A 142,177-nucleotide genomic window follows, 5' to 3' on the forward strand; every position below is an offset into this window, starting at 1 on the left:
ACGACTGGATATGCAGTTAGTGCATATCACAGTGAAAAGGCTTGAAGCTGTTTTAGAACATGAACACAATTGTGAGATCAGATATGGCCTTGTGGCAAGAACCAGACCGAAGGAACAGTGAGCACTCACTCCTAATATAGGTTCTTTCCCTTTTTAAAAAAGTGTAATTGAAGGCTGTTTAATGCTCTTCTGTGCTATCACTGCGTAGTCTTATGGACAATATCTGTATTGAAAAATTGATTTATGGATTTTTACTTCCTTACCCTTTTGATGAACCCCTGAATATATGTATATTTTTGCATGGGCATAAATCCCTGCGTGCACTGCTCTAACAAAACTACAAGCCCCCCAAGTTCCTTAGGGAAATTCGTAACATTTAGGTTGGTATAGTACATGAAGTTTATATCACACACCTCAGTGAAGGGAGTGGCAGCTGCAGCCAGAGGATGTTTGTTTTACATTGGGTCCATACCTACTCTTGGTTCAATTAAGCAGTGGATTCTAGATGGAACATTCCCTCCCTACCCTCCCACACATATTTATTTTCTTTAGCTTTTGAATTTAGCAATCAAATGTTTAGGAAACCTTTAGTTACCCCCACTTCAAACAATATTTAACGTGAACTTGCATCGCATTCAACGAATTTTACATTTCGTATCATTGTAGCGGACTTCTACAATGGGCTTAGATTGCCTAGAGGGGACTCAAAAAACCCTCCTGAATTCTAACAAAGGCAAGACTCCCACTTCTTTTACCCTAGCTACGTCAAGACAAAGCAGCACTCAAAGTCAGTCCCCAAGTGCCTGGGAAGGGACCAAGACATTGAATGGTTAACAGAGCAATGTTAACTCATCATGTCAAGCAGGTCAGATATGCGGGCAGCCACCTGGAAAAAAACTCAGGAAGGCAGGGAAGGCCAAGCTAGTCTCAAGATGATATAGCAGAAGGAATATCTTCCTTTGCTTGCTCAAGGAAATGGCAAATGGGGACCTCTCCATAACCAGCAAGATTCACTGCCTTTCTAGGATCACAGTAGGATATTCAAGAGAGATACTCCCTGCAGCCCCTTTGTGGCAAGCTTTCCCTTACTAATCCGGCATTAGCACAACTTTAGAGCAATGGTGTAATCCCAGCCGCACTGCACTGGCTCACACCAGGAGCCGCTGTCATTAGGCGGATAAGGAGCTGTGGTGCGAATATTGCTGCTTAACAGGATTAAGGCAAAGAAAATGAGACCAAACCTCAGGGGTGGGGTAGCAGCTGCCATTGCAGCACATCCACACCACAGAGCCAGCCACTGCTTAGAAGACTGTGCTGCACAAATGGGTTCAGGTTCCGTCTAGGAGGTGGATTCATGAGAGGTGCTTGATCCTTATTCTCTAAGTATCCTGGCATCCTCAAAAGGCTACTTTTAGGAACAAGAAAAGGAGGGAAGAAGTCCAGAAGGAGCAAACATTTCCTGCCTGAATCCCACCTGGTTATCCTGAGCTGCACTACTGGTCCTTGCATTCTTCTCTCATCCCCCACTCCCTGCAAGAGCCCCAACAGCTGATTATTGGCAGGCCAGAGGGGGAGCTGCACTTCTGAAGTGTGATGCAGCTCTTGGTGGAGCCCAGTGTAAAGAAATCCTCACCCACCCCTGGAAAGGACAAGGGCAAACACACACAGCAAGTTTGGCATGAAAGGTTTATTGAAACAGATTACGCTTGGATGTTGCTCTTGGCACTGAAAGCCATGTAATACACAAGGAGACCAATGAATGCTGCCAGCACCTCAGTGGAGACCCACGGTCCGCTCCAGGCACCCTTATTGATTGGGGCAAGGGAAAGGAGGAGAAAAGAGAACAGAAAACATGTTAGTCACAGAGCTAGGCATACAGAGGGGCATCAGGAATGTTGTAGCTGAATCTTTTTGGTATCCCTGCTTTCAGCCTGCTGTGCACTTCCAGGGAAGATCACAGAACAGCAGCGCCAAGGATAAGGAGCCTTGAGAGACTTAAAAGATTATTGGCCATGAAGGCAGATGGCTTCTACAGAGGGCAGGGATTTGCATTCAAGGTTTAACCCTGGCTCAGGTGTAGAAATAATCTCAACAGTCAAGCAACAAATTGGGGATCAGGCCTCAAACTGAGGAGGCATTTTCAGCCAGTGCCCTAAGTGCAAACCACAGCCACCTCAACCAAATTGAAAGGGACATAAAAAGCTTCATTCTGGACCATCCCTTTATGCCCAATATCTTGTTGCGGTTTTCCTCCACCAGCACTTGCTGACCTCTCCATCCAACCCAAAAATCAAAGTACAGAGAATACCCTCTGCCTTGTGGGCAGATGACCCATGCTCAACAGTCCCGTTTTGGTGGGGCCAAGGTATCTGCCTTGTGGCAAGGGGCCCAAATTTGGACTCTCGGGAAATGTTCCATGGTGCCCATCACAGAATAGACCCACAAACTACCAGTCCTCATTACAGCACTGAAAGATCTAGCATGGCTGTAAAAGATGTTCCACCTTGTCTTGGGCACTGGCCACCCTTGGAAGCAACCCCTTTCCCCAGAGAGGAGCAGGCTGCCAAACTCCTCCTCCTTTACTCACTCGATGATCCACATTGACCGAAAAGAGGGGTTTGATCTCAGAGACATCCTCGTTGTTGCGCTGAGCCTGGGGGGTGGGGTGGGGAGAGATAGAATTGGGATATCTGAGTTTACATACAGTTAAACAGGGCTCCTTGTGGGATAAATGTTCTCTCCACAGATCTGGTATCACTGCCACTCTCCTAGAAGGAGTAGCTCTACAGGGAAATGTCCAGTGGAGACCATAAAGAGGAGCAACCAGGATGACGAATATGTTAAGATTTGAAATACTTTCTTTTCTTTTTTAAGTACTGGGGCACAGGTTGCCATGGGATCCTTGCCATCCACCATTAAAGGAAGGCTCACTCTTTCGAGTTCCAAGTGTGCGCAGACAGGCTTCAGTTGCTCAGTGGTAAGTGAGACACTGTGTACTTCTCAAAATGGGTATAAATGGGAGGTAGAGTGAGGACAACAAATGTTAGAAGACATGGAGTAAGAGCTGTGAGACTAAGGCCAAGAATACCTGCAAGAGCTTTCTTTCCTTATGCTACTAGCGAGGTCATGTCACCTACAGCCCATGTAATTAGCTAAGCCATCCCCTTCCCCCATCAGGGGGCAACCTCACCTTGCGCAAGATGCTATAGGACTCCTCATCAAAGAACTTCACCTCGTAGGTGCCAGAGCGAGCCAGCTTATGCTCCATGCTCCAAGAGACCTGCCAAAGAAAGGGATGGGCAATCAGTGCTGAGCGAGGATGGACTCCCCCCCCCCGATCAGAGGGGAACATAGATGGGCATGCACACAAAAGATGCTTGCGCACATGTGCCACCCGCTTCAGTAGCCAGGGCTACTACAAGCCAGACTGGCCAATGGTTCGGAGTAGCAGCTTGCTTTAGCATGGAGTACACTATGGAGGGATCTATGGAACCAGACCCGCCATAAATCCAGAGCCATGCATTTGTGCAGGAGGACTGCAATTTCCTAACTTGAATTTATACAGTATAAAGACTGCCAACTTGTTCAGCAATGCCAACGTCAAACATGAAGCCCAAAAACCATAAGGCAGTTATAGCCTACTTTCTTTAGTTGTTGGCAAACTGCACAACTTTCCCATCACCATCACGGACAAACTATATTGAGTAGAAAAGGGTGTATTCTACAATATTCTTGCTCTGGTTACCATTATTCTCATGTGTCGAACATGCCCTGAATGTTATACAAGTCTGATGAATCTGGTTTATTTTTACTTGATTCACTGTTTTTGTCTACGTTTTCAAGTAACGAAAATGAACATTAAAAAGTGCTTAAACAAGCTGGGAGAAAAATCCAGGATTCTGGATTTTAACAAAGCATCACACGTTGCAGAGAAGCCTGAAGGGAGCACATTCTCTACACGCGATGTATTAAAAATGCCCATTCTCAAAATATTCCCAGGAGTTAATGTCAATTAAGCTGGCCCCACCCAGAAGATATGTGACTGAGCTAGAATTTAAACTCAAATCTGACACTGTTGTGCCCAGAGTGTTACTAGCATTTTGCTGTCTCTACCAGAAATCACTGCTTGTTCTTACCTGATAGCGGCCAACATCCTGACCCCGAGTAACAGGAAACTGCTTGCCATTGACATCTGCATAGAGAGCAACATTCTACAGAAAGAGAGTAGGATGAATATCAAATCAAAGGGAATCACAGCACGCCCTATTGAAAGCTCAGGGACAATGGGAAAGGCAAATCTTTCTAGGTCAAATGCCAACATCCCCTCCAAGTTATAGGGGTTGTAGAGTCTTTGGTGAAGAAAACAGAGAGCCCCTGGATGCACCCTTTTTGTCCCTTTCCCAAAATGTACATGTGCCACCCACATCAGTGGCTGGCACTACAGCAAGCCAGGCCAGCCAATGGTTCGGGGAGGCAAGTTAATGTAGCATGGGGTACACTATGGAAAGCCAATGGATTGGGGCCCACCATAAATCCAAATCCATGCACATACTTGGATGCAACTGTTGCAAAACAGGAAACCCTAGCCCCTAGATTTAAGGCCCATTATCAAATCTACAAGGTGGCACTTTATTTTTAGAAATGAAATAAGCCACGTATTCCAGCACTCACTTGTGCTCCATTCTTACAGGTGAGGGAGATCTCAACAACAAAGACAGTCTCTGAAGAGATTACAGCATCTGAGGTAGTGTAGTAGGATGGAGAGATGACTGGGTCTGTACAGGTTTCAGCTGATAGGAAAGAGAAAATGGCTTATGAATCAACACATTATGAACCTGAAAAGGGATAAGCAAGCATCTGAGACCATTCATAGAGGATGGTCTACTTGCAATGTTCCTACGGAGCTCAACATGTCAGAATGCACCTTAAGGAATTGCTGAAACCACTTACTGCTACCAACTGATTAATGAAAGGATAAGGATCCTGTTGAGAGAACTGGATTTAAGGCTCAAGTAGTAAAGAAAACACACATCCTACTAGTTAAAAAAACAACAACATCCAGAAGTTAGTAATAATCACAAGCTACTCACATTTGTGACAAGATAGGCACGTGTGTGCATGCACATACACATAAATCTATTAAATATTTATAAAACTGTGCCCTTTGTGAATTGCTACATCTCAATGTGGTGGCACCCCAACTGTGGAACTCCCATCTTAGGGAGACTCAACTTATCAGCTTCCTCAGAATTGCTAGACAGCTGGTCTTTTCAGAGGGTGTTTGTAATGTTGGCTCACAATCTGAGCTAGATTTAACTACAGAACATTGATCTTATTATGCATTGGTTGATTATGATTCATATTTTTGTTTTATCATTTTCTACAAATTGCATTGCCAACTGCTTCAACAGCATTGGCTAGAAATTGGTCAAAACATTAAGAAAGGTCAGATAAAATAAAGTTTCTAGATGTGTCAAATATTAATCCAAACCCCATCAATAAAAGCTAGTAAGTTTTAACTTGGCTGTTACCAGTTTATGTACAGTTTATATACTTGGCCTTTACCAGTTCATGTACTGCCTCATTATACACATGCACAATGGTAAAATTGCACATTATAAAGGTACAAGTAGGAGCTGCAATGAAGTGAAGTGTTCAAGATGCATACATTATGTTCCCCTGAAGCACCATTTTAAGAAAGTCATTAAGTATCCCTATATATTTTCTCTTCTCCTTTATGTTCTGTGCAAGATCTAGCCCCAAGAAAGAGCTCTGTGAAAACACAAATGGTTGCTTGCTGCTTTCTAACTTGACATTAAGCTCCTGCTGTTGTTTGGATGAACTGCTCCAGGAATACTTCATTAACATCTTCCAGGATGACGGAAAAATCCAAAGTTAACACAATATATTTTACTGAAACAAATGGGGAAGGCTGTAAAGAAGTGAGCAAGCTTTAGTGTTTGTCAACACTTTTCATCAGGCTAGAGCTTAAGAAGTTAGAACAAAGGAGTGGAGCGGATGGGAAATGTCGCTGGGCATATGGTAAAAAAGCCACTATGAAACAGAGGCACTACAGGCAGAGTTAGGCCCAATTGAATACTTCCAAAGACCCACTGAATTAGACTTAACTTCCAAATAAGACCAATAACGAGTCAACTACACTTGTGACTGTGAGGCGTTTCTAGTCATAGAATCCTAGAAATGTAGAGTTGGAAGGGGGACCTGAGGGTCATCTAGTCCAACCCTCTGCAATGCAGCAATCTCCTCTAAATGACCATCCAACCTCTGCTTAACAACTTCCAAGGAAGGAGAGTCCACCACCTTCAGACCCTTCTCTGCCCGAGACCCTGGTGTGCAGCTGCCAGTCAAAGTCTGTCCAGGGCGGCCATGCCTGGCGCGCAGGTGGTGCCACGTGGGGAGCCTTGCGAGACCGAGGGGGAAGCGGGGAGTTTACGCCAGGCTTCCTCACCATCGGCCCGCCAGATGTTTCTGGCCTACAACTCCCATGATCCCTACCTAGCAGGACCAGTGGTCAGGGATGATGGGAATTGTAGTCTCAAAAAACATCCGGAGGCCCGAGGTTGCGGAAGCCTGGTTTACACACGGTGCGCTAGACGAGTCAAACCGAGCTGTAAGGAAAGGCTCGGCCCCCCGCCTTTTGGGCCCACACAGCAACCCCGCGAGGTGGGCGAGCTTCCAGGGGCCAAGACACGTGTCCCCAACCTTTCGCACACGCGTTTCTTCCCCCTACCCGACGACGCCCACAGAACCCGAGAACTGCGGAGCTGGAAGGGTCCCCGGGGTCATCTAGCCCACCCCCGCGAGGCGGGAGTCTACCAGCCGAGCCATCCCAGGCCCCGGGAAGCCGGAGGAAGGGCCGGCCCGCCCTCGCAGCCGCGGGAGGTGACCGTACCTCGCGCCCCGCTCAGCACTAGCAGCGCCGCCGCCGCCAGGCGAAGCAGCCTCAACCCGGCGCCCGCCATCGCCGACCAGCGAGACGCGACGAGAAAAGGAGCGGCCCGCCTCCCGCGCGGGGGATGCTGGGGCCGAGGGCCCCCCACAGCCAATCCGCTGCTCCGTCGCCGAGTGACGCGAGGCGGCCGAAAGGAAAGAGACGTGGCCTTTCCTTGGAAAGTTCCTTAAAATGGCCGCCCGCGACTTTTGTCGCGCCGGAAACCGAGAGGCGGCCTCCAACTGCGCATGCGTGGGTGAGAACACATCTCTCCTACAGCCGCTCTTGTCCAGGCTATTCCCTCCTTCGCGCCGAACTTCCTTCGGCCAATAACTCAGGCGGAAGCATCTGATTGGACGTCGCTTCTGCGGTCAGACGTTTTCTGTCATTGGTCATCCTTGGCTGCCTGGCCCTGCCCATTGGACAAAGGAGACGAATGGGCGGGATGTATATGTATGAGGGCAAGCCAATGAGATCCACTTTATGATAAGCAGTGGGATGAAAGTTGTGTAACTGTGCCTAATTGGTCAAGGAGAGCTGCAGCCTCTCTCTGTCTCTCTCTCTCATTGGTGCAGCACAGGGGGGCGGATTTGGCCCTGTGGTTCCCAGTTGCTGATCCCAAGGTTCTTGGGTTCAGACTTCCATCGGCCCCAACAGTTTGGCCCGTAGTCAGGAACAATGGGTGTTCTATTTATTCCAAGAGCATCTGTGCCCAAGGCCTGGTTCTCACTGGAGTGGCAAACCTGTGCCGGAGCTGAAATGCTCTCCTCGTTCCTGGCCATTGCCCGTTCTTGTCGGGGCTGATGGGAGTTGGAGTTGTTTTCTGCAAAGAGATGCACTCCTAAGTTAAAAGTGTGTGTTTCTACAGGAATATTTGCACTTCCTATACACAGTTTCTCATGCAGGAAGTGTGTGGTCTATATGAAGTAAAAGATGGAGCCTAATCGTAACAGTAAAGCGCCTAAAAGAGACACATTGAAACTGCAGACGGGGTTTTGATTGAGTCAGTGACCACAAATCACATGTGGAAATCAGGAGGCACATACATATTATGCCTGGTGGAGAGAAATAATTTGTAACCAGCTTAAGGAAGGTAAGTCTGAAACAAAAACCATATTTTCTCCATCTCCCCAATTTGATGAGAGGCCTCCAGCAATTTGAGAAGCATAAGTGCCACAGGAGTTTAAATTTCCATTCTCCCAGGAGCAAAGACAGTAGCAGGGAAGATACAGCAGGGCACTGAACTAAATGCTAATTAGCATACCCTCCAACATTTATCCGATGAAAATAGGGACATCTCACTCCGTAATGATAATTTCACTATTTATACCCCACACATCTGATTGGGTTGCCCCAGCACTCTTGGGCAGCTTCCAACATATATAAAAACATAATAAAACATTAAACATTTAAAGCACTTCCTTATACAGGATTGCCTTCAGACGGCTCGGGGATAACTCCATACTCTCCAATGAAAATAGGGACATCCTAAGCAAAAGTGGGACATTCTGGGATCAAATCATAAGCCAGGTGCGGCTTCTCTAAATCATGGACATCCCTGGAGAATAGGGACACTTGGAGGGTCTGAATTAGTGAATGCTATCATAGAAACATCATCCAGTTATTTGGGAGTGAACTTATATAGACAAACCTCATTAATGCTGAGGTACATACCAACCAACAATCCATTTCTGGCTTTACTTTACGAAGCCATCTAATTTTACCCACAAGGAGTGTTGCAGGGCAGGTGCCATTAATGGGAGCCCTGACATCTTTTTTTCTGGTGGAGTTTCTCTCTCTCAACAGCTGCCAGAAAAACAGAAGTTCCACAGGTGGAGCTTTCAGCAGCATTGAGAGGCAATGAGGAGAAAATATTGTGGTGCGACCACAAGCGCCCCAAGTCTCCCAACTTCTTGTTTCGTGTTAAGAAGGAACCTGGATATGCACCTACTTGCATTGGAGAGAATTGGGCTATCATCCCCGCCCCACCTGTTCTGCCTTTATTCCTGAAATAAGAATATTGAGGGGTCCCTTCAAAGGGTTCAGTTTCTGAAGGAAGACTGGACCTTTGGAGAGAGCATACCTCTTAAGGCTCAAACCGGTCAGGAAGTGAACAGCGATCAGACCAGGATATTGCTGTAATCTGATCCACGCCATCTCCTGCCCTACGGAGGGTTATGGAGTAAATTGCCTTTCTACCCCACTTCAGAATGGGATCTGACCCCAAGGGTTCAAACCAGGGTGTCTGGTGCTCTACCATCACCAATGCCTAAGGATAAAGTTCCTTCAGCCCTCCAACCCAATGTTCTGTGCACACCTACATGCCAGACTTTGTGCAGCTGATACTTTCCTGATCATTGTTTCTTCTCATAATCACAATCCAAAGATCCCCCAATCAGGGATAGCCAATGTGGTGCTCTCCAAGTGTTGCTTCCACCATCCTTAGACAGCATGGCTTGTGGTCAGGGATGATGGGAGTTGTAGTCCTGCAACATCCAGTGGGGATCACGTTGGCTACTCCTGATACAGATGCAAACATTTGCTTCAACTTGAAGAAAGTGATATATGCAGTTCCTTGCTATTGCCACCAGGTGTCTCTCAGAAACTGAATAAAGTGGATAGGATGGGTCTGGAAATGGGCTGGTCCAGATGTATTGGGACCCAAGATAAAACATCCACTACAATGAAGGAGCAGGCATTGTTCTTGCACAACTCCTGTTCATCTCTGTGGGGATTCAGCTATGGATTTGTGCTCCATAGGTCAGATGGGTCTGTCCATCGTGTTAGTGGCACCCAAACTCTAATGCCTGAGGCCCCAGCTGCACCCCTTAGTCCGGCTGCTAAAATAGTGAGGAACTGGGCTGCTAGTTAGAACTGAGGACCTGCTATGGCTGACTGCTGTCCATTGGGACTGGTAGGGTGGGAGGCAGGGAGCCCAACAGTAGGTGGTGCCAGAGAACCCACAACTAGCAGAGACAACTCCTTCTAGTCCCCCCCCCCCCATCCTTCATCCTGCGGAGTGCAAGGAGCAATGCTGGGACTAAGGAGGGGAAACCTGGCAGGCAGTGCCACCCCCTGGAGAGGCTGGGAGTGGGAAGGGAGGGCAGGTGGGGGTTGATTGAGGTTGTTGGGGCAGTGCCTCATTCCCCTAACAGATCAGCCTCTGCTAGGGCCTGTGTTTACAGAATTACTGGGAGTGGGAAATAATGGTGGGGGTAGGGCATTAACGCAGGTGGCGCTGTGGGTTAAACCACAGAGCCTAGGACTTGCCGATCAGAAGGTTGGCAGTTCAAATCCCCGCAATGGGGTGAGCTCCCGTTGCTCGGTCCCTGCTCCTGCCAACCTAGCAGTTTGAAAGCACGTCAAAGTGCAAGTAGATAAATAGGTACCGCACCGGTGGGAAGGTAAACGGCGTTTCCATGCGCTGCTCTGGTTTGCCAGAAGCGGCTTAGTCCTGCTGACCATATGACCCGGAAGCTGTACGCCGGCTCCCTCGGCCAATAAAGTGAGATGAGTGCCGCAACCCCAGAGTTGGCCACGACTGGACCTAATGGTCAGGGGTCCCTTTACCTTTAGCTAGGGTAGGCAAGCCAATTGCTGGGTCTCATGCTGCATAACCACCAAACATTTAAAGCACATCTCCCCACTAAAAAGAATCCCAGGACTCGGTCCAGGACTCTGTGAAGGATGCATAATGGTGGCATGGCAGCTAGTAAAAGTGCTGTTATTGTCACCAGAGCCACGGAGGGGCTAACCAAGTTAGTTGCTCCGGGTGAAGCCCCCAGAGGTTGCCACTGAGGCTCTCAGCTTACGTGTGAACGCAAATGCACATGGGAGGGTGCCAAACTGGGTCGTTGACCCGGGTGGAATGAAGCCTTGTTTTGCCCCAGACTGTCACAACAACAACACCACCCCTTAAGAAAAAAAGAGAAAGGAACTGTGTGCAAAAAGTAAAGGAGCACCACCACGGCCACTGCTAATGACAAGGCCTACACGCCTGAGAAAATGTGGAAGGATTTCTCTGTCTCCTGGAGAATTAAGTGAAATCTACCCCACCCCACCCCCAAAAAAGTTCTCTGCCCACAACTGGGATTGAGAAATTTGAGAGACCCTTGGCCACAGCTCCATTTAGAAGTATTCCTGTTAACGGAAAAATCCGAGGGCTCCCTTGGACAAAAACAAAGACACCAACCAGGATAACCTGGAGCAAAACAGCAGCCTGTAGGCTTGGTCTTTATTGATCTGTTGCAACAGGGTGCTCCCCTCACTTGCAGGAGAGAGGAAGGACCCAGAAACATGGTGTGCAAGGTCTTATAAAGACTTTTGAAATTGCCACCCTGTAGATCAAGCCCACCCCCAGAAACATCATACATACATCACAGAAAGGAGGGGTTGAGGGAGGGGTTGTGGTGGTAACCTGAGTGTCCCTGTCACCTGGCTGGTTCCCCCTTTTCCTCTCCCCATGAGTACTTTCCAGGTGATAGAGGGGAGTTTGCAGTTTCCTGCCCCCAGAGGGAAGAGCTGATTATTGTCCTTTGTTCCAGTCTGTGCTGAATCCACTCCCATATGCAAGTTCTTTGTGACCTTGATGGTCTTCTGTCTAGGACCATCAGGGTTGGCATAGCAACTGGGCAGGGCTCCTGTGTATGTACTGGTATGTTCAAGGATTATGGCTGCCCTGTATCAAACCTTCCCCATTTTGTAGTCCTTCCTTCATGGAGTAAAATAAAAGTGGAACAGTGCAAATCCGATGTATGGTTGATTTTCTATGAATTTATAACAGAAGTGCAGCGTATGTAGTGTGTAAGTGTGAGTGTGTGTGAAGTTTGTACAAACTGAATGATTGGGGGGGGGGTGTTTCCTGCTACATTCCCAACCATACAATCAAAAACCAGAAGATGCAAGGAAAAGTACCCTTTTATTACTTAAAAAGAAAAAACCCCATACAGCAGACTGGCACAGGACATGTTGTTAGGTGCCAACTAATCTCTGTGTTAATTATTCTTGACTAGGCGTCCTGAATCCTGTTTTGGCGCCCAGTTCTTTGTTCAGAGTCCCATCTTCCCAGAATAGGTCTCCTTTTCCTTAATCCTTTAATTCAACACTGTTATTTATGAGAAGGGGAATAAATCACAGCCTTCTTTTCGCTCCTGAAAATGGACTTTTATGGCTTTTGACGGGGTTGGGTTTCTGCTGCCCTTAGATGGCGAGGAGCGATTGCCATTAACCCTTGCCTTGCAGGGGTGAGAGAGGTTGTGGCGGGTGGGGAGGGTCCTTTGTGACTGGGCGGAAACTCCCCAAAGCCCAGCAGCTCAGGCTAAGGGCATCTGAAGGAATGTGGCTTCTCAGGGTTTCTCAGGAGGAGACTGAAGGATGTTTTCTTTTCTGCACATTTCGAAGCACAAACTGGTTGTGGTTTGCTTTGGTTTCTATATATATATTTAAATTCTTTTAGAACCCCATCTGCATTTCTGTTTTATCTTAAAAGTCTTCTGGTGTGGTGGAGGAGAATGGATACTACGAGTCAGGGTTTTAGGAATTTTTGAAAACCGAGAGCTTTGTAACTTGCATGCAAGTTTTGCCTTTCCTTGTTCAGATCCTTTTTAAGAAAAAATATTTTGTAGGCTTTTGAAGCTTAGACACCAGAGTTTTGGTTTTAGGAATTAAACAACAATAACTACATAACTTTCATGCAGTTTTGTCTTTCCTTCCTCAGATTCTTTAAGAAAAATGCTCTTTAGCCTATAATGGTTTAGAGCCCACTGATAATGTCTTGCAGCACAAACCCACCTGTGTCTACTGAGAAGTAAGTCCTATTGAATTCAGTGGGCTTACTCCCAGGCAAGTAGGGTTATGATTGCCGTTGTCCCATGGCTCCTTGTAACTTGTGGTACAACAGTCTACATGTCTGTCAGTCTGGAGAAGGAAGAATGTGGCTCTGACCTGCTTTCCAAGGAATTGGCTTCTTTAAATAGAGCATTGTTCTTCTGCAGGGACATTGCCTCTTTTGCTGGGAATGAACTGCAACCATTTCATCATGACATCACAGGGGAAGAGGAGCAGAGTGTTGCTTGATCCAGAGCCAGGAGATCATGCTTTTGACTCAGATCTCTCAGGTCCGAGCTCAGCTTCTAGTTCAGCCATGGACTCACTGGGTGTGCTCAAGTATTTAAGTCTCTGTTATCCATCTGTAAAATGGGCATTGCCTGCAGATGTTGGGCACAATGAGATCACCTACATAAATGTGCTCGCTCCTCTATCAGCATGTGCAGACTAACCTTTAACCTTTTGCTCTCCGCTAAACCTGGAGAGCTTATATACCAACACTGAACGCTGAACCAACCCTGAATTTGCTAACTGTGGATCCTAACGTAACCAGAACAGCACCCTTTGCACAGAGAGAGGTGTCAGTGGGTTTGGGGGAACCCCAAAGGTTTGTGGAAGTGCAAACAATTATTTTGTTAGAAATCTCTAAGGGGTGGTGAAGCCAATCCAGCGCTCGTGCTACGGCACTCTTCCTGCGCTGCCCTCCCTGCTGCCTTACCCTTCTCCCTCCAGTAGCTCAGGGAGGTGGCTGATGAGAGACCAGGGGCCACTGTACCCCTTTCTGCCAGCCACCCTTGCCCCCAAACAGCCCAAGCTCCACTGAGCATGCTCAGTGAGCATAGAATGCCAGCAGACTGCTGGCAAAAATGGAAAGCTCAGGAGGGGAGAAACTCTGAACAACAGTATTCCATGCTGCAAAACTTTGTTGCAGGTTCCACTTTTTTAAAACTAATGTTGGCCCACCATTTTGGCATGGACGCCACAGAGAAGGTCTGAAGTGGGGGCAGGGCTATGGCTCAGAGACCGAGAACATGTGTTGCATGCGGAAGGCTCTAGATGCAGACAACCAAGTAGCTGGTGGTAGAGGATCAGGCCCCTCGCTGCCAAAGTACTGGATAGCTGCTGGTGCCAGTCAGAGCAGGTAATGCTGGGCTCAATGGACTATGGTTGCTTCTACACTGTACCTTTAGAGCACACTATTTCCCTCAAAGAATATTGGGTGCTGTAGTTTGTTAAGGGTTTCTTGGAATTGTAACTCTGACGGATAAACCACAGTGGCCAAATCCCTTCTGGGGAACAGAGTGGGTTTTAAAGGTCAGTGTGCGCACAGCCAAATAGTCTGGCCTGGTATCTAAGGAGGGTATAAAGCACAAACCAAGTCCTGTGAGGGACCTGGCCCCTGTTCCTTGGGGTGCTTTGCCTCTCTAGTCACGGCCGGCCCACCCATGAGGTCGACTGCAGAGGTTGCCTCGAGAGGCAGAATCCCAGTGGGGTGGGGCCCCACTGGAGAAGCGGGGAGAAATGGCTGCAGCATTGGCTTCTGGTGAGATTTGGGCAGAACCCGCAAGCTGCCATCACACCACCTCAGTAAGCGAGGCTTTGGCGGTGGAGGCCGGCCCCTTCTGCTTCGCCTCAGGCAGCGAAATGGGACGGGTCAGTCTGGCCTCCCGTGCACTGAGCCGAGTCAAGAGGGCCAGGCCAGAGTGCAAGCCTGGCCTCATGCTGGGACCAGGCCTACACCTCCACCGTCTCCCATGTGGGCACAGCGCATGTCCTGGGGTGCCACATTGCATATAAAATGGCACCCTCAACTGTCCCCTTGGAGGAAGAACTTCAGCAGTTGCCACTTGTCCTCCAGTGCGGAGAACCAGGTGGCCATGCATGCTGCTCTTAAAGGCCAAAGCGAAAGCCCATCTGGGATCTCTGGGGCAGCAGTGGCAAGAAATTGGTTTGTGAAGGGGGTGTGGGTGCTGCGGTTTGCTTACAGCTGTCCAGAGGAAGTATCTTGTTCCTCCATTTCCACAAGACTGGCTGAAATTGTCCAGCTGTTTGAAAAAATCTAGGCAGCAGGTCCGGGGAAGGCCAGGGGTTGTGGTTGTGTGTCTGCATATATGTGAGAGAGAACAAGGACACTAACGAGAGAAATCCTGCCCAGCTGGTGGCATCAGGGTCCAAGAACAAGAGCTTAATGCAGTGGAACGCCCCTCCTTCTGGCGTGAACTGCAGGCGGAAAGGCAGGCGAGAGGTGCTGCCTTCCGAGCCAAGCGCTCCGCTTGCCAGAGGGAGCGATGCCCAAAGAAGGGAATATCTGAGCTGTGGAGCATCGCTCTCCAGGACGCTCCTGAGCCGCTGCCCTGGGTGCCAGCATCGCTTCTGTGCCAAGCCAGCCAAGACGTCCCAGGAGAGCTAAACCCTAAGCTCACCTTGGCCTCTCTTAAGCTCTGACAGCCATCATCAGCAGGCTCCACAAATCCATGACGCGAGAGGCCTGGGACTGGCGACATCAGAACTCGAGTCAGGCCTGCTGCGAAAGCAAGCAAGGGGGCACCCAAGGAGAGGGTCCGTCTGCAGGAGGCATCAGCGGGGCAGAGACGAGGGCTGTGCACATTTAAAGCACATGCCTTTCCCTCCAAAGAATTCTGGGAACTGTAGTGTACTCTTCACGGAGCTACGATTCCCAGCAACCCTGAACAAACTGTCTCTCGGGATGCTTTTGGGGTCATGTTTTTTAAAGTTGCTTTAAATGCAGGATGTACGCAGCCTAGCATTCCGATGAACAAACAATACCTCTAAATTAAGGTTACCAGATTTTTTTCAAAGAATCCAGGGACACTTTTTTTTTAAAAAAAGAAAAAAATTATTTAAAAAATATTTTTTAAAAAAGAGAAGTAGTATCTTCTCTTCTGTGGTCTCCTCTGTCGCGCAGCCTTCCTCCGGGCCTTGGCCTGCTGTCTTGGAGTGCTAGCCGCCATGGAGAAGGCTCGGGTCAGGCCTGGGCTCGGCCATGTGCCCTTGCCCTCCCGGTGCTCTCCTGCCTCTCCTCCTCATGGCAGCGGCACGACAAGGTCTGGGCTCTCCTCCATTTTCTCCTTCCTCTTTCTCTCTCTTCCTTCTCCTTCTCCCTGCATTTTTTACTGGCCCCGGAGCGTCGCTGGGCAGTCAGCTGGTTGGCCGGGCGCTCTGGCTCTCGGCTTGATTTGGGTCGCGGGGTGTGTGTGTCAGCAGTTCCCTCAGTTGACGCCCTGGGTGTCCCCAGTTCCCCCTCGGTGGTGGCAGTGGCAGCGGCAGTCTCAGCAGCCTGGAGCCAGCCTGGTAGCGCAGTTGGCTCTGGCTGGCTTCAGGAGCTGTTTGCTGCCTTAGTGCCCGCCATTTTGCCTCACTGGAAATCCCCATATGATGTGCCTTATGCCATTGAACCAATCATGCAACATTCATTGCCTACTAATAAATCTACAACACTTAAAATATAAATCCGGGAACATTAAATGAAATCCGGGGACATTCTGGGAACGGATTTTGTCCGGGGACAGATTTGTAAATCCGGGGACTGTCCCTGGGAAAACGGGGACGTCTGGTAACCATACTCTAAATTAACCTCCAGTACAGCTTGTAAACAAAGTGTCAAAGTATAATTAACACAGGATTTCTTTTTAGTGCTCAAATATCTTCATGGGTAGTATTTCGGTCATTCGTAGCACAGCCCTGTGAGGCTGGTCAGTTTTATCATTCCCCTTTGGGCAGATGAAGGAGTGAGAAATCAGGTTAGGAGCTGGGGATACTTGCACTATATAGCAGGGCGTTTGTAAGCAGCTGTTGGAAAGTCTGCCCTGGAAGGCACAGAAAGTTGTTGGAGTGGTGTGAGAGAGGAGGACATAAAAGAGAGCTTACACTGGCTCCTTCAGCCTTGGCGTGAACCTGGTTTTGCAACTGAAGTGACAAATGTGCATCTCGGAGCATTGAACGCTGACTCGCCCATCAGTCATGCTCCCTTTGTCAATCCTTCAAGCAGATTGCCCCTTCTATTTTATTTCAACATCAAAAGCAACAAGAGGAGGAATGTAGCAACAACAAAAGCCAAAAGCAATTCTTCTGGGAATTGGGGGCTTGAGGGTGGGAGAGGGGTTTTGTGATGATTGGTATTAGCCAATTGGGAGCCTGCCTAGCTGGCTTTTGCTGTAATAATGTTGTTCAGAGCTCAACCTCCGGGAAGGGAATTACACTTGGACCGAACAAAATCCAGGAGCTTCTAAGTTTGCTCTTGCAAAAATGTCATGTCTGCCTTTGATCTTCTTTCCTGACTCCTTTCCAGAACACGTTTTGACAAGGCCAAGAATTGGAATCCAAACTTTTTTCCTTATGTTTATATATCTCTCTCTTTCCCCACAGAGACTTCTTGTTGCCTTGCTGCCTCCCTGGTAGCTTACTCACATTGCAGACCCCAATACAGGACCAGCCCAGCTCCAACTCCCATCAGCCCCAACCAGAACGGGCAATGGCCAGGGACGAGGAGAGCTGCACACATCACCTGGAAAGCGCCAGGCTGGCTCAGGCTGATCTAAATGAAGGGGGCACCACTGTTCCAGAGATCACAATGCAGGCCCAGGCAACCTTTGGCTCCCCAGACCAGACTAAACTACAATTCCCATCATTCCTGGCCATTGGCTATGCTTGCTGCAGCCGATAGGAATTGTAGTTCCGCAACATCTGGAGGGCCACAGCTTCCCCACACCTGGCATAAAGGATGGATGCTCTTTTTGTCAGATGCAGCCCTGGTCTTCCTGGATCTGGGTGTGGGAAGTGGACCTCTCATTACAGGCTGTTTTAACACACGGCTGTGTTCTTGGAATACGGTGGAGTCTGTGTTTAATTTTTTAGGTGCCTAGACAAAGGACTGCATGTCACCCCTGCCATTCCCACCCCCTGCCCAGCCCCCGTTCCTCCTAAGTGAGTCAGGCCAATTTTAATTTGCTTACTAGGTTTATTTCATAACATTAATCCACGTTGCCTTTTAAAACAAAAAGAAGGCAGTAGTCAACTACCAGGGGAAATTCATGCTAAGTATATCTGGTTAAACGAAGAGGAATGCTGCCACACAGCCAAGCTGGAGCAGGACCTTCTTATTTCTGCCACGACAAATGTCCCTGGTGTTTTGATCTGCCTGCCCAAGGAACCAGGACTCCTGGGCTCCCCCCCCCCGCCCCCGTGATTATGCATTGAGCAGGTGGGGCAGGCAGCTGCGGTTTGGGAAATGTTGCCTCTGACCAATTTCTTCCCTCCCTCTCTGTACTGTCAGAGACCCCTCCCAGCATCTGCCCTGCTGTGGCTTTTTTGACTTCCTCTGTGCCAGAGAGCTGAGGAAGCTTTGCTGCTTGTTGTCTGCCAGCTAGGTGGAACCAGCTTGCAGCAAATTGAATGCGGCAGGAGGTTTTTTTGGAGGGGGCGGTGGAAGCTGCTTGCTTGCTCAGTCCATGAGCAGCAGCTCTGCCCCCAATGCTCGCAGTTGCTAATAATATTCACACGTGAGAGGGGTTTACATCTCGCTAAAAGCCACTCTGCAACCTGCAAACTGTTTCTGTACATTCCCACAGTTCACAAAAGGATGTGGAATCTACACCTTCCAGATGCTGAGTCAAATCCTCATCAGAACCAGCCATCATGGCTGATGGTCATGGATGATAGGAAGTGTAGTCCAACAACCTGCAGCCTTTCTCAACCTGTGGGTCCCTAGATGATGTTGAACTACAACTCCCATGATCCCAACCTCACAGGACCAGTGGTCAGGGGTGATGGGAACTGTAGGCCAAAAACATCTGGGGACCCAAGGTTGAGAAAGGCTGGGAGGATCACAACCTCCTCATCTCTTTATTTGGTAGGAGGATAATTAATTTTTCTGAGTGTAGCAGCACCTGATCATTTTCTCCATGCAATAAAAAATACTTCTCCTGCTGACTGACTTCTGTTAAGGACACGGGAGCATGCCAGACTGATATCTTTAAAAAAGAAAATTTATGGTCAGTTGACAATCCTACTCAGTGGTAGAAAATGCACCTTGTAGGCGCTTGCTTCTTTCAAGGGAGCCTTGGCGTTTCATGAGCAAAGGCCTGCTGGAGGGGAGAACCTTCCTCACTCTCCTGCAAGGCGCTGCCTCACTTTGCATTGTAGGCAGAGGAAGGTTCTTCCCCCCCCCCTTGCCTTAGGCTAAGGGTTTTCCAGGAAGGGTGTGAGCTTACAGCAGCCATGCAGATTGCTCAACGGGTTATTGTGGCAGCTCTGCAGTGATTCAGACGCCTATCTTGCAGAGTTCAGCAACAGCTGCCAAAGTTGTCGTTCAAGTCAGCCCAAGCCCCGCTGGCGCCTGCAGATTGCGAGTGTGTTTAAGGCAAACAGTGTTTCAGCCCTGGACACCAACAGGGACACCAGGGATTTCTCCTGTGCAAGCCAGTTAATTGACCATACATTGAGTGTGCACAGGAGAATTTCCAAGGGGTTGTCTCCCAAACTAGGTGTCCTAAATCAGCGGTGGCCCTCCAAATGCTGCTGGACTCCCAACTCCCATCATCCCTGCCCATTGGGCCAGGCTGGCTGGGGCTGGTAGGAGTTGTAGTCCAACAACATGCAGAGGGCCAGAGATTCCTTACCACTGCCAATCCAGGGTTAGTGTAATCTATATGCTGACTCTAAGAGACCTAAGGCAGCTTCACAGTATTTTACAAGCTTCCATAAGATACACATTCAGGACCCACAAGGAATTCCTCTCTCCCACCCACTTCAGTCCCATTCTAATTCAAAATGTATGAAAATATGAAACTCCCACAACCCTGACTTTCTGTCCAGTATGTGTTGCTTTGCAAATTCTGTGATGGACAAAGGACCTTCGTTGGGAAGGAAACAGCATTTTCCACTTTAAAAAAAAATGTTTCCGTATGAAGATGTCCTCCTTTTAGGATTGTGTGTGTTGTATTTGGTAACTCGGGTGTCCTGGACAAGATGGGCATGGGACATTTCAGGCTTCTAGATGGGGAAGCACTTGAACAGGATTTTGGTAGACCCTGTGCATGTTCCAGTTCCAGACAATTTTTCTGCATGATAATAGAGAAAGCATTGATTGAAAATTCTATAAAATCAAAGAGACAGAGCGCCTCATCTTCCATCAAGTGTGCTGTAACAAGCCGTTCTAGAACAGTGTTTGAAGTTGTGGATCATCATCATCTGACTTAAAACAGGGGGGAAAGTAATTTCTATACCTTAAAAAAGAATGTGCTGTAACAATGGGTAGATTTAGCAAGAAGCTCAGAAACAGAGCCACAAACCATAAACTCCACTGCAGAATGCTTGGTTGTTTTATCAGAGTATCTGAGGTCAAGATGAATGGGCTCTGCTCTGCTCCCTGGCAAAAAATATTCCACAACCCTTTTATTAAAAGCATATTTGAGATGAAAGTTCAGGTGCCAATTTAGCCTGGTTTAGTGGTGCCAGGACTTACTTTGATTTGGACACCACTTTGCCATTGTGGGGACCATTTACTAAAGATCAGAAATATGTTGAACAAGCAGTAAAGTGGATTTGTTGGTGTTTTCTCTTTCCCAAGCTTCCCAAAAATAGCAGTAAAGCATAATACACTGAAAAGCAGGTCACAGAGCAGGAGCCAAAGCCAATGCCCATTCGGTACCAGCCTGAGCATACTTCCAGACAACTTGTTCACTGAGCATTCACCCCGATTTGTTTGCAGGGAAGTTAAAGGGTCAAAGCAAGTGTTTTCCCACACTCTCCAGCACTTTCCTTATCATGAAAAGTGAAGTCTTTGGGGGAAGCAGGTTTGTTGCACAAGACCTTGAAAACAACTTTAATTGTGCAGCCTGAAATTTGCCAGGATGCAGAAGCACCCCAGGACTCTTACCAGAAAAGAAACCTTGGGGCCTTAGGAACCTGGGAAGCTGCCTTGTACTGAGTCAGATCACTAGGTCCATCTAGCTGACACTGAATCAGCCATCTAGCATGAGTTCCCGGTGCCCGGGTGCACGCACTGGAGGGGTATGCATGTGCCAGGGGGCGGGGCGCAGAGGGTGAAGGATCCCACTGTGGCACACCAGCCGACACTGCCAGAGCGGTCCTGCCCTGCCTCAGAGTTCAGCAGGGCCGCACTGCACTACATGCATGCAAGGGGGTGTCAGCCAACTCGGCACTTGGTGGGGGCAAAGTAAGTGCCCCCATGCTGGCACCCCCAGCGCGGCCCGGCCTGCTGCTCCTCTCTGCATGTGTTGCTAGGGTTGCCATACGTCCAGAATTTCCCAGACATACCCGAAATACTGCGGTTGGAAGCAGTGTCCAGGCAGAAATAATCAAAATGGGAAAATCCAGATGTATGGCAATCCATGTCAGCCGTGTCATTTTTGCCAGCTTTCCTTTAAAACAGCTCCACAACTAAGAAAGCTCAACAACTTTGGCCCCAAAGGGCAGGGGGAGCTCAACAACTTTTATGGCCACCCTAAGCGTTGCTTCCTCTGATGCCGGGAGGGGAGCACCGGAGGCACCTGTTTCACACCAGGTCAAAAATCCGTGCTCTGGGCCACTGCCCTGCTGGCACACACACACCCTGCTCCGCCCCTGCACTGACTGGTAGCAGCTTGGCAGGGTCCACTCCCTGTCCTACCTGGAGGTGCCACTGGGGATTGAACCTGGGACCTTCTGCATGCAAGGCAGACGCTCTACCCCTGAGCTGTGGCCCTTCCCCTGGAATTTGCTGCTGAGCTCTTTGCTGCATGCTTGGTGGCAAGCCAGGAAACAGCAGGGTGCAAAGATGTGAAACCTGCCAGCTCATAGCTAGGCACACTGAAGTTTCCCCTGCACAGTAGAGGCCTCCGTGCTGTGCACAGGTAGAGCCGCTGGCCATAATGAACCACAGGCAGCTGCAGCCTCAGCACCTCCACCACCAGCCTGCTTATTAAACTGTCAGCTACTGAGTTCCCACAGTGGTGTGAGCTCAGATCACAGCCATACTGTGCCTCTTTCCGCTGTAGCAGAATGAGATTGTTTAAAAATAGGTTTAGTGAGTACATCAAACCATATATTCGCACATGAAACCAGAATAGACAGAGCTTAACTCCCAGGGCTTTGGCGAAGTGCTTGAGATTGGCTAACTTGCAAATGAGTGGCCTTAGCATTCATGTTCTGGGTAGCTGGGCAATCCTCTGCAGCCACCAGTGTTTTGAGAAGGTGAAGCCACGTGGAAGGAGACAGTTTGCTCTGGAGGGAGCACATGCAAGGCGAGGATGAACTAAGTGCTACATCCCAAGGGGTAGAAAACTGGGAGCAGAGTTTGAGGGATTGGACATCTTCTGCAGAAGCATCTCCTGCTTATGTCCTTGCATGTATATGTAAAAAGAAAGCAAATACTGCAAATCCATTCCAGCAGTTCACTAAGTCCTGCACTGTTGGGTGGGGTGGGGGGTTTACTTCTCATCATATAGGGGTTGCCTCCCAGATGTTAGGACTCCCAATTGTCTCTGACTACTGGTTCTACTGTCAAGGGCTGATGGGACTCCAACAACATCTGGAGGGGGCCCCTGACTTGGAGGGAATGTAATTGGGGTTGCAAGCAAGCAGCGCTGAACTCTGTGCCAAGATAATCAAGTTATAGACCCCCTCCCCATCTAAATTATACAAATATGCAAGTTTTCTTACCTTGCATAATTTTCATTTTGCAACTCGGGGGAAAGTAATGACATAATAAGCAGTGAAGCCCCCACCCACTCATTCAGCTATGCGAAGGCTTCTGAGGTTTCAGCAACCTTTGCCCACATATTATTAAGCGTTATCTTTGCAATCAAAGAAGACAGAAAGTTGCTTCCCCTCTCCTCAAAATGGAAAACCACCAAACTCTCTGCCAAACGCTACATTCTACATTATTTCGCCCACTTCCACAGAATTGCAGCATATACACAACCCTACTATTAGGGGGCCGCATATATGGTGAATGAGCACCGCTCCACCCTAGAGAGCCTGCATGGAATGTTGGTTGGTTGTAGGCTTCGCTTACAATTACAGCTGAGCAAGGGCGCTTCTGGACTGAATCCCACCCAAAAATAGAGACAACCACACACCAGTAAATTCTTATTGGGCAATCACAGTGGACTGGGAAGTTTTGCACAACAACCCCACTTCCTCAAACGACTGGCCTTTTTGCATTGAGGGAGGTAATGGGAAAGTGCACTGGAAAGTGTGGGGCAGCACTTGCTTTCATAGAATCATAGAATCATAGAGTTGGAAGAGACCACAAGGGCCATCGAGTCCAACCCCCTGCCAAGCAGGAAACACCATCAGAGCACTCCTGACATATGGTTGTCAAGCCTCTGCTTAAAGACCTCCAAAGAAGGAGACTCCACCACACTCCTTGGCAGCAAATTCCACTGTTGAACAGCTCTTACTGTCAGGAAGTTCTTCCTAATGTTTAGGTGGAATCCTTTTTCTTGTAGTTTGGATCCATTGCTCCGTGTCCGCTTCTCTGGAGCAGCAGAAAACAACCTTTCTCCCTCCTCTATGTGACATCCTTTTATATATTTGAACATGGCTATCATATCACCCCTTGATATACCCTAACCCTAACCCTAACCCTTTGATGCAACAGCATTTAACTTCCCCAGAAACCAATTAGGACAAATGCTTAAAAATAAAAAATCAGGCCACCTGGAAGCACCCTAAGAGTAGAGAAACAAGCTTATTGTCAGGAAGACAAAACGCACTGGCTTTTAAACAAAAATGACCAATTGTTATTTTTCCCCCCTGTAGTCCTTTTCACTAGCAGGCACAGGTTTCTCTGTACCAAATATGACTCTTCTCCCTCCCCCCCAAAAAATTCCACACTCATTTCCATTCTACTTCATACCCTCAGCCTCCCTGAGTGTTTCTGCCAAGCTGGCCTGCATCCTTGAACTCTGCCTCTTGGATGCCCAGATGAAGAAGAGTGTTGGTAGAAAGCAGCCTCCCATACAAAGGTTAAAAATGTGTTTATTTCTCCACCCACCTTTGCCTGTTGTCCCACCCACCACTTACAGGTAGCCCCTGGATAGTTGCACAGCTGGGATTGTGGCCCTCAGTCAATTATAATTCCCCCTCCCACCTGCCATGCAAGCTCAGTTAAGCAGAAACAACACTGCTGAACCCTGTCCTTTAAGTGTCCTGTCCTCGCATCAAGGGAACAGCCCTACAGGCTGCCCATATCTGTCAACTTTCAGATTTGAAAATAAGGGATCAGCAGCCTCACCTGTCTCGGGGACAGTCTATGGGATATCTAACAATCTGGGATAGCAGTGGGAAGCAGCGGGGAACGGTGCTGGAATAAGGGAATTTCCCGCAAAAAAAAAAAAAAAAGGGAAGGTTGACAGCTCTGAGGCTGCCATAATGCTCAAACTAAACATGGGAGCCCATTCATGGATCACTGCCTTGCCGTGGCGAAGGGGCTTGAAGAACTCAGAGAAGCTATGAACTATGCCGAGCAGGGCACCCAAGATGAACAGGTCATAGTGGAGAGTTTTGACCAAACGTGATCCACCTGGAGGAGGAACTGGCAAGCCACTCCAGTATCCCTGCCAAGAAAACTCCATGGACAAAGACAACAGGCATATAAAAGTTATGACGCTGGAAGATGAGCCCCTCAGGTCGGAAGGCGTCCAACATGCTACTGGGGAAAAGCAGAGGACAAGTACAAGTAGATCCAGAGCTAATGAAGCGGCTGGGCCAAAGCCGAAAGGACGCTCAGTTGCGGATATGCCTGGAAGCGAAAGGAAAGTCCAATGCTGTAAAGAAAAATATTGCATAGGAACCTGGAATGTAAGAACCATGAACCTGGGTAAGTTGGATGTGGTCAAAAATGAGATGGCAAGAATAAATATTGACATCCTGGGCATCAGTGAACTAAAATGGACGGGAATGGGCGAATTCAGTTCAGATGACCATCATATCTACTACTGTGGGCAAGAAACCCGCAAAAGAAATGGAGTGGCCCTCATAGTCAACAAAAGAGTGGCAAAAGCTGTACTGGGATGCAATCTCAAAAATGACAGAATGATCTCGATACGAATCCAAGGCAGACCTTTTAACATAACAGTAATCCAAGTTTATGCACCAACTACTGGTGCTGAAGAAACTGAAATTGACCAATTCTATGAAGACTTACAACACCTTATTGAAGTGACACCAAAGAAGGATGTTCTTCTCATTATAGGGGATTGGAATGCTAAAGTAGGGAATCAAGAGATAAAAGGAACAACTGGCAAGTTTGGCCCTGGAGAGCAAAACGAAGCAGGGCAAAGGCTAATAGAGTTCTGTCAAGAGAACAAGCTGGTCATCACAAACACGCTTTTCCAACAACACAAGAGACGACTCTACACGTGGACATCACCAGATGGGCAGCATCGAAATCAGATTGATTATATTCTCTGCAGCCAAAGATGGAGAAGCTCTATACAGTCAGCAAAAACAAGACCTGGAGCTGACTGTGGCTCAGATCATCAGCTTCTTATAGCAAAATTCAAGCTTAAACTGAAGAAAGTAGGAAAAACCACTGGGCCAGTAAGATACAATCTAAACCAAATCCCTTATGAATACACAGTGGAAGTGAGGAACAGCTTTAAGGATTTAGATTTGCTGGACAGAGTGCCTGAAGAACTATGGATGGAGGCTTGTAACATTATACAAGAGGCAGCAACTAAAACCATCCCAATGAAAAGGAAATGCAAGAAAGCAAAGTGGCTGTCCAATGAGGCCTTACAAATAGCGGGGGAAAGAAGGCAAGCAAAATGCGAGGGAGATAGAGAAAGATACAGGAAATTGAATGCAGATTACCAAAAAATAGCAAGGAGAGACAAGAAGGCCTTCTTAAACGAGCAATGCAAAGAAATAGAGGAAAACAACAGAATGGGAAGAACCAGAGATCTGTTCAATAAAATCAGAGATATGAAAGGAACATTTCATTCAAAGATTACCATAATAAAGGACAAAAGTGGTAAGGACCTAACAGAAGCAGAAGACATCAAGAAGAGGTGGCAAGAATACACAGAGGAATTATACCAGAAAGATATGGATGTCTCGTACACCCCAGGTAGTGTGGTTGCTGACCTTGAGCCAGACATCCTGGAGAGTGAAGTCAAATGGGCCTTAGAAAGCACTGCAAATAACAAGGCCAGTGGAAGTGATGGTATTCCAGCTGAACTATTTAAAATTTTAAAAGATGATGCTGTTAAGGTGCTACACTCAATATGCCAGCAAGTTTGGAAAACTCAGCAGTGGCCAGAGGATTGGAGAAGATCAGTCTACATCCCAATCCCAAAGAAGGGCAGTGCAAAAGAATGCTCCAACTACCGCACAATTACACTCATTTCACACGCTAGCAAGGTTATGCTTAAAATTCTACAAGGAAGGCTCAAGCAGTATGTGGACCGAGAACTCCCAGAAGTGCAAGCTGGATTTAGAAGAGGCAGAGGAACCAGAGACCAAATTGCAAACATGCGCTGGATTATGGAGAAAGCTAGAGAGTTCCAGAAATACATCTACTTCTGCTTCATTGACTATGCAAAAGCCTTTGACTGTGTCGACCACAGCAAACTATGGCAAGTTCTTAAAGAAATGGGAGTGCCTGATCACCTCATCTGTCTCCTGAGAAATCTCTATGTGGGACAAGAAGCTACAGTTAGAACTGGATATGGAACAACTGATTGGTTCAAAATTGGGAAAGGAGTACGACAAGGCTGTATTTTGTCTCCCTGTTTATTTAACTTATATGCAGAATTCATCATGCGAAAGGCTGGGCTGGAAGAATCCCTAGCCGGAATTAAGATTGCTGGAAGAAATATCAACAATTTCAGATATGCAGATGACACAACCTTGATGGCAGAAAGTGAGGAGGAATTAAATAACCTTTTATTGAGGGTGAAAGAGGAGAGCGCAAAATATGGTCTGAAGCTCAACATCAAAAAAACGAAGATCATGGCCACTGGTCCCATCACCTCCTGGCAAATAGAAGGGGAAGAAATGGAGGCAGTGAGAGATTTTACTTTCTTGGGCTCCATGATCACTGCAGATGGTGACAGCAGCCACGAAATTAAGAGACGCCTAATTCTTGGGAGAAAAGCAATGACAAAACTAGACAGCATCTTAAAAAGCAGAGACATCACATTGCCAACAAAGGTCCGTATAGTAAAAGCTATGGTTTTCTCAGTAGTGATGTATGGAAGTGAGAGCTGGACCATAAAGAAGGCTGATCGCCGAAGAATTGATGCTTTTGAATTATGGTGCTGGAGGAGACTCTTGAGAGTCCCATGGACTGCAAGAAGATCAAACCTATCCATTCTTAAGGAAATCAGCCTTGAGTGCTCACTGGAAGGACAGATCGTGAAGCTGAGGCTCCAATACTTTGGCCACCTCATGAGAAGAGAAGACTCCCTGGAAAAGACCCTGATGTTGGGAAAGATGGAGGGCACAAGGAGAAGGGGACGACAGAGGACGAGATGGTTGGATAGTGTCTTCGAAGCTACAAACATGAGTCTGACCCAACTGCGGGAGGCAGTGGAAGACAGAAGTGCCTGGCGTGCTCTGGTCCATGGGGTCACGAAGAGTCGGACACGACTAAACGACTAAACAACAACAACAACAAAAACATGGGAGACCCATGCTTCTCTCTTTGATGCTTAAATGTGTTTCAATGCTATTCCATTTGCCTCCATGGAGCTCGAGGAGCAGCATACATTATTATTTCTTGTACCCTCTTCAGTTTCTGCCTAGCTGTTTATTTTGCTCAATAAGTACTGAATTTTGATCAGTTGGCCTGGAGAAGCAGGGTGGGGAACAAAAAGCAAGAATGAAAAGGGCAAAAAGGACGTTTACTGAAGAAATAGTGGAGTAGAAGGTGCACTAAGGCCCATTTTGATTGTGGCAAATACCGATCACAATCTGAAAATGTTAACCAAGCTAAACTTTGAACACAAAACTTTAGCTGAGCGCTATTGCTCAGTTCTGGAGAAATGCAAGGCAGATTTTGAACCACAACTACCTTCTGGTCTAGGTGGGATAGCTTTGAGAAATACTTGCTGCACTCTAAGCTAATGATTTTCAAAGTGTTCCTAGTAACCCAGGAGTTTCATCCTAAGAGTAGCAAGGGACTCTCCTAGGGGGAGGTGGCCCACCAGAGCTCTGGGGCTGTGCAGCCATTAAGCACCTTAGAGCAGCCTTGCTGCCTCCGCTCCAAGGCCCATCTAGTCTAGCATCTTGTTTGCACAGCAGCTAAGCAGATGCCCAAAAGAAGCCTGTGAACAGGACCTGAGCCCAAGAGCACCCTCCCCCTCCAGAGTTTCTAGCAACCAGTGTGCAAAAGCATCTTGCCTCCAACCGTTGAGCCGCTGTGGCCAGCAGCCATTGATAGGATTCCACAAATTCATGGGCGAGAAGGTTCCATAGTTTAACTATGTGCTGTGAGAAGGACTTCAGCTTCACTGGATGCCCAGGAGTCCTGGTGTTATGAGGGGGTGGGGGTGGGGGCAACCCTTGTGCACCAAGTTCAGAATCCTTTGCTAGATAAAGCCATGGGCAGCTATTAGGGAGAGAGATACAGATGTTTCCCCTGAATTAACCATTAATTCAGATTCCCAGCTTTAGGTTTAGAAAAGTTTCCAGCCTTTGTAGAACTGTACAAATGAGGTCTCGCTTGTTCTGTGAGAAACTAGTCAGGGACCACTGCCTTTCTGTTATGTATGTTTGTTTGACCAGAGGACAGAGGCCCAGGTGTGCAGGAGTCCATTATCAGGACAGCATGGAAAGGATCTCCACGTGTCTTCTACTTCCGAACACACTGGCTCCAAGTGGAAATCGACAAAGCCCAACAAACGAACAGCTGAGTCCGCCTTTGCAAAGGGACCAAGTTAACAGAATTGACCAGGACAACCAAAAGCCATTTGAAGCAGAATTTTTATTCCCTTCCCTCCTCAAAAGAAAGGAGACCGGCAGTTGTGCACAACAATAACAACAACAAACGACGACTTAAGACTTGGAAGGATTAAAACAAGATTTTTGGTTATAAACTGGCAAAGCAAGGAGAGGCACAACAGCAGCTCCCGCCACCTATCTGTGTATCAATGGAGCTTCCGTCTCAAGCCGAAGAAGGGAAAGTGAAAATCTAGAGAGAAAAGGGACAGGCCGCCTGCAGTTCCATCGGGTGCAGTGGTTTTTGCTTTGTTTCGTTCTCTCAAGCAGTGGATGGCACCGATACAGGTATGTGGTACCAGGTGCCTGTTTTTGAGGCAGGAGGGACGCCTTCCTGGCAAACTCAGGGAGGGAGGCACAAAATTCAGTCCATGGGCACGAAGCCAGTGCTTTGGCAAGAAAAGCAAAATCAATCCTGCCCCTCAACACTCCTCCCCTCCAAAAAAGGGTGGGGAAGGGGGGAAATCACTGACAAAACTGGTTGAAAAGAGCTGGTGCTGCATGTAAACAGATCCACAGGAATCCGCCCCCCCCCCCATCCCAAGGGCGACTTGCTCCCTTTCCCCACCCACACCGGCACAAAGCCTGCCAAGGGAGTTTAAGAGGCAGCGTCTCAGGTGGGCGAGTCGGGGTAGTGGCATTATAAAGAGGGCTCAAGAGGGGCAGTGTTATAATCGGGGGTGGGTGGGGGGAGGATTAAGGCACGGAGACATGGAAGGGGCTGCCGGGGATGTGCTCCTCTCCCCACTTCACCACCAGCACATAATCCCCTCTGTCCTTGAGCAGGTAGGTGACGTTGTAGAGCCGGTTGCCCAGGTGCTTCACCACAATCTCCTCGCAGGGGGTCTTGGGGCCATGCACCCCGACCAGCAGCATGTTGTTCCCTGCGGAAAGAGCAAGGGGCGGGAGTGGGGGTCCAGTCAAAAGTGATGCATGCTGTAATATTTAGGTCGGGAAGAGCTAATCCTGTTGAAAGACCTAATATTTAAGTATACAAGAGAGGCAAAAAGGTGTTTCGCTCCAAATGTCTCACTAACTCAATTATCCCTCCCCACTCTTCTCTCCTTCCATTTCTAGACCAGCCTTCCCCAATCCTGAGCCCTGCAGGTGATTTACTGCTGACTGGGGCTGATGAGATTGTTGTCAAAAGCAGCTGGAGGGCACCAGTATTGGGGGAAACTGGTCCAAACATGCAAGTAAGCAAACTTACTTTTTTTTGTTCCTTTGTTCTCCTTCAGACCCTCTTATAAACTCTCCAGTCCCCATCCTTCCCCCCACCCCCTGCACAGGTTGCCAATTAATGCCCTCACTAGAGTTGCCAACTTTGGGCCTCAAGTTCTGGCACCTCAGGGCTTTGCCTCTGAGCACCCTGGTGTGTCTCTCGGAGGCCATCCTTGAAGAAGATCCTGAATCCCAATCTCTTTTAGGAGCTACTGTGCAACCTTATTTGGTCTAGGGCTAGGTAGCTTGAATTATCCTGACTATTTGTGGTGGTGTTTTGTTTTAAAATACACTTCCAAGTTATATGACTTGTCTATCCATCATTTCCCACATCAAGCTTCTCAGCTAGGATGGGGCCAACCATACATTAATTTGAAACACTCATCTGACCCCATAAGCAAACCCACCCAGACCATCACCTGCTCAGTGCCCAAATTAGCTTTCCAAAGCTTCTAACCGCAGTGACCAAAACCTTGCAGTTGTGTGCCTTTCTTCCTGTCCCCACCTGCCAACAAATCTACACTCACCTGCTTTGCTGCAATCAACAGTGAAAGAGTTCTTCTGCCCCACAAAGCCCTTGTTGAGGCCCAGGCCCTTGGCAACCACCTTGCTGGCATCAGAGGCAAACTTGGGGGCTGCTCCATCATGTTTGGCCACTCCATCCATGAAGACCGAGGAAGTCTCGTGGAGGCTGTGGCTGGGGACGAGACGGGCCCCTGCCAAGGAAAAGGAAGGACGATTACACAGGTGCGAGGAGCATAAGGCTGTATCTGGGCAACACCTTCTTTGCCTCCTCTTCCCCAAATTACCATCAAAATTGGCCTTCATCATCCTGGTGCCCTCCAGATGCCGTTGCACTCCAACTCCCATCAGCCTCTGCCAACATGGCCAGTTGGCAGGGTTGATGGGAGTTGTCACCCAGCTTCCGGAGGGCAATTGGGGTAGGCCAATCTATGTTAAGGTTGCCGTCTCTGCTACAACATGGTTACAATGCTACTCGTGTGTCCTCAGATATGGTACATAGTCTGGAGTGACGGCAAAACCCTTAAAAAGTGGGACACCTTCTTGCCTAAGCCAAGTTTCTCTCTGCCCCCCAGCCCAGGCTCTTACCTGTGATTTTGGCCTTGAAGGGGCTGCCAGCAATGTGGTATGGGCCACCATATTTAATGGAGATGAGGTAGCTGCCAGGTGCCATGGGTGTGTAGATGACCTTGTAGCCCTCTGGGCACTCTTGGCAGTCCATCTTCACCTTAGAGGGACCATCAATGGTGACGGCCAGTGCCCCAGGCCCAGCATTTGTGGTGTTGACTATGAACTCAGCAGGGCTTCCTGCAGGGGAGAAGAGCAAGAGGCGGCAGCTTCTCTTCAAGGCTCTGGACAGCCTCTCATCCCTCCACCCCTCCCTTCCTCTAGGCTCTCTTGTTACCTGTCATGCCACCTTCTAAGCCAGGGCCGTAGGCAGACACCATCCCTGGGTCCCCAGCTTGGCCCAGCTCCCCAACACGGATCTTGAAGGGACTGCCGGGAATGTGGCTTCCGTTGAACTTGACGTCAACAGAATAGATGCCATTCTCACGGGGGATGAAACGCACAGCGTATTTGTCTGTGGGAAAGGTGAGAGGAGAAAAAACAGGCAGGTGTAAGAGGCCTGCCAGCAGTTGTCATTGGCTCCGTGAGAAATTGTGTGTGTGTGTGTGTGTGTGTGTGTGTGTGTGTGCGCGTGCGTGCGTGCGTGCATGTACCACAGAACAGATCCCAGAAGGGAAGCCCAAGGAAGTGGACATTTAGTTACATGGACCTTTACCCAAAGATCTTGGAGATGACCCATATATAGTAAAATATATCCAGCAAATTCAGCCAGCATGAATGACACAGGCTAATTGTAGCTCAGTAAACCTGGGGCCCTCCAGATGTTGTTGGACTACCTCTCCCATCATCCCTCATCATCGGCCTGCTAGCTGGGGCTGACTTAACTGCTTAAGATCAAGAGCTAAAAGCCAGACAGAGACCTGTTGGGGTAAGCTCTGGTTTTAAAAAAGCACACTTGAAGTGGAACTTGGTTTAGAGCAAAAGGCACTTGCCAGTGGGCAAAACTGAAATGAGCTTGGCTGGGAGAAGCAAAGGGGAAGTGGCTCTGGGGAGCATTTCCACTCGGCCTCACCTGCCCTTTTCTCTAGAAAAGAATATTCCCAAGGCCAAGCTCCTCACATGTAGCCTGTAGTTCTGTGTCTGGTTCCTTCTCTAGTAAAAATAAGCACATGGGTCCTGATCCAGATAGGGGTACGATACACACGAGTGTGACGGTTACTAATAGTTTTTAAAGCTCCCAAAGGTATCCTGTTTCTTACTCTAAACACACATCTGCAGCTACAGGTTACATAGGTAAAGGGACCCCTGACCATTAGGTCCAGTCATGACCGACTCTGGGGTTGCGGCGCTCATCTCACTTTATTGGCCAAGGGAGCCGGCGTACAGCTTCCGGGTCATGTGGCCAGCATAACAAACCCGATTCTGGTGAACCAGAACAGCACACGGAAATGCCGTTTACCTTCCCGCTGGTGCAGTACCTATTTATCTACTTGCGCTTTGACGTGCTTTCGAACTGCTAGGTTGGCAGGAGCAGGGACTGAGCAATGGGAGCTCACCCCATTGCGGGGATTCGAACCGCCGACCTTCTGATCGGCAAGTCCTAGGCTCTGTGGTTTAACCCACAGCGCCACCCGTGTCCCTACAGGTTACATAACAAAACGCAATTTTGCAGTTTATACTGCCTTGCTTTTATTTGCAAATGAAACACCTTGGATATTTCAGCCCTTGCCAGTCTTACTTTGTATGCTGTTACAGCAGAACTTTCCAAACATTTCATGTTGGTACACACTTTTTAGACATGCATCATTTCACGACACAGGAATTCAGTTTTACTAGCAAACCAGAGATTAAACTAACCCCTTTCCACCCTGGAAGGAGTGCAGGGAGAGTTCATGCAACACACAGCTTGGAAAGCTCTGCTCTACAGAAACAGCCCTGATCTGCCCCTGAATCTTACCGAGCACCCTAAATAGGTGCAGATTTGGGGAACTGAATATTATGGATCCCCCTTCACAATTTCATAGATGAGCTGCACATCTATCTATCTTGAACCACAATAGAGCTTGGCCTAATTTTTGCAACTTACTCAAAAGTCTGCAGCCTTGCCTCAAAGTGTGGAGTCACACCAGGCAGGAGATTGTGGGCTGGCATGATGGCTCACAAGGCAGGTGGCAGGAAGCTGCCCATGGGGACTCACATGCCATCATTGCCACCACCAACACAGCAGATGCCACTACAGGAAACCAGCTGTGCAGACTCAGCAGCGTTTTGACACAGCAGCCTGCACAAGCTCTGGCCTTTGCAGCAACAGGGCTGTGACCTCCTAAGTAAAGTAACTTGGCAAAATGGGCACTCTAGGCGGGTGGCTCGTGAGCAGCAATTGCTAACCCTACAGCTTGAGTCAAGACAGCGGCAGGAGAGAAGGGGGTCTTGCTTTTTTCTGTCCTGCACAGCATAAGACACACCCTGCCCACTTCCACTCACAATTCCATGAAGAGAACTGTGCTGGGAGAGTCCTCAAGCCAGCAGGAAGCGACTGGGCGCTTAAAATTTGTCTTTTTGTTGGCCTTGGGCATGTTTCTGCCCCTCCCATTTCCTCTTCTGCATTACCAACTGAATCAGCAACTGGGAACTGGGATCAACCCCCACCTCCAGACAGCCTTTTTTTTGTTACCACACCTATTCTTAGCTGTACGGCGTAGTAGTCAAGTAAGTTGTACTCAGAGTATGCCTACTGAAATCAAGGAGCCTAATGGAGTGATAAGTCACTTTGAATCACCAATTATTAGTTCCTGTTTTTACAAAAGCAACTCAAAGTGGCTTATCACATCAATCAAATAACATTCACACAAAAATCAGCATAAAACAAAACAGAAAAATCTAAAACACATCCATGTTTTTAAAAGGCAGGGTCAAACAATTTCAGTGGGTCTACTCTGAGAAAAATTTGGCTGAGAACCTGAGAAAAGCAGTTTGAAGTTAGGAGGGGGCAGAGTAAGGAGGATGCCAGCATCTCCCAGCTCAACATCACTCAGTCCAGAAACAACCGCTGAGATTTTTACGCAATGCATGGGTTGCTGTTACAGAATGGAAGCTGAATACTTGGGGGTGTGGGTGTGGGTGGGTGTCCTGGATTCAGTTTGCATTGTTGATTACTGCCACTCCCAACTTTGAGGAGAAGAATTTACTAGTTCTGGACAGAGCCAGGCTCCTTGTAAGTCTATGTTTGCAGTTTGGCTGGCCTTCTTGCTCTTTGATGTAGACAGAGGCTGGACCCTGCAGTGCCTTTCCTTAGGGAACGCAGCCATCGTATAAGACTCCTGGCCACCATCATCATGCACAGGCTTGGCAACCTGACTTCTTACAGTAATGCCCTTATGGTGGGAGCCTGTGGGCCTCCACCCGCAACAGCCCTAGCCAGCCCGGCCAATGCTCACGGATGATGGGAGTTGTAGTCCAACATCTGGGGGGCACAGGTTCCACATCTTTATATGGACCTGACAAATGCTACCTGGGAACTCCAGCTACAGCAGAACTCCATTGCCCATGCCTTGACAGAACTGCAGAATATGCTAAAGGGATGGGTCATTCTGCTACAAACTACTTGGAGGTTTGCTCAATCTTGCTCAAGGTGCTGACTTATAAAGTCTTGTTTGGTTTTAGACCAGCATCTATCTCTGGGAGCATCTTCCATCAGAGGGAAAACAAGATCTGCCGGGGGCTCTTGTGGAGTTCAACCTTTGCCATGGAAAAGGCTTTTATTTTTATATTTTTTAAAAAAGCTAAACAAAGATCCTGAGTGTTCTTTCAGGCCATGACCCAAGCCACCACTGCCGTTTCCCTTTCACCTTGAGTTTTTGTAGCAGTTGCTTTTAAAACTGGATGTGAATGACCATCTTCCAACACAATTAAATAATGACTCTGCCTCTGACTGCAAAGCATTTATTTTATTTATGTATTAGACTTACATACCACCCCCCTTTAACAAAAGATCTCAGGGAGGTTCACAAGGTCTAAGCAGATCATTCTTTAACAAACCCATTGGATCTGCTTGGACCTTATGTGGGAAAGAGGCCAACCACACACAGAAAAATCTCAAGCCCAAGGAGCCTGTTTTGGGCCTCAATTATTTTGGAATTACAATCCAAACTTGCTGGAGCTGATGGGAAATGGCGTTCCAACACCACTTGGAGGGGCCACAAGTTTCCCACACCTGCTCTACACCATCAGATGCCTGCCCTCCCCCATTACAGTTGCTAGGAGTTCATTTTAGAAAGGAATCATAGAGCTGTAGATTTGGAAGGGATCCCAAGAGTGATCTAGTCTCGTCCAACCCCCTGCAATGCAGGAATCTCAACCAAAGCATCCCTGGCAGGCGGCTACCCAACCTCTGCTTAAAAATCTCCAAGGAAGGAGAATCCACCACTTCCCGAGGGAGTCCATTCCACTGTCAGAAGAGAAACAGACCCAACAGCTCTACCTTTGGGAGGGAAGGGGGTGGGTCATCCACTGTACAGCAAGCCTGACCCTGCTCTGCCAGGCCCTCCTTACCTTCGTCAATTTCTGTGACATGGCACTCTTCTAGGGCCCCCGAGGGGCTGTGCACCTTGGCATCAATCACACCTTTGGCCCCGTTCAAGCTGACGGCAAACGAGGCTGGCTGGTTCACCTTTAACCCTGACTCCTGGAAGCACACAGCACGTTAGGCAGCAGAAAGGACAGAGCGGGCAATGGCATCAAGCTTTGGCTACCACAAACCCCACCCCTCCCCTCGCTCTCCCCACCCCCTTGAGGACAAGGCAGAAGGTCACTTACCTGAGAGCCAGGTGGCTTAGAGAGGGAGAGCTGCCCCAGGAAACTGGGCCGCAGTGCAAGAGGCAGGCAGGCAAGCAGCAACAGGGGAGGATTTGTTAGGCTAGTACCCTGAAAGAGGGAGGCTGGCAGTTTTCAAAAGGATGGCAGCAAGATTGGCAGAGGCATGGGCCAGGGAAGCTCTCCATCTTTAAGCCCCAGCAGCCAAAAGGAGCAGGGGACTGTTAGCAGCCTTTAAACGAGACACGAGAAAAACCCCAGAGCAGATCCCTGGATGGCCAGCAGGGCTGACACAGTGGCTGTCCCAAGGCTGGCACAAGGCACCCACGGAATCATAAAACTGTGGGGTTGGAAGGGACCACAAGGGTCCAACCCCTGCACCCGTCTTGTCCTAAGTTGTTTAATCGCCTTATCTTGGCAAATAAATACCCTCAGCCATACCACCACCCCCAGATCAGTACATATTGGGAGCACACCTTTGCCCCAATCTGCATCTCCTCCCGCCCCACTTTCAGGATCCAAGTCTCTTGGATCAAGGAACAGCCAGCCCAGGAGAGCAACAGTGCCAACTCAATCCAGCCAGCAGGGGGAGCAAATGGGCGGTTTCTCCCAGTGCCTCACCTGAAGACTAGAAACAGTGAGTCGACGGGCATCATCTGAGGTGGAGGTGGCAGGTACCACAAAGGGGCTGTCTGGGATGTGCTCATCATTGAACTTCACAGAAACCTCGTAGTCTCCTGCAAGCAAAGAGGGAGGAAGAGGAATTAAAGATGCTTATCCAAAAGGCTCAGTCAATGGATGACTAACCGGAATCCAGGCATGGGGAGTTTTTTCTTGTTTGATTTTAACCTGCCTGAGCATGAGATCAGCACCTGAAGCCTTGCTCTGCATCAGGCTGGCAGGTATTTGGGGCTTTTCAGCAGCGGCCATGCACATCTTTGCATGATTTTTAAGGAAACACTCTGAAGATTTCTTTATTATTATTCAGTCTGCATTTGATTAATAGAATGTGTAAAAAAGAAATATTAGATGTTGCCACTGCCAATTTTAATTGAATGACTTTTTAATTTAATGATGTTTGTAATCATTGTATTTTCTCTTTTATCAAATTATCAGTTTGACGTGCAGATGGGTCCCCATATGGAACAATTACCACATATTTACTATTTGGGTAATATCAGAATCACAGCATGAAGTTGTATTTCATATTTAGCAGTTTGCTTGAAATTACATATTTCAACAACTGAACTGCCAAAAATGGGAGTGAGAGATGCTCCAAAAACATTTTGAGTGCTGATTTCTGTATCTTAAAAGTTTTCAGTAGACTTCAAAATTCACACCTCTAGCATGTAGAAGTTCTTCTAAAACACCATACTACCTCAAGCCTCAATCCTTAATTAACACATTGTGTTTGATAAGGATGGAGGTTATAATAATGCATCTCCCAAACACAATCTTCTGTTGAAAGCAGCCCTCCCCTCCCCGCCTTCAATAAAAAAGCATTTGAGATCTAGCTGAGATTCCCTCTCCTACTTGTAAACTGTGGGGCAGCCAATTACCCAGCTTGTGTTCCAGATGGCCGCTTCCAAAGATCTGCCAGCCTCATTAGCAAACAGAAAGCTCTTTAGAGCACTGGATCCATTCCAGGTAGTTGGCAACACGATGCCTGTTGGATTCCAGAAGTTGGCTGCCTGCAGATTCCCTGAGTGGCTTATGGGAGCCGTTCCCAAGAGAAGGAGCTAGAACAAGCTCTGGAGAGAGAGAGGCCTGCCTCTGGAGCTTCTCCAGCCGCCACCCGTTGGAACAGACCTCGGTTTCCGAGTTGCAACATACAACTTCCATCTGCCTTGTGCTCAACATATGATTCTTTGAATCGGATGTTGGAACACGATCCTTACTTTATTATTGCTTAAGGCAGATATACAACCTGTGGAGCAAAGAGCAGCAGGGATCTCCCCGCACTGAGCCTTACACCAGCCATATCCTCTTTCTCTCTAATACCTGTGTCTTCTGGCTCCTAACCCTCTGCCTAGAATTAGCCTGAAGCCTTGCAATCTCCAGGCCTTTGACCTGGCCATTGAAAACCTAGATGGATTGTTTTTACATCACCTCTCCACAGTGATGTGTAAGGCTGCCCTTGCATTCTCTACTACCTTGACAGGGCTACCTTCACCCCACCCCCCTCAGATTCAGTTAAATTGGGAGCTATCTACATCCATTTAACACCACATTTGTATACCACCTTTCGGCTGAAACAAGGGCCATACCACAAGCTTGGTTTACAAGGGAAAAAAGTATGAAAGCCAGTGCAAACGCCAAGAGTGAGAATAGCCATGATGGAGGTGGCGGCGGGGGTTCTCCAGAAGCTGCCGGACTACAACTCCCATCAGCCCTAGGGAGCATAGCCAATGGTCAGGGATGATGGAAGCTGTGGTCCAGCAACATCTGGAGAGCACCATGTTGGCTACCCCACTCAGTAATAGAATTGGAACACAATATTGAAAACCAAGAAGAAAAGAGTTAAACCCTTCAACATCGAATTAAATGTCAGATGTAATAAAAACGGTGGCCACTTCCCCCTGGAAACCATCAAGGACTGGGCCAGTCTAGCCTCCCTGGGGAGGGATTCCAGAACCAGGGACCTGCCCCAGAAAACGCCGTTTTGCCCTGACACCAAACATCCCCTCTTATGGTGGAGAGGGCCTAGTCTTTCACCCTGTAGTGATGATAAAGCCTGTTTTCAGTCCACATACCCCTCATCTTGGTGGCCTCTTCTCCTAAGGCTGAAGGCCAACATTGAAAGCTGGAGATGGCAGAGCCCAACATTTTGATCTCTCACTAAGTATTCCCTAATCCTCATGCATCTGCTGCAGCTGGCAAAATTGCCCCACCTCACCCTCTCAGGCACACAGAACACCCCCCTTCCCCTCTGCATCCATGCCCTCCCTTCTTTAAATCTCCTGTTAAAAACCCTCAGCCCATGCAGCCATCTTCTCCATGCAGCACCCATGACCACTTACCAGGTTCTTGCACAATGTAGGAAACACCACATGAACCATCTTTCCGGTCTTCAAAAGCAATCTCTGCCTTACTGGGGCCCTCCACAGCAATGGAGAGGCCACCAGCCCCAGCCTCCCGCGTCCAGATGCTAAACTCAGCTGGGGAAGAAGGCAAACAAGTCTTATTAGGAATAACTGGCACTCCATCGTCCTCTTTTGCTAATGCAAGTTCCACCTTAGCACTAAGCTTGGGACAAAAAGCCTTTCTCTTACTAATATCCAAAACATCCTTTGCAGAGTTTGTTCCAGTAACTACTGCATAGCCTTCCCCAACCCGGTGTCCTCCAGAGATTTCAGATCCATCAACCCCAACCATTGGCCAAACTGGCAGGGAGTTTTAGTCCAAAATGTCTGGAGGGCATCCAGATGGTGAAGGGTGCTCTAGTGGGACACCTTCGCAGGTGGTGTGGATCCTGACCCTTGTGTTTGGGGATGCTTCTTCTGATAAAACACTTAAACCAAAAAACAGCCAACATGGTGTTCTGCAGGTGTTGCTGGACTACATCTCCCATCAGCCCTAGACAGCATAGCCTTGTCAATGGTGATGGGACCTGTAGTCCAACAGCATCTTTGAGGGCATCATGTTGGCTACTCCCAACTTAGGGCAGAACTGCACCATACATCTAAAGCACCTTCCCAAAGAAGCCTGGGAACCACAGTTTCCCACTCACAGGACTACAAGTCACAGTACCCATAACAAATGACAGGGCCCAAGATTCTTTGGGGAAGTGATGTGCTTTAAGTGTATGCTGTGGATTTGCCCTTAGCCACAAGGCCCAGGGGGATTCTGATAGCAAGACTGGTGGTGCTATATAATCATCATCCAAGTACACTTGAGTTTTACAGAACATGCCCAGGGGACAGGCCCCTCTTCTCGGGATATGGGAGCTGAAAACTGAAGGGAGATGGAAGGACAATGTGGCCTGGTGGGCGGAAGATGACATTGGGCACATTTCCCCATCATTTCCTTATCATTAAACGGTGCCTAACCTATGGTTCTATGGACTACAGCTCCGATCATCCCTGATTACCATTTTTTGCTGTCTCGGGCTGATGAGAGTGGTGGGTCCCAACAACTTCTGAAAGATGATCAAGGGTCTGGAAACTAGGACTTATGAGCAACAGTTGAGGGAATTGGGTATGTTTAGCCTGGATAAGAGGAGAGATAGGAAAGCCCTCTACCAGTATCTAGAGGGCTGTTACATGGAAGAGGGAGCAAACTTGTAGGAGATTCCAACTAAACATTAAGAAGAAGCTTCTGACAGAGCCATTGGACAGTTGAGTGGGCTCCCTTGGGAGGTGGTGGACTCTCCTTCACTGGAAGTGTTTAAGCAGAGGTTGGATGACCATCTGCCATGGATGCTTTAGCTGAGATTCCTGCATTGCAGGGGGATGGACTAAATGACCCTTCCAGCTCTACAGTTCTGAGATTCCAGGGTTCCAAGGCACCCCTGCAGTCATGTCTGACAATAGAGGCTGACCTGCCTCAGTCCCCATCACTGCATCAAAAGACTTTTTCAGGCCCAAGTTGTACCAGCTTAAGTGCTAGCATCTCACACCCCTCCCTCCCACAACTCCCAAGTTACACCCTTTTGTCTATCCTGTCCCCTCCCCACCCCAGTCCCAGGCCACAGTCCTACCTGGCACGCCAGCTTCAGCTCTCTCCAGTCCAGGGCCACCTGCCCGGACCTTGTGTGCGCCACCCTCGCCAAGAGGGCCCACGGTGAACTGGAAGGGGCTTCCGGGCACATGCTGCCCTTTGTACTTGACACTGACTGAGTGGATGCCCGTCTCAGTGGGCACAAAGCGGATGCAGTAAGTATTGTTTTCTGCCTCCAAGATCTCTGCATCATGGGACTTGCCTGAAGGGCTGGTGACCTGAGCCGTCATGTCTCTGATGTTGATTTCTGTGGGAGAAGGGGCAGCGAATAAAACAGCTGTAGAAACATGGGACCGCAGCTTCGCTCCTTCCCTACCATCAGCCAACACCACTGTGCTAAGACCATCAAGACCCACATGCATTCTATGGCGGGGGGGCCCACGGGGCATTCAGAGCAGCTGGATCTTAGTCCAGTTCACCACTTAATCCCTTGTCTCCCTACCCCATTCTCAAGGTAACTTAATGCTGCTCCTTGTCTGAATAGTCAGATCTTAATAATTTTCTCCAGACCCAATATTTCTTCTAAAAACAAAACAAAACAACCCTTGTAAATACAAGGCAAGTGATACTGCACCCCTACTGTTCTAGTCACCCCCAACCTTTGGCCCTCCAGATGTTTTGGACTACAATTCCCATCATCCCTGACCACTGGTCCTGTTAGGTAGGGATCATGGGAGTTGTAGGCCAAAACATCTGGAGGGCCGCAGGTTGGGGATGCCTATGCTAGATGAAGGCCAGGACAGGATCCCGTCCACAATAGCCTTGGCAGGAGCAGAGACCACTGGCAAGCAGAGGTATTTCACTGTACAAATGTCAGACTTCTTCCACAGGCAATCTGAATTCTAACACAGTGCAAGGCCTGTACCGGTAGCCAGCACCAGTTACAGAACATGCACATGGTGGTGGTGCATTGAGGAATGCAGCCTTCCCAAAGAGATCCCCCCTCAAGGAGGTAGATTTGCCGTGGTCCTTTCCCCCTTTTCAAAACATGCATGAAATTACCCTCATTGTTTCCGAGTAGTTCTGCTGACATTAGGGGTTTGGACACAATGCCCTAAACTGCTGATTTATATTCAAATAGAAGCAGTGTTCACTCCACTTGCAAACACAACAGTCTAGCCACAGTTTTACTTCTGAGCCTTACAACCAGGAAAAAAGCAAGCACATATACACGAAAAAACTCGAATAAAATTCTGAAACTCTACATATTAAAGGGAAAGCAACAACAGGAGAAATGAAAAGAAAGTTATTGTGCTGGGATGAGAGAACGGGAAAACTTTAGGAGGCATTGAGGGCTACATAACATGAGGTCAAGGGCTGTATGTGGCTCCCAGTTACCAACCTGTGTCTTAAACCAAAGTGTTCCACCAACTTGGCTATGGTTTGGAAGGACTCCCAGATGGCCATGCCTGTCCTACACTTCAGCACTTTCCCCATTCTAACAGCCTCTGTGCCAACTGGGGGAACTACAAGTCAACTGGGCTGAATGCGCTTTGGTTTTGCACTGTATCATTCTGAGCTGGAAAACAAGGCTTATGGAGATTTGAACACATACTCTGGGTTCCAAAATTTCGCTGGGCACTGTCCATGGGCCTTCCAAACTTCTCTGTGCCAAGTTCAAGGGTGGGATTGGAATAATCCTGACCTTTAACCATGTGGGAGGGGTACTTAATAGCTCGGTTTGGGCAATAGCTCTCCACTGCTGGGCTTGCTTTAGGCAGCACCCTAAACTACAAAGCCTATCCTTAAGCCACTCACCTGGGATTTTCAAACTGAGGTCGCACTGGCTGCCAATGTTGGCAACTGAGGGGGCTTTGCGGCGGCGTGTGATCATCTGCTTCATTCGTCCTTCTCCTGTCACCTTCACAGAAAATGGACTCCCTGCGCCAGAGAGATGGAGGGGGAGAGAAAGTAAGCCAGAGGGAGAGGGACTTGCTGGCTCAGCCACATGATCCAATTGGCCCTTTCAGGGAGAGGAGATCATGGATTTGGGTGGGGGTAGGTTTCGGGGCAGGAGCCCAAGAAAGCATCAACTTCCCTGTGTAAGCTTTTGAATGTCACCACACACACAAACACACACACACACACCCGCCCTCAACATCCTCCAGTGTAGCCATTGCCTCTCATCTGGCATTAAATCTCATTAAGAAAACTATGCAATCACTTTGTCACACGTTTTAGACTTATCACTAACTGGAAAGCTAAGGACTGGATGTTCTCCATACAAGGTCTACATAAAAAATAAAAAAGCCACACCAAGTCAGGAAGTAAGCTAGGCCTCTTTGCCTTGGTCTGCTGCTGGGGAGGATGCAGAGGAGCACTGGACTACCCTTTATCTGCAACCCTGAACAGCAAAAAGCTGCACCAAGCAATGCTGCTGATCATGCAGTATGTAGGCTGCATATACTGTATTTTTCGCTCTATAAGACACACCTTTTCCCTCCTAAAAAGTAAGGGGAAATATGTGTGCGTCTTATGGAGCAAATGCAGGCTGTGCAGCTATCGCTGAAGCCAGAACAGCAAAAGGAAGAGCTGTGCAGCAATCCCTCTTGCTGTTCTGGCTTCAGCGATAGCTCCGCAAAGCCTCTTCAGCGAAGTTCCTCCTATTTGGCTGAAGAGGCTTTGCATTGCTTTCGCTGAAGCCAGAACAGCAAAAGGGAGAGCTGCGCAGCGCCTTAGCCTGATCCTCCCTCCTCCTTCCTCTTCAACAACATTTGATTCAGAATATTTTTTTCCTTGTTTTCCTCCTCTAAAAACTAGGTGCGTCTTATGGTCAGGTGCATCTTATAGAGCGAAAAATACGGTACGTTGGAGCAGATATTTGTTTTACAAGTGATGAACCCCCTGCTTTCAACTCCTGCAATGCTTTGTATCCATAGTTCAACCAGAAGCAAGCACTGGAAGGTAACTTGCAATCTGTTCCAGCAACCCAAGTATTACGGACACCTTTGTCCCATCTTCAATTGGAGACATGTTCTAGGGTCCCACCAGCACTTCCTGAACGCGCCTTTGCTCCCCTCACCCCATGCAACAACCCACCAAAGAGGAGACTACCCGCACCTGGAACATGCTGGTCTGCAAACTTGATGTTGATGATGTAGTTGCCAGGCTCTGTTGGACAATACGTGACTTTGCAAGTACCATCCTCTAGGTCCTCAGTATTGATGTCGACCTTACTGGGGCCTTCAATGGACAAGCTCAGCCCACCATAACCTGAGAGAGAGGCAGTTTGTAGTAACAGGGCTTTGTTATATGTTTGGACATCACCACCATGAGCTAAAGGGGACACGGGTGGCGCTGTGGGTTAAACCACAGAGCCTAGGACTTGCCAATCAGAAGGTCGGCAGTTCGAATCCCCATGATGGGGTGAGCTCCCGTTGCTCGGTCCCTGCTCTGCCAAACCTAGCAGTTCGAAAGCACGTCAAAGTGCAAGTAGATAAATAGGTACCACTCTGGCGGGAAGGTGAACGGCGTTTCCGTGTGCTGCTCTGGTTCGCCAGAAGTGGCTTAGTCATGCTGGCCACGTGACCCGGAAGCTGCACGCCAGCTCCCTCAGCCAATAAAGTGAGATGAGCACGGCAACCCAGAGTCGGCCACAACTGGACCTAATGGTCAGGGATCCCTTTACCTTTACCATGAGCTATACATGTGCATACAGGCACGTACATATGAACACACACTGTGCTTTGGAAACAGTTGCAAGAGTGAAAAGCATATGCAATTTGGTCTGCTTTTACTGCTTGTGTTACTCCACTGCAGTTACCCATGAGGAGATGGCAAAGTATTAAAAGTCCAGATGGGGGGCCTTGATGACCTCCAGACACTGTTAACTACAACATCGATCAGTTCTCCTCTCCACCCCACGGCCAAGGAGGGTAGGAGCTGGTCCAGCAAGAACATCTGGGGGACCACAGGTTCCTACCACTGTTTTAGATACTTTGAGGACCTTCCCCCTCAGTTTCTAGTTTGCAGTCATGGGAGTCTTTCCCTGATCTTTCTGACAGCTACTAGACACAGAATACTGGAATATATGGTCTGATCCAAAAGGGTCATAGAGCTTTCTGTCTAAGCCAGCTTCTCAAAACGCAGACTTTTGCACATCCTTGTTTCTTTCAAATCCTGAACGGCAGATGATCGTACAATGTTTGGAGAAACAAAGGAATTGACTTATCACTTCAAGCACTTGAGAGCTCCGCCACTGAGATGCACTTCAGGGATCCCACTTCCTCCAGGGATTCCGAATTCTTTTTGCAATCTCCTCTTTTTGCACCCTCCTTCTTACTCTTTAGTCTACCTTGCTCACATAACAGTACATCCTGCAAAAGGCACATGGTCCACTTTTCAAGAAGGGCTTCTCTAAACACCTATGCACATAGGGTTGTAACTAGTATGCATGGAGCAGTAGAACACCAGTATGCTACCTTTACTATGTCTATTCCTGAACATCAGGCTAGCCAAAGATGGGGCTTGTCAGCTGGAGGACAAATAGCCAGCGTCATCATGGTGAAACAGATTGGATCAGTGGGGTGGAAGAGATGAAAACAAACCAAGGATCTTATTGACTTAGTGGTTTGTGTTTCTGGTGTACTGCTCCCCAAGAGCAATAAGAACTAAAGAGCCTTGATGGACCAGGCCAGAGGGCCCACCTTAGCCCAACAGTGGTCAACCAGATGCCCAAAGGGAGCTTGCCAGCACTCGCCCCATCTGCCACTCCCAGCAACTGGTCCTCATTTGAGGCAAACTCCCTCCAACAGCCCAGCCACCATGGCGAGTAGCCCTTGTCTTTGAACCAAAGGATTATAAACCTGCATACCAGCATCTCTTGTGTCAATAATGAACTCTGAAGGTTCAAATGTCCGTCCCTCACTGAGCCCTGGGCCAGAGACCCTGACGCGGCTGGCATCGCCAATTTCAGACTGGCTGATCATCACTGTGATGGGGCTGTTGGGGATGTGCAGCCCATTCTTCTTGATGTTCACAATGTGCTCTCCAATCTCTTTGGGGACAAAAGAAATTCCTACAGAGAGATGGGGTGGAAAGGAAGAAGCAAAAGAGAATCGTTATACCTATATAAACTTTTCTTCTACCCATGAGCTCTGCCAATCGGCTTGAGACATAAGCAGAAAAGCGGAGGTCTTCTTGGTCACTCACCAACATGCCCATTGCGTAGGTGTTTGAGCAGACAAGGCTCCTCGCGACCAGAAGGTGGGATCACGGTGGCCGTCAGCTGGCTCAGGTCCGTCTCGGTGATGTTCAAGGGGATGTCGGCAGAGGAGCCCACTTTGAGATGGGACATGCGCATCGTGTCATCACCTGCAGAAGCAGAGAAAGGCAGGCATTGTGCCGTCAAGGTGGGCCTGCAGCCTACCTTCTCCTTCCCCTTCAGTGTGAGCTTACCACCCGCTCCCTTCTTTCCTTAATTAGCCCAGGTGGGCTGGCTCCAGATCTCACCAGTAATCTTGGCAGTGAAGGGACTTCCTGGGATGTGTTTGTCATTGTATTTCACCAATATGTTGTAGTCGCCAGGCAGAACGGGAAGATACGACACTGTGCAAGTGCCATCCTGGTTATCAGTGCAGCCAATCTCAGCCTTGGAGGGGCCTTCGATGGCCAGAGAGAGGCCGCCTGGAAACAAGCAGAACATCAGACGTCAAGCACGGGAAGATCCATTAGCCCTAGTGCCCCAGTAACTGAGCCAGCCCCAAAATAGGGCAGTGTGCTCCTGTGCTGAAAATCAAGGCAGACCCCCCCCCAAGAAAGTAAGTGTGTGTGTGTGTGTGTGTGTGTGTGTGTGAGAGAGAGAGAGAGAGAGAGAGAGAGACTACACAAGTTTGCATATTTGGTTTTGCTAGGCATCTCAATAACAGATTTGTTAAGAGCACACAATCCTAAACCTATTTTCGCTGCTGCTTCCCTGCAACAAGGAATGGAGGGATCAGGCAGCTACTGTGTGCATTTACACAGAGCAGAAGCATCAACAGCCTTGCCCAAATGGCCAGAAAACCAGAGGGCAGGAGCAGTTCCAAGCACCAAGTGGGCCTTGCGGACTCACCTTCTCCTGCATCTTTTGTGTTGACGGTGAAGACTGCTGGCTTGTTGACTACCCCATGGATGAGTCCCGGTCCATAAGCAGTCACGTGGCCACTGTTGACGTAGTCCACATAGAACTGCAGTGGGCTACCTATGGAGGTAGGAGGAGGGTATGGCGTCAACATCTTTTAGATACCTACTAGCACACATTTAGTTGCTCCGACCAACGTGAGCTTGGTAATTTCAGAGCCAAACACCTTTTTGTGTGTGTTACCTGGGATGTGCATGTTGTCGTAACGGATGTCCATCTCATGCAAGCCAGCCTCTGTGGGGGCGTAGCGCACTGTCACTGTGCCATCCTTGTTGTCTGTGATGTCTGGCTTTGCCACCTTGCCAGAGGGCATGCGCACCTCACCTGTGGGGAGGGAGGAAACCACAGAAAGCACTTTTAAGCTGGTGGGTTCTGTTCACCAGTGTAGGAATGCAAGGACCCAGGAACCTGTTTTTTGCAAGGACCCCAGAGAGGACATTTTAAGGGGACCGGGATTAAAATCACTGGTCCACAATTCACTGGGCTAAGCTAGGCCACTGGATTCATGTAAAGCTGTAATTCCATCTACCTTTCATAGAGCTGTTGAAAGGAGAGACATTTAATATGCTGCAATCCTAGGAGTTTGAAAAATTGAACTGGTTTGGCAAAGCTCTATTTGCTACGCCATCAACAGATTAATTTGAGGTGAGGAAGTAGATAAGCTTTCTAGATGGTTAGACCTGCATAGGTTGGACTAAGAGGTTAGACTTTGGGTCCCTTCCAGCTCCATGACTCTTAGAGATAAAAATATGCTACCAAGGATGGAGACATGATTAAGATCTATATCCAAATCCTTATATACAATAGGCCAGGGCATGTAACAGTGAGTGCTACAGCTATATTTTCAGACTGTCCTGAAGCAAACTAGGAAAGTTTGGTGTTCTGCATCAAATGTTCTGCACCCAGGTAACCCATATCCTTTATCAAGAGAACCAGAATCTGCATAAAACCTTCTAGAGCTTATTCTACTTATGCTAGTTATGGAGAGGGCAAAACGAAAAACAAACAGAAAGGGCACTGAAGCCCCCACCCCAGCCACTACAAACCGTTATTCAGGCAGCCCTCTGATCTTGCCAGACACTGTCATATGCCTCACAATCTACCTTAAGAGCCACAAGGACTAGGAACTTAACAGAGATCAGGAAGCTGAGTTTTGCCTCCATTTACATTCTGTGCTCCAAGAATACTGCTCAAAACACAGCCTGGCTATAAATTAATGCCCTGACCTCTGTAAAAGGCAGAGTCCTAAACCACTTTGATCACATCCCCCTCCCATCCCATTACCTGTGATCTCCCCTTTCTTGATGGTAAAAGGAATGACCAAGTCGAAAGGCCGCAGTCCGGCATCCAGTCCATTGACAGGACGGTCTGTTGCCTGGAAAAGACAGAGGCACCCCCCAACCCAGCACAGCAGTGAGAATCGTTTTTGCTTTTTCGAGAGCCAGACAAGACAAGGAGGGATGGGAAGAAATGGCAGGAGTTCATAAACAGCGATGGAACATGGAGCAGACAAAGACAGACCTTGAAAAGCCACCAGGTACCAGACAGTCGGGGGAGAGAAAGAGTGTCTAGACAGGCAAGCTGGCCAGGAAGCCACCTGAGCTGTTGCATAAAAATGGATTTGGTGGACCTTCTTCCCTTTAAATGCTTTTAAATTTCAGGTTTGCTTCGGTAAGTTTGTATTGCAAACATCGGCTTGGGAGAGTTTTGGAGTCAGATTCTTGAACTAAGCACAATGCTGGGTTCTGAAGTGGAGCTCAGCAGTCATTTTACATGCCGAGAGAGCCATTCCAACAGCTGCTCAGCACAGAAAGAGGTCCTGGGACTCAACACACTCAAGCTGGCAAGAACCAGAACTCAATTTTGGTTTTGTTCCTAGTTCAAGAACACATTTCTGGAGAGATGACACTTATTCCCCCTGCCCCCTTTCTATTTCATGGTGGGTTTAAACAGAAGCTGAGGGAGTTTGGTTTGGTTTTAGAGCTGTTTCAGGAAGCATTCCCAATGGGGTGGCGTTCGCTGTAGCATCTGGGAGTTGCGCAACAAGTGGAAAGTAGGGCAGTTGCTTCTGTGCAGCTCATTCTGTCCCCACTCCCATGGCCCTGTCATTTGGTAGCTGAATATTTCATCCACAGGAGAGAAAGTGAATGCCAGTTTTATGATCATCAGCTGAAAAGGACAGCACTGCAAGGCACTAATGCAGAAAGGAGTTACTACTCTATAACACACACCCCCATGCTGCACTGCCCCCATTTATTTGACAGTGATTGCCCCAAATGTGGCTGTGTTTCACTGGAGTGGAATCCCACTGATGTGCAGCGAGCTGTTGCAGCACAGTTGGGGAACCTGTGTGACCCTCCAGATATTGCTGGACTACAACTCCCATCACCCCCAAGTACTGACTGTTCCAGCTGGTGCTGATGGGAGTTGGGAGGACAACAACAAAATATGGAAGCATCCTTCTTTGCATCCTGGAAAGGTGAACATCACACAACCTGCCTGAGATATGACTTGGCAGACCCCCCCCCCCAAAAAAAGAATGGAGGTATCGACAAGGACGACATACAAAGCACAGATGGCCCCCCTCCCCGGCATCAAGAGAGAAAGGGATGTGACCTCAAAGACAAAGACACCCTGGGAAAAGCCCCAATCCGGTCACATTCTGGGGGGTCTCTTCCCCCCTTGGAATTCAGGTGTGGGAGAGGCCAAGCAAGGGTGGGGGAGAAGAGGTGCCCATAAAGTTGCTTCTGAAAGCAGCCCACCTGCGTTAGCATCAAAGCAAAGTTGGGGGCAAGAGAGAGAAGTGATGAAGAGTCTGCACAGGGCATCAGGCAGACCACCCAAAAGAGCCACAAAGCCCACTGCTTGGGTTCTTGTGGGGCACTTGCAGGAGCAGAGCCACTGCCCCACCCCACAAAAGCTTTCTGCAGAAGCAAAGGAAGCAGAGTTTCAAACTGCGTTGATTCTGCTCTGATTCTCTTCCTAGTTGACACGACTTCTAGCGTTGGACACCGTGTGTGTGTGTGTGAGTGAGTGAGTGTGAGTGACTCACAGCTGCTCAATAAAAGGCAGCTATTTCCAAGGATTGTAAGCCCAAGATCACAAAGTTTGTGGAAATGGTGAATTGTCTCCTGGCTCAGTTCTTTTTTTTTTTTTTTAAGTTGCTGCCTCAGAAGAGGTGGTCTTGAAACTTAGTGACTTTCCCATTCAGTGAAGGAATGTCCTGTAGGCCATCTCCTCCTGATGAGGCTTCCTCCAGATTCTAGACCCAGGGGACGTGGGACAATTAGCCCTTTGCCCCCACCGTAGTTTTGGTGGCCCCCCTTGCTTACTCTTCACTTTGGAAACAAACAGCTGCGAGTTTTGTGAATGGCACTGTGTCTAGTTCGGCTGCAAGCGCAAACAGATTCACAGCTTGCCTGTAATGCCAAGGAGAGAGACCTGTAGCTCAGAGACAGGCAACCTGCTTTGTGTGCAGAAGGCCTCAGAAATTCCAGAGAAAAGGAGAAGGTCGCTGCTGCTGCTGCTGCTCCTGGGAAGGAAGCCCAACTAGCAGATGCTCCTCAGGAGCTCTGGCAGAAGAGATCATTGGGGTTAGATCTGGGTTTCCCAAACTTGGGTCTCCAGCTGTTGTTGGACTACAACTTCCATCACCCTTAGCTTGCAGGACCAGTGCTCAGGGATCATGGGAATTGTAATCCAAAAACAGCTGGAGATCCAAGTTTGGGAAACCCTGGGTTAGATTATTCTGTTTCCACCAAGAATCACCAAAAATGAAAAAAAAACAACAACCAATAATTTGAACATCAGTTTCAGCAACTCTCAGGGCAAAGGCAAGTGCTGGAGCCTTTCCTGGGAGTGGGTTTCCATTTCTTGGCGCACGTTCTAACCCATCTGCAGTTTCCAGATGTGGGTTCATAATCTAACCCTACCACCAGATGTTTTTGTTTAAAGGAGCAGGGAACCTTTGATCTTGCGACCTCAAGCAGAAAACCAGCGCCCCCCTCCCAAGCAGTGGCAAACAGCGCAAAGCAGAGGCGGCTGAATTCCATGGGGTGCTCCCCCCACCCAGAATGCCCTGGGCTAGCTTTTCCTCCAAGAAACTGAACTGTTACTGCCGGTCCCCAGGGCTGCTGTGCACCAGGTGGATATGCGTAGGGTGGGGCCCGCATCGGCTGGGCCATCTGCTGGGGGGTCGTGCGCTCGCCATCCAGGGCCTGTGGCGGGAATGGGGCAAGAGTGTTAGAACGGACCAGTGGAGAGGCCGGCTCAGGGCCAGGACAACCCTGCCGTGCTTCCATTTCAGAACTTAAAACCACAGGAACAGGGGAAACAGTCCAGTGGCCCTTTCTGGCAAGCATGCTGCCATCATGTCATCCCATAACCATCATCTCCCTGGGACAAGCCCAGCCCCTTTGCAAAAACAGTAAAAGAAAATTTAAAAGAAAAAACCTTCTGTGCTCGGTCATTATTGCACAAAACAATCCTTCTCTCAGATACTAGCTCTTTGCCAGAGGATAGTATCCTACACGTATCTCCCACAGCAATATGGCAACATAGGGCACCTATGATTGTTTTGAGAATTATTTGCTTCAGAAAGGGCTTGAATCTGGCATACACACACCCCTCACCCAAAGTAGTAAACAATCAATGGAGCTAGGAACTTGTTTTTCAAAGGAAACCTAAGCTTAGACATTCAGAAAGTCTAACTGTGCTATAACCCAGGAACACCAGGAAAAAGGTGATGGGGAGTGACAGCGCCCCTGTGAGCCACCACCCAAAAATAATGTCCACAATCATAGAAGCCACACACTCTGGTGCAAAGTATTTCAAGTTTGCATGTAGCTGAAGTATTGTATGACCAGGCCTGCACAAGGAAACCAATTCTGTTTGCCAACGCAAAATAATGATCTCATTGCCTGAAACGCACATGTTGCAACGTGGTGCCAATTTATGTCTAGAGCAGAGAGACAACCCAAAAATGTGGCCTGTGGGCTGAGAATGGGGTTTCTCCTTTTGCACAGGAAACTGCAATGCTAAAAAGTCTTCTGGCTATTTTATGGGATGGTCACACATACCTTATAACTCTCAGGGATAGAGCTGGAGGTGTGTGTGGGGGGGGGGGGGAGAACACCCTGCTGAATGAATTATGATCTGGATTTTCTATCATAGCCATTCTATTCCCTAGGGAGGGATTGTGCCATTTTAAGAAGCCTGCATGAAGTGGATGCAAATAAATGACAAGAAGAGTTAAGATAGACAGACTTATTTTATTCTGCAGACACTTTGTAGGGGGCGGGGCGGGGCGGGGCAGGAGAACTCCAGAAATATCCGGATAATAAGGTAGGTGCTAGCATATTTGCAAAGCTAAGCAGGGTCCGGCATGGTTTCCAATTGGATGGGGAACCTTGATCCTGCATTGCAGGGGGTTGGACTAGATAACCCTTGGGGTCCCTTCCAACTCTGCAATTCTATGATTCATGGGTATAAGCTACTACTGTGATGTAGTACTGAATTAACAGCAGAACTAGGGGAAAAGAACACACACAACGCACACTCAGAGCCTCAGGGAGAAAAATGTCCTGGGCCAGTCCTGGTTGCGATCCTAGGCAATTTTTTCTGGGACTCAGCTAGGTCTATTGAACTCAGTAAATTTCCAAGATGCCCAGCGCTGACTGCAAGTGCTATAAAAATGTTAAGGATGAAATGGAGGTGGGGAAGAAAAATATTAGCGGGTTTTTGTTGCTGGTGATGCTTTTAACAGAGTTAAAGCAGAAGTTCAGTTGTGCAAGAAATCTGTGCTCAAGTGGAGAGACTCCAGTTTCTTGGCTATGAGGTGGGGTAAGAGAGGAAGAGGAAGGAATCAGGTTCAAAAATGCTTTCCACTGAGTCAAAACTTCCCTGGCGGAGGGACATTCGCTTGCTTGTTTCTAACACACACAAGACAATGCCCATAAAGAAAAAAGGGACACTGTCCCTTCCCAACCGCTTCCTCCGCTTTCTGTGACTGAGCCAGAGGGTTCCTTTTGCATTGGAACCTGGAAAGAGTGAGTAATGCATTAAACAGGAAGGCTGGGTCTACAAAAGCCAACCAATGAGTCACATGTTACAGCAGGACAAGTTTTGTGTGTGTGCGTGCATGTAACATTTGTGTGCAAGTTCCTAGCTCACATTTTTAAAAAAAACACAAAACACATTTTTTGGATCTTTCACATCGATGCAATTTGATGCTGGGCTCCAGATAAACACATTGTGCAGAATAAGGGTTTATCCACACTTACTTTCCCTCCACTTTTGCTCACGACTTTTCCCCACGGAAACCCACTCTTTAAACAGAGGCAGGTTTAGGGGAGCGCGGCTGATTTGGCTGCCCTGGGTGTGGAGCCTTGGGAGCACAACTATTACACAGAATGAAAGAGGCAAGAGGTGGGGAGTGTGCCAAATTTTGGTGTTGCACAGGGTGACGCTGAAATTGGGGGCCCCAAGGTCTGCCACTGCTTTAAAGCTCAATTGGAGCAAACGGCAATCCGCAGGAAACCCAAATCGACCTTTGCTCCGATTGAGCACGAAAGAGCGGGTTTTTGTGGAGAAAGCTCCAGGGCAAGGTGAGAGAAAAGCACTCTGACATACGAGTTTTTAAGTACGCTTACGCCTGGAGGAAAAAGTAAGTGTGGATAAGCCCTCAGTCAGTAGAATTTGCACCATTTCAAGGAACCCTATTTTTTTCAAAAGTAGCACAGAAAAAGATCATTAGACGGAGGGGTACACTAAAATCACATGCTGCTGTACACTTACACAAGGTTCCACCCCACATTGTGGGTGCCCAGCGCATTACACGCATGTCATCACACGGCCTGAGGGGGCTGATGGGGCCCAACGGGCCCTCCTGTGGCTGCAACGAGCCCCATTGTGCCTCAGCGCACCATGAAATGTCATGTGTGTGCTGCGTTGGGGTGCCCTCCAGGCACCCAGTGAAAATTTTGTGGGTGCCTCGGCACCCAGGTCCCCCCAGAAATGGTCCCTATGCTGCAGTACTACACCACAGGCAGGGAGTGTACATGGAGAAGCCTTCAAAAATGCAATTTCCCACCTGCAGATGAGAATTCTGCTACTTCTGAGTAATGATCCCTTTTACTTGATCTCCTCACCACACAAATAAGAGCAGAGGGAGCAAATATAGATTGTTTTTACCATCAAGGGGTGTATAAATTTTATGAAATAACAAGATAAACAAACAATCTATACATCAGAGCAACACAGCTTTTTCTGCCACCCAATGCACATGTATCCTCCATAGGAGTGAGCAGGAGGCTGCCCACTTGATTATTCCGAAGCAAACTGAGGCGTCTGCTGCTGCAAAGAGTGCCTAAAGGCAACCCCCACCCCTCAAAAAGCAGCAGGTTATAAAACTGGACATACCTATGATCTGTTTAAAATACTATGTGTCTAGCCCCCAAGACTGCAATGTGGCAAAATCTGAGGTTGAGATGGAGTTTTCAGCAGCTTTTGTATAAGGCAGCTGGGAGCATTCTGTATGCTGTGCTGCACTGCACAGAACTTCTCCCTCTGCCTGGGCTCTTATGACACCCTCTATTTGGGGGGCACAGGGGGAACAGCCACTATATTTCTAATCTGATCATGGATGCAATTTCTTCTAAAAAAACCCAACAACCCCAATTAGTCTGAACAGAGCCTCCTTTCTGCAGGATTTTTGATTTTTGCCATTGAGAACATGCAACCCTAGAGCAAACAAGCAGAGCCCAGAACGTACAATTCTCAGATCTAGAATGCACATGAGCTTTTTTTTGAGAAGGGGACTCACCTCCCACTTCCTATGTATGTATGTATGTATGTATGTATGTATACGAACGTTCATGTTAACCAGCTCAGATGTAGCCCAGGGCTTAGATCTGAACTCGGTGCCAGGAGGACTGTTCCATCAAACATGTCACAAGTTTTGGGACAGACACACAAGAAGTATCCAAAACAAAGACCGAGCTCCTTTGCTAATACGGCCCCCGCTCTTTCAGGTAAAATCATCTCACCACCACAGTTCTGGGCTTCTAAGTCAATATGGCAGGAAGTTCCATTATCACTCATTTAAAGGAGGCAGAACTACCGCAGGACAAGACTTGACCTTGCACACATTTATGAGCCTTCCAACATCAGCACCGTGCTAGCCACAATCGCATTAGGCATTAAGCCCTTTCCTGAACCAGACACCTCTGGCCACATACTGCTCCCTGGTCACCCCAAGACTCACCGTAACCTGGAAAGGACTGTTGGGAATGTGCTCTCCTCCGAAGCGCACACAGATGACATATTTGCCTGGCTGGGGCGCCGTGTAGAAGATGTCAAAGGTGCCGTCCTCATTTTCCACCACATCCACGTCCACCTCTGTGCCATCAGGAGTGCATACTGTGCAAGTCACCTTGCCCTTCCCGGCAGCCTTGGCATCCACCGTGATCACAGTCTCCTCACCAATTTGGATGGTGGGCCCAATGCCGGCTCCTGGCAGAAGGGAAAGCCAATGAGGAATGGAGAACTTGAGTCCAGTTCCCAACTCCTTCCCATCATGCACCACAGGTCTCCCTAAGCTCCCAGCCTCTTATACCAGCTGACATGGCCTCATAGGGACTTTGAGACAGAGGGCAGGTTGACCAAATTGTGGGGGGACCAATATTGCACAGATGAATTAAGCCACTGTAGGTCAAAACAGAGCACCTTACCAATGGACTATAGTCACCCATTCAGTTGCAGGTACAAGTGGTCAATTTTATTGTATAAAGCCAAAGGCCTTTACAATGGACGACAGAATAAAAGGAAACTTTCCAAGTAAGAAAACACAGGCTGGAACACTAGGGCCAGTTCACACTTGCTGGTGGACCCCACGCAAGCTCTTTCCAGGAATACCTGCATTCACATGAGAGGCCTGCATTTGCAGACACCACAATTGGCTCAAAATGATGGCTGTTCCAGCCAATACCAAAGCCTGGTTAGCAGTTAAGTTTTCGGCAGGACAATGTTTAGAACTCAGTCAAGATATGTTACTCACCCACCCACCACTATCTACCAGACACTCTTCTCCAATGCACCTCAGTGGCTCACTCCCATTTTCACATGTGCTCATGCGAGGGAGAGGTGGTTGAGGTGCAGAGGAGAGGCTGTCAGAGCCCCCCATGCCAATTGTGTTGAGGTGGGGGTTAAAAACCCCTTCCAGCTTGCACAGGAGGCTGGGAGCTGGATCAGACCCAACTCTTGCCATCTGACACCAAGCCCCCAAGGAAACAGTCAGATAACATCACATTTTTAAAAAAGGACTAAAGCAAGATGGAGTTAAGGCAACTAAAGCCATGATTGGACCCCAGCAGCAGCATTGGTTGTTCATAAAGCAAGGGATGTTACAGCTTTGGGTGACTAGGGGTTGGCCAATGCCAAGGAAGTGCTTGTTCTCACTGAAGAACGAACTCTATGCAATCAAAGCACAAGAGGAGATTTTGAGCCACAGACTTTCAAACTAGCTTAAAGGATTAACCTGAGGCAGCCAGCATGGTGTCCTTGAGCTCCCTTCCTACCTGACCAATGGCCACAGAAACTGGAGCCAATGGGGGTTTGCCCAACAAGATCTGGAAGGCACCACAGTGGGTTAATCCTTCTTACAGAGAGGGCTCTGGCTTAAAGAGATTTCCAAAAGCAACAACACTGTTAACAAACAGAGAAGCTGCTGTAAATATCATGTTTGGGTTCTCTCCCCCCCCCCCCGCCCCATCACATCAACATCAAGTTCAAGCTGAATCAAGATTTCTATTGTTGGCTTAGGTTCCTATTGTAAAATGGCAAATCATGATCAGAGCTACACACACAGCAATAAAAACTGGGCCCCTGGTGCTGGCTATGAGAGTGTGTTTTTGGGAATGAGTGCTGGGAAGGGGAAATGTTTAGATTTATGTCCAGGCAAATTTGACTCCTAAGCCCTCTGGATAGCAAAGACAAGCAGTGGACTACCAGTTTGCCTGTCAAGCTGCACAGAGGGTGCAAGTGGGGGGGAGAGAGATGAAATAGTGCATGTTTAGGCACCAGGCAAAAACATTCCTCTTTACCCAGGCCTATGGCTATGGCCCACAGCCTGGAAAAATGCGGGGGGGGGGGACGGACTGTTTTTATGATGACTATTTTATTATTAGGCTGTCTGCCAGTATGCTTTTTATTATGTTTTTATCACTGATGTTCTGTAATGTGTCATTAATAAAGGACAGTATATAAATTGAATAAATAATGATGTTTCTTCACTGTGGTCTCGGGCTCTATCTGCAGCTTATGACTCCTCTAATCTACTTAGGAAGACCATGAGGTGTTATTTCCCCCTTACACTTGGGGTGGGGAACCTAGCTTCCCTGAAGATGGCAACCACTTCTCAGTTTCCCTGGTCTGAAGCTGCTGCCAGGAATTCACCCCGATGGCCTTTCCAGTGGGGGCACCTAGGCTGCGGAATGCCCTCTCCAAAAAGACTCGCCTGGCACCTGCACTGATCTTTTGGATGATAGGAAAAGACATTTCAATGCTCCCAGGGCCTTTGCATTTAAAGTAAGTGTTGCTGCTCTGTTGCTTTTGCTTTGGTTTGATAACATTTTCATCCCCAAAAAAGTTTTTGATTTGAGTTTCTACTGAAATGAGGCTGCATTTTAATGTTGTATTTTAAACGTGTTTCAAGTTGTATTTTAATCAATTGTTTTATACTTGGTATTAGCCTCCCTGAGCCCGGTCTTGGCTGAGGAGAGCAGGGTAATAAATAATAATAATAATAATAATAATAATAATACTTTATTCTGTAGTTGTTTTAGATTTTTATGTGTTACAGTTTTAGCCTCTTATTCTTGTGAACTGCTCAGAGTTTTCAAGCCATTTGACAGTATAGAAATGTGGCAAACAAAATCCATTCATGTGCCTGATACAGACCCCTGAAGCACACTTCTTGTGGAAAGCCAAGACAACGTCAACAAGGGCTCCCACAAACCTAGGTGGTCACCTGAGCCACCACAATGCTTGCAACATGCCTGCCTGTAGACAGAAGCCTTCCCCAGAGTTAAGAAACATGCATGTACCTGATCCATTTCCTGATTCACAAGCTCACGCCCCTCATTAGGCAAGCACAGCAGGAGATGGAAGATGGAGAGGGAGGCAAAGGGTAGGAGAGGACTATTTGGGGAGGCAGGGAGGGTGGAGAGAAGGGGGTGGAAGGGGGAAATGTACCATGACAGCCATAATCCAACCCACCACTAACATTCAGATCCACCTCCTTGCTTCATATCAATGGCTAGGGTTGGAGAAAATGCAAGGCTTCCAGGTCTCCCTCCCCCTCCCCTAAAGTTGCCTCTTTTCTGCCTCTGAAGCAGAGGCTTAGTTCACAGAAATCCTATCCTGCTGAAAGAAGCAAAAAATGAATATGTTCCAGCAGGGGCAAACTAGTGGCTCATCTCTGCAAGTAAAAAACTGAAAAATGAAAAAGAAAGGAAGGTCCCTGTTTTGACCCCTAGCATCTTTGCTTCAAGGAACGGCTTTTCTTGCAGGTCTGCAAAACGCCTCTGCCTGGGACCCTGAAGAGCCACTACTGATTTCAATAGTCCATAATGGGTTAAGACAAAGTACGGGCCCCAACTGCCTTCATGTGCGCTACTTGTAAAGCTGGCATTCCCTTATGCTGGCACAAGTCCTATCATTCAAACTCATCACATGTTTGCTGAAAGTGGAACAGGTCTCAAAGGGAGCTACTGAAAACAGTTCTTGTTTAGCAGCAAGCGCAGGGGAGATAATTTTTAAAAAAGCCCAAAACAAACAACAACTAAAGCAGGGCTGTGTCCCTTCAGATATAGGGACTACAGTTCTCATCATCCCTGACCACTGGGCCATGCTGGCTATGTCTGGGAGGAGGTGCACCACTGCAAGTGCCACAGCCTGCCCCACCCCCCCCAATCCCTGAACTAGAAGCTTTAACTGACTAATCAGTGGCACTGCACTTTAAGCGCCCACCTGATCATTTTGGTCCTGGCAAGGTTTTAACAGACCAAGGAATACATATGCTTCTTTTATAGCCTAACCAGGGAAATGGCAGCTTTTATCCAGGTTCTGTGAAGTTCTATATTAGCAACTGACCCAATTTTCAGCAGACACCTGCTTTGAGAACAAGAGGTCCCTTCCAGATGGAATATTCCAACCAGCCCTTTGGGCAGGGAAGCCTGACTGCCCTCCCCTCTCTGACCTGGGGCAGAGGTGGAGCCCAATGCCAGTGTGAGACCATGCAGCGGAAAAGGAAGCAGCGAGAGCAGGCAGGCAGGCAGGCATACTTGGGGTGGGGGAAGGAAGCCATTAGCAAGCTGCTTACCTAGCCCATGACCTCCAATCGACACTGAGGTGAAAGGGCAAAGAGCAAGGGTAATCAGAGTGAGACAAGAATCACACGGAACAGTGCACAATTAAAATAAAACACAGGAGAACGTAGGCAATGTGGCATTTCCCTCCCCACAGTGGGTGAGCGGTGTGGCCGGATGTGCCCGGCAAAAAGCAGTCGATGTGGTGGTGGGAGGGCGTGGCATTATTTTAGCGTGGCTCGCCCCACCCTCCAGCAGCCCTCACCCCCACAAGACCCTCACCTGGGAGGAGCGCTCACCTGTGACAGTGCACTTGCTGGCGTCACCAGTGGGCAGGGCCCGGATGCGGTACGGTGAGTAGGGGATCTCATCCCCACCGTACTTGATGAGGATAGTGTACCGGCCGGTCATGTCTGGGACATACGACACAGTGTAGGTGCCATCTTGGTTGTCACGGATGGTGGCTTTCTTGGGCTTGCCCTCAGGATCCTGGCCACGGCACAGCCCAGGAAGGAAGGCAAGCATTTCAGTTAAGAGGTGGCAACTGCAGCAGCCATTCAAAACCTAGGTCCCTGCCCCAAGTTGTTATGGTCATGAGAATCTGACAGGAATCTGTATGAGTGAAAACCCACTTGAACCCAGTATGGCACAAGAAGGACAGCTGCCACCACGTGCATTTCTTGCTGTTACATAGGAAAGCACTGAAAGGACATTTTATGTTTAAAAAGGGGGTGGGGGGCTGAGCAAGGCATGAATAAACTGGGATTACCAAGGAGTTGTGAAATTGGTCAGTGACCTACACAAAACCCTTGTTGTGCTTTAGATGCAAGCTCAGCTTAAGGCTTGCCACCACTATAGACCTCTGGTTCAAAAGGAGTACTGAAATCTACTGTCTTGCTATAGTGGGATACTCAGGAGTCAAGCAGACTCTCACCAAGTGCAGAGTTGGTGGCCCTTCTAAGTATAGGATGAGAAGGGTAGCCTGAGTCAAGGGCAGAAAGCTCTGGAAAATGAACAAGGCAGCGTTTTCTGCCATTTGGAAATGTTATCAAAGCTCCCCCCCCCCACCAGTACAAGGCAGCAAGTATGGCTATGCGACCATAGGGCTTATAGAAATCAGTGAGGATGTTGCCACAAGGCAGTGCCACCACATGGATGAATGAAGGAGCTCACAGTCCACCTGACTGCAGCTTATGTGTACCTTCTTCAGACTTGTCCCAGTATTTTCCACATCATCTCCCATTGATTTCTCCCCCAAGTATCTACCGTGGAACCGACCCCTCTGCCCTGAAGGCCTTCTCACAACCACCCCCAACCTGCATTCATCTCCCTTTCGGACATTGTTCCACTTACGGTGATCTGGACGGCCAGCAAGCCCTCTCCAGCATCCTTGGCATCAATTGTGAACTCCACAGGCAGGCTGGCTGGCACACCTGTTGTGTTCAGCCCTGGGCCACTAGCCTTTACCTTGCTGGCATCATGTGTGGGAAGAACCTTAACCTTGAAAGGACTGTGAGCATATAAAAGAGGGAGGGAGAGAAGTGCCTCTGTTAATGTTAGGCAACTGACAGAAATGACCACACCCCCATCCCTCAATTCCAGGGTGCACAGGTGTTCCCCCACAGGATCATTAAGGGTCCCTCATCTTTCTCTTACACAGAATAAAGGCATTATATACCAATCTGAGGCCACTGCAGCCTGATGGAATCTTCTACCAATGAGATGTTCCCATTGACAGGACAGCACATTCAGCAGAAACAACTGGTAAGTGCAAGACATTGTACACTGGGCTCAGTGTTCCAGGAAAAGCTTTCAAGTCTTGTGCCAGTTTTTGCTCTAACACAATTTGCCAGTCAACAGCAAGAGACAAAAAGATCTGTGGCATAAGGATTTGCTTCCAACATTGATTACATGGGAGTCTTTAATAGATTTGCAGAGGCCCTCTCTCAAACAACTTGCCCAACGTGTTCAATGAAACTTTAAAAACATTATCCTGAGAGGCAAGTCCCCAAGCCTCAGATTCTCAAGTGCTGGGTTTACAAACACTCTGGATTTCTAGTAAATGGTGAAATCATCTGAAGCTTTGGAAACATCAAAAAGCAGCCATCACTGTTAGAGTCTCTACCTTGGCTAAGGGGGGCTAGAAGCTTCCTTATGAATGTCAAGGTTCAGTGTACCAAGCTTCTGTCCTAAGGAGGCTTCAGAGGCTCATTGTTTTCCCTCTGGCCTACAGTGCCAACCCACAGCCCATACCTGCGGGGCACCTCCTCATCTCCATAGTGCACAGCAATGCTGTATGGGCCTTCCCGGCTTGGCACGTAGCTCGCGGTCTGAGTCCCGTCTGCATTGTCCACCACATCTACAGGCTCCACCACTCCTGCAGGAAGAGTTCAACAGGTGAGAGAAGGGTCAAGCCCCAGGAAGGCACTACTGGTCTAGTCAAGCCGAGATTTGCTTACCTTTAGGGCCCTGAACTTTGACCTGGAGGGGTGCCACACCTGCCTTGCTGGTGTCAACCGTGAAGGACTGGGGGACATTGGCTCTGACAACACCTGGAGTCAGGCCAGGGCCTGAACATTTAACTTTAGATGAATCTATCACATCATGCACAGGCACTTTGAAGGGGCTCCCTATGCAGAAAGAGAGAGAGAAGGGGATGAAAAAAGTTGGATTTGAGCCCAGAAACCACTTCAGGGTTTCAGGTAAAGCACACACTCCTTACATCAAATGCAGTTTTAAAAGAAGTCTCTTGCTTTTGAGTCCCACCCACGCTTATGTTTCAGGAGGCCAACTTTACTCGTGGAATTCCTAACCAGCAAGTCCTATTTGCAATCCAATTGCCTGTCTCTTTGATCTTCCAGGGGACTCAAGCGAAGCATACAATCATAAAACCATAGAATTGTAGAGCTGGAAGGGCCACAGGCAGCATGACCAATGCTCAGCAATTATGGGAGTTGGGGAGTCACAGGTCCCCCCACCCCTATGTGGCATGCCCTATGGTCCGCAGCCTCTGATCCCACACTAAGCATTACACCACCCTGCAGGCCCAACCCACTTCTGCTTTGCTGGAGATTGCTCAGAGGAGAGCTGACAAAGTGCACCAAGAACGCAAAACAGAGATGGATATGAACTTGTTTTGCAGAATATTTAGGCCAAGGAACCTTGGGCAGCTTGCTTTCATTATTTAGGTGCCAGGAGAGCCTAATGGGACTATATGCCTCTCTTTTGGCTAGAAAGGCAGCCTAAATTTCCACCAGTGCCCTGCCCACAACAAAGAAAACACAAAAGTGGGGAAAAATCAAGAGCAACAATTGAATTGCGGAGCCAAGGGAAGAGCAATATTTTCCGGTCAGTGGACCAGATCCTTAGGTCACCCAGACCTTGTCAGCCATTTTGGCAGGTGTGCAGGGCCACCCAGGTGTCAATCACCTGATGTTACCATGGCAGCTGGCAATGTGTTTCCTTTGCCCAGGCAGTGCAAAATCAAAGCACTTGGCCAAAGGCACAAAACATTGCAATCTCCAACAGCAATTCAGTCAAATCCCACTTTAGGCAGGAAGCCGCATCTTTACCTGCCTCACACCAAATGCTGTATGATGCCAGGTGGGCAGGACTCAGGGAAAACTATTGTGGGCCAAATTAGGACTCCTGCCAGGCCTCATTAGGACCATGGGCCAGAGCCTCCCTCTCCCTCTCTAGGGCCACGTATGCCAAGAGCGACAGAAGATACCACCATCACCAACCTATAAATCAGTTGCCCATGCCACTTCCTGCCTACCACTGCCACACACACAACGCAGCCCCAATCGGTACCTGGCACTTGGTGGCCACCATAAGTGACGTTGAGGTTGTAGGTGCCAGGTTCATAGGGAATGTATTCCACAGAACAGCTGCCATCTTTGTTGTCAGTGCATGACATCTTTGCTTCAGAGGGACCTTCAACAGCTAGGCCCAGTCCACCAGAACCAGCACCCCTGTAGTAGAAGAAACCAGTTTTGACTCTAAAAGGCCCCAACTGATCAACAAATCAAAGCCTGTGATAGTTGGGAGTCGCCACAGACTCACTGCCTCAGGCAAAGAAGATTGAGGAAGTGAACTAGGAAGCTCCTGTTCAAGCAGTGGAAGTGGAAGTGCTTCCATTAAGAATAGTTCTGGGGTGGGCCAGTGAATCTTGTGTGAACTCTTAAAAAGCAAAATCCCTACAGCCCAATGCCTTTTAAAATTACCAGAGCAAGAAACCATTTTGGTTGCCTTAAGGATTAGTTGTGCCTTAAGTATGCTATCTTGTTTTGTCTACTTAAGAGCCTGGGTGGCTGGATCAGACCACAGCCTGCCTAGTCATAGAATCATAGAGTTGGAAGAGACCACAAGTGCCATCGAGTCCAACCCCCTGCCAAGCAGGAAACACCATCAGAGCACTCCTGACATATGGTTGTCAAGCCTCCAAAGAAGGAGACTCCACCACACTCCTTGGCAGCAAATTCCACTGTCGAACAGCTCTTACTGTCAGGAAGTTCTTCCTAATGTTTAGGTGGAATCTTCTTTCTTGTAGTTTGGATCCATTGCTCCGTGTCCGCTTCTCTGGAGCAGCAGAAAACAACCTTTCTCCCTCCTCTATGTGACATCCTTTTATATATTTGAACATGGCTATCATATCACCCCTTAACCTCCTCTTCTCCAGGCTAAACATGCCCAGCTCCCTTAGCCGTTCCTCATAAGGCATCGTTTCCAGGCCTTTGACCATTTTGGTTGCCCTCCTCTGGACACGTTCCAGTTTGTCAGTGTCCTTCTTGAACTGTGGTGCCCAGAACTGGACACAGTACTCCAGGTGAGGTCTGACCAGAGCAGAATACAGTGGCACTATTACTTCCCTTGATCTAGATGCTATACTCCTATTGATGCAGCCCAGAATTGCATTGGCTTTTTTAGCTGCCGCGTCACACTGTTGGCTCATGTCAAGTTTGTGGTCAACCAAGACTTAGTCTTATCTGTCCTTCCAATCATGTTTTCCTGCTTATCCTTTTAACACACTTTCTCACCAATCTTTGGGCCCTGAAGGAAACAGATTCGTTGCAAAGCAAAGGAATCCCACCTGAGACAGCATTTTTTCTTTTGTTCTCACCACCCTTAGAAGTTAGAAGTGCTACTGCTAGGAGCCGACTTCATTTTCCAGGCTGCTTCTCCAACTAGCTCAGTGCTGCATTACTATGACCGTAAAAAGCTGGCCAGGATCTCATCTCATTAAAGAGATTTATTTACATTTATTACATTTGTCACTTACCACATAAAAGCAACTGACTAAGATTCAAAACACTAAAAGAATAAAACCTTTACTAAAGGTGCTTCGCCTGCAATATTATAAAAAGCACAAAACTTTCAATTTACTTTTTGCTATTGCATTTTAAAGCCCAGCATTCCTGCAAGATTCCTAGCAGTCACCAAGGTGATCCATTAGAGGGTGGCAGGCGACCTCCTTCCTGCCCATTCCAGATTAGCACAGCTTCGTTTGAGGGCTGGGCTGCACCTCCCAAGGGAGCAGACCAGGCCGGCTGCCCAAACCAGGGGGCGATGCCCTTCTCAGGCCGCACCCTCCTTGGTCTCTCTCCACTTTTACCTGGTCTCCACTGTGAATTTGTTGGGCTTGTTGGTGGTCCCACTCTGGATGCCAGGACCATGCACTCGAACCCTTGTGGGGTCACATCCTTCTGTTACTGGAACCCGGAAGGGGCTGCTCGGCACAGGGCTGCCATTGTAAGTCACATCAATAGAGTGGACACCTGAAGAAGAAGGGGGAAAGCTGGAGCTCTTGGGTGCTATGCCTCAAACCTCAAAGCCTATGCATCGCGGAAGCCCTCCTGTGGCCTCAGGTGTGCGCAGACTGGTGGCAGCCAAGCTCACTCCTCTGGCACTATTCCCTTAATGCCTAGGCTCAAGCAGCCCAAGACATTTTTATATATGAGGCAAAAATGTTTGATGGAGCACATGCTTAACAGTCATGATTAAAGAGCATGTGTGCATGCTACACACACATTTTCACTCTCCACAGTTTCCAAAAAGGAGGTCACCTCATCTTGCCCAATGGTAGGGCCAGAAGTTTCAGGTGGCCAACACTGAAGACTGAACAACAGCTTTAATTGGCCATGAAACTGGGCACATTTTCAAAGCAAAAAGGGCAGGCTTGTGAGGCAAGCGTTGAAGAGGATCTTGGAAATCCACAGCCCCTCCATTAGGGTCTGCACCATCAGTACCAAGGGGGCTCCCCACATCATGAACACCCCTCCCTGCCACTGCACAGCTCTCTCACCATCTTCATATGGAGTGTACTCCACATTGTAGGTCCCATCCCCATTATCACGCACATAGCTCTCGGTCAGGTTTCCTGAGGGATTGGAGACTCTCGTCTTGACATGAGGGCCTCCAGCCTTAGTCAGGGCTCGTGCATCTACGCTGAACTCTGTGGTGGCTTCACGGAACACACCTGGTGAGCACAAGCAGGGTCAGAAGGAGGCTGCACAACAGGACTCTCCCAACCCAGTCTCATTTTGCATCCTGTTTCATGAATGACCCAAGGCCCTACACTGTATCCAGCATCACCTGGGAAAGTAATTTGGAATGTTGGCCTGAGCCAAAGCCCCAAGGTGTTTGCACCCATCACCAGAAGTATCCCCAGGCCAAATAAGACATCCTCAGGGCAAGATGGAGACAATCACAGCAAAGCTTGAGCTGAAGGGTCTTCACCCCCCATTACTCTCTTCCCTAGCCTACACCTCCAAGCCCCTTATTATGAAGCCCCAGGCTCAGGACAAAATGGTTTACCAGCATGCTGTGCCCACTTGTCACCAGCATATAACAGGTTTGACTTTCTACCCCTTCTGTCTATGACGAAAATTTCTATAAGGATAATGCCTGGTGAAGTCTTAAGGAAGCCCCAAGAGGGTTGTTTGAAAATTCCAATGCCTCTGCCCTATAACTAGGGGGAAACAAATTTATTCCCAAAAATACAGACGGGCAATTATGTTTTCCTCCTGCAGCTCAGGCAAATCATGTAAATTCAAATTAGGCTGGCACAAATTTGTCACAACAATTCCCTTTCCCCTCTCCAAACCCAAGCCATAAACTTCCTAGGACAGGCTGCAGGCTACTCAATGCCAACTCCCACTGGGACACTCTTCCGAGGGGATGGCCCAGCCAGCCTCACCTTTGCCTTCCACTCCGGGCCCGTAGACTTTAACTCCAGACGTGTCCACAGCTGGTTCCACGTTGAGCTTGCTGGGGAAGTTTGGCACAGGCTGCCCACCGTATTTGATTGTGATGGTGTAGACACCCGGGCAGAGAGGGATGTAAGTGATGGTGTAGGTGCCATCGCCGTTATCCCGCACGTGGACCTCAGCCTGTGTGCCGCTTTCCGAAATGATCTCAATGGTGAGCTCTGCGCTGCCGGCGCTGGAGCAGTCCACGCTGAACTCTCCCGCCTGCCCCACCGTGGCGTGCTCCAGCCCTGGCCCAGAACACTTCACTTTGGACGGATCAAAGCCAGGCAACACCTGGGCTTTGAAGGGAGAGCCCGGCACATGGGTGTCAGCAAAGAGGATGTTGATGTTGTATTCGCCAGGCTCCGTGGGCAGGTAAGAGACGGAGCAGGTGCCATCTCCATTGTCCAGGCACTCAATCTTGGCCTCACAAGGGCCCTCCACAGTCAGGCCAAGGCCTCCGTTGCCAGCCCCTTTGGTATCTATGGTAAAGGGAGCAGGAGCGCCAGCCAGGCCACCCTTCAGGCCTGGTCCATAGGCCTTCACCTGGGACAGGCCAAGGGCAGGGGGAACAAGGAAAGAGGAGACAGAAGAAGAAGAATGCTCCATGGTCACTTTGCCCCATCAAACAAGACCTTTAAATAAAAAGGATTTATTCAAGGCAAACCCTCCCGCCATCAAAAGGCAACTATTTGCTGCACCCAGATGAAGATAAATGCTTTATAAATGGTCAACTTGCCCCTTCAGATCTATGCAGGGCTCTGAGTGACTGAGTTCATGGAGATGTGTGCAGATCTCCATCTACAGCGGCAACCACCCAGAGACAAGTTAGCACAGCGACGAGAAGGCTCTAGTCCAGGGAGGATGGGGGACCGGGGCCCCTCTTCCAGGTGCCATTTCACTCCCAGCTCCCAGCAGTCCCAGCAGCCAGCATGGCCAATGGTCAGGGATGATAGGACTTGGAGTCTTACAACATATGGAGGAGAACAGCAGGCTCCCTCACCCAGAAATTAGTCAGTACAGCCCCCACCTCGACTCGTCTGCACTACTAGACAAGCCCTCCTTTTCAGGAAAAAAGAATTAAGGGCATTCAGGTTTTTTTTTGGGGGGGACTCAAGCACTAATTTGCCCAGGGAGAGGCTGCGTCTCTCCTACTATGGTCACACATACTCTTTATTAGGCACGTGCACACACACAAATATTTAAGCCCCCCACCCACTGGAAGAACCAACATCCACACCGTCAGATTAATCTAGACTCTTAAGGGCTTGCTGTCTGCAAAATAGTGGTTTCCTGCCCACAGTGCCTCCATATGCCCCCTCACCAGGCCCGCTTTGCCTGGTCTAAGTACATGAAATAGCTAGAGCTTGCTGGCTAGGTCAGAATGTTATTGTACTGTGAAGTTACAAGAATGGAAGGTTTGAGACAGGAAGAAAGAAAAGTCAAGATTTAGGACAAAACAAATTCGGTGAGGAAAGACACTTCAAAAACAGGGCACTCTGTGCATGCCCCATAAGACCACCACCTCATACATGCTGCAAGAAACCGCCCAGAGTTCTAGAACACAAGAGGTGGCAAGCAGACGGCTGTTCTGCATCTCCACACAGAGACTATGAATCAGCCAACAAGGCCCAGTCCCTCTGCCATGTTAACTGGGGTGTGTGTGTGTGAGGAGCTCCTACCTTGGAAGGGTTGGTGGGGGGTACAGCCTCCACAGGGAAGGGGCTGCCTGGGACTGGCACACCATCATAGGTCACGTCTACTTCATAAGGCCCTTCTTCCCGGGGGATGAACTTCACCACGCTGTTGTCGGAGCTGAGGCCTGGCTCCACCTTGCAGGGCACAGGCTTGCTGGAGGGGCCTGTGATCTTGGCAGCCACCTTGCCTTGGCCACCAGCCCCCTTGGACTTGACGGTGAACTCCTGGTCCTTGCCCACTTCCACTTCTGCAAAAAACAATGTGCGGGGGGTAGAGTCGGGGTATACATACGTGTGCATGTTTGTGTCAGATCTTAAGTGTATTTGGCCCTTTGAATTAAAAAAGGAGGGGAGAGATCCTCCTCTTCTGGGCCAAGTATTCCTACCCCCAAGTACACTGCTCTGCCTGCCCTATAGAGAGCGGCTTAAGAATTGCAAAGACAGAACCATCCACTGGATTCCTAGACAGCGGTTTCTCAGATTTATGGCACCACTTCCTAAGGCCTAGAAAAGGTGACAATACTTTGTGGCTGGGGTTAAGTTGCGGGGAGGGAGAAATACTGGCATGACTAATGTTTCCTGAAAAAAACAAAGACCTTGGAGTGCTTCCAATCATTTGGCCCTGGCAGGCCTCCAGGAAGCAAAGATTTTTAATCCAGAGGCCACTTGGGAGGCATCTAAAAATGGGGAATTTTCCCATCATGGTTTGACCTCCATGGAACCCCAAAACCCTTCCGGGGGGGGTTGTAGATTATTGCCTGTGTGACAAAATGCCCCCAATCTTGTTGGGGCAAGACTCCACAAGACCAGTTTGAAGCTTGCTGATGATGGGAGCACAGATGGGTTGACAAGGATTTTTATTGTGTGGAGGCTCTGCCACATGGTGTGGGGAGGAATGTACACACATGCATAGCGCAGAAACTGCAATGTGTCAAGGGGGAGGGTGGAGATGGTCAGGAGGAGAATGCTGCTGCAATAGCTTAGAATCATTCTGCAGACTCGCACAGCTGCCACACAAAAGGCCATTGCATTGAGCTTCACCCTTAACATGCAGCAGGCTTGCTAGTCCTGCCACAATAGGCAACACCACAGGAGCTGAATTTGCTAGAACCAAGAGGAAACCGCCCAGCTCCCCTTGTTATTTCTGCTATTGCCAGGAGGTGTGGTGTTAATGTAATCTTGTTATATTTATAGCGCTGCAATTATGGGTTTTGCACATTATTATATTTGCCATTGTGATTTTCTTTTGCTGTGAAATTGTTCTTGTGACAGCTGATTGAGATGCATTCCAGTTTCCTAGGCTGCAAAAGCTGCTTTGATTTTTTTGTAGGAGGGAAGCATACAAATAAAGTTATGATGTCGCTGCTTCACATCACAGGCTGGTGAAGAGGATGGTGGGAGTTGGGTTGGCAAAAATGCAGCTGACTGAAACCCCAGGGCAAGTTCTAATGGGTGGGTTGCTGCTGGGGGAGAGGATGCGGATGAGAATCTGGAGTGCTAGATGTGCTGCTGCTGCCGCCATTTTGCGCAGAACTCTGTCTTTTAAGTGCAATGTGATTTGGCCCCAAGACTCAGGAAAGGTCCTACTCTAGTTTTTATGGCTGTAAATGTACATTTGCAAAAGTGAGTATGCTTGAAGGACAATGCCTCCTGGAACTCATAAACCCAAGACAGCAAGCAACAGAGCAAAACTATTCTACATTTGCTCTGCAAAATTGCAGGCCTGCAAAACCCTATTAATGCAAGACTTCTCAATGTGGACATTTCTTCTGAGCTGCCTGAATCTGCTTTGCAGGGGCCAAAACCTCCCAAGGGATGCTGGAACAGATGGGTTCTGATCCCAGAAGATTTTACCAGCCAGCTGCAAACACTGGCTGTATTGTAATCCTCAGGGATTAACTTGACATGGCCAACCTACTTCAGACAAGCCAATGACTGCAGAGAAGCAGACCTTTAAGTGTGTGATAGATCATTATTTATTAGGTGGTTACCTTTTAATAATTTTTTTAAAAAAGAAAGGAAACCCAACAAGGGTTCTGTAAACAGCAGCTGTACAGTTCAGGCACCACCCTCCTCCACATCTGGTGCCCTCCAGATGTTTTGGACTACAACATGGTTCGCCCCAAGCACATTGTAGTTGAAAACATCTGGAAAACACCAAGTTGGGGGAAGACTGAACTAGTTCAACTCAATCTTCATTTGAAAGGAGGGGGGCAGAGACTAACTAATTTAAGGGTGGGTTTAGATGAAATTATAACTTGTAGGAACACAATACCTTTACTAGAGCTATCTTATCTTTTTCCCAAATTTGACTCTTGTGCTGCTTTTATAAAATTAGGCTTACTCTAATGAGCAAAGACTTTTACATTTTAAAGACATTTTCTTTGGGTATACCAGCCAAGAAAGATCGCAGCTTGAAATTTTGAACAGATGAAATAATAGAGGCATGCAGTGATGCAACCAGAGCCAGGATGACTTCACAAAGAGCCCGTCCTGTTACTGCTGCAAAAATCTGGAGATCCATATGCCTGTTTTAGAAGCAGGTTTCTAGCCCTCATGCTGGCCAAAAGTATGCTATAATGATGCCATAAATGCTAGATGCAGAGTGGTTAGAGGTCAACACTGTACGTAGCTCATCACCCTTTCCCAGGATTAGCAAAAAGCAGATACAGGCACTGCTGTGTCCAGCATTTAAGTCACTGAGATACATACTGTCGCCAAGTCCAGAGATCTTGATCTTGCCGAGGTCCAGGGTGGGTGCCACTCCCACACTGAAAGGGCTTTTGGGGATGTGGTCTCCTCCATATGTAACATTCACTCCAATGTTACCCTGAAAGTCAAGAACCATGACTGTCATCCCTTAAAGACACCATTTTTGAGTGATAAAGAGACAGCCTTCTCCCGCCCTCATCCTGCCAACTCCAACCCACAGCCAAATCTAGTTTGTAACCTGAGTAGATTCTAAAGCCTACTTTAATTGAGACTGTAAGCCTGTTATCTGGACAGCAACACCTCCCAACACTTAGCAAGGGCTCCTCCGCAGGGAAAAGAAAAAGACCTTGCATACAGCACATCCAGGACAAGGCTAGGCTAGAACACCAACCCTACATGCAAGCCACAAACCATCCTATTTGCCTAAAGCTGCCACGCCAGATTCCTCTTTCCTTGCTCTTATTAGAGTTTGAAGACGCCAGATCCTAGCCGGCTTTGTGTATTCTGGGATGAAGTCTGCTACTGACCAAGAAATCTTGCCTCAGGGATAAGAGAGCCCTTAAGATCTCCTCCCCATCACTCACCTGCTGCACAGGGGTGTATTTGACAGTATAAGTGTTGTCATGGTGGTCAATTATTTCAGAGTCTCTAACAGCCTCTCCTTTGGCCGGGCCAGTGAACTGGACATCCAGCTTAGCCTTGCCAGCTGCCTTTGTGTTGACTGTGAAGTAGGTTGGTTTGCCTATCTCCACACCTGTAGTGAAGGAAGGTGAAAGTTAAACAACTTTTCTAATAAGCTCCTTGGTACAATGCTTACCGGAATCCCCCCCACCCCAATCATCCAGTTTAGGACACAAACCATTCGCTCAAAGCCACCTCTTGCCTAGGTTTGAGTTCTACCGATTTTGCAAATTGGGACACTCAATAAAATGCTTTTGTCAGGTGCCTTCAGCTGTCCATACTAGAGGCTCAGTATTCCCATTTCCTTCCTCACACCATCCACGCTTGACTTCCAAAGGGGTGGTTGAGGATTTCTGCCTAAGAGAAGGGACAACACTGGAGAGAGAATGCCCTTAGATGCCCTCTCCTCATAAACTTGGGAGAAACTTTGGACAGCAGAGGAAGGAAGGCCTGTAACCCAACCACAGCCCCTTCCCCACCATGTGACCTCCTGGGAGTATTCCCAATAATCCCTGGTTACTCGCAGGATCCTATCAGCGTGGGAGGGAGGGGAGGAAATGCTCCTCAAGGAGTACTGAGGACTAACAAAGCCCTATCCTACCAAGGATTGATAAATCATGCCCCCACTATTTGGCAGTCCATAACACAAGCACCGTCCTGGATCCAGAGTCATGCATACTTCTAAGTATGGGAATCAGTGGGTCGAAAGAGTTGGAGCTTCAAAGCTCCTGCACAAATTTTAAGAGAAACAGGTACCTTTGGGGGGAATTTTAGTCATCCTTACTCTAACTTAGGCTCCAAGGATCCCGATACCCAGCCATACAGTTCAGCCCCAATTCACCCCCATTTACAGAGCGTCCCCCAGCTCACCACTCCTGTTGAGTCCAGGTCCCTCGGCCTTGACTTTGCTGGCATCATGTGAGGGATCCACCTTGATTCTGATGGGGCTGGTGGGGGTGGCCTGCAGGTGAACATGAAGCAAGTGAAAACACTGCTCCCTACACTCTTTTGGCCTCCTCCCCACCCCCACCCTTCTGCAGTAAGAGGAGCTCTTACCTGGTCAGCAAAAAGCACCATAATGGTGTAGCTGCCAGCACCGCGGGGTGTGTACTTGACTGTGAAGGTGTCATTGTCATTCCGAATGATGTCAAAGTCTATGTCTGCCTCTGCTGGGCCCACAACGCCTGGTGCACACTTGATGCCGATGCTCACGTCACCTTTTAAGACGTAACAAGTGGGAGTGAGACAGCAGCTGTAACTGGAACCCAGCTGCTTTATTGTGGCCTTCCCAAAGGTGCAGCACAGAGATGGGGAACCTGTGGCCCTCCAGGTGGCATTTAACTTCCACTTCCATCAGCCCCAATCAAAACACCTAGTGGTCAGGGAAGATGGGAGTTGTAGTCCAACACCACCACCATCTGGAGCAGCCTTTCTCAACATGTGGGTCCCCAGATCTTGTTGAACTACAACTTTCATCACCCGCAGCTAGCAAGGCCAGAGCTCAGGAATGATGGGAGTTACAGTCCAACAACATCTGGGGACCCACAGGTTGAGACCTGCTGATCTGGAGGATCATGAGTTCCCTGTTCCTGGTGTAAAGGTAAAGGGACCCCTGACCATTAGGTCCAGTAGTGGCCGACTCTGGGGTTGCGGCGCTCATCTCACTTTATTGGCCGAGGGAGCCGGCGTACAGCAGGCAGGCAGGCAGGCATGTGGCCAGCATAACTAAGCTGCTTCTGGCGAATCAGAGCAGCGCACGAAGTGGCGTTTACCTTCCCGCTGGAACGGTACCTATTTATCTACTTGCACTTTGACATGCTTCGAACTGCTAGGTTGGCAGGAGCAGGGACCGAGCAACAGGAGCTCACCCCGTTGCGGGGATTCAAACCGCTTACCTTCTGATCGGCAAGCCCTAGGCTCTGTGGTTTAACCCACAGCGCCACCCGCACTCCTGGTGTAGCAGGTCTCTAATACTGAAGGCAACAGGTGGGTACTCAAGTAACACCTAGCTACTGACTGGCTCCAAAGGTTTGCAGCTGGAGCGGAGAGCAGGGAATCATCATAATCATTCCCGGCCTCTGACGGAGATGCAGTGTGAGATCATGACCTAAGGCAGAGGTGCTATGAAACCTTGACCTAAAAGTAAGCCCTATTGAACACAATAGGAAGTGATTCCAAGTAGTTTCAGGAGTCCACTGAAGTAGAGAGGAAGAGCCTTCAATGACCAGGTTTCAGTTTGGCAACAGAGGCCAGCATTCTGTCAGTTGTCTTCAACTGGGGGGGAAACAACCGGTTTTAATCCTATAGCATCCAGGCTTGCTGGGGTGTGATTTCTGCAAGGGAGGGCTATAGGTTTCTTGGCATCCTCCCGAAACTATAATGCCCAGAACCCTTTGGGAAAACCACAACTGTCAAAATGACAGCAAAGAAAACCCAGCAAGCCATACATGTCAATGGAGTGGGTAAATAACTCAAGGCACTTCTAGCTTCATATGCAACAATGGCCTTGTTGTGTCTCATGGACAGAGGAGCAGTCAGCAACTAACAGGGAAGAGGCCTTGAGGGAAAGAGAATGATGATAAAAACAAACAAGGACTGCTCATCTCATTGCCAATGACTGTTCAGGGACACACTTAAACAGTATTAGAGTGAAGCCTGACTCAGATCTAATGCAAGACAACAGTGAAAGAAGATTAGCTATTATTTAGCATTGACACTGAAACAGATAAGGCACAGCTGATAGCTGTTGCTCCACTTTTGCAGGCCACTGTAGCTAGAAGGTGAAATGCTGAGCAGGGAGCAAAAGCAGATGTTTGGAAGCCTGGAAGCCTTAAGGCATGTTTGGAGACCTTAAAGCCATGGTTTGGTGTGGCCCAAGCCAGGGGTGTAGTGTGCCAGGGGTGCCATGGCCCCAGGCGCACAATTTTTGACCTCAGTGCTTCTCTCCACTCGCCAAGGATCCCCCCTGGCCAGACTCCCTTCTGCGCAGGCAGGCAGGCAGGCAAGTGTCTCAGGGCAGCCCTGCTTTGCTCCAGCGGCGGCGTTGGTGGTGAGGGTTGGGCTGGCAAGCACTCTCCACAGGAGCCGGCAACCAACGCTATGTCACTGGTCCAAGCACAAGAGTGAGTGAGTGAGTGTTGGGGGTCAGGAGAAGCATGGCTCTTCCCTTTCTCCTTACTTCTCCCTCACCCCGCACTGTAGGATGCGTAGCCCTGGAGAGCCCTCCCAGTTACAGGAACTCTAAAGGGTCAACGCTTCTAAACATTAAATGAGGCAGTAAGCAACAGCTATTAGGATACAAAAGGATCTGCTGAACTGGGCAGTAAAGAAGGGAGCGGCTGATCTCTGCAGAGGGAGCAGGAACAGATTGCACAACTTTGTCTATTGTTTCCTTAGCTGTCAGCAGAAGAAGAGGGAGAGAGACCAAGGGCAACCCCTTCAATGAAAAATAGTTTCTTCTCTACTCCCACTTAACTGACTATCCCCACCACTTGTAATTACTTGTAAGCCCACCCATCTGTCTGGGTTGCTCCAGCCACTCCAACAGAATATGAAGAACACACAATGTGGCAGACAACTCTGATGCGAAGTGGAGCATTCTCTCTCCCCAATAGTAGGCAACATGTACAATGACATAAGCTGCTTATGAGGCCAGAAGGGCAGTGCTTCCAACATGGACACTCCACTTAGCCATTGGGGGCTAAAGCCACTGGGATATATTTTAGAGGAGTCTCAAAAAAGGTAAAAAAATACACAGAAGGGTAGCTGCGCCAGCTTGTTGGGAACAAATACAGTACAATGAAGTCTTGTGACAGTCTTTAGACAGACAGACAAATTCATTATGGCATAAGCTTTTGTGGTCTCAAAGGATGAAAGTGAATGGGTTTCAACTGACAGAATTTGTTACAGAGACTCTTGTTTTGCTATTTTAAAAGGTAGAGGCTGTAGTAAGGCCAGGGAGGGACAAGGACCTGGTGAAGCTCATTAGAGTTGGCCCAAGGGCTCGGTTCCAGTTGCAGTAGTCCGCACACAAAGAAAAGTAGTGCAAAGTCAGGAAACCACCACCTCAACAAGGCAGAGGGCTGCATCCTGGGCTCTGGGAAGGGAGCATCCCAGGACCCTCCTGTGACCTGCCCTGATCCCAGTAAGCAAGAAAAACCAGCTGCGTGGCGGGGGATTAAACAAATGGAGAGTGTTGGCGACTGGCGAGTTTGCCCTGCTCTCCATTTATTTATTTTCTCACCCACCCGCATAGGTTGCGATTGTGTATGTAACACGAGCGTAAGTTGCGGGCCCACTGTTTATGGTCTCCATTCTGGGGCAGTGGACCAGAGCAAGCCCCCTGCAGTTCTGCACACAGTGTCTACCTCCAGAACGGAGCACCCTCTGAGCTTCCCCCTCCAGCTCTGTTGGGGGGGGGCACCAACAGAAGACAACCAGCTTATCAGAGCTGTGCTTCCAGCATGACCAGTCCTGCCCTGGGGCTTCTTGGCCTGGACTCCAGGTGACAGAAGCCCTTCTGGACTCACCCTGCCCGGCTTCTGCACAGTCCACTGTGAAGTAGGTTGGCTCGTGAGCCTTCAGGCCAGTCTTTGCCACACCAGGACCATACACTTTCACTTTGTTGGGGTGGCTGCCAGCGCCAACGTTGACCTAGAGTGAGAGACAGAAAAACAATGTGATGTAACATGTCATTAGTAATTGAAAAATCTACACAGCAAGCACACCAGCCCAGTAAGACCCTGCACACAGACAGCTATAGTCTACACCTGACCTAGTTACCTGCTTGCAAGGGGAAATAAGTTTATTTAGCTATTTGGTAAGGGAAAGACACAAAGAAGCACAAAGTTGGAAGGGTCCCTGAGGGTTATCTAGTCCAACCCCCTGCAATGTAGGAATATGCAGCTTTAGTGTTATCAGCACCATGCTCTAACCAACTAAGCTATCCATCCGTCTTTTGCTCTCAGAGTGTGATTTGGGGGTAGGGTGGAATACAGAGAACACCAACCCTGTAGGGACTGTTGGGGATGTTGACTCCGCCCCACGACACCATCGCTGTGTGCTTTACAGGCTTCTTGGGCAGGTAGGAGCAGCTGTAGGTGCCATTGCCATTGTCCTTCACAGAGACATCCACAGGGGATCCTTCAGAGTCCTGCAATGGAGAAACAAAAACAGGAGCAGCTTAGCATCCGACACACTTCCCTAGTAGTCCTCTGTGGTAGGATCAGCATCCTGGAAGCCTCTTCTCCCATTCTTCATAGTGACAGCACGAGATAAAGCAATGCCCCCTCCGTAGCACAAGCGCCAAGTCTCACCTGTACTTGCACCTTGAGAGGAGCCTTTCCACCACTCTTGGCATCTACCGTGAACTCAGCTGGCTTGTTGACTGCAACGCCCGTTTTCTCCAAGCCTGGACCATGGGCTTTGACCTGGAGAGGGGTTGGAAGAGAGGTGTGAACTCCAAAGCAACTTCTGCATGGTTAAAACACACTGCACTGGTCATCATAAGGTTTACGGCTAAAAAGCGGTGGGTGGGGGTCCCTTCTCTCAGCGGGAGTGGCTGGAGCATGGACACAACACTTGAGGTTGTGAGAGCTGTGCCAAGCACACAACTCCATGCTGGAAATTTTTTGGGGGATGCTACTCCCATGTAGCTTGAGCTAATCTTGCACAATCCCCATCATGAGCACTTGGTGGTGGGGAGAAGGGCAGCAGAACCCCACTGGCTGACAGCAAATCAAAATAAAAGTTTGGTTTGCCAAAATGGACAATGTGCTTGAAGACCTTTTTCTACCATTGCCACTCCTCAACCAGAAGCACCACACAGCCCTTCCCTTAACTGTGACCTCCAACTACCCCAAGCTCTTCCACACTCATAAGGCCTAGAACCTTTACTGCCAAGATCAGCTTTCCAATAATGCGTATGCTCACACCAGGAAGAGCAGTTGGTAAGACACCCCTACAGACGTGGTCGTGACGAGCTCTCAAGCCACCAACATGGGCCAGTTACTGGTTCTCAGTTCTGCTTCCCTCACAGCCTTATACATAGACACACAAGAGTGCCAGGATGCACCATCCCAAAAGGAGTCTCCTTTATGCAGACACTTACCTTCTCTGGGTAGAAGTCCTTGGGAGCAGCTTTGATTTCCGCCATGAAGGGGCTGAGCTTGATGTCTTCGTTGTTGCAGAGCACATGGACTGCATATTCACCTGGCTCCTGGGGCCAATAGCGCACATTGCAGGAGCCATCGCCCTTGTCGTCACACTCAATCTTGGCCTGCGAGGGACCCTCCACAGAGAAGCCTGCCAGGAGCACATGGAGAACCAGGCATTAGCTCACAGTTAAACTGACACTTGGCAATGCCTATTACGGCCACTGGACAACAGTTACGTTATCCTGAAGACTGCAGATGCTTGTATTTAGCTTAAACACTGATAGCATATCGGTGTCTAAGGCTGACTACTAATCCTACACGGGTTCTGAAGGCTGCTTAGAACCAAATGAAAGTCATTTAAACAATTTTTGAATACACAGACAAGGTAAAAGTAAAAAAGGTGGCTAAACAAAGCTCCACCTAAGCAAAGGCCTTAAACTGCCCAAGGCAACTGCAGCTGAAGGGGCAGGTGGGCTTCCTCAGGCAAAGAGATCCCAAGTAAGGATGTTACTGGTTCCCTGACTGTCCCTTTTCCCTGAACACCAAGTCATACCGTCCAGGAACCTGGAGGCTCCATTTAGCGTCAAGGCCAATGCTGACTGAGAAGTGCGTCCTTCAGAAATCTGTTTGAGCTTTGGAGCCATCTAAGCTAGGAGGCCACCACACCGTGACAATGAATTCCCCAAGTCAGTTACGGTTTGCGTAAACACCAATGCCACAAACGCCAAGCCACTGGTCCTCTCCCAACTTTGCCAGTTACCTAGCGTGCCAACGTCATCACCAATGGCTTCCACCACGAAATCAGCAGACTTGCCAACCACGCCTCCTTCCAAGCCTGGCCCCCAGGCCCGCACCTTCTGGTTTGTACATTCCGTTCCCACTTTTACCTCAAATGGGCTAAAAAAAAAAAAAAGGCGCAGGGGGGGGGGGATAAAAAACATTAATGTTCAATCTCAGCCTTAACATAAAATGGATTATTTTAACAGGCCGATTTGCTAATGAAACTTGCCTGCTCCAGTTTGCCCCAGCAGTGCAGCTAGCACACTTGCAAGTCATCACATGAGGAGGTATCAGGCTACAGAACAAGAAAGCTGCAGGAGGCCAGCCCTATCACTTGGTAGACTGAGGGGCCAGCTGGTTTTGTGTGTCACAAAAGGACTGCAAATGGTTAATTTATTACAGCTAAGTTGTACACTGCCAGGGAAAGAAGGAGTGGCCCTTGTGGGATTTTCTGCCTCCGGTGCCAAAACAGCTTGGCTGATTGAGCACTTGGGCTTGGAGGCGGAGTCATCAATTGCTCCACTTAAGCAGCAAATGCCTTGGTCAGGCCGTGTGCACTATTGCTGTGATTGGACAGCCACCCATCCCCAAAAATACAACAGGTCCCTAATTAGTCTGTTTGCCTAGTTATAAATCTCTTGAGTAGCAGATTGTGTTTGCCCCTCTCACCCCTCAGGGAATTGCACAAAACACGGGAACATCTAAGTCTGCAGGCTGAAAGAGAACACTCATTCCCCCAGGAGAGGAGACCTATTGCACCAACGCTGGATCTCCACCCGCTCTGGAAGCCATGCCGGCTTTCCTGTTGGTTAATTGCAATCAAAGCCCCAATCTGCTCTGTTTTCAAGTGTATTTTACCTAGGATTTTAGTTGTATGGTCTGTTTATTTTATTTCTTACATTTATTAAATTTGTACACCACCCTTGATCCAAAGCTCCCAGGGTGGTTCATAGCATGTTAGTTGCTTTTTTCATGGAAACTGGACCAAAGTGAATTATAAAGCAAAGATTTCAACCAAGTATAAAAAAACCATAACCAGATCAGAAACCTAAAAACACACCAATAAGATATAAAAAGACAGGTCTAGTAGATGAGCAAGGAAGATGCAACAAATGGGCGGAAATAAAAGTTTTTGCCTGTTGCCATAAACTGATAAAGAGGGTAACCAGGAATGCCTCCCTGGGGAGAGAATTCCACAAGCAGGGAGCCACCACTGAAAAGGGCCGTTCTCAAGCTGCCGCCCTCCAGACCTCCCCTGGGGAGGGGGGCACATACTAAAAGGCCTCAGAAATAAGGTGTTTGGGGACCTCTATTTAGGACTGAAAAGTAGTATCTAAATTTTTATTCAAATATAAATGAAATGAAAACTCTACAGCTGAGACCATCAAATTGAATGCTAGAAGGATCAAGGCAAGGAAGAGATTCAAGGCACCCTTTAATCTCCCTGAGTCTCAGCAAGCATCCCCTCCCTCCTCTCTTTCAGATGGAAATAGTTCTTCCCCAGCCTTCTTGCTTCTTACCTGCGGGGGATGTGCTGCCCACCCCAAGTGATTGTGACTGTGTAGTTGCCAGGAACTGTGGGGTAGTACTCAAAACCATACACCCCATCACCCAGGTCCTTCTGCTTGACACGTTCCTCAAGGCCTTCTGTGGGAAGAGATTGTGGTGGTTGAGGGTGGAAGGAACTTCACAACATACGGAAAAAGCAAAACAAAACCCATATACCTGCCAGTTACATATTACACCAAGGAAGATCATGCATGCATGCCCTCACCTTGCAGAAGATAAGCCAATGAGTTCTTGTACATCATGTTTATCACACGTCTCAGTGCGGCTCCCAGGGAGAGCTACCAGGGTCAAATGCCCACTGGGTCCATGAAGCACACGGAATATACCTGATCTCAGCCACTATCCCAAAGTCTTACTCCCAAATAGTAGAGGACAAAAAGGAGGATTCAACTCTTATGCACACTATTCTGAGCACCCTGGAGGAAAGGCAAGATAATACAATTGGGAATGCTGCCAAGAACAAGTATAGGTTGCCACTGGAGTGCTTCACAGGTGGAAGAGCATCTGCTCTGCATGCATGCAGGTCCCTAGTTCAAATCCTGGTGTCTCCAGGGATGCCCTGTCTAAAATTCTGGAGAGTCACTGCCCATCAGTTCAGACCAGGGGTGGGGAACCTCTGGTTCATGGGCGAAATCTGTCCTACCAGGCCATTTCCCCAAAGCATGCCCACCTGCCCACACCTGACACCATATGTGATGTCAGGTGTGAGGCAGGTAAAGACTCAGCTAGATTCCCTGCATAAAGTGGGACTGAACTCTAGCACATCAGCTAATGTGCAGGGGGTTCGATCACACTTGACCGCTATCTCCCTTCGCCCCTGCTGGTCAACTTTGACAGGTTTGCCCACAGGGTTTGGTCAAAAAGATTCCCCACCCCTGGCTAGACAATACTGAGCTAAAGGAACCAGCAGCTTCTTACCATCCTCACACTGGCAAGGAGGTGGGGCTGGTGGGTGGGACTCTGGTCTCCCCTCACCCTGGTGCCCATTTGCATTCAATCCCCCACCACACTTCTCTAGTAACTGCAGCCCTTACTTACACCAAAGCCCCATGGAAGGGGCCTGGATCAAAACACTGACACACAGCTGCAACCAGCTTAAGTACAGCTTGCGTTTGGCAGCTCCAAAGAGTCCTGGATGTCGTAACATTATACCGTGCTCTGCTCCCCACCACCGACAAACCCAGGCATCCCTCGAGGGCTCTTTGCAGGCTAGAGCCTCCAAGGGAATAAAATGCAGTCACATTCTCAAGATGTTATCTTCCAGCTGGGAGAGATCTTCAGCTCCGACAAATGTCTCAGGCTCCTGAAGTCTGCCTGGGGCCTAGTTACCCAACCTCTGCTTTGAATGCTTGCGGTTTGAACCCAGGGTTAGAACTGTCAAAATCGAGCTCCTCCATCACTCACATACCTCTCTGCATTGCAGCAGCCTCTCCTTCCAGCCCAGACAAGAACCCAATTATGTTTTCTACAGTGGTTTGTGGCTCTGCTTGCCCCGCCATGACTCCACAACAGCCACTCAATTTACTGCTTTGCTTCCTTGCCTCAGCACATTTCCATGCTTGCACAAAGTACAAATGCCACCATCAGCCCCTCCTACAGACCAATTACACTTGCACCAGAAGAACTTCCTGCTGTAAGACCCAAGAATTTTAAAACAGTCCATGGGCAAGCAAGCGAGATTGATAGCTTCTTAGGCTTCAAAGAGATTCTAGAGCTTGCCATGTCTGAGAGTCAGTGGAGCCCAAATCACCACATCCCTATCAATGGATGCTCCAGGACAGCAGAAGCAACAGGCTTCTGTGCAATCAGCCTGTTCCCCCATTGGTAATAAATAACTCTGCAGCCGTGTTAGAAACTGAGTTACGAAGGCTAGGAGCTAAATGGCACCTTAAACCTAGGTTATGGGCGCAACAAGGGAATGGCTTGGCACACTTTTTTATAACAATACAAAGCTGAAGATGGTCTAGTCCTTCCCCTGCCCACCCCCCTAATATTCTTAAGAGGGTCTCTTCTCCAGTCTTCAGAGAGTAGCTGGAAGTGGGGAGGCAGAAAAAAGTCCTCCTTTCTTTCCACTCTGCAGTTTTAATCTGAAATCTTAGGCACAGTTCTACGCCCAGAGCTCAGAAACCTCTCGCACTAATGAAATTCCCTGTCACAAAATGTGCTTAGAACAATTGGTGTTTTGAACACTGCTCTGCAGTTTCTTCAGATCTGGGCATGCACTAGCCAGATGGGCTTTGCAGTGTACTGCTTGCCTTCCAAAGGGGCATTACCATACAAGCTAGGGGTCTGCTTTAAGACAGCAGCTGCACCCCGAATGCCTCTGAGCCTATGCAAAGTGTCATCAGGCTCCCAACACTTCCCACACAGAGTAATTAGACTATAGCGCTTCCAGGCCAAAAGGCAGAGCTTCTGGGTTAAGTGCAAATCCCACCCTCCCATGTCTGAAACACAGAGGGTGGGGAAGACAAACACACACTGGACTTACTTGGGCCTTTTATTGTCACTTTGAGCTCTCCGCTGCCAGCGCCTTTTGTGTAGACCTTGAAATCTGCTGTCTCCTTCACTCGGACACCTTTGGGCTGGAGGCCTCGACCCACGGCCCGGCAAGCATTTGGGTTGCATGCTGTAGCAGCAAAGAGAGGGGTGGCAGAGAGGGTGAGCGTCCCTATCAAGTAGAATTCCAGTTTTCCCAACTGGGTGGGTCTTTGCCATCATTAACACGCCAGGCATTCAACTAGCTCCACCCACGAGAGGGAGGCCGGATCTCAAGCCAATAGGCTGCTCCCCTGGACAGAAGCAACATGCACCCTTGCCACAGGTCCCCACCCACACCTGCCAAGAGTGAAATACCATTGGCCCTGGATCCAGGCGCCGAGCAGCTGGGAGGAGATGAGTGCCAGCAGAGATCCAGGGAGATGGCTCTTCAGAGGAAGAGAGGACAGAGCAGAGGAGAGCTGGGCCAGGACAGGTGGAGGTAGGCAGAGAGGAGAGGAGAAGCGTTAGGAGCAGAACAAAGAACCACCCCCCTTCTGGTCACAAAGAGGAAACCAAGCAGCAGCAGTGGTGTTAAGGTTAAAAGAGACCCCACCAACAAGCCCCGTGCCAGACGGGAGACTCACCCTGGCCAATGGTGACCGTATATGGGCTGCGGGGGATGGGGATGCCCCCAAAGGTGATGTAGATGGTGTAGGTGCCCTCCAGAGTGGGCTTGTAGGTGCAGCGGTAGGTGCTATTGCCTTTATCCTCCAGCTGCTGCTCCACTGTCCCTTTCTTGCCAGTCGGATCTTGGATAATTACCTCGATTTCCCCAACACCAGCACCTGGGGGGAGGGATTAGGGTAAGATGAAGAGAGGCAGGTGTTAGGTGGAGATAGTGCATGCAACCTTAGGTGTTCAATTACAGGAAGGCCTTTGATCTGGACCAAGAACACAGCAATGGGTTTCCAGGGGAAAAATAAAGCCCTGCACAACTCCTTGCCATTTTCTGTAGTTAGCAGTGCTGTGCAAGAGAAACATCATGCAAGTTTTGCTTGCTCTATTTAATTTACGTAGGCATTGCAGGTTTCTTGGGGCAGCATTTTAAGAACAGAATTCAAGTGCTATTTATACTGCATCCCTACCTTCCATGCTTAGGGCACCCTGTAGCCATGCACCTAGCAATTAAAGACATTTAAGAGCAGCCTTAAAGTTTGTTTGCAGCTTCTTTCTAGCTAGTGGAGAAAACACCACAATGTCCCCAAGTTAAAACTTCGCTATGTTTCAGCCTTTGGTAACAGACCCATTTCTGAAAGCAAAGAAATGGAAGATTTGTTTGCTACAGTGACTGTGGGCTGCAAGTTATGCTCTACTTAGCACTGGATAGGCTTCAGCTAGGATTTAGTGGGAGACCTTTCATGCTTGGAAGATGAGGCCAACAATTCAGACAGACTTGCTTAGGCAGCAACTAGCCTGGAAGCAAAGGTACTCATCTTCAGCCTCAAGAGTTCAGAGGAGACTGTTTTAACATCCAGCTATAAATAAAAATGAAACACCAAGACAAGAGACCAATTGTTTGCAAAGGGCTGTTGGGACAAGGAAGTTGCCTTTTGCCTGAAGGGAGAAGAGCCGAGAGTTTCAAGGCAGGCAAGGAGAGAGGGTGACATTCCTGGATAAGAGAATCAAGGATGACTGATCTCAAAGCAAGCTCTACTGTGTACTCTGAATCATTGTTTCATTTCATATCCTGCCACGTTGAATACAATATTACTCAGGGCAGTTCTGAATTCACAATTACACATATGAAAGTTAAGAACACGTGGAATCATGAAACTGTACATTCCTAATATAAATGTCTGATCATTCTGCCTCCTCTCTATGGCATGCTGAAGCAACAGGCATAAACTTCACCACAATGTTGACCAACTAAGGCCTGGGCAGCAGGAGCAGAAAGCAGTTCCTCCAGCCACAGCCTACCTTGAAGGAGTCAGAGCGGGGCTGTTAAGCCAACTAAGCTGCCCTCCTCCACGGACAGCCTCAGGCAAGCTACTCACTCACAATCTCCTCCTTTTGGTATTCTCTGTAATCTTCCCAACAATCTTCTGTGAAGCACTGGACACTCAAAAATGCTATGCGTAGCCTGACTTGTTCCCAACATGGAAGCCCTCCTACCCAGAGCTGTTAGTCTCTGAAGACATGATGCTTTGACAAGCAACTCCGAAAGCAGGAGAGCTAGAAAGGTTCCACTTTGGCGAGAAATTGAAGCCTCCCACACAATTACTCAGTTCATAGTGAGAAAAGTTCTCCAACAACAGTTTATTCATTGCCAACAATTCAGGTGTCCCCAACATAGTACTCCCTCCCCCAGTGTTGCTGGACTGCAGTTCCCATCCTCTGACCATTGGGGCCAAGAATGCTGGCGCTGATGGGAGCTGTGGTCCTAGAATGTACTAGGTTGGGGAATGGTGGCTAAACTATTTATAACAAGTTTCTAAGAAACCAGCCAACTACGTCATTTGCTTTCAAGCTGCGTCCAGGCTTCAGCTGGCCAACACCCTTCCACCCTCTCAGAACCAGCACCCCGCCCCCATCCACTGACCAGCAGTGAAGATCTCAAAGTAGGTGGTCTTGTTGGCAATGTTGCCCACAGGCTCCAGGCCAGGGCCCTGGGCAGTGACCTTGCTGGCATCCCCGTGCGATTTGTCCACATTCACCTCAAAGGGGCTCTTGGCAATGTGCTGCCCAGCAAACAGTACCGTCACCTGGAGCAAAAAGTGAAGGTCGTCAAATGTTGATCACTGAGATGAAGGCCCAGTTCCAGAATTTTCTCCCAATCACCTACACGATATACAGACTCTTACCTTGTGGATTCCTGTCACCTTTGGCACATACCACACCGAGAACGTCCGGTTCTTGTCATTGTTGGCAATGACCTTCGCCTTGAGGACAGACAGAGGAAGTTCAGTAGTGGTTGGCATTGTACAACCCACCCCAAACACCCCCCATAACTCTTCCGCCTCAATGCCTGGCCATCCAGACCACTAAGGACACACTCCCAGGGGGACTCACTTCTTCCCGATGTCCAGCAGGGTCCTCCACATAGACTAGCACTTCTCCCTGGCCAGCACTGATCGTTTCAACGGTGAACTCTGCCTTCTTCTTCACCATGTTGCCTGTGGGCTCAATGCCTGTGAAATGATCAGACACAGTAGTAACTATACCACCCCCTGGCCCGTGGTGCCATCAATTTGTACAGCAGTGGTTCTAGCATCACCTTCACTGTACAGCCTGGATGACCTCAGGAAAGCCCACACATGCTAGCTAGAGCTGATGGGAGAGCCACAGAGATGGTACAGAGCAAACCATCACAAGGCGATCACAGGGTGTTACAAGGAAGAGGTTAAAAAAACATAAAGGTAAAGGGACCCTTGACCATTAGGTCCAGTCGTGGCTGACTCTGGGGTTATGGCGCTTATTTCACTTTATTGGCCAAGGAAGCCAGCGTACAGCTTCCGGGTCATGTGGCCAGCATGACTAAGTCGCTTCTGGCGAACCAGAACAGCGCACGGAAACGCTGTTTACCTTCCCGCCGGAGTGGTACCTATTTATCTACTTGCACTTTGACGTGCTTTCAAACTGCTAGGTTGGCAAGAGCTGGGACCGAGCAACGGGAGCTCACCCAGTCACGGGGATTCGAACTGCCAACCTTCTGATCAGCAAGTCCTAGGCTCTGTGGTTTAACCCACAGCGCCACCCATGTACAAACACCTTTACGTCAAGCCCTATGAAGCAGCTATTCTATTCACGACACCCTGGGTCCCCAGAGATTGTTGGGCTACTACTCCCATCATCCCATTGGCTAAAATAGCAGGATTATGGAAGCTGCAGTCCAACCACATCTGGGGACCCAAGGTTGAAGAACGCTGTCCTAGGAAAGATCCCTTGTCAACACCCACCTGCCCCCACTGTGGTCAATCTCCCAATTGTTTAAGAAGTCCTCCAGACCCTTCTCTGCACACATGTAATCCCAAGCCTTTACCACCTGTTCCTGGACTCACCTGGGCCATAAGCTCTGGCTTTCTTGGGGTTCAGTTTGGGCCTAAGGGGGGCTCCTGGCTTTAGCTTAGCTTTGGGGAACTGGGAGAGGTATGTCATGACCGAGTGCTCATCAACATTGGGGTCCACAATCTCTTCAGGAGTGATCACCTACAGAGGAAAGAAGGCAAATAGCTGGAGACAGCAAAGAAGAGCAAAATTTACCTCTCACACACCAGGAGTCAAGAACAGAGCAGGCACAGGATGCAGCCTCCCAAGAAACCCAGTGCTTGTTTTTCAAAAAGCAGACTTCTAGCCCTGAAGGCTGCAGAGGGGGCCCTAGAATGTAACTATTTTAAGCATTTCTGGAAAATCTAAGCAGCATCCTGGGGTGGGGGTCAAGGGATAACACACCTTCAGACTCTACATTGCTCACTTGCCCCTGGCCAAAACTGGAAGCAGTAAACACTTTTGCCAATACACCTACCCATAGCAGAGTTCAGCTTAACACAAAGTTCTGTATAGCACAGACCAAGTATCTGTGCTGCTTACCTGTGGGATGCCCAGCCAGTCATCCGCTTGCTGCATGGCCTCCCGGGCATTGTTGACAGGTTTGCTAGCATCCCACGAATCCCAGTCAGGGCACAGACCTGTTTGAGAGAGCTCTTTGTCAGTCACACATAGTAGTAACACTTCCTCCATACAGATCTCTGGAACAGTGCTCTGGGGCACTGTAGCATCCGTCCACAACATAAGGTAGAAATGAAGCCGAAGGAGCAGGCATGCAGCACAGGCAACTCCAACATAGGCATCCCAAACCCTCAGCAGAATATTAGACCCAGGGCCAAGATGGAGTTGGCATCAATGACAAGGATAGCCAATGCTGGTCCCCTCCAGATGATGATGTACTCCAACTCCCATCAGCCCCAGCCAGCATGGCCATGATCAAGGATGACAAGAGTTGTAGTTCAGAAACATCTGGAGGGAGCCTAATTAGCTACTCCTGATCTATGGGTCAACTAACACAGGAAGTACAGTGGTGCCTCGCAAGACGAAAAGAATCCGTTCCGCAAGTCTCTTCGTCTTGCGAAGCAAGCCCATTAGCGGCTTAGCGGATTAGCGCTATTAGCGGCTTAGCGGGCTTAGCGGATCAGCTGATAAGCGGCTTAGCGGATCAGCTGATAAGCGGCTTAGCGGCTTGGGAAAAGGGGGGGGGGAGGAAAAAACCCCCCGCAGGAACTCGCAAGACATTTTCGTCTTGCGAAGCAAGCCCATAGGAAATTTGTTTTGCGAAGCACCTCCAAAACGGAAAACCCTTTCGTCTAGCGAGTTTTCCGTCTTGCGAGGCGTTCGTCTTGCGGGGCACCACTGTAGTGCTGGCCCTCCAGCACCCATGTGAGCAAGTCAGAAGAGGCCTCCTTGCAAACCTCTCAAGTTCACCCTCCCAGCCCCACATGAACAGTGCTGCTCCTTCGCTTACCTGGGGCACAGCTGTCAACAAGAGCGCCTAGTGCCCGGCCGCTCTGCCAGTCCTTGCTGAAGTTGGTGATGGGCAATTGAGGCAGTTTGTTTTGGATCCAGCCCAGCAGTCGCTGCTTGGGGGTTTGTTTCTTGGCCTCTTCGTCATCTTCCTCATCCCACATGGGCATGGAGATAGAGTAGTGCAGGATGAGCGTCCAGATCAGGCCCAGGATCAGCTTCAGATTCCCATCCACGATAGCTTTGCTGTCTGAGAGTCAGAAGCACAGTTCAGCATTCGCAAAAGAGCTGGACTTTCAGGGAAGACGAGCCCCACTCAGAAACATCCTAGGCCTTTTCCCCTTGGATTTCTCTTCTTTAGTAGGAGGAAGGCCAGTCGCTACACCAAAGGAAACCCAAGAGGAAGCCTGCAGGCAGTTTCCACCAAGTAATAAGTCCACTCCCACCTTTTCTCACCTCCTCAATAGATCCCAGACCTACAGAACAAGCTTCTAGCAAGAGATTCTGTCCTTAGGGGCCTGAAGAAGTTGGTGGGAGGGATTTTGATGAAGAATGGCCATAATTTGACTGCAGGTAACATGTTTGAAGAAACTTAAAAATGATTTTTAAAGTGGCCTGTGTGTGCTGGTTATTACCATGCCTTTTTCACTCCCTGGCCACTCCCTGCCACTTTAGACGCCATCATTGCCACCAACCATGTGCAAAGAATGGCTTTCCTTTATACAGTCTCAAGTCTCTTTGGTAGTGTCTCTTCCACATTTACCCTTCCCAACCTCATCTTAAAATAACAGTGACAACAGAAAATAAACAAGTTGCAATTGATACTTGACGAATTGTTCTTGCTGCGGGTTCTATTTATTATTTTTATCCCCTGCTTCATCCAGGGAATTTTGGGTGGCATACATGGTCCATACTCCCTCAAGTTTCATTACAACAACCCTGTGAGGTAGTTTTGGCTGTGAGGGAATGATGGTCTCAAGATCACCCAGTAAGCTTTCATGACTGAGCAGAGATTTGAATCTGATCCGAATACAGTTCTCCAGCCACTCAGGATGGCAGTCAAACTTTATGCAAACTAGTTTAAAACCTGATAAATCTGAAAGCACCAGAAGCTGACTGGATTGTACTGAGCTCAGTGGCTATAGCTTTGCTTCATTTTCTCCTTTTCCTTGCGAAGTGTGGTGGCAACAATGCCCCCCTCCTTTGGCAACATGACAGTGAGATGAAGTATTACTGTAGCTGTGAATCAGACTCCGGTACACTTACTTGAAAGTAAGGAGCCACCAGCATTATACACTCTATAAAGTTGTATCACTTTCAACAGTCATGGTACGTCCCCCTAAGAATCCTAGGAAATGAAGTTTGTTATGGATGCTGTTACATGACCTCATTTCCCTCACAGAACTACAACTCCCAGAGTTATTTGGGAAGAGGGATTGACTGGTAAACAGTAGGTCTGTGAGGGGAATAGTGATCTTAGCGGCCTTAACAAACTACAATTCCCAATATTCTTTGGGGGACACCATGACTGTTAAAGTGGTATAAAAGTGTCTGCTCCTGTACCTAACAGCCTTTTCCCTTAGAATATTGGAAATACTTGAAACAGGTCATAAGAGTCATTCTCTCCCTTGCCCTCCTCCTGAGGTAAAGTCCAGGGATCCTTCAAGAGGTGATGCCCAAACTCTAGAATGCCCTCAGCAGCTCAACGTATCTGGTGCCAACCCTTAATTGAGTTTCAGGAACTAGGTAAACATTTTATTTGCACAGGCCTTTTAATTTGTTTTGTTTTAATAACATTATCTGCTTGCAGTTCAATTCATTTTAACGGCTACAGCATTTTTGCCACAAATTTAAGTAAAGGAATACTAAAACACAAAATTATTCCCAGTGAGTCTATTCAGGAGCAAGTCAACAAGTGATGAAAAAATCCAGTACTAAACATGCATGTGTAAAAAGGGCCCCCCCCAGTTAAGCCCAATTTTGCTACAAGGCCATAAAGAAACGCAGCCAATGGAGCCTGGGCGTGGGGGGAGAGCTATGTTCTTCTGCCCCACGCCCTTTGTTGGCCCCACTTTATTTATTTCTATGCCCATATATGTATCTCTTATATAGAGTCTCCTACAATTTTTGTTTGCAACATACTGCCATGAATCCCACAGTATGTGGGCTGTTACCAAACATAGATTTTTGTTACCTTGAGGTCTTGAAGCAAGAAAAAGCAGAAATGTTGCAAAGCAAAAGCATCACTCAGGCAGCCCTTAATTCAGGTGTTCTGCTGCGCTGACTGCGTGCCGACTCAAAAGAAGAAATTGGCGAGTCAGAAGATGTCATGGAGGGATTTGGAGCAAAGGAAGATAGGGATGGGAAGTGTACATGTGGAGGAGACACTACCCAAGAACCGCTTGGTGAAACTGTATGAAGGAATCCCACCCTTTGTATATGGTTAGAGGCAACAGAAGAGGAAGCAGCAGCCGCAGCAGCAGCAGCAGTAGAAAGAGGCCTGGCCAGGATTGCGCAGCAGCAGATTGATGTAAACACACCAGATTCAGGGAAACAAAGAATTCCTTCAATGCACTGGCCTCCTGCCAAGATTAACCTCTCCAGAGACTAGACACAGCAGCTGAAAGGGGCCCAACTATTCTCCCTCAGCTCAGGTTCAGACAAGTCTTAAGCAACCTTCCTCTAAACCCCAAGGGGTAGGCAAGCTGGATAAAGCTGAACTCCCACAGGCTCTAAGGAACAGCCCAAGGCCCTGCCCTGTATTCCCTTGCCTTCAGTTGTGGCACCACCATTATGGGATTTACTCCCAAGGGAGACCCACCTGACCTAGTAATGGTTTGCCTTTTTTTCTGCAGGCAGTGAAGACCTGGCTATTTTCAAGGTCAGCATTGTACTGCTTGACTATGCTATTTATTATGCGTTCTTCTGCTTTAAATGCATTTGATGTTGTGCATTCTTTTATTCTATTTTTTAAGCCAGTGTACAGATCCTATGGGTTCCGGAACACAAGGTATGAAGGAAGAATCAACCTCCAGATACAAAGTGAAAGAGACTGATGAAGATCAAGGCAACAGAAGAGAACCTAGAATGAATTCAAAGCGATGGTCTAGTCTCAGAAGCACAGAACCTGTTCCTAGGTGTAAGATGGAAAATCAGAGGGGCAGGGTGGTTCCCCAAGTCAACCATTTGACTCCCAACATGGAAGCGGAACACCATGTCCAAGACGTCAGCAAGCCAAGCACATCCTAAGTGCTTTATGTGGTGAACTACAGTGGTACCTTGGGTTAAGAACTTAATTCATTCTGGAGGTCCGTTCTTAACCTGAAACTGTTCTTAACCTGAGGTACCACTTTAGCTAATGGGGCCTCCCGCCGCGCCGCCGCAGCGTGATTTCTGTTCTCACCCTGAAGCAAAGTTCTTAACCCGAGGTACTACTTCCGGGTTAGCGGAGTCTGTAACCTGAAGCATTTGTAACCCGAGGTACCACTGTACTCTGTGATTTTCCAATAAAGGGTGGCATACAAATGTAATAAATAATTCCTGCAGCTGCACAAACACAAGAAGGTGGTTTTCACTGAAGTGGGAAAAGGCTTCTTGCAAGTGCATGTGGGGTGTGGGTGGGTGTGAATGCAACAGAAGTCATAAAAATTACTGAAGAAACCTTCCAGTGGTTTGAGGTCAGGTTTTCAGTGCCCTTTACATTTATATAGAATCATAGAACAGCAGAACTGGAAGGTAGCCCAAGGTCATCTAGCCCAACCCCGCGCAATGCAGGAATCTCAACTACAGCATCCCTCACAGCCTCCCCCAAGCTGAAGGCAGCCCTGTATCGGGAAGTTTCCAGTGTTTGATGTTTCACTGTGTTTTCATATGTGTTGGAAGCCGCCCAGCGTGGCTGGGGCAACCCAGCCAGATAGGCGGGGTATAAATAATAATTTATTTTATGCTTAAAGACCTCCAGTGAAGGAGTCTACATGCTCCTCCACCCCATAACAGTAGGGGGAAGCAGAATTATGAAAAATGGTTTAACTTGCATAATTTAGACAGGTTAGTTGTCTTTTTAGTATGGAAAACAAGCAACTCTGTTTTATGGTCCATGAAGGAAGAAATTAAGTATCTGGCACCTTCTGGAAGAATATTACATGCTTACAGGGAACGTGCTCCCTGGTTACATAAAGCTTGTGGCTAGGGACCCCCACAGTGCAGGACCGTGCATGTGTGTTTTGTTGCATGTGCTATGGAGCTGCTTTTTGCTACAACAGGGTGCGGAATCTCAGGCTCAAGGGCCAAATGTAACCCTCAAAGCGCCTCTGTCTGCCACTGAAACTCAACAGGTACTGGATGGAGAAGAGTGTGTGTTTGTAGATACAGTGGTACCTCTGGATACGAACGGGATCCGTTCCTGAACCCCGTTCGCATCCTGAAGTAAACGCAAGACACGACTGCGCGTGCGCGGGTTGCCGCTTCCGTGCATGTGCGTGAAGTCATTTTGAGCATCTGCGCATGTGCGAGCAACAAAACCTGGAAGTAACGCGCTCCGTTATTTCCGGGTTGCCGCGGAGCACAACCCGAAAATATTCATCCTGAAGCTACTTCAACCTGAGGCATGACTACTAGCCTAGTGTACAAAGCTAAATTTTACATTTGCTGCTCTGGCCCCATCCACCAGTTCCTTGAGGCTCCCATAGTTTGGCTAGATGGGAATGTGGCCCTCGCAGTGAAAAAGGATCTCCCTCCCTTGAACTACAGCTTCCTAGCATCCACACATGTGCTACTGCCACACAATATACACACTTGGACCCAACAGGCTGCAGTCCATTTCTTCCCTCCCCATCACACACACTTTTACTTTTGCCCTCCATATCCACTGAGCCCCATAGCAGCTGGGAGCATTCAAAAGGGCAGGCGTCAGGGCCAGTCTCAAAGCTGGAGAGGAGCATTCAACACTGTCGAGCTGAATAAGCTGTAAACTGCAGAACAAGCATTATCAAAGAGGACAGGAGGGCCAAAGGGAATCTAAGACCCAGAGGCCACTGAGATTCACCCACATTAGGCCACATGCCCCCTCCCTCCCCGGGAGCAGAGTCCCAGTCAAGGCTAGAGCAGCTGGGATGGGAGCCCCTTCCCATTAGCTCTCATGCGCTTGAGCTTTTGTTATTGGAGTGCCAGAGCAGATGCGTCCCTCTGGCAGGGTTAAATACGCCATGCTTTCCCTGCCCCTTTTTTTCCCTGGGTGGTGATGGGGGGGGGGGAGGAACAGGGAGAAGGCAAGCCATCACATCCCAGCCACCTCCCCACCCGGCTCTGCACCGCCCACCCAGCCACAGAGCAGACCGCTCCAGCATTTTTTAGCCTTATATGGAGTGGCCGGCAGGCAGCAGCTCCTCTGTCCCAACAGGATTCTCCTTCCAGGGGGAGGGAAAAGAACGCCCCCTCCACATGTTTGGCCTGGTCCCTCCCTCTCTGCCCGCCTTTCCTACATCCTGCCTCTCTGTGAAGAGGAGCAAAGGACCCGCCCAGCCCATCCTTCTCCTCGCCCCAACTCAAGGAGGAGGAGGAGGAGGAGGAACAGACAGGCACACCCAGGCACAGGGCTACCCATCTCTAGCCTACAGGCATGGTTATGGTGTGCGCACGCCCTTCCACTTCTCAGCAACTGCTGCCAGACCTTGTCTGAGTCAGAGTCTGTGGCCCAGGGACTGACTCACTGCATTGACGGGCAACGCAGGATTCTCATCTCCCACTGTCCTCAGGGTCTTCTGCAGGCTCCAGGGGGAGTCAAACAGAGCAGGGGGTAGAACCCTCTGTCCAGCTCTTGCTGGACCACAACTCCCACCCTTCTTGACCACACTGGGTAGAGTAGATGCAAGTTGGAGCCTAACAACATGGGGCCCGTTTAGAGCCTCACTTACAGGGAGCTGGAATGAAAGCCAGTATCCCTTCGGTGGGCCTTATCTTCCCATACAGTACAGCTTTACAAGTGTTACACACAGCCACCACATTGCTGAATATCTAGCAAGTTTACCACAGCAGTCAATCTAATCCAGATTTTCCTATCATTACCAGCTCACAACCGTGTAGAGCACACCCAGACAGATACACCAAGAGGGTTTCATCAACAGAGGGGTCCCTGCAGCAACGTACATGGGCAGCTGCCAGAAATAGGCAATAGGGAACTTTTTAAAATAATAGAAAACCCTGCAGCTTCAGGATAATAGGTGGTTTTGTACCTCTGGATAGTCGCCGGAACAACTACTTAAGACTTTGAGGTACTCAAAGTGACTAGGCCTTTGAAAGCTGTCTCTGTATTACAAGGCGTGTTACCCCAACTTCACCCCAAGATATAGAGTTCCTGGTCAAGTGGACAAGGAGCCACACCAGGTCTACACCTTTTGTGTAGGATCCACCTAATCATAGCCCACTAGTACTAAGGCCTGCCAGGCATTCAACACGCTGCCACATTTTTGCAACCCTGGGCCAAACATAGCTAAAACAGGAGGTTTATGAAGACCCTGCTGGGTTGTATTTAGCTTGCAGAGTCACAGGCCCAATTTTAGTGGATACAAGGAGCTACATGTGTTGGGATGTCAACACATCCCAGCTGACACCAGGTCTTTACAAACTGATAGTGTGGGAAAGAGCAGGAATGAGACCGGGGCATCAGTACAGAAAATACTTTCTGCTTATATTGGCAACATGGATTGACACCAGCCATTCCAGGAGCCAAAGGATAGCAGTAGGAGATGACTGTGGGGGTTTTTTTAAAATTATAACAGTATTTAGTCATGTCACTCTTCTTCCACCCAAGTTTGGTCTAGTTGACTTCCTCAACAAAGGGCTATGGGCAAACCCCAACCCCAGAACAGGCTATGGATGCTCATGACCCTGAATCAATAGTGGGGATGTCTGGGCCCAGTGAATTGTCTGGGAACAGCAGATGTTTCAGCAGTGCTGCGGCTGAGCAGGCATGATAAATCTGAATGAGAAGCCACCGGAAGCTCCCTGCAAAAGCAAGGTATGCATAAGCCATTGGTTTTTCTGAAGAGCTAATGAGACATCCAGGATTCCCACATTAATGAGTCAGACCTAAACTAGAATCTGTTACTTCCTCTACCAGGCAATGCAAGAGCCAGGCTGCTCAGGGCCAATGTTACAATGTTCAGAGACACACCCATCCACAGCTTTTACTGCATGGAGTTTTTACCAGCGGAGCCACCACCAGTCAGCCCAAACCTAGATGGCTGGTAAGCTATCCAAAAGGCTCCCTTTGCTGGGACCATAAATGCCAAGCATCCAAGCCAATTCAAGCTGCCCAAGCATGGAAGCAGCTGAGAGTCACCACCCATTTCCAAGAAAAGGCTGCTCCTATTATAAGGCAAAGGGCAATTAACAGTCATTTGCTTTCTTGTATTTCTGCCAAAACAGGAGGCACTTGAACTTTTGCTTCAGGAGCTAGGGGTCCATGGCAAAGCAAGGGGAATACAAGGATCAGTGAATTGAATGCAATCTTTGCTCAGTACACATAATTCCAATGTGAGATACTATGGTCTAGTTTACATACAGTGTTAAACCAGGGTTTAAATAAACCTTAGTTAAGGTTTGGTGTTGCATACAAACCCAGGCCAGCATCTTAACTACAGTTAGCTATGGTTTTGTTAGCAAAAATAAGCCATGGTTTGTTGCTGGCTGTTGGTTTACTCACTTTAACTATGGATTAGCATTCCATACAAACCCAGTCAGTTCATTAGTTATAGTTTATGTATGAGCAGCTCCAGATCTATGGAGAGATAAGGAGGCTCTCCCACAAACTGGGTACTTAAAAGTCTAGCCTAGCTAAGGGCCCCATCTGGAGCCATAGCTTCTTTCTGTGTTACTGTTCATCCCCAGCATGTGCCACTGTAGCAATATCCCAGACTACTATCAGACCCTCCAAGTGTCCCCATTTCATCCCAGTTTCTGATTTGACCCCAGAATGTCCCACTTTTCCTTAGGATGTCCTTATTTTCATGGTAGAAATGTTGGATGGTATGTACTAGGGCATTACTACAGCTGGAAGAGCTCAAGAGTCCATCAACTTCCTGACACCTTTCCTTAAGGGAGAATCTTTGCCCAGACTCTGCACTGACCCAAGATTTACCCCAAAATCAGAGCAGAAAGACAAAGGCTTCTCCTTGCCTCAGGTGTCGGTTGTGGGTTCAAAGGGCTGCCGCTAGTGATCTGGGAGAGAGCAGATATTGGCTCATCCACATCCCACTTCCACTTCTCGGGCAACTTTCCCCCTCAATGTACAGTAATTCAAATTTGATGCGGCGGGTGGGGAGAAAAGGAGAAGACAAAACTGGTTGAGCTTGGAAAATGTGCGCGCGGCGCGTCAGGAGCTCGCTCGACCGGCGATTCCAAAGGCATCTACAAGAAATGGCTCAGCGGAAGGCAAGCGCCAGGCCGCCCCTCCTCCCATTCCTAAATAGTTAACGGGCCTTTCCGAAGCGGAGCGCGCCGGGGTGGGCTGGGCCAGAGACGGAGGGGGCGCGCGCGGGGCGGAGGGCGGGGGTGCAGCAACGCGAACCGAGGCCGGGCTGAAGGAAAGGGGGCTTCCCCCCTTTTTTGCAGACTCCAGACAAAAAGCCTGAAACCGGAGCCGCCTTCTGCAACCCTCCCCGCCACGCCCAGATGCAGCGTCCGCCCGCCCGCCCGCCCCACCCCTCCAGCCAGGCCTCTTCGCTTCCCGCCCCCCTGCAACTCACGCGCGACTCTCCCCCAAAAGGCACCCCATGACTACAGAAATGGGACCCCCAACTCCGAGGCGGCCCCGATCCGCCGCCAGCGGTCCTTCTCCCCCCCCCCGCCCAACCCCGCCACACATCCCGCGAAGCTACGCACGCCCCCTTCGCGGGAGGGGCCAAGCGCGCCCCTCTCCTCTTCACCTGGGCCTCGCCATGTAGAGGAGAGCGGGGTGCCTTTCCAGTCTCCCCCCGCCGTAAGAGACAAACTTGGGTGCCGCCCCGCCTCCTCCAAAGACCCCCCACTTTTAGGATGCCCCCTTCAGGTCCCCTTTTCGCCCTCTCCGCCCCCCCTCCCCTCTTTCGCTGGGACTTACCGATGGAGACCAGCTTGATGTTCTCTCTTTCCAGAAACTCCAGCGCCACCGAAACGTTCTCCAGCTGCATCTGCCGGAAAGTGGGGCGCGTGTTGTACTTGCGCCCCATCTTCTTCTGGCTCAGCACCTCGAGCAGCGCGATGAGGCGCAGCCCGTCCCCCAAGTCCGTCTGCAAGTTGGCGATGCGCTTGTTGACGCATTTCAGGTGCTCGTTGCACCAGCGCGTGAAGGTGTTCTGCTGGATCTTCTTCCAGGGCGCGTCCTCCGCCAGGTCCTTCTCGGTGGCCGGCATCTCGGCAGCGACCTCCCCCTGGATGCTGCTGCTGTTGCTGCCGCTGCCTGCTCCGCCGCCGCCACCAACGCCTCCCGCTCCTGCGGCCTGATGGAGTCGCGCTTGAGAGCCGCTCATTATAACGGCTGGGCTCGGGGTGGGTGGGACCCCGGCGCTGGGTAGGTTGGGCCCGGGATTAAAGGCGCAGGATCCTGCAGAACGAGAGAGGAGAGGGAGGCGGTGAAGTTAGGCGCGGCCAAGGGCGCACGGCGATGCGCGCAGAAGAGCCAGACACACGCCCACCTCGGGGGCAGCAGCGACTGGGCTCCAAGGAGGGCAAGGCGGCAGGAGCCCCACTGAAGCGGCGAGCGCCTCCAAGGGCTGGTAGTCGGACGGGCGGGGCAGGAAGGAATCCCCAGACCCGAGGCCTCTGCAATCCTGTGCACGCTCACTTGGCACGCAATCCCAATTGGGAGTGCGGGGGTGGAGTGGGATCTACTCTTGAGTAAGTTTATATATAGGCAACAGCTGCAAAAGTGCCTAGCCCGCTTAAAGGTGGGTCAGCGAGCTTAGGGAGGGGTCCTGAAAAAGGAGTGAAGCGGAAGATCTGCGAAAAGGGCAAGCTGTGTATTGGACACGGCAGCCCAAGGAAGCCTCCATGTGCAGAAGCAGTATACCTGGGAGGAGGAGGAGGGGGGCGTGGTTGGCCGGTCGAGGGCTTCCCGGAGGCTACTTTGGGAAGCAGGGTGGACGAGGCCCTAAACCTCTCGGGTCCCTCTTCTGGAGCATATGGGCCTGCAATTGCAGGGTGCCAAGGCCTTTCCTTTTCGCGGGGCCCTTTGGCGAGGGGAAGGGAGAGGGGGGGCGTTGCTTGGGAATTGCAGACGCAGCCAGACCAGCTCGCTCATCCCACACCTTCGAAAGAGGCGCGAGAGCAGCTGGGGAAAGAGTGGGGGGCGCGCCTTCTGTGGGGCCTCCTTCTCCCCCCCCCCCGTGCCCACCACTTCCTATTTAAAAGTGAGGATCTCGGGCACCAGGCGCTGTAGGGGATGCTGTGGTGGCCAGGCGGGAGGAAAGGTGCCCTCGCCCTGGAAGGCCCTGATGCTGGCTGTTCTCTCTGTCTCCCGCACACGCCCCCGTCCCAGAGAAGGAAACGAGACTTGCCCCCTGAGGGAGGCAGCTCTGAAGCGGGGGGATTCTGCGGTGAGCCCCCCTCGCCAAGCTGGAAGGCGCCGGAGAGATGCCCCCGGGCTAGTAAGCGCGCGTCTCCCGAATTCCTGCGCAATGAGGCCCAGCCGGCGGGAGCTGCCCCTCGCCTGCCCCTCCGGCCGCCCCCCTTCCGCCCCGGCCGGCCCTGCGCCTCTTTTGCCTCGACTGCGGCTCTGGCTGCCCTGCGTATATCCTCTTCCTGGGAGGGGTGAGATCCAGGGTCTCTCTCTGTGTCTCCCTCCCTCTCGCCCTCCGCACCGCACGGCGACGGGGCCGGTCTCGGCTTGTCATCTGCTTGCAGCTGCTCGCCCGCCTGCCTGCCTTCCCTCCGCTGCGCGCCCTCTCCGACACCTACACGGCTGAGCTGCTGCTCTAGGATCGCTCCGTCAGTAGAGCGAGAGATTCTTAATCTCAGGGCTTCCACAAGAAGCAACCTTCAATTTTTTTTTTTAAAAAAAATCAAAGATCCTTACCGTATAAATAATTAAAATACGTGGATATTTGTGCAGAAATGACTGCACAAACTTTTGTGCTGCATGGGGGGGTGTGCCAGCCCCCCCCCACATGCAGCACAAAAGATTCCTGCATGGTTGGGGTCAGACTAGTTGACCTTCGTGCTCCCTTCCTATTTTACAACTATACAAGCCTCCTTGGGCCCACCATACAGAGGGAAGTGGCTTGGGGAGAGGCGTTCTGGAGCAAGTTTTATTCATGGCCAAAGATTCCACTTCTCTGCTGAATGGTTTGTGTTGGGTCATCTGTGGTAGAGGCTAGAGTACCTCTGAACATGTGCAAAGTCCACTCTCAGACTGACATAGACACACACATTTGCACATCATGTGCGTTCAAGGGTTAAGGGCCCTGTAATTTTTCAGACAAAAGAGAAACCCTGGCAGCATTGATTTGTAGAAAATTAACTAGACCCAACCAAAAATGGTCTCACATGAAGCCACCAGTTGGACTATTGTGTGACTTGGCTCAGGTATTGTCTACTCTGGCTAGCTAAGGTCCCTTTGGCTAGAGCTGCCAGGGACTGCACCTGGGCAAGGCATGTCCTGCTAAGCTGCCATCACCACCTGAAGTCATGCCTCTTGGTGTCGCCACATCACTGCCTCACTTTTCCCGCTCCACCAACAGTGCTAAGAGGAGCCAAGGTGGTCCATTCTCAGCCGCCTTACTCGTTGACACTGGGCCAGGTGTGTGTGTGTGTTTTGCCATGGCCTTATCAGTCTGTTCCAACTTGCTATGTCACTCCCATGTCACAAAGCTAAAGAGACGGGGAGAGACCTGAGGGAGGAGATGTGCAGCTACAACCAGGGCCAGCCCTACTATTAGGCAGAGCGAGGCAGCTGATGCTGGGAGACAGCAAGGCCAGTGCCAGACTTCCAGGAGGCCCTTGGCACAGTGCCGTGGATGACGCTTCCTAACAAACACACAACAGGTTCAAAAAACAAAAACAAACCACCTACTGCAACGACAGCAATTCTGCAGCCTGTGCATTTGTGGGTAAATTCCGATTGTGAGCAACCACTGTGGAAGGGAGACAATGTTGACTCTCAGAAGCAGCACCTCCGCCTACTGCGAAGATGGCCACCCAGAATTCCCATGAGGTCGGAGAGTGGCAGCCCAGCCCAGCCGCACAGGTGAGCACGTGGCTTCCCAAAACAGGAATCCTGGGAACTACACTTCCCATCACCCTTAACAAGCTACAGTTCCTGGAATAAAGTCACATGCATGTATCTTTGTGCACACTGTAGTGTTTTTGTTTTTACAATGCCTGGGGGTCTGCAGCTGCAGAACAGCACTTCTCTGCTTAATAAGACTTCCTCAGGTCCCGTGCTCTTTTCCTATAAAAAGAGGTGCCAGAGGTCACCTTGTTCTCTTAGAATGGCAATGGCACCCACATGAGAGGTGCTGGAACTGAGTTCCAGCTGAAAAAAGCCCTGCTCAGGTCCAAGGTGGAGGGGTGCCTTAACAGAGGGCTGAGTAACCTGCGGCCCTCCCAATGCTGTTGGACTCAAATTCCTCTCATCCCCAGCCAGTAGGACAGTCAGAGGATGATGGGAGTTTGAGTTAAACATTGGAGAGCAGAGCAATTTCTGTGCATGGAGGGAACCAGGCAGGGTCTTGCTTGTGTATTAACAGCAGTCTTTGGGATGGACAGCTGGAGGACTTCATAAGAGTCCCTCGTGCTGGAGGAGCAGTGCAACACCTACAAGTGGGAAGTGTTTGTGGTTCTGCCCCAGCTCCCATCTCTGCCCTACTCATTCCCCCACATTGCTGTGATTCAGCAAGCTGCAGTGGCCTAACGGCTTTGTCAAAGCAGCCCCAGCCCCACCCAGACTTCCTGAGACGGGTTTTGAAATTTCTCATTTTGTACCAGCTCGTGTGCACCCCACCCTGGGACTTCCCCATCTCGCAGGGCTGGGGGAAGGTCGTGGGCAGATCAGACAAAGCACTGTGTGCAGTAAGGGGACCCCTTTGCTAGAGAAGATTAGAGGAAGTGCTTAAACTCTATATATCTGGATGGGGGAGACATGAAAACATCTGGCCCTGTTAACTGTGAAGAGATTCCTCTTCTAATTCCAGTTGCCTTGGAGGCTTACTGGAGTGACTCAGTGACGGGGTGGTAGTGGCGAAGGAACACAGCACATGTTTGGTGCCACCAGGGGAGGCTGGTCAGTTAGGGCAAATGGGGCACAGCCTCCCTTGCACATCAGGTGTTGGCTCTGCCTGTCATGGACTCTGGCTCCTTGCCTTCCTCCCTACCCATCCCCTCGGGCCAGCACCAGCACCGCATGGCACTCAGTATCATTTCCATCCCACAGGAACATGGGTCCCATAGCTCAGTGGTGCAGCACATGCTCTGCACACCCAAGGCCCTGGGTTCAATCCCCGACCTTCAGAAAAGGCTGGGAGAAGCACTCTGCCTGCAACCCAAGAGAGCCGCTGCCAGCCAGTGTAGGAAGTCCTGTGTTAGATGGACCCATGGCCTGACTTTGTATCAAGCAGGTTCAGACGCTCGTTGTAGAGCCAGTCCTGGCATTGGAACATCAACAGGCTCTGCCAGGGAGAGGCCACTTGGTTGAGCATGAGGGCAGGAGGTGCTGTCTGTGTCCATCGCCTTTCAGCCCATTTCCTGCCCTTGGAGTCGTGCAGCCTGATCTGTTTCTTCACCAGGGCAGGCAGCCTGCTTCAAATCATCTGCACTCCCACTGCAGGGGCCTCGGACAAGCCTATCTTTCTCAGCCTCAGCTTGCTCCCCCTACTCCTGCAATATGGGGAGTAATACTATTGGCCTACCATGCAGGGTTGTTCTGAAAGCGTATGAAGACAAAGTGTGGGATGCTCTGAATGACTGGAGCACGTATAAGTGTTCCTGTCCCCTCCATTTTTCTCCCCAGCTGAAACACGGGTGGGGGTGGGGCTAGCTAGGGAAGGAAAAGGATACGTGGGTGCCCCCTGCTGGTCTAGCCAGGAATTGCCATGCTGCACTTTTGTGTCTCTCTCTGAGAGCTTTGTCCCTTTTAAGAATCAGGACTGGGGGTTAAATTCCGCACACACAGCCTCTTTGCAGACAAATATGCCTAGAAGTCAGCATTTAACGTTAAATTTGACAGGCCTCGCGCCTGTCTGGAAGGCATTATCCATCTACATAGCAGCATCTATATAGCCCATTTCAAGTGCTCAGAGCATATTACATAATGCATTTTCATTAAGTGAGTCTTGCAACCAGTGTGGTGGTGTGGTTAGAGTGTGGGAGACAAGAGTTCAAATCACCACTCAGCTATGAAGCTCACAGGGTGACCTAGGGCCTCTCACTCATTCTTAACATTTTCTCCCTCACAGGGTTATTGCGAGAATAAAAAGGCAAGGGGAACTATGTCCTCCACCTTGAGCCCCTGGAGGAAAAGTGGGCTATCAATGTAATGTATAAATGGATAAAGTAATAATAAACAATATCTCTACAAGGAAAGCCGGTCTCACCTCCCCTATATTCCAAGTTGTGCATATGCAACACTAAGAGTTTATTAGCTTGCCTAGGCTATGAAGTCAGCTGCGGGGATTTATAAGCAAATTATACACTTTGTGTTTAAAACAGACATCAACATGCGGTTAGTTGCTTACAGTTAAAAGGCTAGCCATGCTTACTCAAAAGTAACCCCTACTGATTCAATGGGGCTTACTGTCCCAGGTAAGTGGGATTAGGATTGCAGCCTTAGTCAAATTACTGGTGGCACATACCACAGCATACAACTAATTCATGTTATGCTTGCTTCTTCTTTTTCAGCTAAGTATTTGCACACGCACACACATTTCCAGATTTGCAGTCCTGGGGGCAGATGTGTGGAGAACCATATTTTGCAATTACTGATGTCACTAGGAACCATTCAATAGCACCCTCTGATAGTGATACAAAATAAAAGTGTATCCACTCTTCTAAGAATGTTGCACTCCTGGTGAAGAGTAGTTTTCAGATTTTAGTAGGCACTTCTTAAAGCACTGTAACGCCTCTGGAAATCTAATTTGTCAGCTAGGACAGGAGTGGAGGAAGAGGAAATAAATGTGTATCAGGAACAGTCAGTAAGGTTAAAGTGGCTTCCATGCGTCTGAAATGTATGGCTGCTGTTCATGCACACATATCATGGGAACAGATTTTTCCCCAATGTACATTTTGCATGCGGATTGAAGTGGAGAAAAACCACAAGAGTTTAAATGAGCAAATGCACATGCAGCACTTTTAGCTATGAGCAGTATGCAATTATTTAAACAAATGTTGTCCTTGCAACATGAAAACAGTGATCAGAAAAAGATTGGGATCCCATACTGTGTGTTCATGGTTGGAAAGCCTCACCATTTAAACAAATGTGCGCCACTCACAATGGAAACTGCCATGCGTTGGTATTGGAGGAAAATAATTCTTTTCATGCACGCAATCATTTATATCCATATTCTGGGTATGCATACTGTATATGGGACTGTGTGTGCGAATTTTACCTGTAAGTTGCTATAGCAGGTGGTTGTCTGTTTGCTGTGTATACATGTGCAAATACATATGCTAAAGTTCTCAGAATGATTCTCAGTAATACACCCCAGTCATGGTGGGCAGGTCAGTGCCTTTTCTGTTGGTGTTGGGTGGCTGGGAGAGACAGTTCTATCAGGGCATTTTTGCATCAGAGCCACTTAGAGGCTTGCAAAGCAGTTTCATTTACCAGCAAAGTGTCTGCTGTTGTGGCAAATGGAGGGATGGGGTAAGTGCTGGTGCACATCTCTGGTCATTGCACCCTGAAGGATCTCTTTCTTTGCCCCCCTTAATGCCCAAATGCAGTGTTTTACTTGCTCTTATTAGCATCTGGGGAGAAAGTAACAGGGTACACTCAGGGACGCCACTGCGATAGAGGCTAAACCTGCTCCCTCTTACCCACACCCTGAATAAGTCACCTGAAGCAGGTGAGTTCCCTTCTCATCTATGTCCCATATTGCCGCCTATTTACTTTCTCCCGTAGAGGTCCCACAGAAGCCTTTGAGAACCAAGACTGTGCTTATCTACACAGCCCAGCTCCTTCTCCAGAACAGCCCCTCCTCCAAATCTACAGTTCATTTTTTCGGGTCTTGGGACCTGGCTTTCATAAGGAAATAAAATCTTAAATTCCTGAAATCCTGTTCTATCCTGCAGTCCCAGAGCAAGTAAGAATATGTTAGTGAAGAACAAGTAGATATGAACAGAAACATCCCTTCACCAAACACTTTCAGAACTTGGTAGCGACAGGAAACATTTTGTCCAAGTTAGCTTTTGGTCACCATTGGCTTCTTCCAGGCCAGTCAGGGGGCCCCCCCAAGGATTTTGGGGCTTGGCATGGCAATGCTTCTAGCTCCCCATCCTACCAGTCAACATGAGGCACAGTCCTCCAGAAAGCTTCCCTACATCAGCCCCCACTGAAGTGAATGGGGTACTTTTGTGCAGTTTGCTGCCTGTCTTCCACACCGCTCCCCAGCCCCATAAAAGCACCCCAAATTCACCATTAAGTCTGCAGTCCCACCCACCTAAGCTCAGGCTTCTGCAGTCGTCGTGAGCACACTCAACACCTGGTGTGCCATTTCAGACGTTCAGAAAGGGAAAGTTGATTCTTTAACATGCTTACAGATGATGACCGGCAGTGTGTTTGCTGAGTGATGTATTTAGGAATCAATACAAGCAAGGCTTTTCCCACTGGCAACTGGTGCCAAAGGGTTCACGTAACTGGACCCTGAAATATGCTCATGCTAGGGCTCTGGCATACCGCCAAGGAAAGGCAGCTCCAGACTGTGGTTCAGCAGCCACCTTTGGCCAGCCAGGGGGCATCTTGCTGCCCTAAGCAGCTGTGCCCCCCGCTGCACAATCTGAGAGATGCACTCCAGCCACAGAGATAACGCTCAGGCTCAGCCATGGGCGTAGCCAGGATTTTTTTTGGGGGGGGGGGAGCCAAAGTTGTTGAACATTTTTTAGGAGATTGCCCCCCACCAGTTGTTGAGCTTTCTTTGGAAAATCGTGGGTAAATATACCCCCCAAGAGAAAGCATTACAGGGGGCAGGCTTCTGCGGGGGGGGGGGGCAGAAACTCAGTTAACACAGTACTTTCAATGCTTCTCAATAATTTTGTGGATTGGGGGGGGACTGCCCCTTGTCCCCACTTGGCTATGCCAATGGGCTCAGCCCTTGAAGGTATCTGCACAGGTTTCATGGGTTGAGCTCTAGCACCCGCCACAACATTGCAAGGGGTGTGTGTGTGTGTCTTTGTGCCCTCTTGGATCGCACACACCGCCTCTTTGGAACCCTTAAAAGTAGTGCAAGAGATTGGGTTGCTTGTGGAGCTGAGATGACCATAGGACACCCAGATTTGGTACAGAATGCTAATTCTTAATGCATTGCTCTTGGCCGATCATGGAAGAGATTTGGCTACCAAGGCACTCATGCAAATACAAGCTGGGCAAACACACACACACACACACCAGCAATAAGAGGAACCAAAGACACTTCTGTAAAGTATATTATGGATCCTACCCCACCCAAGCAGCCACTACTCATCAGTCCTGATTTATAGAGTTTCTTTGGTGAGCACTCATATTGAGAAATCATTTTCCTTGTGGTGCAGAAAATAAACTTTAAGGAATGCCTTTCATCTCCCTTCCACCTTATGGCAACCCACGGAGCAGGTAAGTCCCTCTATGGCATGGGTAGGCAAACTAAGGCCCGGGGGCCATATCCGGCCCAATCGCCTTCTCAATCCGGCCCGCGGACAGTCCAGGAATCAGCGTATTTTTACATGAGTAGAATGTGTGCTTTTATTTAAAATGCATCTCTGGGTTATTTGTGGGGCATAGGAATTTGTTCATATTCCCCCCCCCCCTTCAAAATATAGTCTGACTCCCCACAAGGTCTGAGGGACAGTGGACCGGCCCCCTGCTGAAAAAAATTGCTGACCCCTGCTCTATGGAAAAGGCTTGGCAGGGTGGGGTGGAGGTGCCTAGTAAAAGAGATGCATGCAGTTCCGAGGTTCTATCGATAGGTGGCCCTCTTGACTCCCTTCCCAGCTCCCCCCTCCCCTCCCCCCTCTTTCCCCCACTGCTGCTCCTCCTTCAAGCAACACAGAAGAACTCCCAGCCTAGGGACCTGGCTTCATATTTTCCCCTTATTTGGAGAGTTTCATTTCTTTGGGTTTTTAAAATAACCAGCCAGACCCTCCCCAGGGCCCTGGGGGAAAGGGATATTGCAGTGGGCTGCAAATCAGGGCAGAAGGGTGTCAGTCAGCTGAGGAAGGAGCACTGGGGGTGGGGATGGAGGGTGCAAGAAGGCTATGGCTTGGTTGGGGTGGGGGCAGTGCGGCTGTGTGGCAGAGCAAGGGGGAGCCCAAGCTGTAAGAAATTAAGGCTGAAGCAAGGGTGGTGGGCCGAGTTCTTGGAGCTGGTGTTTGAAAAAACAACAACTCCTTTTACTCTGCATGACCTAATCTGGAATAAGAGTCATCCCTCCCCACCCCACCCCTATTCTGCTCTCCTCACCAGGCTTAGGAATCCCCACTTTCCTCATGAACATGCTTTGAAAGGGCGAGAAAGCGACGGTCTGTCCCTGTCACCCCCCCACCCCAAATATTTAACAACCCCAATTGTGTGTGAAGCAGAGTAGTTGAGGGGAGTTCTGGGCTAAATGAAGGATGCAACACTGGGAATATTTATTGCCTTCCTATCCCACCTTTCCTCCGATAAGCTTAAGGTGGTGTACCTGGCTCTTCCCCTCCCTGTTTTATCACCACCACAACCCTACAAGGCTGAGAGGCAGGGACTGGCTCAAAGTCACCCGATGAGCTTCAGGGCGGACTGGGAGTGTGCATGTTTTGAGTCCTGGTCTTCTAGGTTCTAGTCTGACACTCTAACCACTACACTGCATGGCAATAAAAGGTTGAGGGTGTCCCACCTGTTTGCTCATTTTTCCTGACACCGGTGAGACCAAAAGCCCATTCACACAACCGCTGAAGGCCATGACGGCCATGGTTCTTTTAGTGCCTCCAGCACAGACTTTCTCCCACAAGGCTGCAAGCTCTGGGCTGCCTGTGTAAAAGCTGGCCATTTCCCACCTGTCACCCAGCCACCATGGGCTCGGCCAGCTTTCTGAGCAGTTGCGATGGCATGCCGAAAGCGGGCGCAGGCTCAGCTTAGCACACAGCAAGAGCCGCCTTTCACTCAGCCAGTTCAGCCCAGAGCAGCGTGGCAGGAAAAGTGGGCCTGTCATGAGGTAATCTGAGGCAGCTGCCTCAGGTGGCTTGTGAGGGGGGCAGTCCATTAAACAGCAGCAGCAATGGTTGTTCTTATGCTTGCATTTTCCTGGTGAGTTCTGCTTGGCTTTCCTGCCCTCAGGCACCAAAATGCCTCAGGCTATCTCTGCCAGAGGGGCAGCCCCCAGAGTGAGGCCAAGTGAGGCAGTAGGTTTGGGATGCCGTGAAGGACAGCAAAGCAAACCACACTCCTGGTCTGCTCCTGTTCATTTTGGTGAGGCTCATGCAATATAACCTCCGGGAGGATGTTTGTGGCCGTTCCAGAAGCATCTGGCTGGCCACTTCAGAAACAGGATTTGGGCCTAGAAGGGCCTTTGGCTTGATCCAGCAGCCAGGATCTTCTTAGGCTCTTATGCATTGTACCCTGTGTTGATAGTGGGAGTCAGGGTAGGGTGTGTGGACTTACTCCCTCAGGCCTGCATAAAAGTAAGGGGTAGCCCTCCATGTTCTAGTACTTCCCTAAGAGATTTTGGCAGCCCCCAACTTCCATATTAGTACCTTTTTGTTTGCACTTTCCTTAGGGTGGCCTACATGGCTTCCCCTTTTTTTTTACCCTCACAACAACCCTGTGCGGTAGGATAAGCTGAGAGGCAGTGGATCATCTAGTGAGCTGAGTGAGGCATTGAACCTGGAGCTCCTTGGCCCTCGCTTGACATACTAACCAAGACACAGTGGCTCTTCCTCTCTGCCCCCCTCTCTTCTCCATGCACACAGACTGAGCTATGGGACAGGAAGGCTTCTAAGCTGTGGCGACGCACCTTGAGGACATCACTGGGGATTCTGTGCAAGTGGGACTGTAGTTGCCAAAAGACATGCAGGGTCTTTCTTTTTCTTATTTTTTTAATGTATTCAGCGATGCTTTAACATGTCACGAAGCAAACCGGCATTGAGGACATATCTTTTCATCCTTCCTCATTCCCAGGACATTCCTAGGGCAGCATAATTCAGAACACATTACACGTCCTAGAAGGGATCTTAAAGGTAAAGGGACCCCTGACCATTAGGTCCAGTCGCGGATGACTCTGGGGTTGCAGTGCTCATCTCACTTTATTGGCCGAAGGAGCCAGCGTACAGCTTCCGGGTCGTGTGGCCAGCATGACTAAGCTGCTTCTGGGGAACCAGAGAAGCACGGAAACGACATTTACCTTCCCACCGGAGCGGTACCTACAGTATTTATCTACCTGCACTTTGATGTGCTTTCAAACTGCTAGGTTGGCAGGAGCAGGGACCGAGCAACGGGAGCTCACCCCGTCGCGGGGATTCGAATCACCAACCTTCTGATTGGCAAGCCCTAGGCTCTGTGGTTTAACCCACAGCATCACCTGCATCCCTAGAAGGGATCTTAGGGACATCCTTATAGCATTTGGGATTGGCATAGGAAGGATGGGCCACTCGGTCTAGAACAGAGTCCTAGGTTTTTACATTCTCATCCCTTGTGTCCATACCCACCACCCACCCTGCCTATATTATTCCACCTGCCTAACCTCACCCCTTCTTTCTGATGCAATATACTTTTGGAATACTCATTCTTTCCAGGGTAATCTGCAGTAACAATACTTGTACTATATTCACAATTCTAAAGCACATCGGAACCCCTTGACTGGCTCACAAAAGCTTTTATGCCAGCCTTCACTCACCTGGTGCCCTCCAGTTGCTTTGGACTGCAGTTTCCATCAGCCCTGCTACCTGGAGCCGAAGGGAGTTGTAGTTCAAGACATCTGGAGGGCCCCAGGTGTCCAATGGCTGTTTTATGGATTAATTAACTGAGATTATATCACCCCCTCCAGGTTGCATAGCCATGATTTGTAATGTGGCTTCTACCCTTAATTGTGCATTTTAAGAATGAGGAAAGTCCTCTCTTTAATTGTGAACATATAGGAATAGTTAATGACTTTTCAGGGACTTCTAATAATGCAATCCTATACTTTTCTAATCATCAGACAAGTTTAATAGGGCTTATTTCCATGTAAATTAATATAGGATTGCAGACTGCTTGACTGCAATCCTAATCCCATTTACCTGGGAGTAAGTCCTAATGAATACAGAAGGTTTTAATTCCAAGTAGACATGGTTACTGTAAGGCTGTTATCCTATGGTATGCCCAGGAGTAATCCTAATAGAATAAAGTGGGATTTATTTCTGCATAAACGGCATAAGGTCATGCTGGTTTTCACCTTACATTATCTTGAGCATGTGCCTGTGTGTATGCACTGAGAGCTAGGGGTGGGGGCTGTACTCTTTAATTACCACAATTGTATTGACACATGGGTGGTGAACAAGGATTAAGTGAGGCTCCATTCATACGATAGGCACAAAATCACACCCTTAGACTTTTTGTTAATTCATCCAGAATAAATATCACCTTCTCCTGATTAAATGCTTACAGTCACTAATGGCCATTAGAATTTCCACTTGACTCCTGAAATAATATATTTGATTATAATAACATTTAAACTATGTATGGAGGTTATTGTTTTTGTTTGTTATCATGTTATGTATTTTTGTGCTTTGATATTGCAAACCACCCTGTGATCCTTGGATGGATGGTGGTGTAGAAATTCAATAAATAAAATAAAATATGCATTAAAATTGTTGGTGGGGGAAAAAATTTTCACGTTTGCCAGTGTGGTGGAGCGTGTTAGCCTTAGAGCTCAACAATTTGGGTTCCAATCCCCACTGAGCCAGAGAGCTCACTGTGTAGCTATGAGCTTCTGCATTTCAGATTAGTCTGCTTTGCCGGGTTGTTACGAGGATAGGATGGGATAACACCATGTGCACCACCATGAACTTGCTAGGGAAAGGATAAATAATATAATACTGTACAATGTATTACATTACATTACAATTCCAAACAATGTAATGCAATGTAATACAGCTTCCAGGATTGTGAAGATGACAAGATGTTTAAAACGATGCTCAGGGGTAGCTAATTTGCTCTAATGTGTATTTTTCTCCCTTGTTCTCACCGGCCACACCCAGTTGTGGCTGACACTCAGTGGTGTCAGAAACCAACCTGGGGCAAAATCACGAGCCCATAATTGCAAATTCCCCATCACACAGGAAAAAAGTGACCAGAAACTTCTGCATTTTGCAGCACCATCAGCCACGAAGGCACACACCCAGAAATTGCTTAGACCAGATGACACACTTTTGTATTCCGAATCAGATGTGGTTAAAGAGGTGCTAAGATGTGGGGCTTCCTCTCCCTGAGAAGCAGCCTCACTGTGAAACGATGCTCTGCAGCCCCCTAAGGTGGATTTGGGGGTGGTCCCCTTAAGGACAGCAGAGTGAGAGCCAGCAAAGTTCCCACCCGCGGAGGACAAAATCCGCGGGGAAATTCTCCTGCCCCCGCCTCACTAAAATAGGCAGGGGTGCCATCGTTTCGACAGTTTGCAGGGCTTCCGAGAAGACTGTGCCCATGGGCGTAGTCAGGATTTATTTCAGGAGGGGCAGGATTCATGTTAGGGGGCGCAGAACCGAGTAATATGCGATGCCATGACTGTGCCCCGTGTTATTTAGTGGGGGCACTTTAAGGGTGGCGCACGGAACCTGCGCGGGTCTATTTCGAATTCCAAGAGACTTCCCGACCTTCCCTGATGCTAGTTCTCTTCTGATCTACTAATCAAAGGCAAAAAGATTTTGGTGGCTCTGGCTGTGCTGCAAGAACCACAGGCTCACAAGCTCCAGACTTGTCCTCCCAGCCCGCCTGCCGAAACCTACACAGATGCGATACAGGCTGGCAGCAAGGTGAACTGAAAAGGCTGTCGGGTTTAACCAGGGCGTGCAGGTAAAGTCACCTGAATAAACCGATTGCGTCCATCGCCCGGCCGAGCTGGGAGCGGGTGCGCGCAGTGGCGTAGCGTGGGGGGTGCAGGGGGGGCGGGCCGCACCGGGCGCAACATCTGGGGTTAGGGCAAATCCATGGGTTAGGGGGCACAAATCCACGGGTTAGGGGGCGCAAATCCACGGGTTAGGGGGCGCAAATTACTTGCCTTGCCCCGGGTGCTGACAACCCACGCTACGCCACTGGGTGCGCGGCGGAATGGGCGGGTTACCGCGCTTCTGCACTGAGCAGGAGTTCACGCGGGTGGCCACTTATCACGTGTCTCTTGTACCTGATGCGTGATGCACAGATCCCTTGCCCCTGGCCGGATGATGCCGAGGAACCAGCTGAACAAATGGTTCTACTGGAAGGGGAGTGGGGAGGTTCCGTGCCGCTGATCCACCCAGGACCTTGCCCTCCACACCTCCCTCTCGGTCACGCGAAGAGGCCCCCTGTTGCCCACCCAGGGGACGATGGAGGGTGGGACCCGGGCCCAGGAGGGGGCGCTGCGAGGGGAGGAAGGCCCGAGACCCCGCTCGCCTTCCGCTCTTCTGCTTAGCAGCGGACCCCTTTCTTCTCCGGACCCTCCCGCTCCCCTGCTCCCTCTTCCGCGCAGCTCCCGCATCCCGACGTGCCGTGCACGCGGGTCCCTCCGCCGCGTGTCCTCCTGGCTCCCCGCCTCGGCTCTTCTCAGCTTAGGCATCCCGCCGACGTCTCCTTCCTCGCTGCGCTTCCCGACCTCCCTCCTGCATCCCCAGCCTGACTTCCCTCCCTTTCCCTGCCTGGTCCACCTTCCGCCTTCCTCCTTCCCGGCGCCTTCTTCCTTCCCCCGCCCGTCCAGCTCCCTCTGGCCCATCTCACCTCTCCGGACCGGCGGGCGGGCGGGCGGGCAGGGCTCGGGCAGGGCTCCTGCCTGCCTGGGACGGGACGGGGCGGTGCGTGCGTCTCGGGCCGGAGCTGGGCTCGGAATGGCCGGGCGGCGGGCGGCGGCGGGGAGGACACCGGGCGGGCGGGCGGGCGGCTCAGCAAGCCTTAATTGGTAAAGAGCAGAGTCGACGGGAGGAAGGAGGGACGGGGGGAGGCCGGTGGCAGCAGATGGGGGGGGGGGAGCAGGAGGAGGAGGGACCCAGGCGCCGCCCCCGGGGGGAGCGCAGAGCGACGTCCACCCGGGGGTACAAGGTTTGCCCCTCTAGAGGGCGCCCCACGGGGAGCGCGCCGGTCCTTGGCCTTTTGCCCTCCACTGCAAGCGGGGCGTGGGAAGCTCAGCCACGGAAGGGGCATCCCCCTCCTTCCACTAGGGGGCATCAGCCACCATGGGGGGAAGGGGACTGGCGAGCGGAGGGTTCAAGCAAGGCAAAGCGGCTATGTCAAGTTTGCAGGGCTTTGGACATTGTTGAAGGGGGGGGGGACACAACGGACAGATCTGCCCCACTCCCCAGGGGCACAATTCACAGGGCTGCCCTCCTGCACAAGCCTCCTGGAAGTTACCCCGTGGACACAGGAATCCTCAAGCCCCAAAATGACCCCCCACCTCTAGGCCACCTTCCTCGCCCCAAATGCCAGGCAGACCACCGCAAGCCCCCTTAACCCCCATGGCCATGCCCACATTGACCCAGGGATCTTTCCGCTTAGTCATGGTGCCACTCTGTGCCCCATCACTATGGGCTGGGCATGAATCATGGGCACAGAAGGGGAAGGAAGAGGGTCAGCTCGTGAGGGACGTGGGGCACGGGGGTAGGGAACGGAGACAGAGGGGGCAGGAAGTGGCAGGAAGTGAGGCATGGCAGGCCTGGGTGTTGAGGGTGATAAGCTGCTGCTGGGAATGGCCTCAGTCAGGACGGCTGAGTGGCTGGCATGGCTGATAAAAGACTTGAGCGAGAGAATGACAAGGCATGGCCAAACTTGGCCCTCCAGACGTTTTGGGACTACAGCTCCCATCATCCCTAGCTAACAGGACCAGTGGGCAGGGATGATGGGAATTGTAGTCCCAAAAACATCTGGACGGCCAAGTTTGGCCATGCCTAGGTTATAAGAATACATAATTACTTATTTGTAATAGATGACATACAAAGAACCCAGAGCTACGTCTAAAAATTGGCAAACCTATCAACTTAAAAAATGGTACATGAATTGTTACCCACCTGAGTGAGTGGATGTATGTCTACAGCTGAGCAAGCCTGTGTGCATTGGAGTTCCTATGTGATGCGTTTGCCTGCTCCATGGCATGTCTGTGTAGGTGTTTATGCAGGCACTTGTGTGCTGCAGCTTGTGTGTGTGCACACGTGTGTCCGCAGCACAGATGCATGCTTTAGGCTTGTACAATATGGAACACGGAGCCCTGAGCTGCACACTCAGTGCAGGGCAGAGAGAGGTGATCTTCCAAATCTATTTCTTGAAGACGGAGCACAAGAGAAAAGCAAGTGGACTGCTGGATCCCATATTGAGGGGAGATCCGGAAATTGTTACACCAGAAAACTGTGTAGCGAGGACCAGGCATTCTGGTGTCTAAAATGCAAAATCCAAATGGTCCCACTTCCTCTCCATTGATTAATATGGGAAATGTTGGGGTAGGGCCCATCTCAATGGCAGAATGATGCAGAAGGTCCCACAGTCAATCCCTGGCCTGTGCAGGTAGAGCAGTGACAGACTCTTGCCTGAACCCTGGAGAACTATGGGCCATTGGTGACCATTACTGAGCAAGATGGACCAATGGAAGCTTTCTATGTAAAATGAAGCACAATCCATTGGGAAGTTCTCTTGGAACAGCCTCCTCTTGAATCTGCTCCTTTGCTTAGAAAAACTTCCTGGTGGGTTGAGCCCCAAGGGCCAGATCTACCTGTCACCCTTCAAAGTGTCCAAAATTGGCTTCCTGAGGGAGCCACTCTTCTGAGGGCCAAGCAGCAAGGTACTGGCTCATCTAGTGGCAGCCTGTAGTCTCGCTGCCATATACTATCCACACCTCAGGATCCTCTTCATATGAGGATGATTAAATTATTTATGTACGCAACAACAGCAACAGCCAGAATCCTATATGTGCAGAAATGGAAGGAAGGAGAAGTTCCAACCAAGGAAGAATGGATCTTAGAACTAATGGACTAGGCAGAAATGGCAAAATTGACAGCAGGAGTAAGAGATCAAAACAATGAACTTTTATTGAAAAGTAGAGACCCCTTTTGGACTATTTGAGGAAGTATTGTGGCCAAATGAAGTCGTGAGCAGGATTCAAAATATATGTAGGAGAAGAGAAATTACAACAATTGTAATAAAGGAAATAAGTAGGATATATATATATGCAACATAATGCAGCAGAGAAAGGAATTAAAAACATCATGGAGGTAAAGATGGGAAGTCAAACCGTTAAGGGAAGTACGTATTAAAGTTGAAGTTGATTTGTTAAAATTTCTTAAATTTAATAAAATTTGGGGGAGAGGCACAAATTGGCACACAGGAAATGACATGTGATACAGGAGGCTCCATGCAGCACGCACTCTGCAGCCGTTCTGCAGAGGGCCAAGATTGTGCCTATGGCAGTTTTACAGCCTGGCCCTCTTCATGGTGACTCAGGAACAAATCCAGTGGATTTCAACAAATCCATTTCAGCCTTAATGAACGAAATGCTTTATATTGCTTTAATCTACCTCTTTGTCACAATGAACTTGGTGAGTTGCGTTGGACCTGCTCCTGTATGTTCAACTCACCTAAGCTCATTGCAACAGAGAGGTAGAATAAAACACGCATACTTCAGTGGTGTGTGCACACTGGATGAAGACAACCAAGAGCAAGAGTGTGGAGCTGCTCCTACTGACTCAGACCATTGGTCCCTCTACTCCAGGAATGACAACTCTGGCTCTCCAGATGTTCTGCTGCCTGTGCTGGATGGAGCTGATGGGAGCTGGGGTCCATCACATCTGAAGCAGCTTCCCAATCAGACGTTTCAGACTGCAGCATGGCCACTGATGAGGGGCACCAAGTTAAGAAATGCTGGCTTGGAGGGCCACAGGTTCTCCCCCCTAGCAGGTTTCCAAGGGCTCTGGTGCAGCTGCCCTTTCCATCACTCCAACCTGAGATCCTTTTTTAAAAAATGTATATGGAATACAGAGTGGAATAAGCTGCTTGTGGGGAGGATGTGGGGCAGGAAAATTGTGAATATAGAAACATCAAGCAATTTGCTTCTCTCCAATCGGTTGCTCTCTTTTTGAAAAAGGAAACAGTGCTGGGGTTCTAATACACATAAATGCCCATACACATACACATGCGCATGCACACACACTCACACAGCCCCAAAGCCATCATACCAGCTGAAATGGAGGAGCATGTGGAAGCATTCTTATTGATAATAATGCCCATGTCTCAAACGAAGCAAATGAGCTAGAGAAACTTTTCCAAAGCTAGGCAAAAATATGTGGCTAAGTCAAAAATTGAATCCAATCGTGATGTTGCTCAGTAAGTCACCCAGTCAGTTTAATGGAATGTATATGTGCAAGGGTACAAAGTTATAGGAAGTGCAATGGGGTGCATTCCTCCAGCTGCCGCATTACCATATTTGCATACCTGGAATGAAGTTTTGTGAACATTTTAGGCTCTCACACTGGCAGGCTTTCAAAGAAGAGGAATCTTGACCCACTTTAACGCCGCCCTTCAGCAAGAGTACTTCCTTTTGGTCTGGTTGACGCAAGCACTCCAGTTTAAGCTACAGCCCGCTTCTCTTGGTTTCACACCCATACTGAGATTAGATGTTCCTTTGCTTTGAATAGGGGGTGCTAGGTGGGGGGTGAGTGGATGAGGCTGCCTAGCAAAGGACTCTCAGCTCAGCTACTTCTGCCCGTAAGTGATGCTCTGCTCTGCAACGGCCTTTCCTTTGAGATATCAACTAGGAAACAATGTAAACTTGCTGGATCTTCCAGCACTAAGTAAAAACAGCAAAGTGTCTTTTGGCAGTACAAAGACTAACAGATTCCTTGTGACATATGCTTCCTTCAGCTGTAAGTAAACACCCAACTGTGAGCCCTTAGACAGATTTGCATGTTGATCTGGTTTACACAGAGCACTCACATGCTGTAAAAAAATCCTAGCAAATCCTGACAAATCTAGATTTTGAACCAAGATTAGGAGACTTCTGCAACCTCCCAGTCCACTTTGGATGTCCCTAGACTGGAGGGTTCAGGGCCATATAGAGACAGATGCAGATCAAGCAATATTTGAGGCCTCTCCAGGTCCTGGTGTGCAGCAGTGATGATACCATTGCGTACCAGGGCCTGGAGACATTCCATGTGTTTACATCCATGAATGGGACTCTTCCCTGCTTCACACTTCGCAGTGTTTACTAGAGGTGGGAGCAAGAGGAAACACCCAAGAACATTCCATTTGTGAAGGAGAAGCCCAAAGTCCTTAGGGGAAGGTCTAAGCATCCAATTTGTGTGCAGAAGGTCCCAGCTTCAGTCCCCGGCATCTCCAGGCAGGGCGGGGAGAGACTCCTGCCCAAAACTCTGGAGAGGCACAAGTCAGTTCAGACCCTGCCAGTGGACCAGAGATCTGAGGGAGCTCCCTATGTTTCAATCGGCACAAAAACCCTCACAGTGATGAAAAGAGCCCCCCCCCCCCATGCGTGTGTCTGAGGGTGGCTGGGAGAGGAAGGGCCCTTTCACAACCATGAACACCACACAGCAGGGTGTGAGTTTCTAATCCAGAATTCCTATTCATTTTCCATAGATCCAGAGGACACCTGGGAAATTTAGGAAGCGGAATTGGATCTGAATGACTGACTCTGTCTTTAAGAGGGAGCAATTCTCTGAGTGGAGAAAAGTCACACTAGGATTCCAGTCCTGTGCTTCAGCTAGCAAGTATCCCAGACACTATCTTTGTGGTTCCTAAGACCATGGAAGGAATAGTGATGTTGTGCATTGCTGGTCACTATTTCAGCTGCTTGCAGGCTCATGGCTGGATCTGGCTAAAGCAGACAGGGAACCTGTGTGGTCCTCCAGATATTGTTGGTCTCCAACTCCCAGCATGCCTGAGCATTGACCATAGCTGTGTTGTCGGTTGCCTCTTTGATATGGTTCCACCTTGCTTTGATGCGATCTCTAGGGCAGTTCAGTAGAGCCTGTTCTACAGATTCAGAGAAGCATTCACAGTTCAGGTGTGACTGTTCCGGCAGTATCGATTTGAGGCTGGTACTATGGGCCCTCTTTAGCTGGAGATTGATCTCGCTCACTGCCAGGGAGGGATCTGTGTCACAGTCAGTGCGGTGGTAGCTCTGTGTGATGCGAACACAGCTCAGCGCCGATCGCCTGGTGATAATCAAGTCTAGCTGGTGCCAGTGGTGACCTTGGATGTCTCCAGGACACTTGTCATTTTCCCTGTTGTGTAGAATGTGTTCATGATGCAGAGGCTGTGATAGGAGCACAGCTCCAGCAGCCTTTGTCCGTTCCTGTTCATGTTCCCAATACCAAAGTGGTCTATGCAGGTGTCCCATGCACGATGATCGTCCCCAACTATGGCACTGAAATATCTCAGGAGGAATAGGTGTTTGTATGCTGAGACCCTCCTGGCAGCCTGGTCTGGTTCCTGACAGAACTGGTCCTTGGTTGGTATGTCAGCAGAGGCAGATCTACTATGAAACTAATGAAGCTTTAGGTCCCCGAATTCTGGAGGGACCCCAGAAGTGACTATAGTCCACATTGCTTAAATTCTTTGGGTCGAGTAGACCCTATTTGGGTTACACAATTTAAGTGGGTTATTTGTTTGTTAAATGTATTTCACCAATCCCAAAATCTGAGAGTCAGCACAGATGTCGTAAAGTTGGAGTGTCACATTGCAGCAATGTAGTAGTTAATTTATTTTTTATTTTTTAAGAGTGCTCAGACACAGAGCTTTAAATCATGGACGGTCCCTGCCCTAAAAATTCCCCAGTTCACTTCCCTTGCCCATTCTATGTCTTGCTTAATGAACACGTCTTGCTTAATTGCAAGGAAAAGGAAATTAATTCAAAATAAGGGAAGAAACACAGGAGGAAGTGAAATAAGTCAGACAATAACAAGAATGAAATAATGCTTCTAGAGGTGCCATGTTATCTCCTGGTATGGTGACTTGCAAGAATTGGGTTCTCTCAGCGTAATCTGCAGAGCTCTCCATAGTGCCAGATTGCAATGCAGAAGATGCTGCTCCGTGTCTCCTTTTTTCCTTTAAACCTCCTTGTCTTCCACCTTTGCAAAGTTATCCCCTGGAGACCCCTTTGTATCCTCTGGAGGATTTATCCTTTCCAGCATCCTGGACCCTGTTCCTTCTGGCTGCCACACCTGCCAAAGACAAAGTGAAATAAGCCTGCCTTCTTGCCCTTTCTTACCTGCTCACTTGATGGTTGCCAGAGAGAGAACTTCTGAGCCAGGCAAGGGCTTGCTCAAGCTAGAATAGAGGAAAGCCAGCAGGAGGGGGAGAAGCAAGGTAAGCCCGGAGCAATGGAACAGCAAATCCACAAATATTGCAGCCATGTGGTCTCTATATAGCCCCACAACTAGGCTGCAAGCAGCGGGAATCCAGTCCAGATAGAGTCCCCAGGCAGCCAGTGGTGGCCAGAATTGTAAATCTGGCAAGCAGGTTCGGTCTGTTTTACTGCTGAGGAAACACATTTTCCAAAAGTGCAATCAGCAACACTAGAGAGGCAGAAGGTGCTTCTGGGGCAGTGGGCCTCAGCTCGGGTTGCCACCTTTGGTCTTGCAAAATATGGGGCAGGTTGAACAAAATAAAGGACAGGTCGGGGTGGGGACGCACTCTCATAACCCCAAATCCTCCCGTCTCCTCTGTGCAGGTGGGTTCTCTGCATTTGGCTTCCCACCTCAAGAGACTTGAGCATGGAGGAGGAGGAGAGATCAGGTTGGGGTGTCAGAGGGGGCCAAGTGGCAGTGGATTTGCAGCTGAGGAGGAGCACCAGGGAGAGGGAGGGAGGGAGGGGGGAGGGAGGTCGCTTCTCCCCCCTTCTCTTGTCACTTGCGCTGGGCCGGGGTCCTTGTCACCAACAGCAATGCAACCACCATCGGGACCGGGATTTTTCATTTCATGCCATGTGTTATTTTGTCACTTAGTTTTATCTCTAATGTAAATATTATTTGCTCAATATCTAGGCCAGCTTTCAAGCAATCTGCTTCTTAAAGAAGACTAATAGAAGAGTTAATAGCAAGTTTAGGAACCTCTCTTCAGGTACAGGTCAGGTGTGAGGAACCTTTTTCATCCAGCCTTGCCTCCTGGCCTAGAATAGCATTCACTTTTTTTGCTGATGCTGCTGCATCACACCTGTGGCCTGCTAGATGTTGCTGGATTCCATCCGCCCCCCACTCCAGAAAGCATGGCCAGTGATCAGGCAGGACGGAGGGCCATGTGTTTCCCCTCCCTGGTCTATACTGACCAGCAGGGCTTCAGAAAGGAGACATTCCCAGTGTTCCTGGGAGGTGGCAGGGTCCAGGGACTGAACCTGAGACCTTCTGTACACAAAGCAGATGCTCTACTGCTAAGCTATGGCCAGTTGACCCCCAGCGTGAAGATCGCCAAAGAGGCATTAGACAAATGAAAGGAGCAGCAACTGTGCAGTCTCCAGGGTGGAAGTATTAAGCCTCTTGGGAAAACGTAGCACAACCAGCAGCAAGGCTCCCTCCCTCCCAAAATGCCTGGCTATTTTGCAAGCCTTTGTTTTTGCTCTTTGGGGGTTGTGCGTTCTCCTGTTCTCCCACCCTGATTCTGGGGCACACATCTCACTGCAAGGCTCAGAGAGAGCAGTGAGCAGGTCTCCCATGTCCGGACAGGATGTCCATCTATTGATACCCTGGAGGAGCTAGTGGAAGTTTTGCACAAAGGCTGGGACGTGGTTTCAATGGCCATATTGAAAGGCAGAGGACTAGCCTGCCTGCTGGGGATGGAGGGCACGGCCGGCAGAAAGCAGGGTACTTGGCCCACTCTTCCCCACAGCACTTCCTGGATGCAAACAGGGACACTCTTGTGTACCCTCTATTGTTCCACTGCAGATCACTCAGTTCCTCTCCTCGCTTTTCCACATTTACAAATTGCTGAAAGCTGTTCCCCGCCTGCCATAGGTACATTGTCTAGCTGTGCCTTCCACCAGAGCAATAGCTGTAGCAATTAGTAGACAGTGGCTTTTTTTTTGGTGTGCTGATAAACTTGGTATTGGTTGGCATCGGCCTGTCTTGAGAGCAGAGGGGCCTCAGCCCCGGGTGCACAATTCTGAGGGGGCACGAACCAGACACCCTCATGCAGGGATCCCCGTCCTGCCCTGCCTGCCACCAGGCATTGCTGAGCCCCCGGGCCCTGGTGCTCAGAGCCCAGACTGGCTTTGCTGCTGCATCTGTGGGCCCCTTGCTGAATGGCTGCCCGGCTAGTGTTGGAGGGAGGGAATTTACCCACTAAGGGCTGCGTTGGCCAGCCAGACTTCTCCCTGCGCAGGTGGGCAGGTGGTGCAGCGTAGCCTCGCTTGGCTCCAGTGGCATGGGGGCACTCCTATTTGGCAGGGTTGGAACTGAGATCTGGGCTGGCACAGTGGGTTCTGTTCGCCCTCTGCACCCCTGGCACCAGCAAACGCTGCAACGCCACTGCTTGAGAGACAATGGAATGTGCCTCCGGGAATGAAGTCAAATCACTGCATTAGCAGCACTGAAGTGACCTCCCTGGGGCATAAGCCTCGGCCGTGTGTCTGGAGGTCCTGGGCTGCCCAAAAGACAAGACCCCCTCTTGGCCTCGCTGCAGAGCAATATGTATGGCACCAGCTTGGCTTCAGGAGCTGCTAGGAGGAGGCATACAAATAGCGTTGCCATATTTCAAAAAGTGAAAATCTGGACACAAAAGTTGTCATAACTGGGAAATCCCAAACATATGGCAGCCCTGGTACGAGGCACCATCCAACCATCTTAGGGATTCCTCTCTGAATTTGTGGAAGGTTTGCTCCTTAGCCTTTTCTTCTCCCAGAGTTATCCCACATGGCAGCAGAGCTTTAGGATCAGAGTTGTCCTTCTCCTAGATGGGCTCCTTCCCAGGTGGGCAAGCCCCATCTGCCCCTCACTTCCTTCTACAGCATGTTTAGAAACTGCCTTCTTGACCGTTTGACTATTGCTCTTGTCTGCTCTCTGCATGCAAGAGAAGTCCCTAACTCAATGAGGCTTTGAGACCCCTCACCTGGTTTACCTCCTTCTGGAGTCGTTTGTCATCTTTGGTTCCCACCCTGCACTCAGCTCTCCCCTGTGGCTCCTACAAGCTGTCAGCATGAGGCAGCAGCCACAGATCCTAATGCAGCTATATAGCCCAGGGGGCAGCTGAAAAGGTGGCTCTTTATTCGCTTTGCAAGAGCCTGCCATACACTGGCTTTTGAAGCAGTTTGCCTTCACCAGCTATATAGTCTGCTGGCACATTGAACAGGCATACCTCAAAGTGAACAGACAGAGGCTTTACAGGGAAGAGCACCAGAAACAATGTGGTGTAGTGGTTAGTGTGTTGAACTAGGACCAGCTCGGTTAGTAGAGCATGAGATTCTTAATCTCAGGGCTGCGGGTTCGAGCCCCACATTGGGCAAAAGATTCCTGTACCCCCCAAATTGTTTTTATTCATTTTATAACACAAATAAACAACACAAACAGAAAAACAAACAATACAAACAAATTCTTGTCTTATCCTTATTTTTTCTAAACATTGTTAGGTGAGCTTCCCCAAGTCCCCCCTATCTGATTTTCATTTTACCTCATCTTTAGCAGTTTACATATATCATAATTTTAAACTATTTTTTTAATCACACTTACTTTTACCATAAAAATTTTCACATTTTATCCTTACAAATAATACTGTTTTAAAATACACTATCTTCTACTTCTAACCCTGCAGCCTAAATCCACTTCCAAAGCTATTCTAAGATTTAAATATTCCTGTCTTGCAGGGAGTTGGACTAGATGACCCTTCCAACTCTATGAAGACCTGGGCGATGAGGGTTCAACACACACACACCCTGCCATGAAGCTCTCTGGGTGACCTTGGGGCTGTCCCATACTCTCTGCCTAGCCTACCTCACAAGGTTGTTGTGAGGACAAAGGGGAGTGTGCGGAGGACAAAGACTCATGTATATCACCTTGAATGCCTTGGAGGAAAAGTGGAATTTACACGTAACAATAGATAAAATTTCTCTAGGCAGTGGTGCCATCGAGGCAAGGTTTTGGGTTGATTCCAGGGGCCCACACGGCATAATGGGTAGGAGGCCTCCCAAATGCCGCAGGACAGGCTAAGCCCATTTGAAGTGAACAGGAGCCATCTAAAGATAGCTCAGCCCCCAACTGCTTAGACCATCTTGGCCAGAGCCTAAAACCGCCTAAGCGCATCACAGTATCTGTGACTGTACCATGTAAGTGGGGTTAGGCAGGGGTCAGCAAACATTCAGCAGGGGGCCGGTCGACTGTCCCTCAGACCTTGTGGGGGGCTGGACTATATTTTTTGGGGGGAAATGAACGAATTCCTATGCCCCACATATAACCCAGAGATGCATTTTAAATAAAAGGACACATTCTACGCATGTAAAAACACGGTGATTCCTGGACCGTCCGTGGGCCAGATTTAGAAGGCGATTGGGCTGCATCCGGCCCCCGGGCCTTAGGTTGCCTACCCATGGGTTAGAGGGAGAATAATGCATGCTCAGCTCTCGAGGGTGGGAAGCTGGAGCAACACTGGAAAAGAGGAGGTGAAGGAGCTCGACAAACCTAGGATGACAATGTTCCTGGGCAGCAGCACATTTCCAGAAAATGATGGAGCTGACCTTTAGTTGCATGATGGAGAGTTGGAAGGTGCAGAGTTGTTATTTTTTAAGGGGAAAAACAATTTGGCATGCGGTGCAGCTTGGCTAGCTTCCATGAGTCATCTGGGCAGAGGACTCTGGAGCACTCCCAGTTCAGGCTCACCTTGCCAGTTAAGGGGGCCTACTGATGATGGCCTGCTTCCCCACAGGCACAGCCCCCCCTGCAAATCCTGAAACCAGTGCAAGAGGAGGATGGGGGCTCCTCAAGGGATCCTGGGAGAGCTGACTGAAGCAGGTTCAACAACGACCCTTCTTCTTAAAAGTAATTTAAAAGGGGGAACTTGCCGACTCGGCAGCTAAGCGGAAATGCGAAGGGGCTGCCTGATGGGTGCCCACAGGGCCCTTCCCCTCTGCCACTGCTTCTGCCCCACTGCGAAGACATGAGGCAGCCATGAAGCAGCCAGGAGGCTCCGCAGCAGGCCTGGGCGTCGGCTGCAGCCCAGAGGAACCGAGAGCCGAGCCGGATGCTCAAGACCAGGCCTGGCTTCTTGCCAGATGATGACAGCAAGGATGGGGGTGAACAGGGCAGCCAGTCCCTCCCACCCATTACCTCAGTCCCTCAGGAATCTGGCCTTGCAAGGATGAAAAAAAAGGGGGGGGGGAGAAGCTGGAGATAGACCTAAGCGTCATTGAGAAATACCAGCTGGGTGAGGAGGTCATGTCTCCTCACTTAAAGGGAAGTGGGGGGGGGGGCATTTGCAAGCCAGGACTCCTGGGTTCATTCCTTGGCATGGAAAAGGAGCGGATGAGAACAGGGTGGATGTGGGCCTGCAGTCCTCCTGGCTTCTTTTTCCTAGTTGCAGGAGGGATGGTGTTATCAGAAAGACCAGAGGCAAGACTTCTGGCTCCGAAAGGAAAGGAAAGTTGGGTGGTTAGAGAGGAATGAGCTTCCTCTTGTCCGCCTGTCAGTCAATCAACACACACACACTTCCTTTCTTGCTCTCTCCGAGGATCCCAGCGCGGAAGGAACTTCACCACAAGAGTTCCCTGGTGAAGTGTGTGCAGAGGGGAGCCGTTTGCAGCAACTGCAGCCGCACTGGGGCAGGACACATGCCTTGCCTGCAGAAGGGCCCATGTGCAACCCTCCAGTATCTGTGCCAAGAAAGTCTCCTGGAGAGCTGCTGCCAGCCAGTGCATAGAAGAGACTGAGCAAGATGGAACCGCGATCTCGCTCAGTATAAGGAAGATTCCCACGTTTGGGCTGTCGTTGTGACGCGCCTACGGCCCTCCGCAGCTCTGACATGCAGCAGCACAAGACATGTGCACCCCCTAAGGGGTTAATAGCCCTTAACTGCCCTTGTAGAACCAGCTGCCTGAAACACAGCACATGCGCAGGCAGGCAGCCCTAAGCTACTGGGGCAGCAGCATTCGAGTCTGCCAAGATTGCAGTGAACTGGAGGAAGAGCGGCAAGCCAGGCGCCGCCGCCTCTCCCCTTGGATAGAACATGGGGAGAGTGCTGCAGAATGGGGGTGGGCAGCTGGGCTGGGAGCCAGGCCTGTTGAGGCCTGTTCCTGGCTGGGGGAGGGAGGCAGGCAGGGAGGGCACTGGAATCTCTCCCCTATAAGGCAGCCACTCCACTTTGGGGCTGTGTTTACACTGAGCCAAGGTGACTCAGCTCAAGGCCTGCATTCCTGAGCTCTGGGGGGTGGGATGGGAGAGACTTGCTGAGATGAACAGCTAAGGGAGACATTGCACATCAAGAAACATTCACTTCTGAAACCTCCACATAATTTTTTGCTATTTTTCCTTTGGGGGTGAGGGAGGTAAGGGGGGAGAGAAAGAACGAATAGGGCAGTAAGAAGGAAATGGGGCTCAGGCATCTTCTTGAGCTCTGTGGAAGGATTGGGGGCACAGCCTACAACTTTAACCTACATGCTACACGAGAACATTGCTCATGGTCTTTTGGTGCCCCCTGCTGCCCTAGTCAGAGAAATGAAACTCCTACTGCTTGCGCAGGCTGTGCTCCAGAGACACCTTCCATGGAAGAGCTCAGAAGCACAATCTGATGTGATAGTTACATCTCAGGGAGGGCTGCATGGGGTGTTAAGCTGTGGGAAACGTCATGCTCCTTCTGGGGTCGTTTATCCACCTTTGGCCCCCAGTCTGCACAAGCTCTCACCCGTGGCTCCTAGAAGCTGTCGGCGTGTGACAGCGACCACACCCTGGGAAACAGCTTTGACTGGCCAGCTAAACTAGATAAGGGTAGCTGATGGGTCCCAAACTCTTGGTGAGTCAGGGACTTCCCCTGCATGAGAAGACAGGCTCCGGTGGATTGAGCGGACAAGAGCAAGAGTTGGTCCAATCAGTGGTCAAGAAGCCGGTTTCTGCATATGCTATAGAGGGAAGTGAGGGGCAGATGGGGCTCGTAAACCTGAGAAGGTAACCCATCAGGAGAGGGAAAACTCTGGTCCTAAAGCTCTGCTGCCTGGTAGGATATCTTCAGGAGAAGAAAAGGCTTAAAAACCCTACACCGATTTGGAGTCGAGTCCCAATCTGGTGCCAAATGTATTGCTCTGCTTTCCTTTGGACCACACCAGTGAGGCCAAGAGAGGGACCTCAATACCCGCTGCTCAGGCCTGTGCCCCCAAAGAGGTCACTACTGTGCTGTTAACATAGCAGTTACAAACTACTGGTCTCTGCAGCCACAGCAGGTGCTGTGATTCTTCACTCCAGAAGGTGCATTGTGTTGTCTCTTGAGACAAATGGATGCCAACAGCAGGGAGAGTAAACGGGTGCTTATGGATTTTGACTCCCATCATCCCCAGTCAGCATCAGCAAGAGTTAAGGATTATGTGATATGTAGTCCCACCAGCCTCTAGAAGGTAACAGGATCCCCACTGTTAAAGGTCTATACAGTAGTAGTGGAGGGAAACCACTGACTGCTCCATGCTACTCAGATTACCACTTCTGAATGTTTGTATTTGGCTTTGTCCCCACACATCACTGACTTTAGAAAAAACAACAAGCATCTCAAGTTGTAGATTTGCATGTAAGAATGACATTAAGATGAGGGTTGGGTGTTTGTTGTTTTTTGCATTATCAAATTAACCTTTCTATGAACACAGTACAGAGGGGAGGTGGGTTGGGGCTGCATCACTATTTTGCTGAGTCCATCTTTCAGCCAAACACAAGGAGCTTGCTGGCAGTAAGCAAGGCTGAAGTGTGGATCTGGCTGCAGCGAGGAGGAGGAGAAGATTTACTTTCACTGGATTACCTAGTTTGGCAGTGCACAGATGAGACCGAGAGTATTAAGAAAGGAAAGGAGGAATGGCTTGTTATGGGACTACTGGTGAGCTGGACTTAATTCTGGGCAACACACACACACACACACACACACACACACACACACACACACACACAGTGTGCCTGTAATCTTCCTACACCATTGTCAGGATTGCTACAAACCAAAATGTTTACAAAACAGTGTGCAAGCTTTCGGGTTCTCCAGAGCTCATCATCACACTGGATGTGTGGCAAAATCCCCAACCCTAACCCTGCTGCATTTGAAAGTGCTCCCACAAATCTAATGCAGAAGTGCAGACAGATACCCACCTGCAGCTTAGTAGTCGACCCCCAACTACCTCATGTGGCTTGTCGTCCGGCGCTGGAATGCCTGTAATATGGGAATAAACACCATGGGCGCTGTTTAGAGTGTTAGGGATAAAATGTCCCCCTTTCAGGTTTTCGGTTGAAGCTCACGCTTCCAGTTTCTCCTCAGTTGGGTCTAGAATATATTGTTTTACTTGACCTGCTTTCCCCACTAAAAGTCACCAGGAGAAACAATGCAGCCGAGTGGAGCCAGTTTCCCCCGTTTGGTGTAGTGGAGGCTCCAGCCTGGGCCTTTTATTTTCTCATGCGGCAGCCAGAATCTCGGACGGCTCCAAAGGGTCCACTTTGCACATGAACATCATTCATTTTCCCCGGCAGAATATGGGGGGGGGGGAGAGAAATAGGGTATACAGCAGTACCTCGGGTTAAGTACGTAATTCGTTCCGGAGGTCCGTTCTTAACCTGAAACTGTTCTTAACCTGAAGCACCACTTTAGCTAATGGGGCCTCCTGCTGCTGCCGCCGCGCCACCAGAGCCCAATTTCTGTTCTTATCCTGAAGCAAAGTTCTTAACCTGAAGCACTATTTCTGGGTTAGCAGTGTGTAACCTGAAGCGCATGTAACCTGAAGCGTATGTAACCCGAGGTACCACTGTACAAGCACAATGCAGGGCTTACCTCCTGACTGAGTAATTCATAGAACTGTAGAATTGGAAGGGACCCCCAAAGGTCATTCAGTCAAACCCGCTACATGCGAGGTGATCAACTGCACTCCCTTTTGCAATTTATGGTCAGATTGGCCACATCTTCACAGAACGAGAGTTGCACCAGCTCCATGCCAGTGTGTGGGGTGTGCTGAGTTCAGAGATTCCCAGCTACTGCCCTGACCAGCTTCCCACTTGACATAACTTTTAATTCCCCAGGGAGGGAGAAAGGGGAGCTCAATACTTTAAACTACGATAGATCTGGAATGAGCAGAAACTGTGTGTAACAGCTTCTACTTACTGGGACTGTTGCTAAACAAATAAATAAAATAAAATAAGTGGTGTGAGCTAGCTGCACATTAGCAAGGCCAAGAGGGGGGGGGGGTCTTGTTTTGAAGAGAAGCTGGTCCAATTATCCAGCTTTGAAGATAGCATGGAAAAGAACTTGTATAAGGGCCACTTCATATGTTACATTTTCTACTGCTAGGAAGATGCGCACACATTTACAGCAGCACAAATATGTCCCCTGGCAACTTCTGAAAGTTTTGCTGGCCATAAGAAGTTACTCCGCTGGTGTGTAGGAGGAGAGTCTAGCCCACTCCAGGATTGGAATAATTTTTTGGAAAACAACAGAATACAGCCATCCATCAATACAAATTTTATATAAATGTAATACCCAAGGACTGCTGATGGTTTACTGAAGATTTGCAAGACTGGCTTTTTACCTCCAGGCCAACCAATTGCATCAAGCAAACAGCTCAGTCTTTGAGCCACTCTCCTCAGTCTGTGCTCCACTTAAGGTTTTCCTACCCAACATCAAATCCTGTGTGTATGACTCAACAGATTTTATCGACAAGCTGATGACCATTAATGGTGAACAGGGAAAAGGATATTTTGGAAACCTTTGAAGTGAGATCTTTATAGAGCAGCACTCTTGCCTTGGGAGCAACGGAGAACAGTCTTAAAAACAGTCAGGAGAATGTACGATGTTTCATCTTATCATTGGCAAAAAATGGAAATGCTTCTATTCAGTGCTATTTTTCTAGAAAAAGAGGTGCTGGAACTCACCATGAACGCCTCCCTTGTTCTCTTACAATGGCAATGGCACTCACCTGAGAGGTGCAGGAACTGGGTTCTGGTGAGTTCTGGCTGGAAAAAAAGCCCTGCTTCTATTCTATATAAACAAGCTTGAAATGAGACATATTAGTTTTCCTGCTAATCTACACCAGCTTTTGCCAACCGGGTGCCTTCTAGACGTTTTGCCCTATGACTTTCATCAGCCTCAATCAGCACCAAGTTTCCTCAATTCTCTGGTGGCAATACAGGTGATATATAAACATATTTATTTTGTGGCAAGGAAACAAAGCAGTTTTGGTATCTTTCAGAGACTTCTCTCTCCAGTATTGAGCTGGCCTTAAAAATAATAATAATGAATGAATGAATGAATGGTGACACGAGAAATATGAATTAGTGTGACATTTTGGTATAAAAATAAGCCCTCTGTGATGGGATGATGAGCTGCTTGTGCGTAAAATCCTGATCCCTCAGAGTTTGGCTAAGTTCCCAAACCTCTGTCTGTGATGGAGCTCCTTAAGCGTGGCTCCATCAATCGCTCGTTGAATCGGACAGTGGGCGTTTACGGAACTTCTTCCAGCATAAAAGCTCCTTAACGGAAACACGTCTTCTGGACTCTCGGCGTGACAGTTTCCGCCGAGGAGTGGGTGTTCCTAGGGGAGGTCCTGAAACCCCCCCACTGTTCTCGCTAGAAGTATCTCTGAGCTCTCCCTCCGACTCACTTTCCCTTGGAACTCCACTTCTCCCCCTGCTGGTCCCCTCCTCCGCTGAGTGGTCTCTCTCACCCTCCATGAGCCCTTTCACCTCCTTCGTCTCAGATGACAGTTCCCTGACATCCACCTCCCCTCCAGGGCCCCCTTCACCCCCTTCCCTCCCCTCCTCTGCGGGAGGCGAGGGAGCAAAACCCCTGAAGGAACCTCCCTCATCTTCCGAAGTTTCGAACACTTCCCTCCACCTTTTGCTGTTCCCGGTTTCCAAGTACTCCTCCTCCTCGGAGTCGGTACCTCCTTCCAACTCCGATTCCCTGAATCCCTCCAGTTCCTCCTCATCGTCGGTGGTGCCAAAGTACTCCCTTCGGAACCTCGCTACTGGCTGAGGTTTCCTGGGGAACCTTTGGTGGAACGTTTCGATCAAGACCTCGTCATGGACCTCCTCTGCCTTCACCCAGGTGTTTTCTGACTCTGGTTCCCCTTCCCACGCGACCAAATACTCCACCTGATTCCCCTTCCACCTGGAGTCGATGATTTCCGCCACATAGTTGCGGCTTTCCCTTTCTTCTATGGCTGGCCCCCGTGTGGATACCCCTTCACCTTCCCCCCGGTATGGTGACAGTAATGACCTGTGGAATACTGGGTGCAGTTTCATGTGGTTCGGTAACCGGAGTCTGAAAGCCACTGGGTTGATCTGTTGGATGACCTCAAATGGTCCCAATCTTTTGGGTCTCAATTTCTTGCAACCCCCCTTGTACGGCAACCCTTGGGTTGATAGCCAGACCCGACTCCCCACCCTAATTGTTTCACCTTCCCTTCTGCTCTTGTCTGCCTGCCTCTTATATTCTTCTTTGGCCCTTTCTAAGTGGTGTTGGAGTTGACGATGGATCGCTTCCATTTCTTCTACAAAAAGTTCAGCGGCCGGAACACTCCATCTCTCTCCTCCTTCCCCTGGAAACGCCCTGGGGTGGCACCCATAATTAGCCAAAAATGGGCTCATCCCGGTGGACACATTCTCTGCATTATTGTAAGCAAATTCCGCTAGTGCCAACTTTTCGACCCAATCGTTTTCTCTGTCATTGACATAGCACCTCAGGTATTGTTGAAGGATACCGTTTGCCCTCTCCGCCTGCCCATTGGTCTCAGGGTGCCTGGCAGTCGAAAAGTTGACCTCTACGTGCAACAAGCTCATAAGCTTCCTCCAGAATCTGGACGTGAACTGTTTCCCTCTGTCGGACACCAGCCTCAAGGGGGCGCCATGCAGCCTAAAAATATGTTCTACAAACAATTTCGCTGTCTCTTCCGCCGTGACTGCATGTGAGCAAGCTACAAAGTGGCCCATCTTAGTTAACTGGTCTACTACGACTAGTATGGCGGTTTTCCCCTGGGATTTGGGCAGATCAGTCATAAAATCTATCGACACCGCCTCCCACGGTCTTTCTGGTGTGGGTAACGGTTCTAATAAACCCGCTGGTGCCCGCCTTTCTCCTTTGGCTCTCTGGCATTGGTCACACCTTCTCACATACTCCCGTACATCCTCCCTCACCTTGGGCCACCAAAACTCCCTGGTCACCAACCACATGGTCTTGTGTTGCCCAAAATGCCCCGCTGTGGGATTGTCGTGCAACTGTTTGAGTACTCTCCCCCTCAATTCCCCTTCGGGTATATATAGTGCCCCTTTGTAATACAATGCCCCGTTTCTTTCTTCAAAACCTCCTGGGTCTTCTCCCTCTCTCCTTAAACCTCTGAGCTTATCCTGGGCGTACTCATCATTGACCGTCCCCTCTACCAGTTCTCTTTGCCCCACCCAGGCCGCACCACACACCCAGTGGTCCTCTGGGATAATATGTCTCTCTTCTGGCGCTCCCTCCCCCTCCAAATATTCAGGTTTGCGAGAGAGAGCGTCCGCTCTGATGTTTTCTGGACCTGGCACGTAGCAGATTTCAAAATGGAATTTGGAGAACTCCTGGGCCCATCTCACTTGTCGTTGGTTGAGCACTCGTGCTGTTCTCCAATACTCCAAATTCTTGTGGTCCGTACACACTTGCACCTTATGCTGTGCGCCAATTAGTAAGTGTCTCCATCTCCGGAACGCTTCGTGAATGGCGAGTAGTTCTCGGTCATATACCGTGTAGTTCCTCTCGGATTTGTTCAGCTTACGCGAAAAGAAGGCACACGGTCTCCATTCCGACTTATTGCTCCCTGGCTGAAGCAGCACTGCCCCCACCGCCCGGTCTGAGGCATCAGTTTCCACTCTCATGGGTTTTTGTAAATCCACATGCAGGAGCTGTTCTTCCGAAGCGAATGCCTTTTTCAATTCCTCAAAAGCGTGCTCCGCCTCTGCCGTCCAAACGAATTTCTTCTTGCTGCTTAGACAGTCCGTGATGGGAGCCGTTAAGTGGGCAAAGTTCTTGATGAATTTACGGTAAAAGTTCCCAAACCCTAAGAACCTTTGCACATCTTTTTTGGTTTTCGGTGTCTTCCATTCCAGCACCGCCTGGACCTTGCCTGGATCCATGGCTAATCCCTTGTCTGATAAGCGGTACCCCAGGAATTCCACCTCCTTGGTGTGGAACTGACACTTCTCCAATTTCACCCACAACTGGTTTGCTTGCAGCTGGCTCAGCACTTCCCTGACATCCTTCACATGCTGCTCCTCATTCTCCGAATATATCAGCACGTCATCGAGGAATGCCACGCAATTCTTGTAGAGCAAAGGTCCCAGTACATGGTTCATGAGCGATTGAAAACAGGCGGAGCCTGATTGCAATCCGAATGGCATAACGCGATATTCGAAAGCCCCTAGGGGGGTGAACATCGTTGTCTTCCATTCATCCCCCTTCTTTATTCGTATCAGGTTGTACGCTCCTCTCAAGTCCAGTTTCGTGAATATCTTTCCCTTCCTCACCCTGGTCAAAATGTCATCAATCCTGGGCATGGGGAAAGTCACTGGTTCTGACACGGCATTCAGGGCCCGGTAGTCCACGACCAATCTCGGTTTATCCGTGTTTTTTTTGTCCACAAAAAACACTGGACTGCCCCCCACCGCTCTGGACTCTCTGATGAAACCTCTCTTCAGGTTTTTGTCAATAAACTCCCTCAACTCCTGCATTTCCCTGTCTGACATGGCGTACAGCTTGCCCACGGGTAGCTGGGCCCCAGGGACCAGGTTAATCTGGCAGTCAAAGTCTCTATGCGGTGGTAGTTTATCTGCTTCCCTTTCGCTGAAGACCTTGCTCAGGTCAGCGTATTGTTTGGGCACCTTCCCTTTGTTCGCCACTTCCATCCCTGCTATGGAGGCTTTTGCCCCTTCTGGCACCTTTCCCTCTTTGCAGTGTTCCAGGCAATGTCCTGACCCAAAGGACACCACTCTCTGATGCCAGCCCACTAGCGGGTCATGCAACGCTAGCCAGCTCATTCCCAAAATGACTGGCGCCCCTCCCAGGGTGGCTACATTGAACGCTATCCTTTCGGTGTGCCTTGCCACCCTCATAACCATTGGGACGGTCTGTAGGCTAACTTCTCCCCCCAACAGCTCCCTCCCATCGATCGTGGTGACCTGCAGGGGGTTGCTTAAAGGGAGTGTCTGTATCTGGTGTTCCGCTGCAAACTCCTTGCTCATAAAATTACAGGAGCTGCCTGAGTCTAACAGCGCCTTGGTCTTTAGTGGGTATCCGTTTGCCAGCTCTAGCAACACCTCTATTACTAGGGCTGGTCTTGGAGGTTCCGGAGTGGGCACTTTTACTGCTCCTTGGCCTGTCTGCAGTGCCCTGACAGAGGCAGACAGGCGTTGGCTTTTACTGGCTCCTGGACTTCCTCCTCCTTCCCCCCAACAGCCCCTGCCATCCCTTGCCATTCCTTTCTTTGCGGGCAGACTCTGGCAAAGTGACCTGGCTGCTGGCAGAGGTAACATTTCTTGGCGCTCTTTCCCTCCTTCTTCCTCCCTTCACTGGGATTTGAAACTGCGCGCGCGCGCGCTGTTCCAACTTCCATCGGCTCTCCGGGCGGGAAACTTGGCTCTGGAATCTCTGGAATGCGGAAATCCCTCCAACGCTCTCCTTTCCCCTCCCGCTTCTCCAAGGCTCTTGCCTCCTGGCGCGCTCCAATGGTCAGCGCTGATTTGGTCAGCTGGTCCATAGACTCCGCCCTGGGCGCCCGGGAAAGTTCGTCTTTCACCGCCGAAGAAAGCCCCTCTTCAAATAGCATTTGAATGGGTTCCGCCGATAGGTCCCACCCCAATCTATGTATCAACATTGTAAACTCAGTCCAGTACTCACGAACCGATCGGCTCCCCTGTTTGCAAGCCATCAATTGTCTGCGTACCAGTCCCTGTTCAATCTCGCTGGAAAACATCAAATCCATGGCGCGAAAAAACTTCCTCGCGTCCTTCAGCATGTCACTATTCCCTGCCATCAGGGGCCTGACCCAGTCTCTCGCCCCTCCTTCGAGATGGCCAATCACAAACGCCACTCGCGACGCCTCATCGGGAAAGTCATTAAACTGCAGTTCAAGAGCATACTGCATCTCTGTCCTAAAGGCTTGGTAGTTCCTGGGGTCCCCCCCAAACTTCTGCACCATTCCTGGCATCTTTCTTGCTAGTGTAGCGCCTTTTGCCTTTTCTGCATCCTGCGCCCTCCTTTCTTCTAGCCTCGCCGTTTGCATTGCTAGCTGGAGTTCCAACATTCTGTACCTTTCTTCCAGAGTTGGACCTCCTCCAGCTCCTCCTGCTCCTCCGGCTCCGGCTGGGTCACTCATGATGCCTCTCTGCACAAGCTGCTTTCAGGGACTGTCCGATTGCTGTGATGGGATGATGAGCTGCTTGTGCGTAAAATCCTGATCCCTCAGAGTTTGGCTAAGTTCCCAAACCTCTGTCTGTGATGGAGCTCCTTAAGCGTGGCTCCATCAATCGCTCGTTGAATCGGACAGTGGGCGTTTACGGAACTTCTTCCAGCATAAAAGCTCCTTAACGGAAACACGTCTTCTGGACTCTCGGCGTGACAGTTTCCGCCGAGGAGTGGGTGTTCCTAGGGGAGGTCCTGAAACCCCCCCACTGTTCTCGCTAGAAGTATCTCTGAGCTCTCCCTCCGACTCACTTTCCCTTGGAACTCCACTTCTCCCCCTGCTGGTCCCCTCCTCCGCTGAGTGGTCTCTCTCACCCTCCATGAGCCCTTTCACCTCCTTCGTCTCAGATGACAGTTCCCTGACACCCTCCCATGGTGTATAAATCCATTGATAGTTCTCACTCCCTCAGAATACAAGGGAAAAATTGACCTTCTGTAACAGGCTTCCTCAAACTCGGCCCTCCAGATGTTTTTTGGCCTACAGCTTCCATGATCCCTAGCTAGCAGGACCAGTGGTCAGGGATGATGGGAACTGTAGTCTCAAAACATATGGCGGGTCGAGGTTGAGGAAACCTGTTCTATAATTTACCTTATGGAGAAATCTGATGCCTTAGGAAGACCTCTTCCAACTTAAGATGAAATCCTCTGGAGTTACAGAATTGTTTAGTCTCCAAGGAATACTGGTTGCATTTCTCTATAACCGGTGCCATTAGCTATGGTCAGTGAAATTAGCTACTGCACTCAGCCTGAGCACTCCAGCTTTGCTCCTTCCTGTGAGAAACAAACCATGGAGCAACTGACTGGGCATCAGGGCCCATGAGACAGAGTGAAGCAGCCCACCTTGGTGGCAGAATCTCATGGGGCAGTGCCCCTGCCATTGAGATTGTATGGCAGTGGCTTCTGGCGAGATGTCACCGGAAGCGGCCGCCATGTGACTCAAGTAAGTGAGGCTTTGCCGGGGGGGGGGGCACCTTTCCATTTCACCTGAGGTGGCAAAATTGGACGGGCAGCTCCTGCTTAGCATTGCATCCAGACTAGCTAGTGCTTGTGGTTTTTCTCCTGAACAAGCTGTGGTCAGGAAGCCAAGGCTCATTGGGAGAAACAAACCAAGAAAACCAAGTTGTTTCCCTTAGGGAGGGGAGGGGAGCAGGAGTGCTCCATCTGCATGCACCAGCTAAATTACCTAACAATGGTTAATAGCTCATATTATGTCTGTACCATTGTTTATAACATCAGGGTATCATGGCCATGTATTCCTCACTTGCCCCCTGTCGCCTGCTGGCTTCTGCCTGCAGAGCCTGGCATTAAGTTCTCATGTTCAGACATAATCGGGAACTCTGGCTTATTGGTTTATGAAGCTGTGAACAAGCCTGTCCAACATGATTTAGAGATGAATTTAATTCTTTCCAACACAGCAAGGCCAGATCAACCAACTAGGTGACAGGCAAAAGCTAATGACTAAAGAAGTCACAAAGAGGGAGCTAACATGGTGCTTAAATTACAGAAGTGGAAACTAAACCTATTGTCCTTTGGATAACAAGAATATGCAGGGGCAGCAGAGGAGAGTTGCTCATTCATCTCAAACTAAAAACCAGAAAAATGTTGGAAAGCCAGTAGCTAAGATGAGAGTTTCAACTTGGGCTGTTAAAAAAAATGTATTACAGAAATCTAAACTGCACCTGAACAACAGTCCAGAAGACCATGGAGAGAGAGTGTTCCCTCAACCCGATGAAATAAAGACAAAAGTACAAACATGCTCTTTATTCTCACAAAAGAATATATACAGAAGAATATATTTAAATTTAGGAACGCAACAGGCAAGTCTTTTCCTCCATAATATCCTACAATTTGCAGACAACTAGAACTCAGGGTTGTTGGCACTTCTTGAGTGCTGCATGGATAGCCTTGTACTTCTGTTGCAACTCTTCAAGTTTTGAAGCTGGAAAAGTAAAACACTGGCTAGTTATGGTAGTGACTACAAAAGGCACTGGGGTCCTGAAGTCATTGGCTTTTTCCCCCTTTCCTTTTGAGCCAGACAGCCTCTCGATTCTTGTTGTTCCTCACACTGCTGCTATGGAAGCTGCTAGGCTATGCTTAGAAGGGGCATAAAGGAACTGACTGACCCAACTGCTGGATGCCACTACCTGGCCAGTACACAGTGCACCTGAGCCTTCTTCCTTGTAGCTCTAAAGGTAGATTTTTAGCTCTCCCAAAATGCAAACTTCCTGAAAGAGTTAGATCTTTTTTCACAGGATTAGACTAGAGTGGAAGGAACATGAGCTCAGAAAGCATCCCAGTCACAAATCACATCTCCACACTGTGACCTCTCCTTGGATTTAAGCAGCAATGGAGTTTCTCTATTAGCACTGCAGCTGGGAGCCATTCCCACCTGCAGGAGAAGACTGGAATGCTGTATAGGCAAGGCTCTGGGCCAAGGGTGGCAGGGACAACCAAGCATGCAGGCATATTAAGAACTTGTTGGATCCACTTCATGGTTCCTAGAGTGCTTGAGTTTCTGCATTTTATTCTGTTTTTACTGTGTACACCTCTTCAGTGGCTTTATGCTGTGATGCAGTCTATATATCTACATAATAGTACTAATGATATACACCAATAAACCATCTCCTCTTGGGCACAGTACTCACACAGTGTAGCTTTGGCACTGCCGCTCCAAAACCTTTTCCCCTGCTCCTTCTGTTTCACGGTGTTCACGATGCACTCTGAAGTTTCTTTAACCTGGAGCAAAGCCTGCAACTCCTGGAGGTAGGAGCATTGATGAAACCAAAGAGCCTGATCAGCTGCATCATCTCACTAGCCTGGTGTTCTAATAACCAGTAACACTCTAATATTGTGTTTCACATTCCAGGATTTCAGGTGAGTTGGGGTGGAGGAAAGACCTGCCCCAACATCATCTAACCAGCCTTCTAACTCACATACTCATCTAGGGTTAATTTCACGCAGAAAGCAGTCCATTACGTGAGCCCCTACCTGCAGACTGAAGTGGTACAACTTAGACACAGGTTTTAGTAACTAATGAACACCAGACCTAGGAAAGGTACAAAAGCCCTGGGGAAACAGCAGGGTGATTGCTAGGAAACGAATTGTGACATGCTTTAGCTATTTGTATTATTACTACCCCACTCCATTTCCCTAAATATCGGAGCCATTGGGCATCATTTGAGAACCAAAAACTGCTTCCCTATATTATGGGCACCTGCCTGCTCACCCTTGGGGCTCCTTCCTTGCCACCCGCCACCCACCTCCAGTCTCACCTGCACACAGAGTTGCAGGCCAAGGTGGACCTCTTGGACAAAGGGGCCAAGGCAGCTCAGCACAGGAGCCGGGCGCTCACAATGCTGTTGCAGTTGGCGCTCATACACCTGGCTGAAGGCCACAAGCAGCTGGCTGAAATCGGAAGCCATCAGTCTGAGGGTCTGCAGAGCTGTGGCATGGACAGAGGATGCATCTGCACCAGCCGGATCCCCATGCAGGAAGGAACACTGAAAAGGCAGAGGTTTGTGACCGTTAGAGGAAGCTGGGGCAACACAGTCAGATGGGTACGGTACAAATAATATTATGCCCCACCTTCCTTCACTGCAGGGCAAAAAACCCAGCACTGTTAAGCCTTTCCCAAAAAGAGCCTTAGTCCAGATGCGAGTGCAAGGACCAAGGGAAACGCAGGTGGTGGGATGAGAAGGGGACGGCAACTCTCCTGCCTTCTTTACGGTCATTGTTCAATATGCAGGCTCAGCACTTAGTGAGCATATCCTTAGCAAAATCTAAATAATCGGAGAATTTCAGACTATGAGGCCAGTCTCCCAACACCCCACCATGAACCATCAGAACATAGGGGGCCACGGACAGCACTGATGCACCTTACAGCTGGGCCAGCTGTTCCAGGTGACTGGGTGAGCAGCAACCCCTTCTTCACTCAACCCTGCTCCCTGGAAGACACCCAGACCAGTCTGCAGGCTGCTTACCTCTTTCCTGAGATCTTGTAGAGCTGCCACCACCTCTTCCAGCTCCTTCGATGCCTCTAGCAGGGTTTCCTCATGAGAAGTCATGGACAGAAGGGACCTTGATAGACACAGGAAGGGAGGTTGGGCATCACGACTCCCGGATTCCACCACTGGTGTCCAAAGGGGAGATATGGCAATAGGGAATGAAGGAGATGGGGGAGCCATGAGGCCTGGGAGTTCATCTCATGGGGGCTCCATCCCCACTTCAGGCTTACACTAACCAAGTCTTTCTCTGGTTTGGCCTCTAGTCTCATTCTAGCGTTAGAAACACAGTGTAAGAACTTGTGGGCTCTTTTCCGCATGCAGGCATTGGCACAGAAACCGAGCAGCTCACCTTTCCTGCAGCACATCTTCTCTCAACAGGAGGCCCTTGATGTCGGAAGGCCAGGGATGGCACTCTGGGTTCAGCACACTCTGCAGGTAAGGGCTGGTGAAAACCTGCTTGAGAAATGCCTCATTCTTCCTACCTATCTCTTGGAAAGATTCCACTGCGCTGGAAGAGGAAGGGGAGGGGTAAGAACTACAGACAGGTGACAATGGCAGCACATCCCAGCTTATCAGGCATCAATCAGGCTGGTCTATTCCTAGCTTTGCTAAGGTGAACAGTGGAGGAAAGAAATCAAGAAAGCTGTGGTTTAACCATATTATTGGAAGGATATGCTGCTTTGGTATAATAAAAGGAAGAACAGGCTCAGAGCTCCATCTTGCTACCTGGACCTCCCGTGAATTCTGGAGGAGGCTAGGAGAGGCTGAATGGCACAAACCACAGCCAGTGCTTAGCTCAAAATAGGGCAGCTTCGTGATACTGAGGCAGGAAGGGGGAGGCACGAGCACAGGAAACAAAGGGAAGAAAGGGGCCTCAAAGCGTGTTAGACCCTAAAACTGGCTCACAACACACTTTAGGGGAACCTGATCCAGTTTCTTCAGAGGAACTGCTTAAAAGTTTACAAACAATCTGAAGCAACCTGTTCAGTGCTGGCATCTGAGCTCTGCTTTAAGCCACAAAATCTTCTTCCCATAGGGCTAATAATTTGCGAAATAATCTTACCACACCACTCAAGACATCAAATCCTTACCTTCATCTATTCTCCTCCTACCCTATGGTGCCATATAAAGCAGGTCACTTCCCCCTGCAGCCCTATTCTGCTGCCCCCAAGTCGTGAAGCTCAAAATTGATTCCTGTGCACTGTGGAGTGGTCTCTTTGTCTCCCTTGCTTATGAAGCCTGACAAAAGGCATCCCTGGGTGTTTACAGCCAAGCACTAGAAATGCTTCTAGTCCTGCAGGTTACAGAGAAAGACTGGTAGAAGTGTGGTGTGCTGAAGGCCTTAGGAATCAGGGAGAGGTGCTGTTGCCAGTATGTAGGATATGTCCAGGATTCTCACCATAGTCCCCCAGCTCCTGTCCATCTACAACTCTGCCTCAAATATTTAATTCCTCGTTCTCTGGTCCACTATTTAAACAAAACAAAATACCCACAGCAGTTGGAACTTTGACCACAAAATATCCAGGACTAACTTGCCAAGGACACACTTGTGGTGTGCTGATTTAATCCAAGTTTCAGAATCTGCTGGCATCTTATCAGACACAGAACTCTGTACCCTTTGCCTACTAATTCAATCCTGCTCAGCAAGATTGACAGAAAAGCTAAATACCCCACAAAGGCCATCAGTCCAATAGATCCCTCTAGCATAACGCTTACCAGATTCATCAGTTTGGCAAGGGAGATTCCAATCCTGTTGTGCTTGAAAAACCTCGCTCACCTGAGTGCTTGAGCAGGAATCACAGCCACTAGTTGTTCCAGGAAGTGGAGCTGCTCCTGCGCAGAGACCTTTCCCTGTAAAAATACAACACACAAACACATAGCTCTCCAGTTATTGGGGTGTGTGTGTGTGTGGCAGCATTAACAATGACAAAAACTGCAATTGATACAACACAAAAAGTAGGGGTCATTTGGGCTGTGTTAACAGGAACAGGGATGCGGGTGGTGCTGTGGTCTAAACCACTGAGCCTCTTTGGCTTGCCGATCAGAAGGTCGGCAGTTTGAATCCCCGGGATAGGGTGAGCTCCCATTGCTCAGTCCCTGCTCCTGCCAACCTAGCAGTTTGAAAGCACGTCAAAGTGCAAGTAGATAAATAGGTACCGCTCTGGCAGGAAGATAAACGGCATTTCTATGCGCTGCTCTGGTTTTGCCAGAAGAGGCTTAGTCATGCTGGCCACATGGCCTGGAAAAACTGTCTGCGGACAAACATCGGCTCCCTCAGCCAGTAAAGCAAGGTGAGCGCTGCAACCCCAGAGTCGTCTGTGACTGGACTTAACTGTCAGGGGACCTCTACCTTTAACAGGAAGATGGTTTTTGAGAAAGGAAGTAGGAATACCCATCTATTGTAGCATGATTAGCCCTGCTGGGTCAGGCAGGCAGGCAGGCAGAGGGTCTGCATGGAACGGACTCCCTCGGAAGGTGGTGGACTCTCTTTCACAGGAAGTTTTTGAGCAGAGGTTGGCTGGCCATCTGTCATGGGTGCTCTGGTTGAGATTCCTGCATTGCAGGGGGTTGGACTAGAGCAGGGGTCAGCAACCTTTTCCAGCCGTGGGCCGGTCCACCATCCCTCAGACCATGTGATGGGCTGGATTATATTTTGGGGGAAAATAATGAATGAATTCCTATGCCCCACAAAGAATCCAGAGATGCATTTAAAATAAAAGGACACATTCTACTCATGTAAAAACACGCTGATTCCCGGACCGTCCGTGAGCCGGATTGAGAAGGCGATTGGGCCGCATCTGGCCCACGGGCCTTAGGTTGCCTATCCCTGGACTAGAGGACCCTTGGAGTCTCATCCAGCTCTACCATCTTATTATTCTACTGCAGCATTGCACCAAACTGTTGCCTTTTAGAGGCCTCCAGAGGCTGCCATGGACAGGGCACCCCCACAACCATGTGTTCCCCATCTTCAGCAACTTGTATACAGGGGGTCACTGAAAACAAGACACATTTCAAAGGCTCTAGGAAAGGAAAGCCAGGAGGAAAGGATGAAGTGGATATGTTACCCCCTTAGTCTTTTTTCATACTAGAACCTGAACTTTCAAAAATAGTTTAAAATGATCTCAGGAAGGGGAATAACTGTTCGCCACATTCAGTGCAAGCAAATTACCGTATTTTCCCCTCTATAACACGCAGATTTTTTCTCCTAAAAAGTAAGGGGAAATGTCTGTGTGTGTTATTGAGCGAATGTGTGGTCCCTGGAGCTGACAGGCGCGAGTGAAGGCAAAAATCAGGCAAATATCAAATCGTCCTGAGAAGGGAAGCCTTGAAAAGAGGAAGCTGCTGCTTTCCTGCATTCTGCCTCAGGGTCTTACTGCCCACCCGCTTCTGTTTCCTTACTGTGTTTGCTCAAATGGAACAAAGAGCAGAGAAAACCCCTCCCCTCCAGGCAAGCAGAGGGGAAAGCAGAGCGTCCTTCCTTCTAATTCCTAGGGACTCGCAGGCAACATGCAGGTGGGGGGGGGGGAGAGAGAGAGAGATGGCTGGCTTGGGTAGGTGGGTGGGGGGAACTTTTGCCTTCCTTTCCTCCCTCTGGTAAAACCCCTCTCCTGCATTCTTAGCCAGCTGCTTCTCCGCACACCCCTCTCGGTGCTCCTTGTCCCTTCTATGTTTTTCCTTCCCTCCCCACTTAAAACGTGGTTCCAATCACGGATCCACATGGATCCTCAGGATCTTTGCATTGAGTCACCCCAAATTCACCATCAGATCACATAGCAATGATCTGATGCAAAAACAGGGCTGCAATGCTGCAAAAACATGGTTACAAAGCACGGATCCACATGGATCCTCAGGATCTTTGCATTGGGCTACCCCAAATTCACCATCAGATCACATAGAAATGATCTGATGCAAAAACAGGGCTGCAATGGTGCAAAAACGTGGTTACAAAGCACGGATCCACATGGATCCTCAGGATCTTTGCATTGGGTCACCCCAAATTCACCATCAGATCACATAGCAATGATCTGATGCAAAAACAGGGCTGCAATGGTGCAAAAACGTGGTTACAAAGCATGCATCCACATGGATCCTCAGGATCTTTGCATTGGGCTACCCCAAACTCACCGTCAAATCACATGTCTGTGGCCGCAGCATGAAGCACAAAATGATACATCCACTGTTTCATTCAGAATTTTTTTTTCTTGTTTTCCTCCCCTAAAAACTATGTGCATGTTATGGTCAGGTGCGTGTTATCGAGCGAAAAATACGGTAAGCTGCTGGAGTCTTGAAATTAGGGGACAGCGGTTTAAAATTTTAAAAGGGGAGGGGATCCTGAGGGAACAGTTA

The 142,177-nt window shown here is 49.3% G+C and overlaps 3 protein-coding genes across 12 annotated transcripts in view; all 3 read right to left on the reverse strand.

The window, feature by feature from the left end:
* Positions 1 to 1,672: 1,672 nt before the first annotated feature.
* SSR4 (signal sequence receptor subunit 4) lies at positions 1,673 to 7,173 on the reverse strand. The gene is made up of 6 exons (XM_083592447.1): positions 6,914 to 7,173; positions 4,672 to 4,790; positions 4,137 to 4,211; positions 3,191 to 3,280; positions 2,588 to 2,653; positions 1,673 to 1,805 (listed from the first exon to the last, which is right to left on the reverse strand). Exons 1-6 carry the CDS (start codon positions 6,981 to 6,983, stop codon positions 1,701 to 1,703), a joined length of 525 nt encoding a protein of 174 aa, XP_083448573.1. The 5' UTR covers positions 6,984 to 7,173; the 3' UTR covers positions 1,673 to 1,700.
* A 21,541-nt stretch (positions 7,174 to 28,714) lies between these two features.
* FLNA (filamin A) lies at positions 28,715 to 112,217 on the reverse strand. 9 transcript variants are annotated; one of them, XM_083592346.1, is made up of 48 exons: positions 111,981 to 112,148; positions 97,008 to 97,490; positions 87,912 to 88,160; positions 86,984 to 87,081; positions 86,455 to 86,602; positions 85,466 to 85,584; positions 85,258 to 85,335; positions 84,996 to 85,158; positions 83,041 to 83,241; positions 82,407 to 82,544; positions 79,870 to 79,996; positions 78,330 to 78,466; positions 77,524 to 77,717; positions 76,730 to 76,843; positions 76,423 to 76,566; positions 75,944 to 76,067; positions 72,471 to 72,631; positions 72,285 to 72,375; positions 71,318 to 71,487; positions 70,734 to 70,851; positions 68,007 to 68,269; positions 66,273 to 66,870; positions 65,379 to 65,552; positions 64,689 to 64,851; positions 62,888 to 63,048; positions 61,534 to 61,704; positions 61,328 to 61,451; positions 60,428 to 60,584; positions 59,374 to 59,563; positions 59,089 to 59,112; positions 54,973 to 55,220; positions 50,819 to 50,926; positions 47,994 to 48,084; positions 46,893 to 47,033; positions 46,641 to 46,769; positions 46,040 to 46,213; positions 45,740 to 45,901; positions 45,402 to 45,605; positions 43,649 to 43,801; positions 42,347 to 42,469; positions 40,569 to 40,835; positions 38,890 to 39,027; positions 36,491 to 36,606; positions 35,609 to 35,741; positions 31,395 to 31,571; positions 31,079 to 31,297; positions 30,496 to 30,684; positions 28,715 to 29,631 (listed from the first exon to the last, which is right to left on the reverse strand). In XM_083592346.1, exons 2-48 carry the CDS (start codon positions 97,414 to 97,416, stop codon positions 29,444 to 29,446), a joined length of 7,968 nt encoding a protein of 2,655 aa, XP_083448472.1. In that variant the 5' UTR covers positions 97,417 to 97,490; positions 111,981 to 112,148; the 3' UTR covers positions 28,715 to 29,443. The 9 variants fall into 9 exon arrangements, with proteins under 9 accessions (XP_083448472.1, XP_083448470.1, XP_083448474.1 ...); XM_083592344.1 differs by lacking the exon at positions 111,981 to 112,148 and adding an exon at positions 99,527 to 99,675; XM_083592348.1 differs by lacking the exon at positions 59,089 to 59,112 and having other exon boundaries at positions 111,981 to 112,217.
* A 23,355-nt stretch (positions 112,218 to 135,572) lies between these two features.
* The window catches only part of HAUS7 (HAUS augmin like complex subunit 7), a 12,683-nt gene continuing 6,078 nt past the window's right edge, over positions 135,573 to 142,177 (reverse strand). For both annotated transcript variants that reach the window (XM_083592409.1, XM_083592408.1), the window contains exons 5-10: positions 139,608 to 139,681; positions 138,180 to 138,338; positions 137,807 to 137,903; positions 137,099 to 137,326; positions 136,472 to 136,583; positions 135,573 to 135,765 (exon numbers count right to left, since the gene is read on the reverse strand). In XM_083592409.1, the coding sequence (XP_083448535.1) occupies positions 135,692 to 135,765; positions 136,472 to 136,583; positions 137,099 to 137,326; positions 137,807 to 137,903; positions 138,180 to 138,338; positions 139,608 to 139,681 (744 nt within the window). In that variant the 3' untranslated portion in view covers positions 135,573 to 135,691. The remainder of the gene's footprint in view (positions 135,766 to 136,471; positions 136,584 to 137,098; positions 137,327 to 137,806; positions 137,904 to 138,179; positions 138,339 to 139,607; positions 139,682 to 142,177) is intronic.

This window comes from Podarcis filfolensis, assembly GCF_964270895.1.
Source record: "Podarcis filfolensis genome assembly, chromosome: 17".
NCBI lineage: Eukaryota > Metazoa > Chordata > Lepidosauria > Squamata > Lacertidae > Podarcis > Podarcis filfolensis.

Coding starts and splice junctions, on each gene's coding strand:
- SSR4 (XM_083592447.1), bottom strand. CDS start 6,983: ATGGCGGGCGCCGGGTTGAGGCTGCTTCGCCTGGCGGCGGCGGCGCTG. Junction 4,212..4,671: donor CCTGTAAGAATGGAGCACAA/GTGAGTGCTGGA, acceptor CTCTTTCTGTAG/AATGTTGCTCTCTATGCAGA. Junction 1,806..2,587: donor CGGTCAATGTGGATCATCGA/GTGAGTAAAGGA, acceptor CCAATCAATAAG/GGTGCCTGGAGCGGACCGTG.
- FLNA (XM_083592344.1), bottom strand. Junction 35,742..36,490: donor TCACTGTTTCTAGTCTTCAG/GTGAGGCACTGG, acceptor GTGTGCTTCCAG/GAGTCAGGGTTAAAGGTGAA. Junction 31,572..35,608: donor TGTCACAGAAATTGACGAAG/GTAAGGAGGGCC, acceptor CCTTTCCCACAG/ACAAATACGCTGTGCGTTTC.